This window comes from Mya arenaria, chromosome 17 (genome assembly GCF_026914265.1).
Source record: "Mya arenaria isolate MELC-2E11 chromosome 17, ASM2691426v1".
In the NCBI taxonomy this organism is placed as follows: Eukaryota; Metazoa; Mollusca; class Bivalvia; order Myida; family Myidae; genus Mya; species Mya arenaria.
In genome coordinates this window covers 22657446-22801624 of record NC_069138.1, presented here as the reverse complement: position 1 = coordinate 22801624, position 144179 = coordinate 22657446, and the positions used below count along the sequence as shown (strand labels likewise).

The 144179-nt window shown below is 35.6% G+C and overlaps 7 protein-coding genes across 7 annotated transcripts; 4 read left to right on the top strand and 3 right to left on the bottom strand.

Moving 5' to 3' along the window:
* Positions 1-27170: 27170 nt before the first annotated feature.
* LOC128223273 (uncharacterized) lies at positions 27171-60662 on the bottom strand. The gene is made up of 17 exons (XM_052932562.1): positions 60569-60662; positions 54688-54815; positions 54263-54362; positions 51567-51622; positions 50349-51161; positions 50105-50145; positions 48173-48312; positions 46418-46588; positions 45514-45682; positions 39587-39731; positions 37770-37969; positions 36619-36856; positions 36135-36263; positions 35258-35442; positions 33762-33868; positions 32951-33074; positions 27171-29517 (listed from the first exon to the last, which is right to left on the bottom strand). The coding sequence occupies exons 5-17, from the start codon at positions 51145-51147 to the stop codon at positions 29050-29052; spliced, it is 2916 nt and encodes a 971-aa protein (XP_052788522.1). The 5' UTR covers positions 51148-51161; positions 51567-51622; positions 54263-54362; positions 54688-54815; positions 60569-60662; the 3' UTR covers positions 27171-29049.
* Positions 60663-63245: 2583 nt separating this feature from the next.
* Positions 63246-67091, top strand: LOC128223156 (uncharacterized). The gene is made up of 2 exons (XM_052932442.1): positions 63246-63610; positions 65749-67091. The coding sequence occupies exons 1-2, from the start codon at positions 63571-63573 to the stop codon at positions 66306-66308; spliced, it is 600 nt and encodes a 199-aa protein (XP_052788402.1). The 5' UTR covers positions 63246-63570; the 3' UTR covers positions 66309-67091.
* Positions 67092-76889: 9798 nt separating this feature from the next.
* LOC128222890 (uncharacterized) lies at positions 76890-78385 on the top strand. The gene is made up of 2 exons (XM_052932064.1): positions 76890-77034; positions 77675-78385. Exons 1-2 carry the CDS (start codon positions 76995-76997, stop codon positions 78232-78234), a joined length of 600 nt encoding a protein of 199 aa, XP_052788024.1. The 5' UTR covers positions 76890-76994; the 3' UTR covers positions 78235-78385.
* Positions 78386-82454: 4069 nt separating this feature from the next.
* Positions 82455-99135, bottom strand: LOC128223272 (uncharacterized). The gene is made up of 10 exons (XM_052932561.1): positions 98590-99135; positions 97498-97583; positions 96723-96808; positions 93019-93122; positions 92570-92686; positions 92002-92172; positions 90799-90908; positions 90156-90264; positions 85495-85692; positions 82455-83556 (listed from the first exon to the last, which is right to left on the bottom strand). The coding sequence occupies exons 1-10, from the start codon at positions 98660-98662 to the stop codon at positions 83012-83014; spliced, it is 1599 nt and encodes a 532-aa protein (XP_052788521.1). The 5' UTR covers positions 98663-99135; the 3' UTR covers positions 82455-83011.
* Positions 99136-103106: 3971 nt separating this feature from the next.
* LOC128224645 (uncharacterized) lies at positions 103107-107915 on the bottom strand. The gene is made up of 4 exons (XM_052934568.1): positions 107673-107915; positions 105737-105909; positions 104284-104467; positions 103107-103642 (listed from the first exon to the last, which is right to left on the bottom strand). Exons 1-4 carry the CDS (start codon positions 107677-107679, stop codon positions 103533-103535), a joined length of 474 nt encoding a protein of 157 aa, XP_052790528.1. The 5' UTR covers positions 107680-107915; the 3' UTR covers positions 103107-103532.
* A 1545-nt stretch (positions 107916-109460) lies between these two features.
* Positions 109461-127543, top strand: LOC128223989 (uncharacterized). Its single transcript, XM_052933549.1, has 6 exons — positions 109461-109578; positions 114289-114379; positions 123885-124046; positions 124337-124494; positions 124992-125207; positions 125843-127543. Exons 1-6 carry the CDS (start codon positions 109563-109565, stop codon positions 126307-126309), a joined length of 1110 nt encoding a protein of 369 aa, XP_052789509.1. The 5' UTR covers positions 109461-109562; the 3' UTR covers positions 126310-127543.
* A 2093-nt stretch (positions 127544-129636) lies between these two features.
* Positions 129637-138027, top strand: LOC128223986 (uncharacterized). The gene is made up of 6 exons (XM_052933547.1): positions 129637-129858; positions 133913-134003; positions 134690-134851; positions 135170-135327; positions 135817-136032; positions 136589-138027. Exons 1-6 carry the CDS (start codon positions 129843-129845, stop codon positions 137056-137058), a joined length of 1113 nt encoding a protein of 370 aa, XP_052789507.1. The 5' UTR covers positions 129637-129842; the 3' UTR covers positions 137059-138027.
* The last annotated feature ends 6152 nt before the right edge of the window (positions 138028-144179 follow it).

Below are 144179 nucleotides of genomic sequence, written 5' to 3'. Positions count from 1 at the left end.
TGCGGAAAAACATCAAGTCACACAAATGTGAACGACCACGGCGATTTTGCAACAATGAAAATTATATTTTTTTATATTTTCTTTTCTATCGGTACTCGAATAAAAAATGATATAGATCAGCGTACGCTACTTGATTAAACACAATTTTGGGAGCGTTAAATGTCGTATTCCTTAGGCCAAATAAAAAATAGGTGTGTTTCAGGTAACACTGCTAAAAAATAGGGTAGGTAGGTCGGATTTTTTTTTTTTTTTGATATATTGATTTCAGTAACTGTTGACTAAGAAAGTAACAAGAATACAAGTGTTCAATTTTCAGGTTTATCATTAGTTTTTAAACATGTTACATGCTTCAAAGGAAACATTCTTTATTTGTCTGGTTAAATACTTTTGACAATGATGGTTGGATTTCAACTAAGTTATGGTACACCACTCTGCTATTATTTAAGACTTTCCAGGAACGGTTTTACTTTTCTTTATGCACCCGTTTGCGTTCGATCACCCTCTGTAGAATACTAACCTCCCTGAAACATAATTACATGAAGAGTGGGACAGCAAATTTACCATATAAGCCATCAGCCAAGGAAACCTCAATGCTGTCAAGTGGACCTGGGTGTTCAGGTTTGAAGAACAAGTAACATGCAGGTTTTATTGCCAAAATTGCACACTTAAGTTTGACATATCAATCCGAGAGTCAGTATCTGACACATTTGTATCTGACAAGAAAATATAGTTCAAGAATTGAAATATACCTGCCACACAACCACAAACGTAATTCACCTTAAGAGTTCGGACATTCTATCAATTCGGACATCCATTATTATTTTCAAAAATAATTTATTTTAGGTACCTAATTTTCGGACACCCAAAAGACATCGACAGAACTTTTACAGTTACTAAGTCTAACAGACAAAAACTATTGATCTTTATCGTTACAATGCCTGGCTAGATTACCTAACCGTATACATCACTGGGATTAGTTAGTTGGTTACTACCCATCCTTAACGATTTATTCCCTGGTGAAAAGGATGTGTGATATATTTAAAGGAGGATTAAAGAAACAACAATGCAGAGATTAAGAAGAATACAGACATGACATGTTTGTAAAACGATCCGCCAATTAACTTTGAAACTTGTATCACACTTTTAATATAGACTTTATGAAGCAATAATCGTACAGTAATACTCATTGAAACATCAATCATGCCAAGAAATACCAGCCATTTTTTCCACTTTTCATTTCTACACAAGAGCCAATTTCAGCTTCACATTAACCACTAATTGACCGAGAATCTGACCATATGTTTAATCATGTTTTCATATCTAGGGAGTTGCTGTAGTTTGGGTCAAGATTTGGAAGAATGTATTTAATTTTGCCCAGATAGACGTGAAGAAGTATCAAGTGTTAGACATAATTACAGAGTACTTAATTTAGTAAAAACTTATTATTTACTTATTCTTAAACAAAAATATGTTGTTTTTAATGAGTAACATTATCGTTTTAGACATATGACAGATGTTAATGAAAATGGTATGCTTAACCAACCGTTTTATTTGGAATGAAAATGTAACCTATATTACATTATATATGAATCTGGCGGTCTCATAGGTCGAATTATATTTAAGGGTATGCTTTACTAAGCGTATGGATATTGATTTTCAAATGTCAGATTTATTGGGTTCACATTTTTTAACAAAAACACACACTCTTATTCATTTTTAAAGCTTTGTTGTTGTTTTTTTTTCACTGTAAAAATATTGAGTTCGTAAGTATACGTATACACCATGGAAAATGGGAAATACAAACGAAACTTGAAAAAATATATCACATTGGCGAAACTGAATCTCCGAATGTTAAATTTACTTCAATTTTGTTCATATTATCATGAACACATTCTGAGGCGGTTAAAATGCATTTTCGTATAACTGATTGGGATTTGTTTTTGCAATGTTTCAATCTAAAAAATTGCTTAGTTTTGTGTTCATCGGGCATTGTCTTCGTACCGTGACCTGTGAAAGAACATATTTTGACCGACATAAACTCACGACAATGGTCGCTGTCCTTGAGTGACTCCTTTTCTGTAAAATATTGACCCCCCCCCCCCCCCTACCCCCAAATACTAACATGACTCAGAAGGATCGTTACTGTAAATAGGTATTTAACCCCACCGAACAGAACCGACTATGTTGGTCATTTAATACGTGTGCTCTTAAGTCTTAGTAATACAGGTGGTAATGCTGCAGCTATTGTTGCTGATACTACCACTACTGCTTCTGCTATTGCCAATGTCAACACCACAGCCACAACACCACCGTCAGCACCACCACAACCACCACCACCACCGATGATTATGATGATGATGATGATGATGATGATGCTGATGATGATGATTATGATGATGATGATGATGATGATGATGATGATGATGATGATGATGATAATGATGATGATGATGATGATGATGATGATGATACCCCTTAAACTACTGCCGCTCCTGCTGAATTGTTGTTGTTGTTGTTGCCACTTCTACAACAACAGCTACTACTATTCCTTCTACTAACTATCATATAACTTCTACTGATGCTGCTAATCTTGCGCTAATCAACTATATGTTGCTGTGAATGAAGGAACTAAGTTTTTTGTATCAATGCGAAGACCCTTCATTTATCTATTTATAATGAGCGCAAAGTACAATGAACCCTTAAAGGGACTGTACACCAGATTCGCACCAAAAAAGTTTTCTTCTGTAACGAATCTCAGGACAATTATCTAATGGACTGTGTTACGTTTTATCATAATTGTAAAAAAAAAAGTACCAAAATGTAAAAAACTGTGTCGGAGACCGGGTTTTTCAGTTAGTAAGTTTCAATGCATTGTACACATCGATGCCAAGTCTATGTCAGTTTTCGAAAATTTTCTCTCTTTTTTCGCTTTTTTATCATACTGAGTATAGCCCCTTTAAGCAGATTTTCGACATCCACAGATAAACAACTCCCCGGTATCATTTTATTAAATATACATGAGTCATAACATTTTGAGCTGGAAGTTGATAAGTTTGACTGGGGTTTGTGATTCTATTTGTGTCAAAATACATCCCCACGCCGGCCAAATCCTAAGAGCTTCTGATAGAACAATACGTACTCAAGTTGTTAAATTAAATAAATTAAACGACTTGATTACGGTATTGTTCTATAAGAGGCTATTAGGATTTGGCCGGCGTGAGGAAAATATTTAGCTGTCGGGGAACAAAAAAATATACTAACATTTGAACTTGATGTTTTCAATCTTTAAACATAATTAAACATAATAACAAGAGTGTGGTTTAGATAGTTTAATATTGTTATCAAGGAGATTGTTCATAAACAATATCAAAGATGTAATGCTTAGCTTAGTTAATTAATAATTATGCTTTTTATAGTTAAGAAAATCATGTCAATACTTAATAATAAAGTATAATTATTGAATTTTTATTTTTATTTTTAATAAACAAAATGAGATGAAGCGTTAAATCTAAGAACCATGCACTATAGAAAGATTTTTCCGAAAAATGACCAAAATTATTGCTCCCCTGAATTTCATGCTGGTCGTAATGGTCATTAAATGAAATGAATTAGCTGTAACAGCAGATAACTGATAAAACTTTCATGGAGAACCAAGTCAGCCCTTTAACCCTTAGCACAAAACCACTGAATGGAAAATAATGCATATGCTGCTAAAATCCAGGTATATGCTGGCATACAGGGGTTTCCATCTTAATCGAAAATTGGATAGGATTTCTTGGCATGAAAACAATAAAGTCAACACATTCAATGATACAGGTAACTATTAAATGTGATGAATTAAAGTTATAAATACAGTACTTAAGTTACAATAAAAAAACACCAGACACATTAATCCTGCATAACAATATCCATGCTCTCCATGAGATCCTCGTGGGTATAACCGAGTTATGTGACGTTACATAATGTGACTGTTTGATCTGAAGCCGATAAAAAGGTGTTTATTCATTTCAATGCATGTATAAAATGGTGTTGAATGGGATTTTAATTATCTTGATGAAGGAGCTACAGTGACTTATAGGCGTAATAACCATTGATAACTACTGATAAATTAATAAGTGGCAAAATGCAGACATGAGGAAAAAAGGCAGGTTTACCATACATGTAAATAAAATGTAAAAATGGTTATTTGCTATGAATTCGTAGAGCGAAAAATTAATTATTTTAAGGTGTCCGAACTCTAAAGTGAAGTACGGTAAATACATTCAGAAATCCAACTCTAATATTGTCAACTTTACGTACATATATTTCGTAACAAATGCTCTTCGTACCCAAATCACATTTTTTTCAGGGAAAAATAGGTTAGGGTCGGCGGGAAAAAAATAGGGTCGGTCGGGTAACCTGAAACGGACCTATTTTTTTATTTGGCCTTACCAGAGTAAAATTCAATCGGAACACTTGCGCCGTATAATATCGGAAATAACCTAGGTTGTATATGGACAGTTTTACTATTTCAGAATTATTAACTATGACGCATGTAGATCGCGTTGAAATTTAAATTTAGCAGCTAAGCCAAAGGATTTTGATCTTATGAATCATTGATGCAAAAATACACCTCACTAGAAATTAATTTGAACAAAGTAGTTCAAATTACACGTTAAACCACTGAAATCAATTATTATTATTATTTAAAAAATAATAATTTCACGAATTAAATTCACTTATGCACCGGCATACATCCGAAGTTGATTTCAATGGGATATTGCCGAGGTGCTCTGATTGCGTTACTTTGTTTTATTTCATAGTCCACCAACATAGTCCGACAACAAAACATGAAAGTCCTTAGTTTTTTCTGTTAAATTGCTACGCGATCTATTTGCAGCGTAGTTAAATGAAAACAATTCTGATATTGAAAACCGTCTATATACATCAGAGGTTGTTTTTGATGGCAAATGGCCGAGGTGTTCCGATTGAAAGTTAGGGAAGCGTTATAAGACAGCACACTGTGATGTAACCATGCCTTTTAGGCAAAACCTTTTACAAGAAACGCACACACGCATACAAATGAGCATAACAAAAACGAAAAAAATAGCGAAAAACATGATGCAGAGGATACGAAATTGACATGCAACGGCATGGAAAGGCATATTTCAATGAATGTTTATACTAATTACATTTCAATTAAAATAAACTTAACAGTTAGTGTTTTATTCCACAGACCTTATTTTAAACAATCAGATTTGATCTAGGTCTATTTAAGACATGCATTCTGGGTTTTTGATTTTCATGACTAATGGATATAAAGTGTTATATCGTGTGTTCACATGAGAGTATAGTACATGAAACACTAAAAACAACCTCGGATGTATTTGGACGGTTTACATACCAAAAAGTGGTACGTTTAAGTCCGCTGCAAATAGATCGCGTAGTAATCTTATATAGCAGTTAAACTTTATGACTTAACTCTTGGGAATCTTAATTATGTTTGCAATAAAACACTTCACTGGCAATCAATTTAAACTGAAATCTATTAATACAACTCGTAAACCTTACATTTAATTAATGATATTATTAAAAAAAATACGAACTACTTCAACTGATGTACCGGCATACATCCGAGGTTGTTTTCGATAAAATGGCCGAGGAGTTCCGAATGCAAATAATTAGAGTTTGTTTGGCGTTTCATACAAAAATGGTGCGAGCTTTTTAGGTCTTCGGCCTCGTTGCCACGCTCCATTTTCTGTAGATCGAAATTCACTGTAATGCTTACTTATAGGAATATAATTATAACCATTGTAATTTTACCACTAGCTGTTGCAGTATGGAACTAGGTTGTATAAGAAGCAGCTGAGATATTGGTTGTTATTGTCCCCGCAGTTACATTCGAGCATTAACATTAACGTAATTTACTATTAACGCGAAATATATAAAAACACACTCGCTAAACATCAACAATGAATATGTCTTTGAATCAATGTATATTTTCAACTCACTTCAGTCAACTTCGCGTAATTTTAGTATTTGGATAAATTTCGCTTCATACAATCTTGATTATTAGATGTGGTAAGATGATAAATCTTGATCATTTAGTTGTAAAGAATATCAATCTTTATCATGCAGTAATTGTAAGAATATTCATTCCGATATCGCTGGTCCCACTCTTTTACATATTATATACAGCCACCAATAAAACTAAATGCAATAAACGGTCGCCGGTCAATAATAATGTATAATCAACAACTATTGTCAGGATTCAACGAAGACATTTTCAATAACTTTACATTTTTTTTATTCATTCTTAATCAATACTATACTTTTTTATGGCCAAGATTCTTTTTCAGTACATAATATGTTAGGGAAACATTTCATTCTCTTACCAAATCTTGTCTGTTCTCTGAAGAAAAAAGCTCAGGCTTTTTGTATTAGTGTCGTTGTCGGTGTCGTCGTCCCTGTCTTGTCACGAAAACCTTTAATGTTGGTCAATACTCGAAAACCGTTATCTAAATTAAGGCAAATAAAAAAAAAGTTTTGATTGATGTCTAGTTATGTCCAACGTTCGACAGAAGATTCAGACGAGCTTTTGCGTTCGCTCAGTAGCGCTGTTGGCTATTACCCGAAAACTGTTAATAACAGTAAGACCAATAACTAATATAGTTTTAATAAATGTCGAGTTATGCCCCATGTTCGACTGAAATACGGACGAGCTTTTGAGTTCGCTCATTGGCGCTGTTAATTTAAGCAAGACTTTCGTGACTCAATTGAAGCCAGAAACAAATCTAACTTATTCTGTACTCTTCACGCGTTGTGTCGAGAATGTATATTTAAGTTTTGAATTAGTTAATTTGTTAAGCAATTTACTGAGGAAAGAGACGGAAAAAATCATTATAAACTTATCGGACAGCATGGTTCAAAGGAGATTATTTATGTATCAGACTTAGCGCAAAATAACATTGACATAAAACAGATCACAACATCCTATTCGTATATTTTTTTAATTAAAACATATTCTGAATATAAATGCCTTTACCATTTCACCGTTTGAAACATTTGTACATTTAACGTAATACATTATACAACTTAAAGTTTTTATGAGCGCATCTCCTACGTATTTACCCCATACATTATACAACTTAAAGTTTTTATGAGCGCATCTCCTACGTATTTACCCCATACATTATACAATTTAAAGTTTTTATGAGCGCATCTCCTACGTATTTACCCCATACATTATACAACTTAAAGTTTTTATGAGCGCATCTCCTACGTATTTACCCCATACATTATACAACTTAAAGTTTTTATGAGCGCATCTCCTACGTATTTACCCCATACATTATACAAATTAAAGTTTTTATGAGCGCATCTCCTACGTATTTACCCCATACATTATACAACTAGAAGCATAAACATTACTGCATCTTCTAATTATTCAATGTTTTAGGGAAACTGGGAGAATTCTAAGTAAGCTGATATTCTTCTCCCGTATGAAAGGATCGACACACACTGCAAAAGGACGATTACAGGACATTGACATTTTCAATGAAATGAAGAGGAGCATTTTGACATTTGCTATGTAGAACTCAAATAAAGAAAACTAAACCATCGTGTATGCATGCATTCTGTGTCATGTTCGTCTAAACATATGTATTTCCATGTTTCAAAATATAAGGCAACAAGTTATACAATATCATAAATGCACTCTCCCGAGATATATGTATACAGCAGAAACAATCAAAATAGCAATGTAAGTAATATTAAACAAACTTGCGTTGTTCACCGAATGTTGACCCGGTTAATGGACAATTGCGGAGACCTGCTTTGATTATGTGGTCATATATAACCTTTAAAATCGGACATGACGATAAAGCTCGACTCTTTCTCTAAATTATGAACCTTGTACTTTACAATACAGGTCTTATTTTATTGCACTCAGAGGTATGGCCATTTATGACCGATTTCAATCTAAGAGACTCGCGTTCCAGTAAACTATTGTTTCACTGACCAATCCAAGGTGTAGTCCCATCATTTAACGGTAAAGCAAATTTTATAAGGTTCTGGTTTCTATTGGTGTTTTGTTATTTTGTGTATGGAACGTTAATATGTTTGTGTCTCTAGTTTATAGTCGTAATTACCATTTCCTCCTGCCGCTTAACAAGGTTAATTATTTTTAATTTTCGACTTCTTGGTTTGTCACTGTAGTTTTATTTGTATAAGTGAACTATCAAAACATAAGACAGAAACGGCGCTTCCATAGTGTTTCATGTTGCTTGGTGTCTTCTTATAAAGTGTATACCTAGAATATGCTCAGGCCTAAAACCTAACATTCCTATGACCATTCAGGAATTTGCAGTAGTGTGGATTTCTTTTCCGTAATTTCCTAAACAATGTGCATTTTTGGAGTGAACATGTAACGTTTTACCAATTTATAGTTTACAATTTCTATAATGATACATCTTGATATAGGTCGGTTAGGTACAGTACTCCGTTTTGCTTACCTACCTTCCTTATGTTATTTAGATGTAAGTGTAAACAAAGTTTTTCTGTCTAATTTAAACAAAACAAATGCGATGAAAGAATCTGAAGTTCCTTATAAGTTATATACACATTAAATATATACATGCAACCTTAAAGTAAGTTTACAGACTCTCATTTATCTCGCAAGCAGATTGAGATTAAGTACAATTTAATATAGCATCAAACAACATAGCCAATAGGACATTCAAGAAGTTCACTATACAGTTGCTCCAATAGCGAAACAAGGATACAATAAAGCAAGATGTACAAGTCAAAAAGCAAAATGTACAGGTCAAAAGATAGTATGTACGAGACAGAAAGCAAAATGTACAAGTAAATAAGCAGGAGTACCAGTCAGAAAGCATGATGTACGAGTCAAAAAGCAAGATGTACGAGTCAGAAAGCAAGTTAAACGAGTCAGAAGGCAAAATGTACAAGTCAAAACGCAAGATGTACAAGTCAAAAAGCAAGATGAACGAGTCCGAAGGCAACATGTACAAGTCAAAAAGCAAGATCTACAAGTCAAAAAGCCAGATGCACGAGTCCGAAAGCAAACTATTTTTTATTCAATATATTTCAGCTGCTGTTGTCGTTTTGTTGGAAATCAATCGTTTAATTTGCAAACATGACTATAACTTTAACTTAAAACTAAGCATAACAGAAACGGAAACTTTGCTGATTTTAGTGTAAAATGGTATTTTATATTTACTCAAGAACATAGGAAAACTATATATTCTTTGTGTTTCGGATTAATTCATATACATAAATGTAGTAGATTCCAAAGATTTACAAACGAACGCCGCCATTGAACGTGAAATAAGTATGATTGTCCATTCATTTCTACAGCAAACATTTAATATTAATCGCCACTTAGGGAGATTCATTGCATCAAAACCAAGGTGACGCGGTTAAAGCCCGGACGACCCACACTTAACCGGGTCTGACGATTCATTTATTCCCTTCTCTCGGCGTAGATACGTTTAGATGTCAGTTGTCGTTGCTGCAAATATCACTTTCTGAGAACTTAACTATTTTCTTAGGCTTTATACTCAAGTAAGAATCAGCATTGGCTTCGCAATTCCTTTTTAAAACAGCACGTTGGATACGCTGGGGTCACTCCGTATTGTAGCTAATATTCGCTGGCTTATGTATCGTCATGCAATAAAATATAATGTAATCAAATGGTTGCGGGCAGACTTTAAACCGCTCACGCTCCATTGTGTACATGTATCGTCATGCAATAAAATATAATGTAATCAAATAGTTGCAGGCAGACTTTAAACCGCTCACGCTCCATTGTGTACATGTATCGTCATGCAATAAAATATAATGTAATCAAATGGTTGCGGGCAGATTTTAAACCGCTCATGCTCCATTGTGTACATGTATCGTCATGCAATAAAATATAATGTAATCAAATAGTTGCAGGCAGACTTTAAACCGCTCACGCTCCATTGTGTACATGTATCGTCATGCAATAAAATATAATGTAATCAAATAGTTGCGGGCAGACTTTTAAACCGCTCATGCGCCATTAAATAGTACTGACTTGAGTGACTATCCTATTTTACCGTGAAAACAATTAATAACTGTCCCATTTTAAAAAAATTAAGTACTTGAAAGAGGATGCAGGAAATTAGCTACTTTGTATTACAATTGATAATAAAACGCACATCCACTAATTTTATTGGGGCCAATATCGGACATTTCAATTACGTTTGTAATTTAAAATACTAAGTGGCAAGTCACCATTGGTGTTCTCAGATTATTTTTTTAATTTATCGATGAGCAATGCAACGCACTTGAAACTTCAATTATTGTCAACTTGAATTTTAAAACAATTCAGTTATCAGATACATAGTTTTCCGTATAAAAACACTTTCATTTGGTATCTTGAGGCTTGTTAGTGAGCTCATAAACTAATATATAACGTTTAAAAATGAAAATTAATACTTCTACCGAATCCGGAGTCAAACGTTTGTTCTGTATTTTTTTAAACACTCAAAACTGTGATTAACGCGAACATTGTTTGAGGAATTCTTTAATTGCAACAAGTTATTCAATCAGCAGGCAAATCTATTTGTGGTTACAATACATCAAATACCGTTGTGTTCTAACTATATCACATACCACAGTATATTATTTAAGTGATTTCAAGTACTTCCTTGATATGATCTCTAACTACTGTTGGTCAGACTATCATGAGTGCAATATTACGTGATGATAAATAAAAAGCGATGACAATTGAAATGCTATTTGTTTAGTTTGGTGTTATTCTTGTTCGTAACATTAGTGTACCGACTAAAAGGGACCATTAACAGCATGAATTCAACAGTGTTGCAAGAACTACTGGATAAAGGAAACACAGAACGGGCCGCTAAGTATGCTGCTGAAATAGTTTATATCGCCATTGTGGCTATAATTGGTATAGTTGGAAATGTTGCGGCTATTTTGTATTACAGCTTAAAGGGAAAAAAGACTACGTCAACCATTCTGATGATTCTGTTATCTGTCAATGATTTCTGTGTCTCAATAACTCAATTTGCCAGCATTGCGTTTCCTCTACATAGTTTGAATTTCCCGCAAATCGAGATATTGCAGATGTATTTCTTCACTGCACAGGCACTAAACCTGGACTCTTTGCTTTTCATATTGATAATAACAGTAGATCGCTATAGGCTAGTATGCTTAATGAAACAGTTTAGAAAAACTTCACTGGCATCATTGTGACGGGAGTGTACATGTATTCATTTATAACTGCGAGCCGATACTTCTTTGTTATTGTCGAAATTCCAGTGAACATAACAGTCAACAACATTTCATTTGTTGCTGTCGAAAGTGGAATTTTGAGTAACAAATACCCATTATTGTATTGGTCTACTTTCGTCATGGATTCGCTGACGTTTATAATGGTTATTGCAGTATCGGCAGTGTTATACTGGAAGCTATTCAAGAAACTTCAGAATCTCGCCAATAAGTTAAAGGTCAAGTATGACACGTCAACGCATTCCATGTCTACTGGAAACACACTGCAAGTTCCCATTGAAAAGCTTTCATCTCCAGATCTGAGCAGTGACAAAACACCAACACAAAGAGATGGCAACAACTTAGTATTGTCCAAAGCGGACGGATACAAACAGAGCACGGACGATCTACAAACTACGGAAGATGACAACAAAGTGAAAGGAAAAACTACCAACTCGAACAAGAACAGGACCATTCAACTGATGATTACAAAAATGATGTTCTGCATCACAGTCGCATCTGTTGTATCGTACTTTCCTTGCTATATTCTCGCCATGACGACAAAGGCTGGGGAATCGTACGAGGTACCTGTTTGGCAGAAAGTGCTATATAGGTCATATATGCTGAATACAAGTATCAACCCTTACATTATTGGATATTTCAACAAGAACTTTAGACTTTTTCTGATACGAAAGGTATTCCGTTGCTTTCCAGTGCAAAAGTACTCATTCAATTAACTATAATGAATATCTATGATACGTTTTTTTTTTATTTTGTTCTGTATATATGTTATATAGGCTCGGAAATCTATTATCATGTTCTTTTTTATGTATATCATCTATAGTACGTATTCTTGCTCTATTATATTTGTGTATACTATTAGATTTGATCTAAACAGCAATGTAAAGCATTGAACTGGTGCCGAGTTTACATCGGGAAAATATCTCCTTTAAAGATTTCATGTCCATATTTTCTCAATTTGAATTTGCAATGGTTGGAAAATGAATATCATGTAATGTGCAGTTGTCAAAACTATAGACTAGCAGAACAAAAGTATATCTATCCATGGTACGAATGTGCACATGCATTTAAACCTTATGAAATGTTTAAACGATGATGTTATAGAAATGCCTTTCAAGTTTATAGTATAATAAAACAAAACGATAACTAATTATTATTGATAATTTAAATTGTAATGTGTTTATTAAGTGTAAGTCATGTTGACTTAATGACGCTAATCAGTATTTTGACTATTTTCACTAACATTTTTTCGTGACTTCTCTGTACTGAATTGTTAACGTATGTATTATTGCAAAATATGCCTTAAGTACCCATATCACCAATTGAGGCTATACAAGTAAAGTTCTGTGCATATTTTCTTTTCATGTCTTATGTTCAGTTTTTCTCTTGTATGAACTATTTTCATTTATTAACAAAATATGTGTATGAATGATCTACATTTGTGTCCATCTGTTTGGTTGTTTCTGGAAAATAAATTATTTTGAAAGAATGTTTTCAGATGCATGCGATTTGTTTCATCTGCCTTAACATGGCTAAAGGGTAGAATTTAAAAGATTCTTTTTATAATAAAAGTTTAATTTTTATCAATTTATGAGTGAGTGTGACTAAAAATAAAAGTTTCCTTCAAATCTCAATATGAACAAGAGCGCCGCGGAGCGAACGCCAACACTCGTCTTAGACTTGTGCCTAAAAACAGGACCTTCTTAGATCGTTGGCTATTAGACTTTTAATGTTATGAATTAAATCTGCTAACAGCTATCATTATACTATGAGGCGAGTCTGTGTCATTGTCAACTAATCTGCCTAAGTTTCATGAAGACTGGAAAGAAAGTAACCTCTAGAGTGTTAACAAAACGCTTGGTACACGTGATTCACGTCACCCGCCATGATCCGCCATCGAACCAGACCTATAATTAATAAAGGCACAAAATTTTATAAAAACTGGTTAGAAGGCAACCTCCTGAGTGCAAATAAATTGCTTTACACATATGTTTAGGCCACCTACTGTTTGACCCGTCATCAGCAATAATCGAAAATACACAACTTGGCCAAATTACATAAACTGTGGGTAGGAAAGTGACGTGTATGGTAATAAACGGATTATATCAATGTTCATTTTTATAAACAAATTATGATAGCCTTAAGTGGCACTCAAATGTCCATATGATACTATCACAGTTATGTTGTTTAATGTTGGCGGACTATGAAAAAAACAAAGTTACGCAATTGAACAACCTGGCCATTTTCAATCGAGAACAAACCAATTATGGAAGCATTATCAGGCCACATACTATGATGTTACCATACCTTTCAGGTAACATGTTTTACACACACGCACACGCACGCACGCACGCACGCACGCACGCACGCACGCACGCACACACACACACACACAACTGAGCATGACACAATCGACAAGATCGGCGAACAAATAATGCAGAGGATGCGAAATGGACGTACAACGGCAAAGCAAGGCATAATTCAATGATCTCTTTTGACTAATAACATTTCAGTTTAAAGCACCACAACCCAAATGCCTTTGGTTTAAACAGTATTTATTGCAGAAAATATTGAACAAAGTAAATAAGCATTTGAACTACATAAATACATAATATACATACAATATAAGGAGTGATAAAATGCATACACAGTTAGTAAATCACAGAATTTGAGGGTTTTATTAAGTCTCTATTCTTTTAAACGTCTTTCATCGTGAAATGTTCATAGGCACACGTCTATCTAAGTATTTTAACTTTATAGGAGTTTTAAACCATGGAACTTCCATTAATTTTGTACTGAAATATACACTATATTAAAGACTTAAACAAGCTTTTGATCTGGTTGTTCCATAAGTTACAAATATGTGGTTTCTCCTCAAAGAACGCACGTCTATAATACAATTTATTTATTTTTGACAAAGGCAACGGCCCACAACAAATATACTTAGTATATAGGTAAGTATTTATATTTTAATAGGTCGCTGTATCAGGAAAAGATAAATTACAGCAATAATACATTAATATCAACACATACATCTATTGGCATTGAAGAAGATGCACAGACACATTTGTGAAAACCGTGTGATGATATTATTTCAATTTCATTTATATTCCGATGAACGCAATTTCTTCGGAACACCTCTGATCTAAATTAAACGATGTTTTTGATTGGTCAAATGTCGATTTAAGTCTGTACAATGTAGGTGCCTTCCATGAATCAAGTGACATCATTGACGATGCTGCTCTATGAACAATATATAATATAACCAGAAAATATTTGGTCAGTGCACGAGCAATCGTAACGTCCATCAGACTTTACTAGCATGCTCTGACCATTTATTCCATACACCGACGAACACGCACTCCACACAGCGGTTACTTCCCTTTGCCGTACAGTAATCACTGCCAATACGCATATCACGTGGCGATGATATAAATCAAGTGACGTCATTTCAAAAACTATTTTTTTCTTTCTTTTTATTTTATTCAACTTTGAAAGCAACATTATTTAATGGAACTTTAATAACGTATTGCATATGTGAGTGAAAGGCTAACAAATTGTTTTGTAACTGAAATCCAGTGGTGACAAAGATCTCGGTTCGTCAAGGGAGACCACTATAAAGGAGATTGCGATATTCAGCAATAGTCTTCATAGAACGGTACGCTAAGTAGGCCTACTCTTTGTTGTCTTTGATTGTGCTGTTGTTCCATGTTTCTTTTTTGTGTTTTTTTTCTATGTCTTTGGCGTTTACCCTGTGCCATTAAACGGCGTTTATGTTGAATACTTATGTGAAAAACAACAGAAACAAGCTCAGTAGCCAAAAGATTAAACATAAACCTCGTTTGATGGCACAGGGTAAACGCGAAAGATATAAAACAAACAAAAAATCACAAACATGGAACATAAGCACAAAACTCCACAAACAGCACAACCTTTTGGCTACTGAGCTTGTTTCTGTAGTTTTTCATATAAACATTGTTGAGCATGTTTATTGATATTGCAAAGAAAATCTACATCCAATGGAGACATGACACTATAATCTCTATTGTTTTGGCAGATTTTTAAAAGCTGGCTTGTTGCAAAGCTAGTAAAGATTTGTGGGTTTAATCTTTCTGTCTACGAAACTGCTCACAGCCAGATATTTATTTACAGACGCGAAATATTTTCACAACGAAATAAATTCACTCGTGCTCTTGATCGACATTTACTTGGTAACATGCTAGTACCCCAACTATCAATTCAACCGGGCCACAATTTCAAATGATAAATCGAAAACCCTTGCTAATTCTTCACACACCTCGTTTTCTACCAACACAATGTTAAAGTTTGTTCTTTATGTCCAAAATAAGCTTCAATTAACTATATATATCAATTGATTCTTAAGTATGAATACAAAATTAAACATAAAAATACAAACAAATATGTTGTTTTTTTGTTTTGTTTATTACATACTATATACACTCATGTGAACACTCGATATAGCAACCGACACAAAATGCATGCCTAAAATAAACGTAGACCAAATCTGATTGTTTTTGTTTCTATGTAATGTAACGAACGACTTGCTGTGAGCGGATATATTACACGTAATTTAACATTAAAAAGGGTATAAGTAACAATAAAGATTTATAATATTTGAAAATAACCTTATAAGGTTGCATCCTACTTCATTCATATTAACAGACTCGTATTTCGGTTTCCATTTCGGTGTTTCAGAACGTTGAAACAATAATTTTGATTAATATTTGATTCCAAATATGTTGTACACAGTTGTGAACCCTTAGCACGTCTTTAGGGAAAACAAAACGTTCTTTGTTTTATTAGCACTACAGAAAGAAATATGCTTTTTTCTCGGGAAATGATGATTTTGCAAAGCCGTTTGAGTTTAATATAAGATTTGTGAGATAAAACAGCTAATTGTTGGAGTGTTTTTAAACTAAAAATGTTATTAGTCAAAGAGTTCATTGAAATATGCCTTGCCATGCCGTTGTACCTCCATTTCGCATTTTTTGCAATATTTTTGCTAATTTGGTCGATTTTTTCATGCTCAGTTGTGTGTTGTTGTATTTTGTAAAACTTTTTGCCTGAAAGACATGGTTACATCATAGAATAGTGTTTTATAACGCTTCCATAACTTCTAATCGGAACTCTTCGGCAGTTTTCCATCGAAAATAACCACGGATGTAAACGGACGGTTCGCAATGTCAGAATCATAAACAACGCTGCAAGTATTTGAATTAGATTACCGTTTAAAAAGAGAAATTTAAATTATTACGCGATTTACTTACAGCGTAAATAAAAATTCGGTCCTTGTAAAACAGTCAATAAAGAACCGAGGATGTCTACGATGGAAAATGGCCGAGGTGTTCAGATTCATATTTACTCTGGTAGGGATTAAGAAATTAAACCTTCCCAAACATGTGTTTGAATCAAGTGGCGTACGGTGGGCTATATCGTTTTTGAATTCGATTACCGTTAAAAAACGAAAATATCAAAAATATGATTTTTATTGTTGCAATTTCGCCGTAGGCGTTCACATTATTTTGTGGGCACGTGATCATATGTGTTCCGAAACAGAGTTTTTGAAACACCGCGCACAGTTTCAACCAATATTACTTCGCATCGTAGCACAAACACTGCAAATGGGGAACCAAATGTTCGCCACAAGCATCGTAACTGTACACTAGCGGAACCGGGGGGGGGGGGCGCAGCTGGCTCGCGCCCCCTTTAAATCATCCAAGTTTACTTTTTATTTCAATATAGGAGATGGTATTAAAATGCACCCAAAATGCACCAATTATGACTAGAAATTGTTAAAACTGTCATGGGGGAGAACCATAAAATAATCCCTGCCAATACCTTAAACCAAACAAATTCGGTTCTTAGGGAAGGGCGCAAGTCAAAAAGTTATGCCCCTAAGTTCCAGGATCCAATCCTGGATCCGCCCTTGCTGTATGCATGGCTGATGAAGTTCACGATGGTGGCAACAATGTTTCAATACCGTTCATGTCGAAGTTTACTTCTTTCATCAATGTTAATACTTGATAATAAAAACAATCTTACTATTCATACCCTTTAGGTAGATGAAACAATTCGTCTGTATTTCGAAATGCTTTATTTTCAAACTTTACGTTTCATGTTTTTATCAAGTTCTCAGAAGTAAATTAAGAAATGTTACACACCACTGAGGTTCATATGACATTATAAGGACCGGTCAGTCAGCCCCCGAATGTGTATATGGACCGATGCGTTAGCCGAGGTCCATTCAACTTCGGGGGCTGACTGGCCGGTCCTTATAATGCCATATGGCCCGAAGTGATGTGTTATATTTCTTATATTATACCGAACACTTTTTAACCATTTCATAATTTTAAAACGCCTTTGATGTGTTTATTGAACAAATCTAATGATGTTTGCCTGCAAAAAAAATGTCGTTGTGAAAATTGCAAGGAGCACTGACCAGTTTTATGTCAGCGGTCCATATTATATGACTTCAGCGGTCCATATTATATTTTTGGCGAGGTCCGGACTGGCCAAAACATGATATGGACCGCTGACGTCATAAATACTGGACTTTTATTAAAATGCATTGCTATGGGGACCAATCAACTTTGTATAAACAAAGAAGGGACACATTTATGTAAGGCATAATCTTTCAAAATCTTTCAGAAAAAGGAACATAAAAGTTAAAAATTGCCTTAATTGATAAAATGGGTACTCTTGTGCGTATTTTGATAATACATAAGTTAACAATTATTTGCAGTGACGTCACGAAAAAGAGTTCGTGGAAATTCATATTAGCGTCATTTAGAAACGAACTTAACATACACAATACAAGTTAAATTATCAATACCTACAAAGGCATTTACAGAATCGTTATCGTTTTGTTGTATGATGGTATTAACGTGAAAAGCATTTTTATGACATCATCGTTTGAACATTGCGTCCGGTTGCAGAGTTTTGAAATACATCTACATCAACGTACCAATGACACATATACATTTGTCCTTCTTATATATAGTTATGAAAATTGCATTATTATACATGATATTCATTGTCTAAACATTGAGATTTCAAATTAACAAAATATGTACAGTCGAAACTTGTTGGCTCGAACTCTAAGGGACAGGCGAAAATACTTCGAGCCTCGAAAAAATCGAGCCAAGCGGAATTGCTTACCTTCAGTATCTAGAAATCGGTCTTTAAATCCAGATTGAGCTAACGAGGAATTCAAGCCAAGCGAGTTCGAGACAACGAGGTTCGACTTTATATGAAATCTTCTGAGTTTACAAAATATATTTCCCCAATGCAAACTGGGCACAAAGACAACGTTGTCGTGATGTTATGTTGAAATTAAATAGTATACACACATATAATAATGTTAGAATACGTACTATAAAATGATCAATGTATAATAACAAAAGATAAATAAATGTCCTTGCATACATCACTTTTTACAGAAAAAAAGAGAGAAAAACATGTTATAAATATCCATAATAGTTAGTTGACCCTGGAAAGCAACGACATACCTTACGTATCAGAAACAATCTAAAGTCCTTGTTAAAATATCCAATAATGTAAGGGTTGATACTTGTATTCAGCATATATGACCTATATACCACTTTCTGCCAGACAGGTACATCATACGATTCCCCAGCCTTTGTCGTCATCGCGAGAATATAACATGGAAAGTACGATACAACATACGCTACTGTAATGCAGAACATCATTTTTGTAACCATCAGTTGAATGGTCCTGTTCTTGTTCGAGTTGGTCGTTTTTCCTTTCACTTTGCTGTCATCCTCTTGTGTTTGTAGGTCATCCATGCTCTGTCTGTACCCGTCCGGTTTGTACAAATTCAATTCCAATTTGTTTGCGAGATTCTGAAGTTTCTTGAATAGCCTCCAGTATAACACTGCCGATACTGTAATAACCATTATAAACGTCAGCGAATCCATGACGAAAGTAGACCAATACAATAATGGGTATTTGTTACTCAAAATTCCACTTTCGACAGCAACAAATGAAACGTTGTTTAATGTTATGTTCACGGGAATTTCGTCAATAACAAAGAAGTATCTACTCGCAGTTATAAATGAATACATGTAAACTCCCGTCACAATGATAGCCAGTGAAGTTTTACTAAATTGTTTCATTAAACATACTAGCCTATAGCGATCTACTGTTATTATCAAAATAAAAAGCAAAGAGCTCAGGTTTAGTGCCTGTGCAGTGAAGAAATACATCTGTAATATCTCGATGTGCGGGAAATTCAAACTATGTAGAGGAAACGCAATGCTGGCAAATTCAATAATTGAGACACAGAGATCATTGACAGACAGCAGTATCATCAGAATGGTTGACGTGGTCTTTTTTCCCTTTAAGCTGTAAAACAAAATGGCAGCAATGTTTCCGACTATACCAATTATAGCCACAATGACGATATAAACAATTTCAGCAGCATTCTTAGCGGCCCGTTCTGTGTTTCCTTTATCCACCAGTTCTTGCAGCACTGTCGAATTCATGCTGTTAATGGTCTCTTTCAGTCGATACACTAAGGTTTAGAACAAGAATTCATCAAACTAAACAAGTTGCATTTCAATTGTCATTGCTTTTAAATTTATTTCACGCAATATTTCACTCTTGTGCTGATGGGGCAGTGATTACAGACAGTCTCAAGCCCGAGTCTAGCCTCAGACTCATAACAGCACTTTCATTAAATTACAAAGAATAAGCTTTATTCCATTCGATTTACAACATAAATCTCAGTTTTAAAATACTTATATAATTCAGTACATTTCATCAATAGTTATCAACTAGAGGGAAAGTTCGAATGAAATAAATTATTGCGGTTTGCCACTTGAGTCTGTCATGGTGCATTATATATAACCTCTACGGCTCATGCTTCTTGACCTCTTGTAACCTTGTGTTCTGATACCAAGAATCAGTCTGGTAATAACAGTGTATAAGATTGCGTGACCTCATTTTGTTTCCAAGTCATGATTATATGACAGAGTCTGATGTGCACTCGGACTTGTGACTGTTTGTAATCACGGCCTCTGACCAACAGTTGTTATAAATGAAATCAAGGAAGTACTTGAAATTACTTTAAACATGTTCTATATAACATGATATTCTCAGACCATAACGGTTTGGTCATGCTGATTAATGTAGTAATTGCTATTTATGTCCTTGTCAATCACAGTTTGGAGTGTTTTATCCATAAAACATCACGGACAGAGAGTTTGAGTCCGGAATGGGTGAAAGTATTAATTTTAATTTTTAAACGTTACATTTTCGTTTATTAGCTAACCAACAAGCTTCAAAATACCAATTAAATGTTTGTATATGCAACGAACACATGATTGGACATAGATTTTTTTTTGACGTTATGTATTTTAGGAGTTAAATTACCCCACCCATCAGACACAACACCGCTTGTTTTAGATAGAAACTCATCAGATTTCTTGTTATGAGTTGGTTATGACTTTTAAAAACAAGAAGATATATATTAAATTGTGTAAACAGTTGGCATAGAAAGTATTTTTTAAACGAGTCGGTGTTAAAATGTTATGGTCGTTCAAAGATCAAGCCTAAGGGCTTATTTGTGAGTCGAGCCCCAATTTCTCGATAGATCTTAAGTCCCTTATAACCCGATCAATCTAAACACGCTAGTTTCGTTTTGGTATCATTTGTGTTTTATTATCACTTTAAGAGTCTTGATACTTTATATAAGATTATGACTAGAAAATATTCTTTTTGTTTTGAAAAATCAAGTAAGGGTCGATTTCTCGAAGCTACTTAAGTCTGTTATAACACGATCAGGCTAAGCTCACTATTTTTGTTCTTCTATGATTTTGATATAATTACTTCTTGGGGAAGTTTTTTGACTGTTTATTGAAGTTATCTGTCTGATAATCACGAAAACCTAAGTTTTATTTATCAAAAACAGATTAAAGAACAAAATTTTGCTGAACAAATTAAGCTACTTAAGTATGCTACGCTTTAGAAATTCCGAGAAGTTTAAGTATGGAATTTAACTAAATGATATAAAATACTTAAGCGTGTTACGCTTACGATAGTTCGAGAAATTGGACGTGGATTCCTTACGTTGTTGACGTAGAAACGCATGAAATTGATTTATTCAGTCATAAACAACCTAGAGATTAATAAACGTCTTTAATAGCTTATTTCATCTAACAAAGACGTATAATGGTATAATGTTAGTACCGTCTCTGTATCAAAGGTCCATTGGTTCAGTTGAACGGAATCTTTTATGCTTGATTAATAATTTCTGAAAGTTTGCTAAAAGCCATTTTGTCTGGTGACGCAAATATTGCTAAGCAATTGCGATTGTGTTTTTAACTCCAAGATTATAAGTATCTTCCATGACCGAGAGTGTAAGAGTTGGGTTCATCCCAGTCCGAGTGTTGGGTGTTAAGCGGAAACGAGGTTTACCGAGCTTCCGCAGAACATCCTGCACGAGGGTCGGGATGCACCTATCTTACACGAGCGGCTGTGGTAGATACTTTTTCTCCCACCTCAGTTAAACAAACACTCGATAAACCTCGTTTCCACAACACACCATACGCTCGGGTCGGGATGAACCTATCTTACACTCTCGGCCGTAGAAAATGCTTATAATCTTGCCCACGGGCAAAGATAAAAGCAAGTAGCCGTATGGAACTCCTTTTTTTATTATTTCTGAGTGGCCAGTGTGAGGTTCCCGAGTGGCCGATGTGATGTTCCTGAGTGGCCGATGTGATATTTCTGAGTGGCTGGTGTGATGTTCCTGGGTGGCCGATGTTATGTTTCTGAGTGGCCGGTGGGATGTTCCTGACTGGCCGGTGGATGTTCCTGACTGGCCAAGGATGTTCCTGGGTGGCCGGTGTGATGTTCCAGAGTGGCCGTTGTGATGTTTCCGAGTGGCCGGTGTGATGTTCTGTGTAATAACGAACTAATACCCACCATTTACATCAACATTGAGGATTTTTATCACCGCCATAATTGGGGAATTTGTTTTATATCATTACGTGTTCCTTATATAATTGGATTATTGTAGTTTTTGTTATTCTTGTAAATATTTCATTTTCCCAGTAACAATTGTGAGGGTTTTTTAGTATTGTTACGTAGTAAAGTCACACGGTCAAGTTAGTTCAGTGCTTATGACATAAGCGTTTCAATTGCTTTAAGAGTTCTTCAGTGCAGTTTAATATTTATTTGATATTTCAAATGCGCAAGCCGGCACGTATTCCAATATTAAAATATCTTATTAGTTCGTAACCGCATGCTTATGACATATCTGTGTTTATTCTACATTTACTAGCTTTTTCATATTTGTAATGATCTTACCATTCATATTCATTATGATATATTATATGCTTTTGTAAGATCACATCTTATGACTAATTACACATGCTTACATAATTTATGTGAATCCTGTTGTTATTTGTTATATGAAACTGTCGGTTAAAACTTAAAAAAGCTATACACATGTTGTATATTTGTTTTATATGTTATGATATCCGACAATAATTAAACTTGACTTGACTTAAAACATATGACATACGTTCATTAATGACATTATTTGTTTTGCAGATATGACATTTTGACCATAATTTCTCACACAAACTTTTACCTCCCCGCCCAATAAAACAGTTATATTTTTCTTTAAAATTGGTGGGCTCGATGCTTGTATTATGTTTTCTGTTTAGGGATGCGTATTTTTGCTTGTTTGCACTCATTATTTCATTTCTGCTCATATTGGTACAATTTATTTGCTGCTGAGATTTATTAATCGCCATTTTTTTTTGCAAGTTCATTGTTTATGTCCATTTTGTTTTTCTTTGCGAGTATGTAATTTGTCAGCCAAGTTGGAGTCAAAAATATAGCTGAAATATGTGCTAAGAGTTTGCATACCAAATTGTATTCGTATTTCAATGTCCTTTTTACATGTCTGCATAAATAGCATTCTAGAGATTTTGGATTTCGATTCATTATTTATTTGCTTTCTTGCTTGGTTTTTAATATTGGTCTTACTTGCATCTAAGAATGTTGTAGTCAATCGGATTTCGTGTTAACGTAACATACTTATACAGTGAACGAAGTCAATGATTTTTTACCACAATATTGACTTAAGTTGCATTTTTAATACCACCCTGGACTGGTTTTCAGTAGTGGTATAAATTAGATCTACGAATGATATAGCTAATCGGATTACTTTCTATTAATAACTGTCCAATAGAGCAAATGTAGTCAATGATGTATGACCATAAGAATAACTTAAGTTGAATATTAAATACCACTCCTGATATAATATTGTTTTTCGAATTATTTGCATAACACTAATGATACTCAGCTTATTTACGGTGCAACTACTCAGCTGAGTCATGGTAAAATTATCGTCTAATTGTTGATGTGGCGAAATTCCAATCGATGATTGCGTTGATAGTATTGTTTGTGTGGTAGTTTGTATTATTTCCCACGCTTGCAAATATTTTGATCTATATTTAAACAAGTGACACGCGGTTCAGCTAAGTACATTGATTTTGTTTTGAAATACTTTTTGCCTTGATGTTCGAATTTTGGTTTAAAATGTTGGCAAGGGTGTTTGGGAGTACTCCCGCAATTTGTATTAACAATTTCTAGTCCGAAATGATGCATTTTGGCGTATTTTATTACTTTTTTCTCTTTTATTGAATTAAAAAGTAAGCTTGGATAATATTTTCGAGATGAATTACACATTTGTGATCGCCATTTGCTCTTGTTGATTTCAAGTTGAGAAAGGCTTACAAAAATAAATGTTTATTTTATGCTTCATGCTCGCATTATTTTAAAAGTAGGTAGATCGGAAAAACTTTATTTAAGGCAAATCGTTTTTTGAGAGTTTTCTGTTATCAAAAACTATGAATAAAATGCTTAAGAACGTCTTTAAAATCAGATCTTGTTAAAAGCCAGAAACACTTCATTTTAACCTGTAAAAGAAAAGAATCAAACAAATAATAAAAAACTATTTCTCGGGGCAATAAAAAGGGTTAGAGTCGGGCAAAAATAAAGCAAGTCGGGAAACCGGAAACAAAATATATTTTTCTTAAGCCTAATTAGTTTGACTGCAGCAGTATTGCGCAAAACGTTACTGTAAGATGTTGTCCGAGCTACGATGAGCCATTTTGACATCAACCCCAAGACACCAACCAATGCCGAAATGGTGGAAGTCATGGTAACGCAACCACGAGAGCTCCGCCACTGCCATGTTTTCCGCGGATGTCGACGCCTATGCCCGGAAATCATTTTGGTTTATTCCACAGGTTTCTGGACTTCATCCGCCGATCCGGTCATTACCAAATATTTCGTGTTTTTGTTGTTGATCTCTCAACACTGAGGTACATTTTATGGAATGGCGATATGAGGTAGAATGTTTGATCCGGGCCGGAGACATGTCGGAAGTCAACATTTTAGGAGATTCTTATGTCCCATGGAGTAAGGCGTGGGAAATGTTAGTGCCCTTATGGGTAAGGCGTAAGAAATGTTAGTGCCCTTATGGGTAAGGCGTAAGGAATGTTAGTGCCCTTATTGGTAAGGCGTAAGAAATGTTAGTGCCCTTATGGGTAAGGCGTAAGAAATGTTAGTGCAGTATGTGAGCGTGCTAGTTTTAGAGCAATTCGTTAACTCAATGCAGCAACCTTTAAGTCCATTTCTACATCTGCCTGTAGGTAAGAAATGCAATTGCAGATGATCATTTACAAGACCGACAAAAGACCAAATACTGCCAAGCACGGCATTATTGTGCCTTAAGTTAAAGCTGCACTCTCACAGATAGACTGTTTTGACAACTGTTTTAAGTTTTTTCTTGGAATGAGCCAATTTTTGCGTAAATTTCTGGAAACCATTCATATAAGATTGCTGACAAAAGATCAGACATAAGTTTTCATATTAACGCTCAAAACTTATATTGGTTAGTACCTACTCTTTAAGAAAAATGAGTTTTTTGGGCATAAACACAAGTTAATATGGAAACCTGGGATTTTATATTTTGTCAGCAGTCTTATATTACTGGTTTCCAGACAAACGCAAAAAATGACTAATTCTAAGGCAAAAAGTTGACCAAAAGGTCAATCTGTGAGATTGCAGCTTTGAGTACGTACAGGTTTGTCGTCTGAAACGCTGAGGCTGCAGACGAAACATAAGTATGACACGGAACGAGACTACAGCGAGTTGTCACAAGAGTTGCGTCAGGTCGAAGAAGAGATATCCCGTTTCGAGTCAAGACCCGGTAATGACCCCAGGACACGTCCGGGCCGACCAGCTCATTCTTAAGCCATCGCGGTGTACCGAACGACATCAACTTGAGATGATGTACGTAAACAGGTAATGGCGTACATGTCATCGAATGCTGAGAGGCCCCGATTTCTCGAAACTTCTTAAGCTTAACTTATTTCAAGTAGCCATAATACATACTGAAAATGGATTTTGATAAACGAAAAATGGTTTATTCTGATAATCAGAATGATACAGATTATTCCTACATAATTTCTAAAAATTCTTGAAGAAGTAAATATAACACATTTTATAGAACAACAAAAATAGTGAGATTAGCTTAATCCTGTTATAAGAAATTGGGGCCTGGACAAGATGATGATTGTATTTAAGCTGCACTTTCACAGATGGACAGTTTTGTCCTTTTTTAGTTTTTGTGTCAGAATCAGCTGATTTGGGTCCCAATGGCTTCAACAGTCATAAAAGATAACTCAAAATAGATCTAGAACATATCTCAATAGTTGTAGCCCAGAATTATAGCTTTTCTGTTTTTTTCGACCTAAACCTCCGGTACAAACAAAATGAAACCGTTGTAATATACACAAGTTACTTAGGAAACAATAGTCATTGGACTGTTACATGAATTTCAATAGCTCAAAATTCGCCTTTTATTTGTACCGGCATGGGAAAACCCTGTTATGTTAATTCCGGGCTATATGTATTGTTCGGAACTGCCGAAAATTAAATTTTTCTTAAAGCGTTAGTAACGGCTTTAGCCATATAAAATCAATTTTCGAACGTAAATGTGAAAAACTGCGATCTGATCTTCCGTCAGCAGTCTTGTGTCATTGGTTTTAAGACATTTACGCACAAAATGGCCAATTCAAAGACAAAAATAAATGCTAAAACGGTCACTCTGCGAGAGTGCAGCTTTAAGGTAACACCGGGTTCTCGGCTAACACTACATTTAGTAATATGAAGACGTGGCGGTGCAGGTGGAATGGGACCTTGTGAGACGATGGAAGTGAACCGGGTCGGCAGGGGCGTCAATAACCGTGTTTGTCATTTTGTTACCGAGAGTTAAAGCTGCACTCTCACAGATTGAACGTTTTAACAACTTTTTTTCATTTTTTGTCTTAGAACGAGCCATTTTTTGCGAAAATCCATGGAAACCAGTTATATAAGATTGCTGACAAAAAAATCAGATCGCAGATTTTTATATTTAAGATCAAAAATTAATGTTTTATGCGTTTTTCTTAAACCATCAGTACAGCTTTAAGATGGAGAGGGCGACAAAAAGTAGATATTTTGACCGCGGGTATTTCAGTCTACTGTGACAGTGTTGAAAATATCACTTTGCATTACAATAAAGTGTAAAGTACTTTTAATACAATTAACATCAAAAGTGCGGATTACTTTACTCAATTTCTAAACATCAGTGATAGCGTGAAAGCATGGAGGCGTTTTTTTGCGTTTTTGCAAAATGTTATGGGTGGGGATTTCGTCAATGGACAAGGTCTTACACCAGACGGCCCACACATACAACGATAATTAAACATATCGACATTGGTAGCCTTTACGCGGCAGGTAAAACATTTCATACAATGCCCCCCAAAAGTAGGTTTGACACAAGAACAAAATATTCAAGATCATTTATTCAGAATACAATGTACATACAGAGAATACAACAACCATGGTTCTTTTCGACATCAAATCTCATCTATTTTAAAAATTAAGTCCAGCAAATGAACATCCAATGACGAAGCAGATACCATGTTTTCTACGATACTCAAATGTACAATTCATGATCCTAATTTCTGGTAAAAATATATATAAACATGGCATGTTACATGGGCGACACTCGTTATGTCGAACTCTGTTACCTCGATGTTCTAGTCATGTCGACTCTGTAATCTCGATTTTTGGTTATTCCAAACTTTTTTAAATGTGTTGGATTCAGTTAGACATGATTTGTATTTCAGTTATATTAAATGTTCGATATCTCGAAGTATTTGAAGAGGTCCAAACTACTTCAACAAATCAAGTTTTGTCTGTATATAATATATCACAACGAAAAATCTGACAACAAGCAAATAGGCATTTTTAATGCAAACATGAATGAACTTCAATCTTCCTTGAAAAAAGGGTGCAAAGAACATTTGTCCACCCTTACAAATATATGAAGTATGTTTGATTTAATGATTTTTGGTGGCTTATTGAAAAATAATGGTGGGTTCAAACAATTAATTCACTCAAGTATTTCTGTATTTTAGCCCTTTTGAGTGGCAAAAACAAACGTTTGCAAACAATGCTTGGAATTTTTTTCACTGATGTAATTTCTGGTGTGATTTTAATAAAATTTGGGGCCGTTCTCCAATTAAACAGTACTTTTATTAAATAACAAATATAAAATAAATTGAGAAAGTGTTTGATTAACCGGGTAGTATAAGATATATATAAACAATGTTTACATTTCAACGCGTAACCACTGAAGTAAATATTCCAATTGTGGCCGTTCGTGAAATATAACTTAATTTCATGGGGATGAATTATGTTGTTACCTTACATTAAAAGATACAGTGTGCTCTATACAAGTTGAATTCACATGATTACCTTCAAGACTTCCTTTAAGACTCAATGTGATAGATAACATTAATCAAACGGCTAATACAATGGTCAAGATGAAAAAGTTGGTGGCCTTTTTTAATGGAGGCTCTGACTGGACTGTTTTGCAATCATTATCTGGGTTTAATGTTCATCAAAACATGAAGATAAATGTATCAGAATACTATGGGTCCATTCTGAATTGTATCTGAGAGAAGGTTAATAAGTTCGGGTCCATTCCATTTGCCTATAGAATATGTCATAGTTATTAAATAACCGAACATGTACTCAAATGTAGGGGTTGAAATGTTAAGCGCGTGTGAATGAAGACCGTCGTTCTGGCAAAATCAAGCACACGAGTTGCAGGGACACAGTCTGGTCGGTTACACTATCAGAATTTAGTTAATATTAACATTCAGAAATGAATGGTTTGTGACATAAACGCAATCCGAATACTTGGTATTCATTGAAATCCATAGATCACACATACAAACAATACAAAAATGGTAATTTCTTTCCTGGCAAGCAGCACACATACCTTACATGCAAAGGCATTTCTAAAAAATACTTAGCAGTCGTTTAAAACTGTATGATAAAACTACACATCTAAAGATACACATTCAATAGTCTTTGGTTTATATTTCTGATGTGAACTCAAATGAACACTTTTCTCAAAACCCCTTGATTGTTCATAATGTTCATAAGCAAACATTCTTACATTGCACACAGATTCTGAGAAGTAAAAACTGTACATTAATCCAATATTACCGCATCCATACTTGAAGTATCATGTCACTTTTGCGATGTATTGACTTTTAAACATGTATTATTCAATCACTTATTGTACTACTGGAACTATGAATTTTCAGTTTTCAGTGTTTCTTCGACATAAGCCCAAGGTTCCACATCATTCTAATAATAAGTGAAGCTCTCTTGCTTTATCGGAACAGACACCGCTGGGGGTTTTGTTGCAACAATATCCGAGAACTTCGGTAGCTGATCCAGGGGTATGAGCCGGTACCGCCCGATAACTGTACCTGGTGGCTTATTTTGTAGTGCAAACGCTATATCCCGTAGATTCGGCCGACCATAGATGGAGAAGTACATTTCACCGTGGAAACAACGATCCTCAAACTTAATATTCCGGGATTTAACGTACGCGCTGATTTGGTTCTTATCAATGTCTGAAACTCCTGGTCCGAAAACCAGCTCATTGCCATCTTTGCTAGGAAAAGAGGAATCGATTCTTTTTCGTATTGCTTCGAAGATGAAGGTCCTGTCAGGTTGCGTGGGTGTTCCGGCTGTTCTTTCCAGCGTATCAGCCTCGGATTTGATCGTGACAAATGGAATCCAAACTGATGGATCGTCTTGTTTGACAATCTGCAAAATTTACGATACAACTAGAAATGTTGTTTGTAAAACCATGTTGCCTGCAAAAACTGATGTCTCTACTTAAACAGGAGCGTAGTTTAATAGATACTATTCAAGTATTGTAGAGGGGGTTAAAATAGCTTTTACAGTATTTTCGAAAATATGAAATGACACGTTGATGAAAACGCAAAATTTCATCAAAATAATTTTAAGGAGTTGATATTCTTAGGCTCTCTTATTAGTTTGTGCAACAAAGGGAACATGTATAACTATGACCTATACAAAATTGTTGACTGGCCAAATGCATTATAAAACAAGAGGCACATCAGTGCCTGTGCTCCACTGGCCAAAAGGTTCAAGCAAAGACCACCTAACGAACATTTTCGTCAAGTTTCATAGAAATACAATCATCAATTTTTGAGGAGAAGTTATTTAAAAAAAATTTTTACTTTAATAGCTCTGGCTGCCATGTTGTGCAGTGGACCGAAATGATTTGGGCAATTTGAGTAAAGGAGCACCAAACAAACATTTCTGTCAAGTTTTATCGAAAAAAGGTCATCGGTTTCGACGACAAGTCGTATAAAGTTTTTTTTATTTTTTAGCTCTGGCAGCCATGGTGTGCAGTGGACTGGAACCATTTAACAAATTTTGGTTAATGACCACCCAAGGAACATTTCTGTCAAGTTTCATCAAAATCTGATCATCGGTTAACATTTAATCTGAATAGATTATGAAGCAAATATCTAACCTGAACAAGAACTGACGAGATAGAATCGACTTGGTGTTTCACTTACACTTTTCGGCCATTTAAGTTACTAAAAATAGCTGTTTCATAAACTTTCAGAATGTCACTTAAACGAAAATTAATGTTCAGTCTATATATACTTTCCTATGTATAAATGTAAGGTTTTTAAATTGATCTTTTTGTGAGAACTTTATGCTTATATGTTTACTCATAAATTATTATTGTTTAAAAATTATTTAAAGATGCTATACGTGAAAAATTAAGACATTATTTTTTTTCTATTAAAGGGAGGTAATTCAGTAGTAAAATGTAATCAAAGCTATTAAAGCATGGCATTTCTTTTCTAACCATGTTGATATTATTACAGTCTATTCAAGCAAGATGCCTTTTGTTTTTACATAGTACCCATAGGTTCTGAAAAACAAGGAGCACTATTCCCAACAGAAGGATGTCACTCCCTATCACTGCATGAGCATCATAATAAAGAAATGTTTACTCAAACTGCAAGCTGCTCAATTGAAATAGGTATTTACCTCAAGCATACAGTTTTATAATGTGGCAAAATAGTCGGACTACTAGATTGTCATTCGGACTAGTAAAATATGCCATTATGCTAGTCCAACTGGCTAGTAGGTTAAAATGTTTTTCGTGAAGACTGCGGACGAGAAGTCCTTAAAGGTTTTTCTATTTTTAACTCTCGCAGCCATGTTGTGCAGCGGACCGGAACCATTTGGGCAATTTTGGTTAAAGGGCATCCCGATGAACATTTATGTAAAGTTTCATCAAAATCTGATAATCGGTTTCTGAGAAGATGTAGTTTAACGTTTTTTTCTATTCTTAGCTCTGGTGCCCATGTTGTGCAGCAGACCAGAACTGTTTGGGCTATTTTGGTTAAGGACTACCCAAGTAACATTTCTGTCAAGTTTCATTGCAATACGATCATCGGTTTCTGAGGAGAAGTCGTTTAAAGGTTTTTCTATTTTTACCTCTGGGGGCCATCTTGTGCAGTGGACCGAAACCATTGAAGCAAATTTGATAAAGGACCATCCAAGAAACATTTTTGTTAAGTTTCATCAAAATCTGATCATCGGTTTCTGAGAAGATGTTCTTTAAAGGTTTTTCTATTTTTTTGCCCTGGCAGCCATGTTGTGCAGCGGACCGGAACCATTTGAGCAATTTTGGTTAAGGACCACCCAAGGAACAATTCTGTCAAGTTTCATCAAAATCTGCCTATCCGTTTCAGAGGAGATGTCGTTTAAAGATTTTGCTATTTTTAGCTGTGGCGGCCATATTGTGCAATGGACCAGAACCATTTGAGCAATTTTAAAAAAAGGACCACCCAAGGAACATTACTGTCAAGTTTCATCAAAATCTGCCGAACCGTTTCAGAGGAGATGTCGTTTAAAGATTTTGCTATTTTTAGCTCTGGCGGCCATATTGTGCAATGGACCGGAACCATTTGAGCAATTTTGGTAAAGGACCACCAAAGGAACATTCCTGTGAAGTTTTGTCAAAATCTGCCTATCCGTTTCAGAGGAGATGTCGTTTAAAGATTTTGCTATTTTTAGCTGTGGCGGCCATATTGTGCAATGGACCAGAACCATTTGAGCAATTTTAATAAAGGACCACCCAAGGAACATTACTGTCAAGTTTCATCAAAATCTGCCGAACCGTTTCAGAGGAGATGTTGTTTAAAGATTTTGCTATTTTTAGCTCTGGCGGCCATATTGTGCAATGGACCGGAACCATTTGAGCAATTTTGGTAAAGGACCACCAAAGGAACATTCCTGTGAAGTTTTGTCAAAATCCGCTTATCAGTTTCAGAGGAGATGTCGTTTAAAGTAAAAGTTTACGCACGCACGCACGCACGCACGCACTCACGACGGACAATCTGTGACGACATAAGCTCCATGGCCTTTGGCCAGTGGAGCTAAAAAGGAACAAGGGTAGATAATTTTGCACTGATGTGCCCCAGAGGAATTAATCTTACCGAGTGCAGAACTTCACATTACTACCTATCTATGTTCGAAGTTTCAATCAATTCAAACAGAAGTGTTTTGAAAAAGTGTAAGAACATTTTTTTATATTATTAAAAATGAACAAGTGGAGATAACTCTGAAATAAAGTACCCTTAAGTTATACTTCTTGCAGATTGCATAACTTCACATTGCTATATATCTATGAACCAATTTTCAAGGAACTGTTTCAAGAAGGTTTTTGAGTACCGTTAGTTACCCTGACAAAGTTTGCGAAATAAAATAACTGAACAAAGGCATATAACTTTGCAAGAAAGTGCTATAGAGTTATTATTCTTGCAATTTGCATAACTTCATCTTCGCAAAAGAAGAATGACAAATACATTATGTCCCTCTTTCAGACTTAGGGGAACTTCAAAAGGGATAGATGTTATAATTTACCAAAAAGGAAAAATAGTACACATATATAGATTACAGACACAGTATATACTACTTTCAAAAATAATTTCTGCATCTAAATATAAAAAAAAAAAATTCTGGTCAAAATTAAGTCCTTGAATGTTGTCCAATGCATATAAAAGACATAAACAATATTTAAGAACATCATTCTTACTAGATCAGAGCATACCAAAATCTGATGCGACAATTGAGACATTTAACACAGATGTTATAAGTCTTTTTCCTGCAGTATACAATATTACAACCAAATTGTTTGTTTTACCTGAAGAACCGGGCGTTGTTCATAAATACGGTACAGGTAAATGGAAGCGGCATGGTTTCTCGTCTTGTTCTTGCCATAACCCGTGTGGTCTGCCATCTCTTCACCTTTCAAAAATATCTGACACCTTGGAACAGAAGAGATTATATAGAAAGATTATAATAACAAGAGTTCAACAAAACGAACTTAAGCACTGTTGTTGTTGTTTTATCACAGTCAAACAAGGGACATAACCCACCAATTTTGAAATCCAGAGTTATGGACCTTGACATGTGTTTATTGTTTCTGTACTTAGCTTCATTGAGAAATGGCCAAGATTGAAGATTTTGAAAAATAGACCTGCTTGTCTTTTTAGCTGCTCGGCATATTTATTAAACTAGAATGTCTTATTTCAAACTAGGTTATTTATTACTAAGACACAATGTCAATGCTTGAAGTTACGTGATTTAAGTTCACTGTTATAACCCTCCTCATTCTTTTTATGTGTAAGAGTCTAAAGAACATTCTTGACCGTCACCATATAAATTATACAATGAAAACTACAGGGACAAACCCAGTAATCTAAAATTCAAAAATAAACCCTGCTTAAAGGGACCAGATACCAGATAGTACCAAAAATGGCAAATACAGTTGAATTGTTATTGAAAATATGTGTATAACAATGAGGTTTTATTTCAATACTGTTTTTCACCATTATTATTGGTCCATACCGAAGGCATATAATAAGTTAGACAACAAAGGCTTCCTTTTTGTAGGACTTCACCACTGCAGACAAAAGCAAGGATATTCGTACAAAACCCGACATTAACTTTACCTGTATTTTCCAACAGGCACTGCTTCATGCTTGTAATTTTTCTTTGCCGGGTTCTTGACAGGGGCATACGTCCATTCAAGTGGTATTCCATTCATAGTGCATGTCAGCTAGGGAAACACAATTCATGTTTATGAACCGCCAAAACATTTTTATACATACAAGTTTTGACATTGAAACCAGAATCACTTTTTGTGGCTGAAAAAAACAAAAGCCCAAAAGCCCGTCACACTGGATGAATATTTTCCGGGCTTGCTCAAAATCTGAATTCTATACAGATAGCCTGTGAATTCTTTTTTCTCTAAATTTTCAATGTCTGAGCTGGTATTCAATATCGGTCTTAATTGGATATAAGAAAGATGTAGCCAATCGGATTACTAGTTATGAATAACTGACCAATACAGTGAATGAAGTCAATGGTGTGTGACCATAAGATTAACTTAAGTTGCATATTGAATCTTCGTGTGTTTCAATATCTATAATTAACATGAACACTTGCAAGGAGAGTAATTGTGTGATTTAGTATTAATAGTGAAAAAAAAAAAAAAAAAAACAAGTGTAAAGAAGCCTTACTTTATAGAATCAGTATATCCATTTAATTACAATCTGTTCAGCAATTTAACAATATAGCAAACCTATAAGATACTGCAAGTAATGCAAAAAAACAAACTTACAATGGTAAGTAACAACTATTTCAATGTATAGCAGTGAGGAACTTATTCAGGATTTGGTTTCATTTTTTATCTGTCATTTATCAGTGCTCATTGTTTACTTCAACCAATGTAATGCCGAATAGTCTGCAATAGACCAACATTTACTTGGCTCAGCAATTTAGAAGACTCAAACTTAGTTGTTGCTTTCAATTTTGAATAAGATAATTACTGTATATTCAGTGGTCGAAATTAACACAAGCCCACAAGCCCTGCACTGGTAAAATGTCTTTTGGGCTTGCTCAAATTCTGAATTTTATATAGCAGGGCTTGTTCAAAAATTTAATAACAAGAAAAAGTATAAGAATTTGGGCTTGTTCATCCAAAAGTCTAATTTCGATGACTGTATATTTAACTATAAAAACTAAATTATGAATACGGCGATTATAAATTTATTGCAAGATTTTCATCCCTGCCTGCCCCTTCCTTTTACCACTGCCCCTTAAAGTGTACTGACACAAATAACAGTGTTGAATTGGAGTTTGTATTTGCATATCTGTCTGGTACTGTCTGGGAAGGGCGTTTTTTCATACCAGCCAGTGACAATAAAAACATTCACATGTAAAAGAATAAGAATGTTACAATGGTGTTCTTGGTTAATCTGTATATACACATGTATATGGTCCCTTAAGTAATAAGAAAAGGAATGAACACATATTAAACGGTGAAACAGTCATCTTAGAAATATAAAAAAAAAAGAAATTAAATGTAACCCCACGCCCAATTAAACTTTTTTAATTTGGATGAAAAACTAACAATAAATTTATGTTGGCCTAAGAATGAAAATACCTGCAGAATTGCAAAAGCACTAAGCTTTCTATCAGTGGCCCAGGTGGGCTCCTCCAAAATCACCATATCTCCAATACTACAGGAGGCATTCTTGGGGTCAAATCCTTCTGCTTCCAGAGCAGGGGCGTTTGATTCTGTATAAATATTCAAAGCCCCCTTCTCTTCGAACCTTATCACTAGTGGACCTACAAGAACCATTATTATATATCATTCTTATATAAAGGTATTTTAACTCAAGCATCAGAGACTTAATTAAACGCACTGATCAATTTATTCAAGAAGTACATAATTTTTATTTAATGAGTATTTTGTGCGCACTCATGACGTAAGTTTTGACATTAGATTGAAACGACTTAAACAATGTTGAATATGAAATAATTGAACAATTAACTTTACTATTTTTTTTAAATTAAAGCTGCACTTTCATTTTATTTTTTGACTTGGAACGAGCCAACTTTTGCCAAAATGCACGGAAACCAGTGATATAAGTCTGCTGACAAAAAAAAAGAACGCAGGTTTTAATATTTATGTTAAAATAAGATGTTTTATGCATTTTTCTTAAAGCATTAGTAATGCTTTTAGCCATAGAACATTTATATTCAAACGGAAATATGAAAATCTGTCATCAGATCTTTTTTAAGCAGTCTTTGTCATTGTTCAATCTTCATGCAAAAATTGGCATACCCGGTATTCAAAGACCCCCCCCCCCCCCCCAAAAAAAAACAGTTGACAAAATGGTCAATCTGTGAGAGTGCAGCTTTAAGAAAAACATCGAGGGGCGAAAGCGAAAAGGTTCTATCTTTTTCTTTATTTAATGTAACTTAGAACCTTTTCACATTCACCCCGAGACATAAAGGTAAACAAACAAATATTCTACCTGCTGTAGCAACAGATTTGTCCAACCGTTTTGGGCCGCTAATGATTTCAGACGGGCTTGCAGCAGAAATGACTCCATATGCTCGATCATAGGCATCCTTTGTACAGTCGGCCTCGGAATTGCCCCTGCCTGTAAGGAAGTATGTCAACTTTGATGAGAATCAAGTTTCGTAAAGATTGGATAAGAAATTGTCAAGCTAAAATGCATACAATGTGAATTTGGTCAAATTTTGAACATTCAACGGCTGTTATCAAGCTTGATAAAGAAATAAAGCCAATAAACATGTTTTGAGTTTTTAGAATGGGTAAGAAATACTCTAGTTTGAGATCAGACAGTGTATTTGGTGAGTTTGGATGTTGCCAACTAAGCTAAATACATGTATGTGGTTTTACATGAGATCCTCTGGATTCAACCACAGAACTAGACCGCACTCACATGTGGGCCATTTCAATAACGGATAAGTATATCATCTTCAAAAGCTTACCAATAGCAACAAGTATGTTATCAATGTACAGCTCACAAGATGTGCACAGGTCACTGTCAATCTTGGGCCTCTTATACACACACAGAGCCACCAATCCACTGTTGGTTATGGTGTTATCTATCATGAACATGTTGTTTCTGCTGTATGAAGATTGTGATACGTAATAGATGAGGTTTTTCATCCTCACCAGCAGGGACGCTTCTGCAAGAGATGGCTTGACAATTGGAGGAGGTCCATCCTGAAGAAGAAGAAGTTAAATGAAGATGCTTTACATGTTTGTTAATTTACTGGTTTGCCATTCCAAGTCCTGAGAGTTTAGCATTTTTGCTAGTTAATTGAAATTTGTTGCAGATATAAATACCTTGCCATATATAAAGTATGTACAACTAGTTGCTTCATTCTTTTTTTTAAATGCAATAAGAACAGAACAGAACACAAACTTTGATTGGACGTGAAAAGTAGGAAAAGTAGGGATAAGTAGGAAAAGAAGGACTCACTTGAAAGCCTGCCAGTGTAACAACAAAGTACATTGGCAGTCGTGGCATTTAAACACATTTACATATACGAATTCAACATGTCTTGAAACCTACGAAAATACCCTGTCTTTGATACCTCCCAATTTCGGAGTTTTGTGCATAATTTAGAAAATGGTCACAGGGTCTTCCGAAAGGATTTAAACAAATTTTAAAAGGAAAGCATCAGTAAAGAAACCAGCCATCATAGTGTACATTGCTTGCCACAAACAAGCAATGTACATAACGTATCAAGTTTCTATTGAAGAACCTAGTACAGTTAGTTTTCTCATTGCTTTGTCCTCAGTGTAATGCCCAAATGTGTATCTGAGCAATACATTTTAATTTCAGAATTGGTGAACCTAGTACATACATATATTAAATAGCTTTGTCCATAGAATAATGGCCAAATGTGTATCTGAGCAATGAGTTTTAATTTCAGAATTCAATTGGTGAACCTAGTAAATACAGATATTTAATTGCTTTGTCCCTAGTTTGATGGCCAAATGTGTATCTGAGCAATGACTTTTTAATTTCAGATTTCAATTGGTAAAGCTAGTAATTGCTTTGTCCACAGTATGATGGCCAAATGTGTATCTGACCAATGAGTTTTAATTTCAGAGTTCACTTGCTACTCACCAGATTTCCCTGGCTGACCCCAGTAACTACAGCTTCATTTTGCATGAGATTTTCTTCATCATCCTCTTCGACGTCTTTCATAACAGGGATAATCAGTTCATTTACAGACTTGTTGAGAAGGGCCTCTATCGCCATCTCATATGTCTCAACTTTGACGGCCTTCTTGTCTTTGCCCGTGGTTCTGGCAATACAGGTGTCCTCTGAAAATATTTGTTTAATTTAATAATAATTAATTGCATAAGGAAACAATTGACCATGAGAATATCAATGCAAAGCTGAGCAAATTCAAAATTATCAAATCAAGCAAGCAAAGGGATGGGCCATGAGTTTTGCCAACATCAATTACAGCCCTCTCCAGAAACACATTCTATAACAAGCAAAAGTGGTTTGTAAGCAAAAACAATAAGAGTAATACCTAATGTAAATTGCATTGTTTAAGTGGAAAACACAAAACACTAGAAGTTGTAGAGAAAGTCGCCTGAGAGAAAGAGAGATCAAGAGTAGATAAGCTCCTGATATCGATTGTCAAATAGCTAAACCTGTTTCAAGTCTAAATAACACTTTGAACTTCACAAACGATCAGCAAGTTGTTCTCTTCTGGAGGGTTGTTAAAATCAAATAGAAGTTTATTTGTACTTAGTGGGCGGAATTTTCAAGTATTTCTGAAAAGTTTTAATCAATGGTCACCAAAATAAGAAACGTGTTCAAGATCTTCGTCTTCATTGCAAATAATACATAGAAGGTTATGGAAGGTGGTTATTCAACAAGTTGATTTAGATTTAGGTCTATGATGTACAGAGAAGCGATGTTCTCCATTAAGATGGGGTTGAGGTGTGTTTAGATTGGTCTTTTAACTGACGCTTTGAAATTATTAAATTAGAGAAGCAAAACAATAAGGCCATGGCATATTCATTTAATGGTTTAAGTCTTTGAAACCAAAAAAAAATTGAAATATTAAAATATGGGTAAGAAAATGCATTGATGAAGCTAATATCATAACAAGTTTGAATCAATTCCTTCAAGAAACTTTTGAGTTCTGCTCTGGATAAAATTTGATTGAAGAAAAAAAAAAAGAACAAGAAGAATGCCAAATACAGTATATCTCCCTTTCACTCGCAGGGGAGACATAATGAGACAAGTTTAAAAGCATACTATAAACCATAATCATGTAAATTGCCCGGTAGCTGTTTCGAGATTCTGCTAGATGTTTCGTATTCCTCAGAGGTTAATTGACGCTATACTTGTTTGTTTTGCGATATTTGTTTGATACAGGATACATTTACCATTATGAATGGTTTAAGCATCGGTCAAAATAATCTGCAATTGTCACACTGCCGACTTTATTTAATACTCGATGTACATAAAAGTACTTGCCGGAATAAATATTTTAAGTACGAAGTAATCTTGGTAGCAACTGATAACATAAGATCAAGTTCCAGACTTATTGAAAACATTATATATCATATATCCTAGAACATGATTACAAATAGTCTCAAGTCTGAGTTTTGACTTCAGTGGCAGAACTGGGAATCTTTATTTTATGGTAACAGTCTTTTAAGACTTGGTGATTACATTTGCTGAATTTGATAACAACGGTATTTGAAAAAAAAAACTTTATTAAAATTGTTAAACAAGTGAAATAAAGATGATTTTTAACATAAGAAAAGTGCTTTTCTGAGATTGGATTTAGACTCAAACTTGAGACTGCTTGTTATAATGGCCCAATATTTATATATAGCAGTTAAATTACAGTTTGGTACTATTCCCAAATACCTAGCACTAGCAGTAGCATCATTTAACAATATATATACACATACCGACAATAAATTCGCCCTCATGGGTCAATCCCCCCTTGGCATCCCTGATCTCGTTGTTCTTGAACATGTGTACAATGCCACACTTGGAGGCTGAGATACCCTGTTCTAGCCGAGAGATCACATTATCTGGTTGGTTGTTGGAGAACTGAAAAACAAGCAGTGGTTTGAATAACACAAGGCACCATAAAAGTACCACACATACATATAGGTGTGTGTGTACTGGTATTATAAACATTCATTATTATAACGTGTCCTTCGTCCAAATTATTCATAAAGAGCATATATCATTATAAGAGGTATAATATATTGGACAATTTCAAAATTATGTACGAGCAGGAAATACATACCCTGGTAGACATAATGCAATAGTATAATATTGTTCCCTTTGACAGATATTTCTTCTAGTAAATATTTTATGTCATTCATATATAAGAATATAACCATTTTAAAAGTTAAATGCCTTGCATACAAATAAAGATTATTTTGATCATTCTGACATGACAACAGTTTGTAATTTTTTGAAAGGTTGGATATTCATAATGCAAGCTCGGTTTATATTTAGCCTGTAGACTTGTCCTCTACAATACATTCACAATATGGACAAAAACAATATTCTCGCTTGATTTTAAAGTTGCACTCTCACAGATATACTGTTTTTACAACTTTTTTTATTTTTTGTCTTGGAAAGAGCAAATTTTTGCGTAATTGTGTGCAAACCAATGATAAAAGATTGCTGACAAAAGATCAGATCGCAGATTTTCATATTTCCGTTCGAAAATTAATGTTTTTGGCTTAACGGTTTAAGAAAAATGCATAAAACATCAATTTTTGAACTTAAATATAAAAATCTGCGATCTAATTTTTTGTCAGCAGTCTTATATAACTAGTTTCCATGCATATTTGCAAAAATTGGCTAGTTCCAAGACAAACTAGAGCTGTCACAGGAGTGACGAATACCCCCAAATGCCGCCTGGACACAGGAATGGCAAACCATTCCTTTGAAAAGAGGCCATAACTCCAAGGTTACTGCACACTGCATCTTCTTTTATCATGCATGTATTGTTTTATTTAAATCTGTTGAGTAATTTAGAAGTTACACTGCTGACAAGAACTAGAACTCCGCGAGTCGGATGTGTCGCCTGACGAATTATTTACTTTCGACATTATAGCTGTTAGATTGGCATTTTATTCATTTATAGACAATGATGTCGCCATTTAACTTTCAAGTGTAGGTGGCATTTGAACTGAAGGTAACAACGTTAAGCCAGGAGCAAGCAATTGGTTATATAAGCAAAAATGAGCACAATAAATACTGAAGTCTATGACATTGAGAAATAATTTGAAGATAATGGATTAATACGTTTTCAGGTGTAAAATGAGCATCTCTGTCTTGCTTCTGTCTAAACTGCTATCCAGACCGGTTTATGATGGCTGAAGTAAGACTCCAATTCACCAACAGATTTGTAACTGTCAAAGTTCACAAATATCAAATCAATGGTTGTGTTATTGTTCGTAGTAACACCTTTTACAATTTGTGTGAACTGATATTTCTTCATTATTGAACACAGCTGCTGGTAAGTTGTACTGTCTGTGTTGAAGTCTCCTATGACAATTGACTTTTGTGAACCACAGAATGATTTCAACTTTTGTTCAACAGCATGTTGAAATGGTTTCCATCTTTGATTTGGCGGTCGATATAGTCCCAAGATGTTGATTGAGTTAGGCTGCAAAACAGTTATAAAAGTCATTTCAATCACAGCAGCATTCACCCCTTCCACATGTACTTGATGTTGTGGTTTGGTTATCACAATAGATCCATATGGTGTTCTCTGAACTGCAAAATCATTCCTATGTAGTGTGCGTCCAGGAATTTGAATGTTGTCTTTTGCACAGAGTTTGGACTCTGTGAGGATGAGAACATCAGCTCTTGAAAAGTTTTGTTCAGAAACAATATGTTCCAAATGAAGTTTTACAGACTGAGAATTGTGGAAACATATCACAAAGTGATCTGTTGGCAAAGTATACAAAGGTGTGTAGCACAGTTGAATTTGACTGTTTGTTCGTAGTCGTTCCATTTCTAACTGTACATCTCCAGACACAGTTATCTTCGAAGGATCAAAGGGTTGGAGAATATGTAAGCGATTCATGGTGTTAACTCGACTCAAAGCTACATAGTGAACATGAGGACGTTTTTCTATAGGCAATTGCACTACTACATCTTGTAACGTGTCTCCTTGGCATTTGTGGATTGTCTTCGCACAAGTCAGATTAAGCGGGAATTGGTCACGCTGTATGCAAGCATTTTTGTACTTGCCTACTGGGAATTTTCTCTTAACTGGAGCAATTGGTGTCCAATCCTTATGAATTTCTTTTCGGTAAAGGTGACCACTATTTCTTCTAAGTAGTAGGCCTATTCTTGGGTCGTCAAAGTTACGGTTCTTGTGCACTGCACTTGCCCTCAATGAGATCTATCTAGCTATAAAGTTTCAAGTTGATACCTCTTATATTCTTCAAGATATGCCCCGGACAAAACTTTAAGCATGAAAATTAACAAAGGGCAATAACTCTAAACATATAGATGCAAGAGTTACGGTTTTTGTGCACTGTACTTTCCTTCAATCAGATATACCTACGGAATAAGTTTCAGGTTGATTCCTCCTATAATTTACGAGATATGCCACGGACAAAACCTAAGCAAGAAAATTAACAAAGGGCAATAACTCTAAAAATGTGGCAGCAAGAGTAACGGTTCTTGTGCACTGCACTTTCCCTCAATGAGATCTATCTAGCTATGAAGTTTCAAGTTGATACCTCTTATATTCTTCAAGATATGCCCCGGACAAAACTTTAAGCATGAAAATTAACAAAGGGCAATAACTTTAAAACTAAGAAAGCAAGAGTTACTGTTATTGTGCACTGCACTTGCCCTCGATGAGATCTATCTACATATAAAGTTTCAAGTTGATAACTCTTATATTGTACAAGATGTGCCCCGGACAAAACTTAAAGCATGAAAAATAACAAAGGGCAATAACTCTAAAAATATGGAAGCAAGAGTAACAGTTCTTGTGCAATGCACTTGCCCTCAATTAGATCTATCTACATATGAAATTTCAAGCTGATACCACTAATAGTTTAGGATATATACCCCGGATAAGCGAAAATGGGACGCGGACGCCGCCGCCAACGACGCCGACAAAAGTAACCCCTATATAGGTCGTCTTTTCAGGCGACACAAAAACTAGCTGATGCTCTAGCTGATCTCTTCTGGAATAAGACATCTAGAGCATTCACGAGTTTTTCTTCCAACACGATCATCATCAAATTTTACAAGTACATATTTGGGCTTGAATGCATCCTTATCCACCTGGGAATAAATCCCGGGACTGTTCCTGTAGCCGAATTAACAAGTCCATCTGACAGGTCAATATTTGTAGTAAGCACTTCTGTGGCAAATATGCCATACTTAAGTTCTGCTGGTATTCCACTGGCATCTGGTTCAAAAGAAGCATGCTGGATTTGTTTTGTTTGTTCATCTTTCCAAGTGTCAATTACTTTTAAGGTAAATATTTGCTCATTTAGTTTTTGAAGGATCTATCGAACTTGACCTGTATCTTCTGATGTTACACCTGTGTACCAAAAAATGTTCAAATCTGTCAAGCCTTTCATGAGTTATCGTCCGGAAAGCATTTTTCTATTTTTAGTAACAGTGACCTTGACCCCACCAGCCCCAATATCAAACTTGATCTGTATCTTCTGATGTTACACCTGTGTACCAAAAATTGTTCAAATCCGTTTAGCCTTTCATGAGTTATTGTCCGGAAACCGTTTTTCTTTTTTTAGTAACAGTGACATTGACCTTGGCCCCACCAGCCCCAATATGGAACTTGACCTGTATCTTCTGATGTTACACCTGTGTACCAAAAATTTTTCAAATCTGTCAAGCCTTTCATGAGTTATCGTCCGGAAACCGTTTTTCTATTTTTAGTAACAGTGACCTTGACCTTGACCCAACCAGCCCCAATATCGAACTTGACCTGTATCTTCTGATGTTACACCTGTGTACCAAATTTTTTTTAAATCTGTCTAGCCTTTCATGAGTTATCGTCCGGAAACCATGAAAACAGACCGACCGAAAAGCTCACTAACTTGATCTGTATCTTCTGATGTTACACCTGTGTACCAAAAATTGTTCAAATCCGTCTAGCCTTTCATGAGTTATCGTCCGGAAACCGTTTTTCTTTTTTAGTAACAGTGACCTTGATCTTGGCCCCACCAGTCCCAATATCGAACTTGACCTGTATCCTCTGATGTTACACCTGTGTACCAAAAAAATTTCCAATCTGTCAAGCCTTTCATGAGTTATCGTCCGGAAACCTGTTTTTCTATTTTTAGTAACAGTGACCTTGACCTTGGCCCCACCAGCCCCAATATCGAACTTGACTTGTATCTTCTGATGTTACACCTGTGTACCAAAAAATTTTCAAATCTGTCTAGCCTTTATGAGTTATCGTCCGGAAACCATGAAAACCGACAGACCGACAGACCGACCGACCGACTGACAGACCGACCGACCGACCGACAAGCTCACTCCTATATACCCCCTCAAACTTCGTTTGTGGGGGTATAAAAATAAAAAACGTTCAATCTGTGAGAATGCAGCTTTATAAAGCCTTCCATTTTCAATCGTAAGGGTATGACACAAAATCGTTGAACATTACTAATTTTTTTATATGCTTAATCATCAATGGTATTTGTACTTTGTACAAGATTAAAGCTGCTAGTCACCATGCATGACACAAAAGTGACTGGAAAACCTGTGCCATTGGCAATTTTTGACAATATATATATATATATTTTTTTGTTAAATGCATTAAAACTGCAGGATGCAAATATTTTTGCATAAGATTTTGATTTCATAATTTGAGATCAGTACATTATGAGAACGACTTTTCATGGACTGTTTAATTTTGTCGCGCAAAGTGAAAGTTGTTTGCTAATAAGGGTTTCGACATTTTTGCAGACAAAGGTCATTATTTGTAATGATCAGATGCTCATAAGGCCAAATAAAATAATTGATTAGGTTAGGTTTACATCCTTTTTAAAAACAGGAAGGGTAGGTATGCTTTTTTTTTATTATTTGTTTTTTTAGGTTTTATTTCCTTTTTGTTATTAGATTTTATTTAAAAGCGTTACTGTTATTAGTTATATTCTGCATAAAGCTTTTAAGGTTTTATTCAATATATTGACTATATAAATGGTAAGATCTGCTCCTTTTATGTAGTTTGTTCTGGGTAACCCAAACTTAAAGTATTTCTTTACGCCTCAACTAATGTATGTTTAGATACGAGCCTTCAGAGGAAACACCTACATGCACTTTTGACGTTTTCCCCCCATTTTGTTAAACCAAAACGTACTATAAATTATTGAAATTCATTTTGGTGAAACTTTTTTTTTGATTTCTTGTTAAAAGAAAGTTTTTCAAGAAATGTTTTTTACTTCTGATACATGCTGATGGATTGTTTTGTACGACATTGTTCAAAGTATTTGGATTAGCGAAAATATGTTATCCTACTAATTACTTTTTTTAATAAACCTTCCCATACATTATATATATTTTCCCTCTATAATTGCGTCAAAATTACCCTTCAAATTGTCCTGTTTATGAAGATTTTACTAGACTATAGAAGAATCAAGATATTAGTAACATTTATGTGAATTTCTTTGATACCATCATTCATGTATACTTCATTGATTTCAGAATAAGAATTAATTGGTGTTTTATTTAATTCCCACTTACTGACAGAAGTAACCTTTATAGTAAATTTTGTGATCTACACCATATAGATATTAGTAGCTGCATGCATGACACCAAGGTTATCACAATATCTTACATTTTTTCAAAAACAAAACATAACTTAAATCACCTGCAGATGTTGTCTGAGTTTTTCCAGCCCACCAGAGAGCCTGTTAATTCCCACCAAGCTCTTGTCCACCAGCGTGATAATCTCTGACACTGTTTGATTGACCGGTTGACCGCTTCCCTCCTGGAATGTGTGAGTCCCGCACATCTTCAGCTGGCGCTCCAAGCATGCCCTGATAAAAACATAAGTGTAATCTTAAAATTGACTGAAAGACCACCTACTTAGTTCTTTTGTTTCCTTTATTGAAAAAGACCCCAGGTCATGAAAATAACTGTTGAGCCACTTACAGTTTCAGTTAAGTTTTTCGCTAAAGAGAAGGTTCTGATCAGGTATACGTATTTAAGCTTTACCTCATAAGCTTAGACACCCCATCAGTCAAATCATTCATATCCCTTATCATCCAGGTCGTGAGAATTCAATACAAACCTGTTAAGCACTTCAATTAAGATTTTTTCGCTAAAGAAAGTAACAGTGTATTAAACTAAGATACCCCTATGTATTGAGCTTTACCTCGCTAGCTCAGACACAGGTTTAGGCAAATCATATCCGCTATCAAACAGGTGGTGACAATTCCCTATGCCCTGTTTAGGACCTTGTGGTTTCAGTAAGATTTTTTACCTGATAGCAAGAGCACCTGATAAATTCAAATTCAGATTTTTTTCGCAAAAGAGAATAACAATGTATTTAATTCTGCCTTCCCTATTATCAGGTATATGTATTTTAGCTTTACCCTGTTAGCTCAGACACCGGTTCAGTCAAATCATTGATATCCACTATCATACAGGTGGTGTGAATAATTCCCCAGCCCTGTTTAGGACCTCATGGATTCAGTAAGATTATAACGGTTAAGAGAGTAACAGTGTATTATTATAAAGTGCAGCTACCACTGAATGCATTTTAAATGTACCTGATTAAGTCTGACCCTGGATCTGACAAATCATTGATATCCGCTATGGTACGGGTTGTGAGAATGTCATACGCCCTGTTGTACACCTCATGTTTCAGTTCTTTCTTGTTTCCTCCGACGGCGCGAGCCAGGAAGATACCAGACACCTTGAGACATGCACTGAACACCGCCCTGAAATCAGGAAGAACATGCATCAGAAAATAGTTCATATAACTTTAAAACTAGAGCTATCGCAGAATGTGATTAATAGACCCCATGCCCACTTGTCTTAAGGGCTTCACTTTGTGAAGAGGGGTATATTAATTACATTGTGTTACATGTATGTATTAGCATATAAGTAAGTGCCAACGACAACGTCTATCTCTTTCTCAGTTGAACAAGGCAATAACATATCATGTGTGTCTCGTTCTCTGCAACATATGTACCAAGTTTTGTTTAAATGTTGTGAATGTTGTCATGGTGAGCGTTAATGTTTTTGCACTATGACAACAATGCAGACGACAACACCATGGCTAATAAAATACTAAGTCATTTTTTCTTTAATTTTTTTTTAAAGCTAATGGTAAAAAAACAAAAAACTGTAATTTTGTATCTGCCTAAAATACTTAATCAGAAATTAGGTCCTAATCTCAACAGAATCTCTGTCCGAGTATAATTCACATAAAAACTAACATGTACAATACTGATCTTAACAAGACTGTAGTTCCATTTTAACCATAAACGTTTAACATGTTTCTATTTAAACCATTTCCATTTCTCACCAGTTCTACACCCATAGTAATTCTCCTCTGACAAAATAATCAGTATACGGTTCAACCAATGAAATTACAGTCAATCAAGGGTCATAACTCTGGAGAAATCAGTTTTGGTTATGAAATATCTATATTTCTCAATCTGTTGTAGACCCTTGAAAATTTCTGCATAAAATAATGATTCAGTACTAAAGAAAACCAGCTCATCAAGACCATAGATCTGGAAAATTGGGTTTGAATATATATTGGGTTTCTATATTTCTCATCTGTTATAACCCTTGGCAATTCCTCCACAGAATATTGATTCATCTTAAAGAATTATAGCTCATCAAGGGCCATAACTCCGGAGAGACCATACACCCTTGGCAATTCCTCCACCGAATATTGATTCATCATACAGAATTACAGTTCATCAAGGGCCATAACTCTGGAGAAACCATACACCTGTAGCAATTTCTCCACAGAATATTGATTCATCTTAAAGAATTACAGCTCATCAAGGGCCATAACTCTAAAGAAACCATACACCTGTGGCAATTCTCAACAGAATATTGATTCATCTTAAAGAATTACAGCTCATCAAGGGCCATAACACTGGAGAAACCATTCACCCGTGGCAATTCATCCACAGAAGAATGATTTATCTTAAATAATTACAACTCATAAAGGGCCATAACTCTGGAGAAACCATTCACCCTTGGCAATTCCTCCACAGAGTATTGATTCATCTTAAAAGATTACAGCTCATCAAGGGCCATAACCTTGGAGAAACAATTCCTCCACAGAATAATGATTCATCTTAAAAAATTACAGCTCATCAAAGGCCATAACCTTGGAGAATCCATTCATCTGTGGCAATTCCTCCACCCCTCTGGTGAAACCAAGTTTGGTTATGGAATTTCGTACCTGTAAATACACCCTAGGTAATTCTGCCGACACTCGGGTGAAACCAAGTTTGGTTATGGAAATTCGTACCTGTTAAACTCTCTGGTGAATTTCTCACCTGTTATACACCCGTGGCAATTCCTCCACAGAATAATCTGTCTTCAGATTCAATCCTAGAGAGTTACAGCCCATTTCGATACATTGTATGTTGTTCACCCGTGCTGTGTCCCTCTTGAGGAAATCTTTGAACTTTTCAAACTGAAACATATGATGGAAAACATGAGTAAATTATATATAAATTGAACTATTATCCAGCGGATGTTGCATGGTTATATTATACACATTTGCTTAATACATTTATAAAACCTTTTAAAGTTATCCATGTTAATAGAGGCTGTTTTTACCTTTTGCATACGCAGTATACAATGTCTTTTAAAAGTGGTATCCAGTAAGTAGAAACTCAAACTTTGGCATTGCTAGGTATGCAAACTCTCCATCACATTATATCATTTGTTACACAATGGGGGAGGTGATTTACACCCTCTTTATAAAGGTCAGATTTAAACTTTACTTTCTTTATCCAAATTGATAAAAAGAAGGACTTATTCTGTTCAATGATTGAAATGATTAACTTATTTCCAACCAAAATGAACATTTCAGTCCATTGACTATTAAATAAGTGTCACAAATCTTACTCCAACTCAGGGGACAAAGGGAAATAACTCACTACTGGTAAAAGCCAGAGTAATGTATGAGAGCCTTTAGGTATGAGGTCACCATTGCGTCATATGTACTTCCGTTCCGTGGAAAATTCTCAATAAAAAAATAATGTTTTTATGACTGATAGACATGTTTTCACATTTTCAATACACTGTTAATCAAAAATATCATTATTCCTGAAACTTTTATACCTAGAGTATCTATTATTGCTTGATTTGTCATTTAGAATAGAGATTTAAGCATAAACTGCTGCCCTATAGTTAAAAGGTCATTTTGGAAGAACCGTCATGGCGGACTGTGCAATTTTTAGAGTTTGTTTTTGAAGTGGAGAGATTTTTCTTAGGAATAACTTGACCCCCCTTTTTTATTGGCTTAAAAGGTAATTTAAAGCTTGTACTTTAAGAATATATATGTTTATCATAGTCTGCATTCGCTCGAAATGCCTTTAAATGTTGTCTAAAAATAATCATTTCACATTGAATTATAGAGGAAATGACAATGGTGGTGTGTAACCTTTAAAAGTTTAGTAGATTTTCCTTCTACAGGCTTTCAAGTGACCAATAACAAAAAAGTAGGGATACAAGTAGGATGATTTTTAAGAAAAAGTAGGGGAAAATAGGGATATCAAGAGCAAAAAGTAGGGATAGTAGGGCTCTTTTATCTGACTTTTTTAGATGCAAATAAATGACTTCTAAACCTATTTATCAATTGAGATGTACATGTAGTTATCTTTGCTTAAAAACCAGTGCTTCAAGAGGGATTTAGCCACAGGATGAGGAGATGAACCTGAAATGGGGTGTCTCTGACTTGTCAACATGCACCACTCATTCTAATCAAAGAACCCCTCTTGCAGCACTCGAGACCTTCCGAATCAAACTAATCCTACAAAAATACTAGAAATAGCTTAATATCTTTTGATTAAAATCAAGATTTAGATTATTTCGATCTGTTTTACAAAAAAAGTACGGATAGTAGGGCTTTTTCAAGAAAAAGTAGGGAAAAGTAGAAGCCTAACAAAAAAGTAGGGAAAAGTAGGAAAAGAAGGGCCCGCTTGAAAGCCTGCTTCTAACTAAAAAAAATTATCTCACAGTTCAAGTTCAAAGTTTTATTTGAATATTTGGAATATCTTAAATTCTGGCCCTTGAAAACTTCTTAAATATTGGCTAAGGTTTGAAGTTATTGCACATCAACACTAATGTCCAAGACAACACCAAAGCTATCACAGTATCTAATTTTTTTTTCGATTAAAAACAACTCAAAATTACTTTTAAGATTGAGATGAACTGATAGTTTTTAATTTTTATGTGTGTTTATAAATAATTTAAATTACCTTCTGAATCAGGGTCAAGCTTTGATTACGGTTAAACCCACCTGTGGAAGTATAATCAATTACATGTAAGACTCATCATTGTAAGATTATCTAAACTAAAACTGTTCAAGTCGGAAAGAAAATTAACAAGAGTTACTAATCAATTATTGAAATTAAAACAGAATAATTAATAGACATTTTTTTCAATTATTGCATAATGACAAAATAAAAAAGTTCTTAATAATAAGAATAAAATCATACTGACCTCCACTACCTCCAAATCCCCCTCCTCCTCCTCCACCGCCACCCCGACTGCCCCAGCTGGTCCCTCCCCCTCCTCTATCTCCCCCACCCCTGCTGAATCCCCGACCACCTGCTCCTCCTCTCCCTCTACCCCTATCACCAGCACTCTTATTAAACCCTCCTCCCCCACTACTCCCAAAACTGCCACCACCTCTACTGAAGTTCCCACCTTTATTTCCTCCATATCCCCCACTTCCCCCGGAATTATCCTGAAATTGCCCACTCCCTGAAGAATCTGTATCACTTCCCCATCCTATGCTTCTCCCTCCACCCCTTCCACCTCTACCCCTCCCCCTATCTCCACTACCACCCCTACCCCTATCTCCACCACCACCACCCCTCCCTCTGCTGCCTCTATCTCCACTCCCAAATCCTCTTGCACCACCTCTTCCCCCTCTAGGTGCTGCAGTAAATTTCGGCTTTGACGAAATGTGATCCCAAGATGTAATCTCAGATAACTGAGCATATTCATCTTGCTGCGATGGCTGCTCAGCAATATCATTCCACGATGTTGGCCCAGAGCCAAGTTGATCCCAAGAAATTGGTGCATCAGCGGTGTAATCTTGACTATAATCCTGCGAATACTCCGGTTTTAACTTCTTAGCAGCACTTCCATTGTCATACCCATAACTCCCTGCAGTACGTTTCTGGCTGATCTCGGCCGAATAATCAGTTGTTTGTTGAGGTTGGGAACCGTACAGATCCATTTGTTCACCAACAAAACTCCCGCTGGAATCAAACATAGCGCCCCATCCATCCATGTTTTTTGCTTCAACTTAGGTAAAAAGAGAAGGAAAAAAGTTGTGTTTAGGAGAAAAGAAATGACTTTTAGGTGTAGTAAATTGTAAAATTTAAACTAACATTACCAGAAAATTTTGGCTACATCTCTATTGAAATATGTTTTTAGGCCTTCGTTTCACAAAAGATATTTAAAAACAACAACATAGAATCATTGTTTCTGATGTGTTAAAGTTTTGTTGCTTTTTAAATTGTTTGTTAATCTTTCATTATTTTAACATTTGCTGTCAAATTAATATTGTTCATGTTCATGTTCCTCACTGTCCAGTACAATCAATATGCACTTCTCCCTTAACGCAACCTATCCCTTGTTTGCAGAACCCCGTCATTTTTAAACCTCGCAGTAACTTATAGCAACGAAAAACAGTAAAATAAAACTCACCTTCGAATCGGATTATTTTACAGAATTTCTTCCCTTCAAATTAACGATGATATGTCCTGCAAAAGTTGTAAAAATCTGGCATATGATAAAAGATTTCTAGTTGCATACAGCAACAAGAAAACAATAATATATTCTATATACATGTGTATACTGAACATTAGTAATAAACGTCAACATTATAAAACATTTCAGACCAAACATTTTGCATAATATCTTATCTGAAATGTTTACTTTTAATGTTACTAAAATAACACCTATAATTTATAATAAACAATAATCATGTGTGCATGTGATAGTGTGTGTGTGTGTGTGTGTGTAAGTGTCATGTGTGTGTGTGTGTGTGTAAGTGTCATGTGTGTGTGTGTATGTGCGTGTGTGTACGTGTGCGTGTGTATGTGTGTACTTGTGTGTGTATATGCGTGCTTGTTTGTTTGTGTGTGGGTGTGAATACATGCAGAACTGTTACACTATGAAGTTTATCAAATAATTTGTCACAAAGTATATAAGACTCGATGAACAATATCATGGTTTAGAAATGGAACACTTTTACAAAACGAAATACAAGTTCTGTTGAGAAAGAATATGAATCAATATTCTGCAACCATTTAAACAAGTTCAGTGGTTTATAACTCGTCTGAGTATGGTGCAGTCAAAGGAAATGTTTCAGTTTATGGTATCTGATAATCTCTTCCACAAAATTGTGAATTTCGGATGCCTGATGACCCCATATTGTTTTGGTGATCATTTGAAAAGGAATATAACAAACAAGCATTTTCAGTCTTGAAAGATAGCAAAATAGGTAATTTAAAGTCTGATTTCAGTTGAAATAACCAGTAAATAAAAAGTATAAACTGCATTAACTTTCTGTATATTTAAAAGTATAATAGGGCTGTTACGACTGTTTTTTTTTCAGATTCGGATTTCGCGAGGCGCTTGCCGAGGAGAATCAAATCTGCAAAAATCCATGAGGGTCAAATAGGACATCTTGTTGTAGTACAGTTGAAATGACCCTTTTAATGTATACATATCTGGTTTTCTGGTTAAAAAAGACACAATATATCTTAATAAATGTCATTTTAATTTTTTGTTTTTATGACGTCAATTTAATATTGTGTAACAATACTTATTATGACGTGACATTAGCAGAGTGGGATACAGCCGTATTGCACTGGAGTGGAAAACGGACTACCGTACTTTGCAATGTGTATTGCATATGGATTCATGATGGGTATATAATGAAATACTTAAATGCATTGTTCGTTTTTTACATATTAGCTGAGTCAGCAAGCATTACCTTTCATTTGATACTAACATTATATATGGGGTAGCCAGGCATCAAAATTTAACATAATTGTTACTGAAGGAGCTTACTTACAAAACAAGAGCTGTCGTAAGACAGCACGCTCGACTACGCCGCTTTGACTTAGAATACAATAACGATGTAATAATACCAAGTTTGTCTCTTTATGTCAAACCTTACTAAAATGATGCTGCCCTCCCACCAGCCCGCCCAAACAATGACACAAGTCATTCAAATAACTTGATTTCCCATTATGAAAATGTGGTTAAGAATATACAAATATGCCTTTCAAAGGAAATTAAAAAAAAAAAAAAAAAAAAGGGCCATAACTTGTATTAAGGATATGGAGTTATGTAACCTCATTGGGTGATGGTCCTGAACAATTGTGTGAAGTATTAAGTCAATTGAATGAAGGGTATAGAAGTTATTAAACAATATCCCAACCTGCCCTAAAACTTTAACCAAAGTTCCATAGTCAATCAGGGGACATATTTTGTATAAAAGATAATATTGATTTATCTAACCTCATTATGTGATGGCTCTGAACATCTGTGTGAAGTATTAAGTCAATTGAATAAATGGTATTGGAGTTTTAAGTGAAAATCCCAACTTGCCCTAAAACTTTAACCGGACGCCGACGCTGGGACGAGTAGTATATATAGCCCACCTATTCTTCAAATAGTCGAGCTAAAAATGTAGCTTATTGACCTTGGCTGCATTTTTAAATATTTCCAACTTTGAAATTGGTATGTCAAAGTTAGAAATATTTATTTTTTAACAGAGTTGGAAAGTCAAATTTTCACTCAATCATTATGTTACTTTGTGTGTTTAATTTAACAATAAGGAATGCAATTTAAGCATTCATTATTGAACTATTGGAATAAAACTCCTGATTTTTTCCTTTAGCTCAGTTTTGCTGAAATGTCCAAATGGTTTTCTCAACAGAACACAATACATAATTATATAACTAGTGAAAGAAGCTAACTTAGTTTTATGATCTTTGCTTTAATTCTAAACATGACAATATTTTTTCAGTTTGAATGGGCTTTTTTCTGTTTAGAAGGACAAAACAATTATGTTCAATTAAACAGAAAAGGAACTTAAATAATCATAAAAAGCCGACATAATAGCTGGTAACTGCTAAGGAGGAACTTTTAAACATTGAAAGGTACATGTAGATTTAAGTGGAAGAGTTTGCATTCTCTGATATACAGAATGCACCGAGTACATGTATTTTGTACACAAGAGAGAAAGACAGATAAGGGCAAGAGTAGAAATCTATACATAGCTTATGATTATATGTTACATCAAATCAGACCGTAAGCAAATATTGACTTATGACTTGTATGAAATTGTAGCTTCTTTCACCACTAACTTTATGGTTACCAGATTTCACCTGTTAAGACAAGACTGTATGGATTATACAGTCTTTTCTTCCCAGTAACACTTCGCCTTCGCAACGCTTCTTCTCAAAATTAATTTCTATGTCAAACGACCTAAAATGTAAAACACATTTTTATGTTATTTTCTGGTCAAGATTTATTGCAAAATCAAGCACACAATTCTTTTACTTTTGTTTATTAATCAATATTAACAACATTTCAAAGCTTCATACAAATAATAGCAATTGAAATGAAAAAGTGATGAAAGAAAAGTTATTATTAAACGAATATGGAGTAGACAAGAATATTATTTATTCAATAACGTAAATCTGATATTATTAAATGTAAATACATGAACTACTGTTTAACGCATCTAAAGATACCAGTTCAGTATCTCATTAAATGTATAAATAAACATAAAATGTTAAATGTTCTTCACCAAATGTATTAAATTTGGAACAGTCTTGAATCACGAATATTCAAATTCAACCTTGTTGAATTCTCCGAAGAATGGCAATAAACGAAAGATCCAATCCAGTTATAGGGCTCACAACTTCTCACCTGAAACTATAAAACATACCATACCTAAATATTGTTAACAAAACTGACTGAGAATAATCAAAATAAAAGTGATGCATCTATAAACAAAATAAACTAGACGCATCCAGCAGGGCTTTTTCAACTTCATTAAAAGGTGTTGAATTTCAGCTACTTCCCAATTGCTGAAAAGGGCATTTTTCCCATTTTCCAGACATTCCTTTCCCAAAAAAGTTCCATTCCTCACTCCTCAATGGTCTGCCTATTGCCCTCTTTTTATATAAAGGAATAAAATGGTAATAAATCTGACAAAATAAGCATGAAGAAGCATTTTTTTTCTTTTTGCAGTATGCTGTCACAATTATTATAATCAAGTTGTATAAATGTGAATCTTAATTATGTAACAGTATGGCACAACAATACATCAATTTGATATTATCATTTAAATCAATGATACTGCGCGCATTGTTAACATTGTCAGAATCCGTAAACATAACTTATTTACTTCTTTGCTCATGATGACATTTAACATTTAACCCAGTGCACATGTTTGCGGAATCCTGTGTTCAGAAAGGGTAAGCCAATCTGTGAGTCTGACAGCCTCCAAAAAAATTCAGACCAAAAGAAACATTTGTTTGTCCGAATACAATTTTAAAATCCTCATGTTTTGACATTCCTGCTCTGACTAACTCACTAATAATTGGCTGGTTTTGTAGTCATGTGTGTTTCTCGGACTGAACTGGTTTCTTAGTAATAGCACAGCATGATCCAAAAGATAAGACATTTGGAATCGTCATTTAAAACCTGGCAATGTTTATCGCAAATGTTATGCTTAATTTCAAGTGTTTCAAAATCATTGCGGGATATACTGCAGCTGTAACTTAGTAATGTACAGCAAATGGGGATGGACGTTGACAAGATACCCATTCTGACCTCTACACTCTACCGAATACGACATCAGGATATTTAACAAATAGCTATCTGGGAATATAATGGCGAAAAAAAGAAGTTTTCATTAAAAAAATAACTAACTTTACAGCAGTATTTAAATTTACATTACATCTTCATTATTTTCTTTCAACTGAACATGAAAACTGTTGTTCAGATGAACAGAACCCCTTACAATTTTAGTCAGACCAAGTCCAAATTTACCAGTCATGACTGTCAAACCGACTGTTTGCAGGATGTCTGCTGTTAAAGCAACTGTGCACCAGATGACCAATTTGCAAGAAAAAAAGAAAATTGTCGAAAACTGACATAAACTTGGTATAAGTGTACAATGCATTGAAACTTACTGACTGAAGTACCACATAGTTTACAATTTATTTAAGTTTAGCAGTTATTTCATATTTTTCCATTAAAAAAGTTTACTGGGTATGTCTACCTAGTAGAATTCTTTCCTTATGCGTGATTGGCTAGTGGGATGTTATCACATAATATTACCAAGTTAGGTATATAGCTTGTTTAGAGTAAACCTTCGTAGCTCAGTGGATACAGCGCTCGACTGCAATTTTGGCGACACAGGTTCAAACCAGGTTGTAATATGATATGACATGTTGTAATATGATATCGGCTACCTGCGAGTGGCCAGGCTTATCAGCAGTCTGTAGTTAGCTAGCGTCGAATAAACATCGTAAACTACATAGTAGTCTTTATCTATCATCCCTATAGTTAATAAATAATACGACACGACACAATTTTTTTTTTACATTATGGTACTTTTTTTTACTATTATGATATCAAAGCGTAACACATTCTATTAAAGAATTGTCCTGATATTCATTACAGAATTTTTTTTGGTGCCAATCTGGTGTACACTCCCTTTAAATTTGTTTTCTTTCAAAAATAGAGAAAGAAAATCACACTATATAAATAAATTCACTATGATAAAATTGTCAAAACATGGAAAAACCTTTACTTATCAACGTGCAATAAGACGAATACTAAGTAATGGAATGCCCCAGGCAATTGTTACCACGGCCCCCCCCCAGGTCCGGGGTTGTACCTGGGATACAGGGAAATGGGCCGTGTTTTTAACTTTCATGTGTCCCCGCAGTGCCGAGTGAATGGGGTGGTTTTGTCTTCGCGCAAAATATAGCTGGGAAGGGAGCAAGACAAATCGGCCCCTTACCAAATCGGCCTACTACCAAATCGGCCCTGCCATTTCGTCCCCTTAATTAAAATGACTCGAGGCGTTTCGGCCCCTTAGTGATTTTTAACAGAGACATTTCGGCCCCTTAATTTTATTTTATTTTTTATCTTGAGTATAAAGAAAAACATTGTAGGTTGTCTTATAAATGTAAATGAGATCTGTAAATAAGTTGTAAATAAAATCTTTAAATTTACAAATAGACAAATATGCATGAAAAACATTGATAGGACTGATATAAAAATATAATTAAAATCTAAATAACTATTAACCCTGATTTTAATATAAAATGTTAGAAAATCTAAGAAAGTTTATATGTTATAAATGTTAATTATTAATTGATCATTAAAGACTTCAAAGAAAATGTATGGCTATGTTTACCGCCGAATACTCCCATAACTCATATAATTTAGATTAAAATGCACGTGGCGCCAAAGGTATATCAAAGCATTGACACTGGACTGGCATTCGTGGTTTTTATTTTGCTATCATTCCTGATTAAACGCGTGTCTGACTAATGTGATTCCCTAGTATAAAATGTTTCCTATGTTTCTTTGTTATGTTTATTGTATCATAAACGGTACGTGTTTAAACATAATTCTGTTGAGCCTTAGAACATACGCGATGTACATATTCTTGCTCGTTTTGTGTTGTATGTACCACGCAGCATGAACCTTGCGGTATATATAACACCGAAATCATTACCTTTTTATATTATACCTTAATATCGATAACATTCTCACAATATTTTTTATCAAACTTATGATACAATAGAACTTATGTTATTGCCACATGCCATACGTACATATATGCGTTTTATGCTTAAGCAAGGTTTTTTTAAAATGCCTTTACGTTTCAACCATTAGTTTGTTATCTGTGTGGCATACTATTGCTCCAGAATAATTATTAATTATTATTTTTAGCAATTAGTGTTTCATCTATACATAATTAGGAAAACATGTTTGTTTAATAGATATGAATTGCAAACAAGTGACAACTTGATAGTTCTACAGATATTATACAATAAATATGCATTTTAAAAAGAGTAAAACAATATATCCGTAATAAAAAAGTGAAATAATATTCTGTTTGAGGTGCGAAGAGATAATTGGTATTAATCTTTAAGTGTGAGAATTAGCGGTTGGGAAAGTCGGAACAAACCTTGTAGACGTATTTATAAGTTCCGTAAATGACTGGGTATAAGACGATAGGGGGTATTAGACGCAGGGAAAAAAATCTGTGAAAAATCCGAGAAAAAAACTTTTAATCTATGTTTTTGGTTAAAAGACGCATAGAAAAAATGTCAAAATCGTCCGGCATTTTCAGCCACCATGTTTGTTGACAGTGACAAAAAATATTTTTTTCGTGAAAATGGCGATGGTTATCTTTAAAACCCTACAACCATACTGTTGAGAATGAAGTTATGTTATGCAAAATATATTTTGACAGTGCCCATCTTTGCTTTTTTATATGTAAGTTTGATTATTGTTTAATTCAATTTATTATTTAAAATAATATTGAATACCGTAATTCACAAGAGTTCGGACACCATAAATTAATTTTTTTCGCTCTCCGAATACATAGAAAATTATCATTTTTACATTTTATTTCCATGTTTGTTTAACCTGCCTTTTTTCTTCATGTTTGCTTTTTACCACTTATTAATTTATCCGTAGTAATCAATGGTCATAAACTTATTTATTACGCCTAATTAAAATACCATTTTATACATGCACTGAACTGAATAAACACATTCTATCGGCTTCAGATCAAAGAGTCACACTGTGTGACGTCACATAACTTACAGTTATACCCACGAGGATCTCGTGGAGAGCATGGACATTGCTATGCAGGATTAATGTATAACTGTACGATTATTGCTTCATAGAGTCTATAAGTGTGGTACAAGTTTGAAAGCTTATTGGCAGATCGTTTTACAAACATGCCGTGTCGATGTTTTCTTAATCCCTTGATTGCCCTTGTTGTTTGTTTAATCCTCAAATTAATATATCACACTTCCTTTTCAACAGGCAATAAATCGTTTAGGATGGGTAGTAACTAATTAAATTGTCACAGTGGTGTATACGGTTAGGTAATCTAGCCAGGCATTGTAAAGATAAAAATCAATAATCTTCGTCTGTGAAACTTGGTAACTATGAAAGTTATGATTGATGTCCTTTGGGTGTCCAAAAAATTAGGTACGCAAAATAAATTATTTTGGGAAATAATTATGGGTGTCCAAATATTTAGAGTGTCCGAACTCTTAGGTGAATTACGGTAACTTTAATCGAAAAATATTTTTGTTGAAATTATTTATTTATAAACGTCTTACGATATACCGTATCCCGATCTTCAACTGCCGTTTTAACCCGTATATACTCGATCAATATGACGCGAGTAACATCCCTTTCTACATAAATCTAAACAAACTCCCGGCTTGAAATTGACCTCAGAAAAAAAGTTCAAAAAATTGTTACTGGATATTATACGCAGGCAATTTTTTGCATCAAAATCTGAGGGAAAAAAGTGCGTCTAATACCCAGTCATTTACGGTATGTAAACACAAAGTGTCATAATTCCAACGCCTGATACCTCTGTGGAATGTGACAATTCGCCATAAAAAACACCGTTTAAGCCAGTATGGATTTGCATACGTATTAAATATAAGATTAATAATACTAGTAGTTTTTTCATCCTTACCTGATTTGAATATAAATAACTGAATCTCATAAAATGTATAACTTATATCGAGAGCGTTACAGAGACATCAACGCCAGGATCATGGATGAGTGGGACTTATACGATTCGCATAAGGTCACCTGCGAGGAGTTCCTGAAAAATGTTGGTGCCCTCTACGGCGGGCGATAGGTGTTTGGTCAAGACTGATGTTAGACAATGGACATGTCATTATACATAATATTAGCAACATAGTTATGTATAATATTTAAAGATTATTTGAAAAAAATGAAGTTTAAACATTTCTTCTTCAACTCTATTTCGTTTTATAAAAACATCTCGTGAATAAATCTTTACATGTTTTCAAGTATACAGATATTTTCATTAAATCTATTTTTATCTATACAGTACCTTTGTATACATGTATATAGGTTTGTCTATTAAAATAAAAAATTGAAATTACATGTTTTTTACTTATTTAGAAATAAAAAAAATAAAATAAAAATAAGGGCCGAAATGTCTCGGTAATCAGGGGCCGAAACGTCTACGGGATTGGGACGATTTGGTAAGGGGCCGATAAGGTAACCGTTTGAGCTAGGGGCCGATTTGGTAAGGGGCCGATTTGTCTGGTAGCCGCTGGGAATGGGCCTTACCTAGGGTCCCTGGGGTGCGGGGTCATTTGGCGGGGATTTGACCATCAGTTCGTCGCTGCAGGGTGGGGATTTAACCCGGGGTTGGCTGGACCGAAAGTTAAAGTCCCCGCTATTCCCCGGACCTGTGGGGGCCGTGGTTACAACTGACTGGTGCATAACATATACTTCAATAATTAAGCACGTATCCGGAGTTATATCCGAATCACGAACACTAATTAGAAAGGAAATAATCGGCAAAACCCGCCAATCAGTTCCAACTCATTTGTATTGGAATTATTAAATTGACCAGATATTCAATTATTTACCGTGAATGTTAAGGTAACAAATGCCTCAAATATATATTATTTTACTTTTTCACAAGGTGGACTTTGTTTTTGACGCCACTTGGGTTTATAGGAGTAGTCTCCCCTGTAATAAAATTAACGAATACAACATGTCGTTGTCGTCGTTATTCAATTGTTCATGAATGTTTATCGTCGACATCACAGGGGCTGGTCGACATGGTACTTAGTCAAATAACCCCCCTGTCAAAATGCCACAATTTTGGTGGGTGTGTAAATTTATTTATACATGCACTCGAACAAGGCCAATTCCGAGCGAGTGCTCCAATAAGATTGTTAGCCTTATTAGTCTTTTTGGAGCATAGTGCACAGACAGAATCTTTAACGTGCGCCAGTCACAGGCGTCTGACTCATTGTATGTCTCTTAAATGTTGAATAATATCATTTTGGGTACATATGATGAGGTAAACAACTCCTCTGAAGATATGTTATGCATTTGATATGTATACAAGAAAGAAACCAAAATATCGCATACCATTTCAGTAAAGGGCATTGACTCTTCTTTTCATGTCACCTATTTAAAACTGGATTGTTTCTATGTTGATTAAGAAATTTGAAGAAAAAAACTGGACTCTACCGTGAAATCTGGTAAGTTTGAGTTACATACCTTGTTTCTTTCTCGTATATCAAAGGCATTAAATAAAGACAAACAATGAGTCAGACGCCTGTGGCGCAAGTGAATACATGTAGCACTGTCAGACGGGCCGTGACCTAATTTAACGTCCCTCCCGGAAGACGATTTATATATTTTAAGTGGTGCGGCGGGGAATCGAGCCCGCGATCTCTGGATAGATAGTCAAGTGTATTACCACTAGACCACGGATCCGCAACTGACGCCCCAATAATGTAAAATCATGGACCTATAGGTCCGTGGTAAAATCGAGGGCTCGTTATCGGTTTTTGGATTATTTGTATACGTTGTGGTGTATTTTAATACCGTAGCCGTAAGAAGTGTTGATATGATCCATTCAACCAAAGTAAACAATTATATAAACTATGCTTTTTATGCACGAACACCACTCACACAAGGGCCGGATCCAGAATTTGAAGTTAGGATTGTCGTTACTTGGGGCGTAACCTTTTGACATGCTCCTTCTCTCAGAACCGATATAATATGGTATAATCTATTTAAATGGGACGGGGGGCTACCCGTCAATAAAATTTTAACATTTTTTGTCGAAAAATGTGCATTCTGTGCGTATTTTTTACTTTTTTCTCCAATATTGAAACAGAATGAAAACTTGGAGGGGGCACGCTGGCCGCTAGTTCATACCTCAGTCAAACCAAAACCGTGACACTGACACAAATCCTGAGAATAGAGTACTTGCATATGCGTCGGACTTTTTACTTGACCCAGGCTCTGGTAATGCCATCAGGGGCCGGTCCTGGTTTTGACGTTATAGGATCGTCACTTATGAGCGTAACCATTTGACATGCGCCCCTCCATCAGGACCGAAATTTATTCAGTTAAAAGTGTTTGCAGGTCGGTTTGGGGGTACTCCATCATTTTTTTAACAATTTCTTGTCCGAAATGGTGCATAAATATTTTAGGCCCACCATGCAGTCATTTAATATACGTGCGTTTTCAGCTATTAAATACACGGTTACAAGCTTATCGTCAGTAATTTATATTTTCTATAAAAGCATTATTCATGCAGTAAATAGATCAAGGTTTATCACGTAAACTGTATGTTTGTTACACATGTGTTTGTATTGATCTTAAAAACGAGTGTCACTTTGAAATATTGTGAAACTAAAATGGTTAGGGTATCATTTGGGGAAATAAATTAAAATTCCTTCCACAAGTTTTCCATGAATTCGAATTTGATATTTTGTATTACAGGTACAGTATACAATAACTCAGTGTAAAACTTCCTTGAAAGGTCCATTCTCTTATAAATGTAAATAAATCTATCCAAATTCAAATAAATGTATTTCTTCTTATTTACTTTGACGTAGTTTAGCAAGCACGTTGAAATTGATAAAAAATATTACGATAACAAGATGGAGTTTTCAAGCTAGTTAAAGGCCTAGTTGAAGGATTTGATGATCCCCTGCTGTGCATCACCTGCTTATTGCACTGATGTCACAGTAGGGGCCAATTTCTTGTGTATTCGTTTATTGGCTCAGCGCCATTTAGGGTCCATTGTTATAATAAAACCTCCAAGACTGCACAGCAGGATGCTCAGATTGGAGATCTGATAAGAGGGATCAAGGAAAGTAGATTAAGATCTATGCACAGGCGTTGTATACTATACACAAATTTGGGGGGAGGGGTAGAAGGCTTAAACGAGGCATTTACATTAAAGCTATATTTTGATGCATGGTGACACCATGTATGTTCAGTTTTGTTTTCAAAAAGGTTTACTTGCTAGATTACTTATATGTGAAATGAATGGCAAAAAAACAACATAATTTGCTCTTAATTTCAACTCAACTCGGACGTAAAATGTAATACATATATCTTGCTAAATGTGGATGCCTTGAGCCATGATTACGAACAGTTTTAAGTCTGAGTTCAGACTTAAGTGACAAAGCCGCAACTCTTTATTATATTGTTTCTTTCCTTCTAGTTAATTTTTGATGATTTTACTAAAAATACACTACTGCAGTATAGATGAAGATATAATAGTTGGTTTATGATAGTATCGTTTACATACTACTTAAATCATGTTCTTTATTTGCACACCAAATTTATTTAACTGCGACCAAAATAATTTTGTCATCAGAAGAACGTGTCACATTGCATCCGAAATCACATGTGCATAATTAACTTCCAGCTCGACCGAAAGCAATAAAATAGCGAACTTTCAGGTCTTTCGGGGGAATAATTAAAACAAAGTGTAAAGTAAACACTTATACTGGTTTGTGGTTACGGCTTTGAGGTCATATTCGCTACGAGATTGGACCCTATTGGATAGTTTTTTTTCTGTGCTGCTCCGTTTTAACTGTTAGTAGTTGGCAATATGAATCATACGACTGTGTCTCCAATGGATGGATCCGGAGGTAAACTCTTCGGCAAATAGTATTGCATATATGCAGGGAGCATAACACAAACACGTAGAATCTAAAGGTTTAGTTATTAATATAATGGTTACTTCTAAAGTAAAAAGAAACAAATGCGTTACACATAAGACGTTAACATGGCCTCTAAACGCCAGCTCCACCACTTTACTGTAGAGCAAAGCAAAAAGAGCTGTCGACACTTCCGTGGTGGAGCTGTGCCTTATGTTTACATGAACACACGTGAATATGATTTATATTTTATTTGAAAATTTCATTTAACGGACATATTTCGAAAATCGGAGAATGTGGTACCGTGTAAGAACACTTCTACTGCAGGCTGGTTACTATTTCGTTTCAATATTGTGCAAACTGTGGTGCCAGGAGCTTTTCTCCCGAATCGGACGTGTGCATATTTTGAGATCTGATTGCATAGCAAGTACACTTTGGTGTATACACATCCTGTAAGAATTTTCTGACGCATGTAAATATAACTGTTATGTATAGTACCTATGCCGGAACACAACAAAACTAATAATTAATTCTTAAAAAGGAAATATGCACATATTTATAAAAGTGGTGGAGCTGTTGCCCTAGTGTTGGCGCTATCGAGAATGTTTTGCGCTTGACGCAATTTAAAAAATTAACGCGTTTGGAATGAATACAAAAGTTGCTGTGTTTATCATTCATTGTTATGCTGGTTATGCATACTACTTGCGGAAACAAAACTCTACGCGAACTACCGTAACCTCACCGAAAACTATTTCGAAAAAAGGCTCGGTGCTGTTAATTTTACTCCACAGCGCCACCACTAGGGCAACAGCGCCACCACTTTTATAAATATGTGCATATTTCCCCTTAAAGAAGTGCTTATTAGTTTTTGTGTGTTCCGGCATAGGTACTATACATAACAGTTATATTTGCATGCGTCAGAATGTTGTTACGGGGTGTGTTAGCACCGAAGTGTACTTGCTATGCAATCAGATCTTAAAATATGCACAAGTCTGATTCGGGTGAAAAGCTCCTGGCACCACAGTTTGCACAGTACTGAAACGAAATAGTAATCAGTCTACAGTAGAAGTGTTCTTACACGGTGCCACATTCTCCGATTTTCGAAATATGTCCGTTAAATGAAATTACCAAAGAAAAATTAAATCATACTCACATGCGTTTATGTAAACATAGGGCACAGCTCCACCACGGAAGTGTCGATAGCTCTTTTTGCTTTGCACCACCGTAAAGTGGTGGAGCTGGTGTTTAGAGGCCGTGGTTTATGTAAAGCAAAACATACAAAGAACTGTTAATATGTATTTAATGGACTAAATAGCGAATGGAATACTTCAATTAAGACATTGTATTCGGTGTTTGTTTGCACTTTAAAGCATCGCTCTCTTTTCGGGCCAGTCTATTTGTTTAAATTTACAAATAAGTAAAAAGCAGATTGAATTAAATTCCCTTGTTATTAGTATGTTCAATTGACCCAAACAATAAAAAAAACCATTAAATGTTTGCAATGTTTCAATGTTGAAAAATTATGCCGCAAATTTAAATGTTGTGTATATCTTTTATCAAACAACTCCTTACAATGGTGTGATGGATAGGGTACCCGACTGCAGATTTAGAGTACCCTGGTTCGAAACCTCTGCCGGAGGAATATTTTATTGTTTTCTTTTATTTTCTAATATCTATTTATCATTTTATTTTATAAACCTACTATATAATTTTATGTCTTAACAGGAGCTATTCAGCCTTTTTAAACTCATTCACCATACTATTTTGTTTCATTTTTTGTATTGTTTAAAGATGCACTCTTACTCCCAAATAAGATTTACGACAATCAATACAATTGTTTAAACATACCAAAAAGTAAGAATAGATGTTGATATCAATGGTTTCTATGAAGGATACCGAGTTTAATTGAAAAGAAAGCCGCAGAAAGGTGCGATAGTAGATAGCTGCAAATCTTTTAGCACTCACCAATCATTTAATATTTTTACGTATTCATCTATTCATGAAATATACGGTTACAATCTTGTTATCAGTAATTAATAATTTCCATAAATGCATTATTTAGGAAGTAGCTAAAGGTTTATGTCTCAAAAAAGAATGTTTGTTATACATGTGTATGATATATTTTATAGGGGATACTGGTGAAACCAATTCCCTCTTTCTATGGGTGTCTGCCGGCGCTGCATTTGTAATCCTGGACCTAGCCGTACTTCTTGGCTGCTTTTACTGCAAGCTCCGACGAATAGAGCAACTATCCTACAGACAAGCAAGACGCGGTATATCACAAAACGCTGTTCCACCTCCTACATCATGCCACACATATGAGTCGGCTAGCAAAGATCGTAAACGCAGCTCAAGTCAACATTACGATGAAATATCTACGCGAAGGTCAGAGAAGGTAACTGCTTCAAGCTCAACGTCAATGGTGGTGAGCAATCCTGCTTATGAAAACTGTGCACTCGATCTTCCACCTCCTCTTCGCACGAACAATGGAAAGAGTCCGTCTCCGACGAAAAAGTCAAAGATTGAAACTAGCAAGCATAGCCATAGTGCAGACCCCAAAGAACGTTGCGTGTATGACAATTTAGCGATAAAAAGGAATTCGATGTTGGCGCTACTTACGTTGGAGATCACGAATGAATTCGGCCGCAGAACCAAAAGGAAATCAAAGAAGAAGCTCCTGAAAGATTAGAAATCAAACACGTCGTACTGGGTATACCAGTTCCGGTTCATAATTGGAGCAACACATTGCCGGTACCCGATACCTTATAAACGCATGGGTATATTGAACATGTTCTATAATACGATGGTGAAAGACATTAACGAAATTGTAGTCATAATGACGGTTGATCAAATCAGTTTACCCACTTAAATTGTTAATGTTTACCTTTTATATCAATAACTGAGGAACAATATGAAAATAATGCACTTGAATGCGTATTCCAGACTAAAATATCTCAATATTTACTTAGGGATGACATCAAGCCCAAATTAACCCATTAATACCATGTATTGCTCGTGTTTTTTGGAAACCCAGCCTACGTTCTCTGTTGCACTTCCAAAGTGCACCCCCTCTAACACGAACTCCTACCCCCCCTCCCTGTTACCCTGATCAAATTAAAATACCATATTTCATTGTACATTTTCCCATTCTAAAAGCTGTGGTTATGAATCATTTGAATCATTCTCTTCATATGAAATGCAATAGATTGTCAGATATTTGACGATTTTTACGCAGTTATAAAGCGGAGAATCGTCGTTATAAGTTTAACACATCACTTCGAATTTCTAAGCGAAAATGAAAAAAAAAAAAAAAAACAGAAGTGTTTATAGTGTTAACTTGAACATTAGTAAATGAATTGTTGAGATATTTTATAAGAATGTGAAAGGAAGGAAGAAATAACACCCCTTTAATTTATATCAACGATAAGAGTCATAAATTGTACATGATTAGTGAAAAATTAGTGTCACTTTGTGCTTTGTTCTATGATCTCGTATCGTGTGTGCACCATAGTTCAATGTCTGTATAAGTTATATGTGCACTACCAACCACGCGTTTATTGCACATTTCGCACATCGCCGCGATTTTTCCTTACCGCGGACGTTATCTTTTTGATCTAATTTTCACTTCACGCGGCGATTGAAGCATAATGCCCACCGCGTTCTTCCACCGCGTCCAGCCACCGCGATACGCGGCGATTGAAGCATAATGCCCACCGCGTTCTTCCACCGCGTTCCACCGCGTCCAGCCACCGCGATACGCGGCGATTGAAGCATAATGCCCATCGCGTTCTTTCACCGCGTCGAGCCACCGCGATACGTAGCGATTCGAATTATTAATTAACGGTTATTAAGGTAATTCAGGTTTTCTGAAGGCGTTATCTTTGTTCCCGACCTATACATATAATTCTAGTCAGTTTTATTAAACTCATACAAACTCGATCCGTTATCTAAACATCTTGGTTCGTACTCAAAACGTACTTTGATCCCTCAAAATTATGCTTTGCAACTGTGAAGGTAATAAGACGCTACTGTCATCTTGTTCGAAAAAAAAAACGCGACATGACGCATCGCGGCGATTCGCCGCGTGTATATTTTTCGGAAGTCATACGCGGCACCAGAGATGAACGCGGCGATAACGCAAGCCAATGTGAAATTATGCAGGCGAAATCGTGAAGGTGAAATCGATGAATTAGTAAAATTTGAAGACACTCGTGCCGCAAATATACACAAGACCGGTGAGGACATTTCAAGTTCAATATTTCATGATTTCAACCTCACGAAATCACTTTTTCAATTTCAAAGAAAACACGGTTTTACCAATATTGTTGAGCTTGAAATGTCACCAGCGGTCTTAGGTAGTATTGCCATGCAATACAAGGTCCATACCGTCTTATATAATCATCTGAGTTCTAATGTCAATGTAGGATAGCATGGTCTTATATTTTAACCATGGAACATGGGTTTTGAATGTTGTCGCAATGCGGTTAAAATTTAAAATTTTCATGGAAATTATTTTAGTGGTATGACATATGAAACGGACATGAAACTTCAATGCTCAAACCCAGTAAACAATAACGTTGGGTGAACGTTGTTCCAACGAAGGCACCAACATTAAAATAACGTTGGATTACAGACGGATTTGGATTTGTTTTAACCGTCATATCTTAATGACGGGGTGCGACTTTAATCAAATCAAAATATCCATTATCCAACGCGAGTCTAAAACAATTCAAACCAAAATGACAATTTTATGATATATGAACTTTGAATAAATAGTTTGGTTTGATAATCAAATTCCAATATCTTAAACTATCAAGAAAGTTTAGTTGTATATGCATATGTTTCTTGGACAGAAATTAGTGTAAATACATGTTTAATGCAATGCATTTAAACATGGCCAATACTCGTTAAGAGTTTTTTGACATACATTGCATATATATACATTTCATGGGAAGAAATAAAACAAAATGAACACGTTTACGTCGTGTCTGAATCAAACCCAGCATTGATATATACTGTCAGATCTCTTGTTCAGCACACTTGGGATAGGCGTTTCCCGTGAATTCAGCCTCGCTGGAACACTCCTCTCTGGTACCCTGCTTAATGAGTCATGCGCTGTGACGCAATACTTTTATTATTTTAGGTGATACGTTATTTATGCATACTTATGATATTGCAATAGATGATTTCCATAAATATTAACTTTTCTAAAATATAGTTTCAAACCCATACCAAAATCATCCTTAAACGACGTTATATTGAAAGAACTTCTGGATGTATGCAGTGAATAAAAAATACTGCGCGTCATGAATTCAGTAAACATCATTGCACGAGCTTTTTGGTGAACTGAACGAACTTGCGTTTTTCTTTGTCAGTTTTTATTATTACTTTGATTATTTGTAATTTTAATGCTGCTTGTTAGAACAGTTTTGCATTTCATTCTTCATGCATTCAACTTCAGGGGAAAGGAAGAAAAACAGCGAAATCTGTTGTATTGAGTTTTGAACTAACGTCGTTTTTTGTTGACTTTCGTTAAGGAAATAAATACACGTTTTGTTTTTGCCAAATTTGAGTTTTAAATTACAGTCTGCCTTTCAAATGTAACAAAATTCCAATGTTATTTAATTTTTTTTTAAATTTAGACATTACATTATTTCTTCCTGGTCTTTTCATTGCATTAAAATAATAATAAATTATTAATAATGCACATTTTTAATGTTATACATTTATTAATTGTTACGTTTTACCACGTTCTATGATATTGTTTTATCTGATTGTCAAGTAAAACTTCTGCATTATTATCGTCTGCTTCTACGCACATGTCGGAGGGACCTTAAGGGGTCACGTAACGTGGCGCTGTAGGCGTAACCTTATCGCTATCGGCGTGGTGTCAATTTAAGGTATGCTAGAAAAAAATAATAATCATGCGTGTCCGGTCCAGATGGGCAAAATCTGCAAGCCTCATTACCTGGCAACGAGGTGCCCTCAGGTCGAAATTTTTCTAACTGGACCGGAAACACATGACATACATTATTTATCTGGTACCCCTATGCTAGATGAGTCACGCGCTGTGACGCAATACATTTTTTCTTTATTTTACACTTAATGTAAGCATACTTATGATATTTCAATAGTGATTATCATAAACATAACATTAACAAAGAATTAGCTTCAAAACAAAACAAAATAACCCATAAAAGACGTTTTACTGAAGAAACGTTTTGACGTTTTCAGTGAATAAAAAATACCGCGCGTCCTGACGTCAGTAAACATCATCGCATGCGCTTTTTGGTGCAATGTACAAATATGCGTTTTTCTATGTCAGTTTTTTCATAAAAACGTGAATTAAAGTATCGCTGAATAAATAACAAACATGTGTGTCCGACCCAAGGCAAGCCTCTTTACCTGGCAACAAAGGTGCCCTCGGATCGGATTTATCTATACAGACCGGAAACACATGACAGATATTATAAGTACGAACAACGTCGAGGCTCAGACGTGAATCCAAAGTTACATTATGGAAGGCGACGATATGATCAAAATCCAACGTCGTCTAGACGTGGGGTGTTTGCTAGGGACCTGCAGCCAAGTGTAAAGACAGCAATTGGCCAAGTTGTCCATATGTTATCTTTCGGCCAAATTGCACATTCATAAAATATTATTATTGGTTTATAGTTATTATTGGGTAATCATTTAGGTAAGCTTTGACCAAACTAAAGAATACAACAGTTTTGTACAATTGGCTGCTTTCCTTAAATGGTGACCTTGACCTTGAACTTATGCACCTAAAACTGTGGTTTTGCATTTCGATTTGGTTCGTTGAACATTTGGCCAAAGATTGAGGCAAATACTTCACTTACCCAGTAGGGAACTAAAAATCATGTTAGAAGTTATGAGTCAACACAAACGACACAATCAACACAAGTTACAAACTGAAAATGTCCAAAAAGGCATTGTGACCCTGTCGCTGAGCCATAGTCCTTGGTCTTGACCGCCACACATTTTCTTGATGTGGTTAACGCTTGTGGTACGTTTTTTAAAATCGGTTCATGTATCATTAAGTAAATAACCGGACATGCAGTGCGACGGACAGAGGGACGGAGTCGAGTAATCCTATAGTCACAAAAGCAACCATTAATGCAACATGGAACTTCTACTACACACATGCAGTATCAATGTCGAAAGGTTGAGTACTAATTGGTGTAAACAATATTTTACGTATGATTTTTTCTTTCTTTTTTGACATATGACGTATACATTTTTGCTTTGGGGAGCGTGGGGGGGGGGGTGAGATACACAATGATATATGACATACATGAATGATCCTGCTATATCACACAGCACATGCATGAACTATCTAACAAATACATCTCGAACTTAACTATACCCACAACGTTCATTACAATTTTATTAATTTTTCAAAATAACATTTCTTGATACAATAATGTACATACGAATAAACATCACAGTTTTAGATGAGAAAAAATGTCACTTAAATGAAAAATAAAAGAAAGACCCAATTTCTCAAAAAACATCGTGCTAAACACTTTTGAATATCTCATTTAAAATAGCTTCGTATTTACTCACTTTAATTTGATTTTATAAAACAAAATATATTTCATCGTATAACCTTTAATTCTTTGAAAAGTTAAAAGTCTTTAAACGGAGTCTTGATATATCATAATATATACCTGTATACTATGCCAAGGTTGATCCTGTTATAAGGAATTTGCTCAAGAACTTGGAGCCAGTTCCATTAAGGGCTATTCCAGTAAAACATATAACCCCGGGGGGGGGGGGGGGCAATTATTTAAATTGTATATGGATGGATGTCTTTTTTCGCTTATGTGGACTCCAAAAGGGTTAATTTGCTTCTTTAGGGGGGTGGGGGCATAATGTAAAAGTGCCTTCCCTCTGGGGTTTATATGTTTAAGCCCTGAGTAGTAAATACAATTGATGCTATCAAATGTACCATCGACGAACAATTCACTCACATTAAAATTACGCATTGTATTTATCTAGGATTTGTCTTTATTCTTTTCCGGGTCGCTAGTTTCGATAGGGGGCATAAGGTTTGATTTCTCTCTAGGAAGTGAGGGGTAAGGGTAGTTTTCCCTTGAAGAGAGTTCTCCGACATTATCATCTTCTTCGTCCAATCCCTCATTAGTCAGAGGCCCTTCCCATCGGAAATGAAATTCTCCATGTGAAATACTCTTGGGTTTGGGTTAGTGTTTGACACAATTCTAGTATCATTTCCAGAAATCACCTTTTGGTCACCATTAAAAATGACCATTGATTCTTTGGACGGATTTCCGATTCGGGGTGTCGGCCTTTCGCCAATGGATTTCTCAGTCAACGCAATACCCGAGTCTTGCATTGAGCTAGTGAGTACTGAATAATCCATCTTGACTTAAACTTTTGGCGTGACCGTTTCCAATCTTGCCGTTTGAAATAATACTCGGGCTGACAGCGTCGAATGTGATTTCATCTCTTGTCAACGGAGTTGATCTTGCTGTGTCAACTTCCATGTATATCAATTCATCTTCTTTGTCAGGATCTGAAACAAAACACGATAAGTTAGTTATGAACAAGCAAACGAATTCTAGAATATTTTAGAATACATTACTTACCGATATTTTGTCTTGTGTTGAAATTGTTACCCCCTGCATGTTTAGATAAGTTCACTTCACTAAAGGATTTATAAATACGAGTGGCGCGAAAATGCATACACGAGTTTTCTTTCTCTCTTACACTTAATACATATACTAGTATGCCGTGTCTTTAATTTTACAATTGATTTTACTTATTTATATGTTTTCTAGTAACAGAGTACCACCATACCGCCATTAAACGAGGAATGACAAATTGAAGGAAAATGTTCGCTCCATCAGTTAAAGGAAGGTAGTCTTTGCACGTACATGGTTGGGGTATATGTGTCCAAAAGCCAAAGACAACACACAAATGGTACCCCAGCCATGCAGCAGTGTAAACTACAGGAACTAAAGAAGATTCCAATTGAATTCAATGAAATGTGAAATGCTGATCACGGAAATAAAACAGAACACAAGAATCGCTAGAGTTCTTTAATTCAAAACACAATAATAATGTTTTGACAATTCGAACTGACTTCGGTCAAAATACTAGTGCACAGCACAATCTGTTTTTTCAAAACCCCACCACACTATCCCAGCTAACTCTGCAACCAATGCGTTGCTATGTGTATTAAACTCAAACACGACTAATGTTCTTCCTCTGTCTTTATGTCCTGGTCTCTTAATCTATAGTTCTTCATAGTCCGGAGGAAGACTATCATTTTCGCCATCTTCATTTGCTTCGATTCGAATCTTTTTGTCACTTGTCTTTGACATATACTCCTCGTCAAAGTCAACTATTTCTATGGGCTCTAAAATAGCGTAGCGGCTGATACCATACTTTTTTATTTAAAAGAAATGTCCAACTGGCTAAATGTATTCATCTTGGGTATGTGGGTCATTTGGCTATTGTATATTTACGTGTTCAACTGTCATTAACATACTTTATCTTTATGCACACATGTAAGCTATATCTGTATTTGCACAAAATTAAACACTACAGATAATATTTTGGAAAGGTTAAAGGCGCATTTAAGTGCATTATTATATTTAACTCATTTGACTTTAATGAAAAAAAGGAAATTATATGGTTTCAGATCAAGAAAACCAAAGAAAACCAACGCCTTATCCACTCGGCCGCAAGAATTGAAACAAAATATGATGGATAATTTAACCTTTATCGAAAACATTGTTAACATCATGTGATAATATAATCAACCAATCACACAATATATCTTTGGCGAATCGCGTTGCTAGCAGTTTTTTTTCCAAATGTTGTCTTCAAAGACACACTTTGAGCAGAAATACCATTTGTCGAAGGGTGAATTTATCTGTCAATATCTTAATTAGTTTTAACACTCCTACTGATTTTCTACAATATTTTTAATGAATCTTTTTTTCGAAAAAAGTGCATTTTACAAATCATGACAGAGTCCCTTTACCGTAAATTTAACAGTAAACAGATCGTCAAATTCTAAATTCAGATATATCTGTTATTGGAAATATACTCTATAGATAAACTTGAAATGGTGATACATCATTAGAAACATTAAATTATTATTATATATCGTTGTATGAATGTGTTAAAAGTCTTAAGGTAGCACACCCCTAATGAAAACATCCACTTGAAAATTGTAATGACTATGTTGTAAGGCACAGGACTACAAATCCTTTGAGGGTTTTAAGGTAGAGGTTCGAATCCAGCCAGAAGCACACAATGTTTTCTTCTTTATTTTCATTAGCTAACATTTTTTTTTACAGAAGTTAATATTGTATTTTCATTAAAAAGTAATTAAATACATTCCTACACATAAATTATTAGCTTCTGTGAAGATTTTATAACTTGCAGGCACAGTTGAAGTAGGTGGTTGGGATTTACAAACTTTATTTATTTTTTTAAATGAGACGGTAAAATATTTTGATTTTTTTGGCATTATGTTCCCAAACGATTAAAGATTATTATTAATAAAGAATAGGTCATGAGTATTTCTAGAACTTGTTGAATTTTCTTTTAAACGTCGATATTCCAATTTTACGCGGTCAAAACAGTATGTAAAAATTGAAATACCATATGGCTATTTCAGTACAGTAGGATTATATTTGTTATGTTTATGATGTGATCAATAATGTATTATTTCTAAAAGCAAATATATTTCTTGCTACTCTGATACCAAAATATTACCAAACTGTTGAACAATAAATGAAACAAAGGATTTGTCTTGTCTCTCGGGTGATGTCGTTTTTATCGACAATTCTGAAAAGTGGGTAGGGTAATTCAATTGTTATTTGACGTTAAATTTCTTTTAAATTTTGTTTTTGAATCCTGGAAATGAGACACATTAAGAAATTATCAAGCTGATCATAGTTTGAAATGGTGCCCAGGGGTGTGCTACCATAAAATGCACTATAACATAAACATACACATTTTCAATTATGCATCGGTTACAATCTACATAAAATTCATTTTGATTTGAAAGATGCACTCCTAAATAAGATGTACCACAATTAATGCAATTGTGTTGATTTACCGAAAAGGATGAATACATATCGAAAACAATGGTTCTTATGAAGGATGTCGTGTTTAATTTGAAAGAAAGGTCCAGAAAATACGGTATTTCTACCTTATGAGAAGATAAGTGATAAGTGTAAATATTTACCCACCCACCCACCAGTCATTTATCATTTGTGCGTTTTCAGCTATTAAATACATGGCTACAATTTTATCATCAGTAATTAATATTTTCTATAAATGCATTATTCATGCTGTAATAGATAAAGGTTTATCACTCAAAATGTATGTTTGTTATTATCATTTGTGCGTTTTCAGCTATTAAATACATGGCTACAATTTTATCATCAGTAATTAATATTTTCTATAAATGCATTATTCATGCTGTAATAGATAAAGGTTTATCACTCAAAATGTATGTTTGTTATACATGTGTTTGTATTGATCTTAAAAACGGGTGTCACTTTGAAATATTGTGAAACTAAAATGGTTAGGGTATTTTGGGGAAATAAATCAAATTGCTTCCACAATTTTTCCATGAATTCAAATTTGATAATTTGTATTACACGTACAGTATGCCATAACTCAGTGTAAAACTTCCTTGAAATGTCCATACTCTCAGAAATGTAAATAAATCTATCCAAATTCAAATAAATGATTTTCTTTTGAAATCACGTCTTTGACATAGTTTAGCCTGCACGTTGAAATTGATGAAAAAACTACGATAACAAGAAGGAATTTTAAGAAATTCATTCCCAGACGTTTTAAATACCAACGATGCTTAAAAATGTTCATGAGCTATTTCGGAAAAGTGAGGAAACTATCGTGTGCTATACATCATATTTAACCCCTACAATTTGAAACAGCGACTGTGACCGGCATATTGTGGGTGTACTGTTCAAGTTAAATACCTGTCAACATTCCTATAGATCATGTTCATTTGGATTTTTGTTTGCGATCGTTTTTTTGTTGTATATTGACTGGTAAAATATAGACTCGATTACTTTAGAAAAAGGGACAGATATTGCGAAACCTCTCTTTGAAATGCAAGACTGGCCGAAACAGAACACTATTATAAGCAATGCAGATGGTAGCGAGACAAATCGGCCTACTACCAAATCGACCCGAGGGACATTGCGGCCCTGCCATTTCGGACCCTTTAAAATAGTAGCTCGAAACTTTTCGGCCCCTTACTGATTTAAAACAGAGACTTTCCGATCCCTTATGTTTCTAGGGGCCTTCTTGGTATTGGGCCGATATGTCTGATAGCCAAACATACAATTGATTTTACTCTCAACCATTTAAGAGATCCGACTCACATATAAGTTAGTTAAATGACCAGTATAAGGAATTTTTGGCATGGTAATCCCCTGCTGTGCATCTCCTGCTTATTGCACTGATGTCAAAGTAGGGGCCAATTTCTTGTGTATTCGTTTATTGACTCACTGCCATTTAGGGTCCATTTCTATAATGAAACCTCCAAGACTGCACAGCAGGATACTCAGATTGGAGATCTGATAAGAGTGATCAGGGAAAGTAGATTAAGATCTATACAAATAAGTTGTGTACTGTACACAGGTTTTTTTTTTATTTATTGATTTTTTTTTGGGGGGGGGGGTCACTTAAGGAAGGTTTAAACTAGGCCTTTAAGGACACGTTCATTTACATTAAAGCTATATTTTGATGCATGGTGATCCCATGTATGTTTAGTTTTAATTTCAAAAAGGTTTACTTGTAAGATTACATATATGTGAAATGAATGGCAAAAACGTACATAATTTGCTCTCAATTTCAAATCAACTCGGACGTAAAATGTAATACATATATCTTGCTAAATGTGGATGCCTTGGTCCATAATTACGAACAATATTAAGTCTGTGTTCAGACTTACGTGACAAAAACGCAAATCTTCATTTCATTGTTTCTTTCTTTTTAGTCAATAGTGGATTATAATAGTATCGTTTTCATTATACTAACATGTTCTTTATCTACACACCAAACTTTAAACTGCGACCAAAATAATATGGTCATTAGAAGTACGTGTCACAAAGCAGTCAAAATCACATAAATGTACTTAATTAACTTCCAGCTCGACCGAAAGCAATAAAATAGCGAACTTTCAGTTCTTTTTGGGGAATAATTAAAACAAAGTGTAAAGTAAACACTTAAACTGGTTTGTGGTAACGGCTTTGAGGTCATATTCGCTACGAGACTGGACCCTATTGGATAGATTTTTTTCTGTGCTGCTCCGTTTTAACTGTTAGTTGTTGGCAATATGAATCAAACGACTGTGTCTCCAATGGATGGATCCGGAGGTAAACTCTTTGGCAAATAGTATTGCATATATGCAGGGAGCATAGCACAAACACGTAGAATCTAAAGGTTTAGTTATTAATATAATGGTTAAAAAGATACAAAGGCGTTGCACATAAGACGTTTATGTAAAGGAGAACATACAAAGAACTGTATTCAATGGAATACTTCAATTAAGATATTGTATTCGGTGTTTGTTTGCACTTTAAAGCATCGCTCTCTTTTCGGGCCAGTCTATTTGTTTAAATTTAAAAATAAAAGTGAAGAGCAGATTGAAATAAATTTCCCTTATTCTTAATAATGTTCCAACGACCCAAACGATAAAAATAAGCATTCAAATGTTTGCAACGTTTGTTTAAATGTTGACAAATTACGCCAGAATTTTGTGTGTATATTTTATTCAAAATCAACTCCTTAAAATGATGTAATGAATATGGTACTCGACTGCAGATCTAGAGTACCCTGGTTCGAAACTACTGTTGGCGAGATATTTTCATTATGTTCATTATGTTCTGATATCCGTTTTATCATTATATTTAAAAAAAATGTATGTCTTTACAGCAGCTATTTAGCCCTTTAAACTCATTCACAATGTTATTTTGTTCATTATTTGTATTGTTTAACATTATGATATTCTTATAGGGGAACCTGATGAACCCAATTCACTCTTTATTTGGGTGTCTGTCGGCGCTGCAGTTGTATTTCTCGACCTAGCCGTACTTTTGGGCTGCTTTTACTGCAAGCTCCGACGAATAGAGCAACTATCCTACAGACAAGCAAGACGCGGCATATCACAAAACGCTGTATCAACTCCGACATCAGCCCACACATATGAGTTGGCCAGCAAAGATCGTAAACGCAGCTCCAGTCAACATTACGATGAAATATCTACACGAAAGTCAGAGAAGGTAACTGCTTCAACCTCAACGTTAATGGTGGTGAGCAATCCTTCTTATGAAAACTGTGCACTCGATCTTCCACCTCCTCCTCGCACGAATAATGGAAAGAGTCCGTCTCCGACGAAAAAGCCAAAGATTGCAACTAGCAAGCATAGCCATAGTGCAGACCCCAAAGAACATTGCGTGTATGAAAACTTAGCGATAAAAAGGAATTCGGTGTTGGCGCTACTAACGTTGGAGATCACGAATGAATTCGGGCGCAGAACCAAAAGGAAATCAAAGAAGAAAAACCTGAAGGATTAGAAAACAAACACGTTGTATTGGGTATTCCTGTTCCGGTTCAGAATTAAAGCAAAACATTGCCGTACCAGATACGTAATAAACATATGGGTATTTTGAACATGTGGTATTAGACGATAGTAAAAGAAAATTGTACTAAAAATGATGTTTAATCAAAAACGTTTAAGCACTTGTGGCTGTAGACGGGGGCGCGCGTCGGGTCTAAGATTGTTAAACATTTACTTTTTTATATCAATAACTGAGGAACAATAAGGAAATAATGCACTTGAATGCATATTCCAGACTAAAATATCTCAACATTTACTTAGGGATGACTTCGAGCCCCTATTAACCCATTGATACCATGTATTGCTCGTGTTCTTTGGGACCCCCCCCCCCCCCGATACCCTGATCAAATTAAAATACCATATTTCATTGTACATTTCCCCATTCTAAAAGCTGTGGTTATTAATCATTTGAATCATTCTCTTCATATGAAATACAATAGATTGTAAAACATTTGACGCGGAGAATCATCTTAATAAGTTTAACACATCACTTTGAATTTAGGTGAAAATGAGAATATCAATTTAACGTCAAATGTTATAAATTCTAAACTACTTTTATGAGTTCATGACAATATTGTTTGATAACAACGAAAATCAATCATAAACCTATTTCCTTACATATAAATTACCATAACACAGATTAAAATAGTCTTTGAATATTATGTAAATTGAATGTTGATATAATTGATATTAATTGTATTAAAGGCTGGAGATGAGTATTTATAGTGTTAACATAAACATTAGGTAATGGATTGTTGAGATATTGTATAAGAATGTGAAAGGAAGGAAGAAAATCACCCCTTTAATTTATATCATCGATAAGAATCGTAAATTGTACCTGATTTATAATAGTGGGAAAAGAGTGTGCTTTTGTACGATGATCTAGTATCTTGTGTGCATCATAGTTCAAGGTCTGCATCAGTAATATCTAACAAGTATTTGTATTTTGTGTCATTTATAAAAGCTGATTTGCATGTTTATCAATCTATTGCCGTAATTTGCATTTCAGCATATCTATATATATAGAAGAACATATTGCCAAACTTTAAACAGACGTTCGGACTCTGTATACAGTAAATTTCTCTGGATTGTGCAATGCTAAACCGTAATTTTTACATACACGAATATATCATACGTGTGACACATTCGTACGTATTACACACATGTATGTCACATTCGTACGAAAATTCAACAAGAAGGCGGTGTGAAATTCTCGTACCTCATTTTTACCACCTCTTTGTACCAACGAAATGTTTAGCTACCAGCCATCGTATTTTTGAGTGAGTATCAGTTCGCAAGTGTACCCTAAAGGTAGACCTTTATCTTACTAAGAGATGCACCTTTATATAAAGAATGTCAGTTTTGAAACAAAGAGATGCAACTCTACTATAAAATAGAGGTGAGCCTCTATATTTAGAGGTAAATATAAAAAATAAACAATTATAAAACAATATGAACACGTTTACGTCGTGTCTGATCCAGACCCAACATTGATATATACTCAGTGTGTGTATACCACGTGATAAATTACGTCATATATGCTACATCAGAAGGCAACATTTTGCTTAAAATAAAGACATAAATCAAAGATAACTTTTCTTTTACAACACCATTTATAATGAAACAAGGGGCAGTCTATGGCGCTTAAAGAGCCCCGCCTTCGATTTATTACCGGAGTTTGATAAGGTGATTAGTTTCATCAAACACTTCGACAAACCTGTTTTCAAAATACTGTTTTGACAGTGCTACATCAGACGGCCGTATAGTGAAAAGGTCTGTCGAAGTGTTTTAAGAAACTAAACTCTCACTCATACTCTGGTAAAAGACCAAAGGCGGGGCTCCGTAAGTGTCGTAGACTGCGCTGTTTCATTTAAAATTGTGAAAGTTATCTTTGTTCAAAGTCTTCATTCGAAGCAAAATATTGCCTTCCGACGTAGAATTTATGACGCAATTTATCACGTGGTATACACACACTGTATACTGTCAGACCTCTTTTCTAGCAAACCTGGTAGGCGTTACCGGTGAATTCAGCCGGGCTGGAAAATTATATCTGGTACCCTCATGCTAAATGAGTCACGCGCTGTGACGCAATATTCTTTTTATTTTCCATATACATTAACTTTACTAAAATATACTTTCTAACCCAAACAAAATAACCTTTAAAAGACGCGATATTGAAGGAACTTCTGGGCGTATGCAGTGAATAAAAACTACTGCGCATCATGAAGTTAGTAAACATCGTTGCACGCGCATTTTGGTGAAATGTACAAATGCTTTTTTCTCTGTCATTCTTTTATTTTTACTTTGATCATTTGTTATTTCAAAGCTGCTTGTTAGAACAGTTTTGCATTTCATTTAATATGGATATTAATACTTTGAGAGAATCATTAAAGTAATTAAATCAATAATAATGCATTCAACTTCAGCGGAAAGGAAGAAAAACAGCGAAATCCGTTGTATTGAGTTTTGCAATTTGAACAAAAGTCGTTTTTGTTGACTTTCGTTAAGGAAATAAATACACGTTTTGTTTCGCCTTTTTGAGTTTTAAAATCCTGCGTAAAATACAGTCTGCCTTTCAAATGTAACAAAAGTCCAAGTTATTTAGAAATAAATTCTTTTAAAGTTTTTATATTAAAATTATTTCTTTCTGAATTATTCATTGCATTCAATAAGTAATAATGCACTTTTTTAATTTTTCAATTTTATTTTTACGTTTTACCACGTTTCATGCTTTTTTTTGTATTTATTTTTTCATATACTTGTCAAGTATTACTTCTGCATTATTATCGTCTGCTTCTTCGTACATGTCGGAGGGCCCTTACAAATGGGTATCGGCGTCATGTCAATTTAAGGTATTCGATTAAAATATGAATACTGTGTGACCGGTCCGGATGGACAAAATCGGTAAGGCTCATTACCTGGCAACGCAGGTGCCCTCGGGTCGGATTTTCTTCTTCCGGACCGGAAACACATGACAGATATTACTAATCTGGTACCATGCTAGATGAGTCACGCGCTATTTCAATAGTGGTTATCATAAACATTAACTTAATAAAAATATAGCTTCAAAACAAAACAAAATAACCCAAAAAAGACGTTTTACTGAAGAGACATTTTGACGTTTTCAGTGAATAAAAAATACCGCGCGTCCTGACGTCAGTAAACATCATCGCATGCGCTTTGTGGTGCAAAGTACAAACATGCGTTTTTCTATGCCATATTTTTCTTAAAACGTGAATTAAGGTATCGTTTAAAAAGTAACAAAGATGTGTGTCCGACCCTAGAGCACACTGCGCAGCCGGTAACTAGGCAAGCCTCGTTATCTGGCAACAATATGCTCTCGGGTCGGATTTTTCTATCAGGACCGGAAACACATGACATATATTATAAGCACGTACAACGTCGAGGCTCCGACGTGAATCCGAAGTTACATTATGGAAGGCGACGATGTGATAAAAATCCAACGTCGTCTCGTGCAGCCAAGTGTATAGACATTGGCCAAGTTGTCTATATGTCATATTTCGGCCAAATTGCACATACATATTATTGGGTAATCATTTTGGTAAGCTTTGACCAAACTAAAGAATACAATAGTTTTGTACAATTGGCTGCTGTTTTTAAATGGTGACCTTGACCTTGAACTTATGCACCTAGAACCTTGGTTCTGCATTTCGACTTGATTCGTTGAACATTTGACCAAAGTTTGAGGCAATTACTTCACTAACCCACATGACCCAGTACGGAACTAAAATTCAGTTATCATCTTAGAAGTTATGAGTCAGCACAAACGACACAATCACTACACGTTACGTACAGAAAATGTCCAAAGAGGCATTGTGACCCTGCCGCGGAGCCACAGTCCTTGGTCTTGACCGCCACACATCGTCTTGATGTGGTTAACTATTGTGGTTTTTTAAATCGGTTCATGCATGATTAAGAAATTAACCGGACATGCAGTGCGACGGAAGACGGACGGAGTCGAGCAATCCTATAGTCACACAAGCAAAAAATGATCGTATATTCAATGAGAACAATAATGATTTGCGTCAAACAAGCTGTGTTTTTACATATGACGTATACGTTTTTGTGGTGGTGGTGGCAATGATATATGACACAAAACATGCATGAACTATCTAACAATTACATCTTGAACTTAACTATTCTCATAATGCATATTACACTTTTATTCATTTTTCAATATAACAAGTCCTAATACAATAACGAGTATATACGAATATGTATCACAGTTTTAGATGACAAAAATAAAAATAAAATGAAGTAAGAAGGCCCAAATTTCTCAAAATAAATTCGAGCGTAACACTCTTGAATAATTTACTCACTTAAATTTGATTTTATAAAACAAACTATATTTAATCGTTATAACCTTTAATTCTTTTAAAAGATTAAACTTTTTCAATGATGCTTGATTTATATCATAACCTAAACATATTGCGTAGGTTGATCTTGTTTTAAGGGCTTTGTTCAAGATTTTGGAGCCAGATCACGTAGATGCAGTCGAAACCCATTGGCTCGCTATCCCAGGGTCCGGCCAAAAGCGGGTTGGCTTACAAAGAGTAAACAAACCTGGTCCTTGACACTAAGTTCGAGCCATCGAGGAAATCGAGCCAAGCGATATCGAAGCAATGGGTTTTGAATGTATATACTAATTATGTTATACAAATGTACCATCGACGAACAATTCACTCACAACATAAATACGCATTTTTATTTATCTAGGATTTGTCTTTATTCTTTTCCGGGTCGCTAGTTTCTATAGGGGGCATAAGGTTTGATTTCTCTCTTGGAAGTGAGGGGTATGGGTAGTTTTCCCTTGAAGTGAGTTCTCCGACACTATCATCCTCTTCGTCCAATCCCTCAATAGTCAGAGGCCCTTCCCCTCGTATGAAATTCTCCATGTGAAATACTCTTGGGTTTGGGTTAGTGTTCGGCACAATTCTAGTATCATTCCCAGAAATCACCTTTTGGTCACCATTAAAAATGACCATTGATTCTTTGGACGGATTAATTCCAATTCGGGGTGTCGGCCTCTCGCCAATGGATTTATCAGTCAACGCAATACCTGAGTCCTGCATAGAGCTAGTATTGTGAGTACTGAACAATCCATCTGGACTCAAACTTTTGGCGTGACCGTTTCCAATCTTGCCGTTTGAAATAATACTCGGGCTGACGGCATCGAATGTGATTTCATCTCTTGTCAACGGAGTTGATCTTGCTGTGTCAACTTCCATGTCTATCAGTTCATCTTCTTTGTCAGGATCTGAAACAAAACACGATAAGTTAGTTATGAACAAGCAAACGAATTCTAGAATATTTTAGAATACATTACTTACCAATATTTTGTCTTGTGTTGAAATTCACGTATTTGTTACTCTCTGCAAGTTTACATAAGTTCACTTAACTAGGATTTATAGATACGATTGACGCGAGAAAACACACATGCTTTTGATTTCATTTTAGACTTAATACATATATGCATTTTCTTTAATTTTACAACTGATTTTACTTGTTTATATGTTTTCTAGAAGCGCAGTTCCGCCATACCACCATTCAACGAGGAAAGCAAATTCTACTTTCGCTCCATCAGTTCAGGAAGGTAGTTTTTGCACGTGCATAGTTGGGGTATATGTGTCAAAAAGCCAAAGACAACACACAAATGGTACCCCAACCAAGCAACACTGCAAACTACAGGAACTAAAGAAGATTCCAATTGAATGCAATGAAATGTGAAATGCTGATAAAGAAATAAAACTGAACAAAATGATCGCTAGAGTTATTTTATTCTAAAAAAAAACAGTAAAATATATTAACAAGTCAAACTGACTTCGGTCAAAATACTAATGCACAGCACAAGCCTTTTTTCTAAACCCCGCCACACTATCCCAGCTAACAGTGTGTGTAAAACACGTGACAAAGCGAGTCATAAATGCTACATGGGAAGGTAATATTATGCTTCGAATGCAAACTTAAAACAAAGATAATTAGCTATTTCTTCACCATTTTAAATGGCATATAGTACAGTCTACGCCGCTTAGGGAGCCCCGCATTCGGCCTTTTACCAGAGTTTGATTGAGAGTATAGTTTCTTAAAACACTTTGACACAGCTTTTCTCAATACGGCCGTCTGACGGAGTACTGTCAAAACATAATTAAACAGGTTTGTCGAAGTGTTTGATAAAACTAATCACGTTATCAAACTCCGGTAATAAAACAAAGGCGGGGCACCTTAAGCGGCATAGACTGCCCTTTGTTTTATTGAAAATGGTATTAGTAAAAGAAAAGTTATCTTTGTATTCATTTTAAGCAAAATGTTGCCTTCTGACGTAGCATATATGACGTAATATCATGTGGTATACACACACTGGCTAACTCTGCAACCAATGCGTTGCTATGTGTATTAAACTCAAACACGACTAATGTTCTTCCTCTGTGTTTATTTCCTGGCCTCTTAATCTATAGTTCTTCATAGTCCGGAGGAAGACTATCATTTTCGCCATCTTCATTTGCTTCGATTCGGATCTTTTTGTCACTTGTCTTTGACATATACTCCTCGTCAAAGTCAACTATTTCTATGGGCTCTAAAATAGCGTAGCGGTTTATGTCATACTTTTTATTGAAAAGAAATGTCCAACTGGCTAAATGTATTCATCTTGGGTATGTGGGTCATTTGGCTATTGTATATTTACGTGTTCAACTGTCATTAACATACTTTATCTTTATGCACACATGTAAGCTATATCTGTATTTGCACAAAATTAAACACTACAGATAATATTTTGGAAAGGTTAAAGGCGCATTTAAGTGCATTATTATATTTAACTCATTTGACTTTAATGATTGGAACAAAAAATACAAATTTCAAATGTATATGGTTTCCGATAAAAACAAATAACTTTTATTTAATAACGTGCCCATAAATTACACAAAAACGCCAAAATATTGTTAATAGATTTCATTTATACACAAATCGTATGCATTTTTTTAAATGAAATAATTTATACATAATTATGCATTATAATTAAAACATTTTCTTTTTGCATCAACCTATTAAAGCCCCTATAAAACTTAGAGTGATCTTATTTTAGAACATTTCAGTAAAAGACAATGCTGCTGAATGGCTTAATTATTTAATAATTAACCTTTTGTGCTACTTCATTTACTGTCATTTTTCTAGAATACAACCATTAAACCGCACTGACCTTCAAATCGAGGCTTCGTATTCTCCACAATGGGTTTCCCAGCATTGGGGTCCCGCTTGTAAACGCAGAAATAGAAGAGGAGAGCTCCAATTATCAGTAATAAGAAAAGGACCGCAGCAATAATAATGCCGATGGTGACGCCGCTGTTTGAAGACTCGGTTGTTTGGGTAGCAGGGGCCTCAGTCACCGTTACAATAGCTGCAAGGTAAGTGAGCGATTCGTTTAAAGCTGCACTCTCACAGATTGAACGTTTTGACAACTTTTTTTATTTTTTTTTGTCTTGGAACGAGCCAATTTTTGCGAAAATCCATGGAAACCAGTTATATAAGACTGCTGACAAAACATTAGATCGCAGATGTTTGAACATAAGTTCATAAAATGATGTTTTATTTCTGTTAAACCGTTAGTCATAAAACATTAATTTCGAACGGAAAATGAAAATCTGCGATCTGATCTATTGTCAGCAATCTTTTATCATTGGTTTGCAGATATTTACGCAAAGTATTGCTCCGAGTTTCCCAGATAATTTTTTTTAAAAAACAGTTGTAAAAATGAGCTTCATTTCAGGAAGTGGATCATTTTTAACGTTCAGCAGGAATAGATGAGCATAAACTAGATATATACTTAAAAACAAACAAAAGTAATAGAGGATATTTGTTTATGTCTGTGTAAGATCGTATATTATTTCACGAGTGTCATAGAAAAACATATTTTCACAAGTGGCGAAGCCACGAGTGAAAATGTAGTTTTTTTATGATCACGAGTGAAATAAAATACGATCTTACACTGAAATAAACAAATTTTCTGTTTCTTTTATGCTTATTTTCGGAGTTTTATTTGTTTTTTATTTATTTCTGAATTACCCCCTTTTTTGAATATGGTGAGCTTTACGCCGCTACCCGTGGGGCGCCCCTCATGCATAGTTATAGCTGTCAACTTTTCTACTTTTGGTTTGCTGAGAAATAGTTCTCTGCTATTCATTCTTATAGCTTAATATTCGCTCGTTCTTATTGCAAAGCTTTATGAACAGTAAACAATGAAGTATTATTAGTGCACATATGTTTCAAAAATAATAAAAACACTTTTTATTTTAAGATAGGCATGAATACAAAACCAAATTACTACGCCGCTATTTAAAGAATGAAAAATTGGAAGGTCAAATGTGTTAGCAAAACAAATGTGGATACTCATTGGATTTTAACCATTCTTCTTAGTTTAAGACTGCATGTACGTGTGTTTTTATAGTAAGTTAATATTGAGTCATCTTACTGTCAGAGACCAGTCTGTTTCGATTTAAAATGTTTGTTTTCCAGATAAAGAGTAAATGCCACGCTAGTTTGTTGACACATTTTGAGGTGTGGGTGGGATAAAAAAAATATCGGATCTATCTGTAAATTGTGTGAATTCTCCAGGAAGCTCATTTTACGTACTACAACGGTTAACAGTTCAAAATACATTTGAACGAGGATATAAAATTTTATTTATGTTCTAACAGTTGTTTTTGTCTGTAATTTGTTTGGTATGAAAGCAAATGTTCGAACATTCAGCTTCAAAGATCAGTAAAATGTTTGATAAACGGGATAACCGGTAATAAACGGTTAGTTGTTAATTTCCAATTATATATTTATTTAAATTTATAAAATATTTCTTTCTTTTTTTAACATTTTTGACATAATTTACTGAAGTCCAATGTTTTGTTTTGATCAAGGCAAGTACATGTAACAACAAAGGAATTTAAAAGTAGTTCTGAAAGTTGATATTTTGCAGTGAAAATATCAAATTGATATTTTCACTGTTGTTATTTCACTGTTAAAACCCCATATTTCATCGTAAAGCATGAAAGAAATACATTTATTATTATGATGATGCCAATATCTATAGGCAGGTCAGGTGTGGACTCATTCACCGTTTCAAAGATTGCGACGCTGCTTTATTTCTCTAAGACAGTTAATACATTTCTCCATTTAGAAGTCGTAAAATTTAATAATAAAACACATTTTGTAAGTAACTTTCAATTAAATCAATCGGAACATCACGTCTTTTTTATTAAAAAACAACCTCGGAATCGATATTTTAAATTGTAGTATTTTAAAGCTGCACTCTCACAGATTACCCATTTTTGCAACTTTTTTATTTTTTGTCTTGGAAAGGGCATTTTTTTGCTTATATATCTGCAAACCAATGATATAATATTGCTGACAAAAATTAGATCGTAGATTTTCATATTTCCGTTCGAAAATGAATGTGTTATAGCTTAAACCGTTACTAACGGTTTAAGAAAAATGCATAAAACATCAGTTTTTGAATTTAAATATAAAAATCTGGGAACTATTTTTTGTCAGCAGACTTAAATAACTGGTTTCTATGGATTTTCGCAAAAGTTGGCTCGTTCCAAGACAAAAAATATTTATTTTTTTTTCAATCTGTGAGAGTGCAGCTTAAACATGTTATTTGTACTACCTTGTTCTAAGTTAAGATTGATTCCAAATGAAGTGTATTATTGCATAAATAATCAAGATTCCTGAAATTAGACGCCTAAGGCTTACCTGCTTAATTGAAATCACTACCCGATCTACTTGCATCGTAGTTAAATGTAAAGAGTTATGTCATTGTAAAACGTCCATATACATACGAGGTTGTTTTGGATAGAAAATGGCCGAGATGTTCCGAATGTTGACTAAATCAAACCATGCTATATTTCTCCATCATACTACTTAAGTATATTGTATGAAACATGAACGTTTATTAGTAACAGCGTGTTTTTACTCAGTATCAATTCTTAAGCTTTTATATAAATACTATATAAAACATAAACATACATGTTATGTTAAAAACTGATATATCCAAACGTTTGGCTTAACGCCTTCATCCTAGATAAAATCATAGGAATGAAGTGACGTCGACCTCATACACTGTTTGATGACGGTACGTCGTGTAGATTTTTTACAGTTTTTGTATTCATCTAAGAATGCGATTGCAGTGTAATATGTGTAATAAGTGTAATAAGTATAATAGGTGCAATACGTGGAATAAGTGTATTAGGTGTAATCAATGCAATAAGTGTAATAAATGTAATATGTACAATAAGTGTAACAACTATTATAAGTGTAATCGATGTACTAAGTGCAATAAGTGCAATACGTGTAATAATTATAATAAATGTAGTAGATGTAATCAGTTTAATAAGTGTAATAAGTGTTATAGCGGTAATACGTGTTATAGGTGTTAGAAATGTAAAAAGTGTAATACGTGTTATAAAGGTAATATGTGTAATAGGTGTTATAGCGGTAATACGTGTAATACGTGTTATAGCTGTTATAAATGTAATAAGTGTAATACATGTTCTAAAGGTAATATGTGTAATAGGTGTTAAAAGTGTAATAGGTGTTAGAGGTATTATAAGTGTAATATGTGTAATAGGTGTTATAGGTGTAATAAGTGTAATAGGTGTAATAGGTGTTATTGGTGTTAGTAGTGTAATATGTGTTATAAGTGTAATAGGTGTAATTTATTTTATAAGTGGTATGGGTGTATTAAGACTGATTGGTGTAATAAGTGTAATAAGTGAAATAAGCGAGATAGGTGTAATATGTACAATAAGTGTTACAAGTAGAATAGGTGTTATAGGTGTAATAAGTGTAATATGTGTTTTAAGTGATATATGTGAAATAAGTGGTATATGTGTAATAAGGGTAATAAGTGCAATACGTGTAGTATGTGCAACAAGTGATGTATGTGTAATGAGTGGTATATGTGTAATAAAGGTAATATGTGTAATAAGGGTTATACATGTTATGGGTGTAGTAAGTGAAATAGGTGTAATAAGTGTTACAGGTGTCATAAGTGAAATAAGTGTAATAAATGAAATAGTTGTAATAAGTGTTACACGTATAATATGTGTAATAGGTGCAGTAAGTGTAATATGTGCAATAGGTGTTATAAAAGCAATAAGTGGAATAGGTGTGATTAAGGTTATAAGTGTATTAGGTATAATAAGTGTCATAGGTATAATAAGTGTAATAGGTATAATTAGTATGATAGGTATAATAAGTGTAACAGGTGTTATAAGTGTAACAGGTGAAATAAGTGTAATAAGGAAATACGTACGACAGGTCGCTGTAAGGAAACAAGGTAAAGAAATAAGAATTTGTAAAGTACGATAATAATGTTTTGCGGCGTTATGGACAAGGAAATATACAATACTGTAAACAAACCACGAACGTTATTATAAAAGGAATCAATTGTTATAAAGGATTAGACTGAACTTGTCTTAAAGCAACACAACAACAGTTTAATGGTACAACATACTTAAATTGTTTTAAAGGAAAACAATAACAGTTTAACTGTAAAATAGACTAGAATTGTTTTAAAGGAGTACAAAAACAGTTTTTCGTACAAAAGGCTTAAATTCACGTAACCATATAACAATTTAAATTATAAGGGACCAGCCCCCAAACGGTTAGTGAAAGACGAGTGTTCACTGGGGGTGGGGGTGGGGGTGGTGGTGGGGGATAAACTAGATTATTAACGCAGTGCCTCACGTTTCAACATTCATCAACAAAGTGTTTACATATAGAATTAAACAGCTACAAACGAACACACCATGAACAACTATGTATGACAAACAAGTTGGCACATTTCAGATAAACTATTTGACTTACTGTCCGTTGCAAGGGCATATTCCCAAGAGGTGAGCGGTCCTGCTGTGCAAGCCGTAGAGCTACCACTTTGCAGCATTACCGTAGCAGCAGAATCATTAGATGACACCGTCTAAACCAACAGAAAATAAATGATAATACAGTCGAATCCCGTTGGCTCGAACTCCCAGGGACCGGCAAAAAAATCTCGAGTCGCGAAATAATCGTGCCAAGCGGGAATGTTTATCTTCAGCATATTAAAGAAATCGGCCATTTAGATCCAGTTCGAGCCAATGAGATATTAGGGCTTCGATTGTACTGTGTCATAAAATATATTCGGGAAAGCGCAGCATGTGTTTGTCAAACATTTTATGATTTGCACGAGTTGTTTTTACGAACCGTTTACTTGTAAACGATACTTAAAGTGCTGTTACTAAATAAATAAATAATTACACTCAAATTGTTATGGTTTTATTTTTATTTTGAACTCACTGTTACTGGGATTTAACACACCGTCTGTTAATATAACGCTTAGATCATCAACACAATTAAAACGTGTTTTTTGTCTTTTTGCAATAATGCCTTTTTAATTAAATGAAATGAAATTAAGAATACTACATTCGTATAGATATACGTATCTAAATTGTTGGAAAAAAGAGGAACTCACCAAACATTTAAAAGTTGTGGTAAATGGGTTGTATACCATCTGATAATAATATGTTAATCCGTCTGATGCACTCTCCGATGTCTCAGCCACACAGTAATAAGAGCCCGTATCTAAAAAAATAAATATAATAATTGCAAACTACTGTGTAATGAGTATTCTTTAGCCAGCCAAAAGGTGAACACATCCTTTGTAGGAGATTCGTATAGAGATATAAAGTGGAAATTATCATAAGAATGCGTTAAAGTGGCAATGATATTAACTGATATCTCTTTTTTAAGTCGAAGACCAATATCCACTGCCCTCCTCTCCCTGATGTGTTCATCCTGAAGCTGTCACATGTATACTCAGATAAACCAATTGTAGAGTACAACATGTTGCTTGGAATGCAAATGCATTTAATTTATTTAGTTTTGTCTTACCGCTACACACTGTGGCCTGATACGCAAACACTACAAACGAATTGAATCACAACGGTTTACATTAGGAAAATATTGCCTAACTAAAGGCGACGTCCCGACGCAGAGAGTGTCCGGTAGGTTCAGAGGAACCGCTTATTCATCTTTTATTTACCAAAAAGAAGACCATTTTGAAAAACAACTGACCTAAGAGATAGGTATTTACAGTGTTAAAATTAAGAAAAAGTAAGTAACCTAAAGGCTGTGTCCAAGTGCAGATGATTCCATCCACTTCTACTTTTCTCCAATTGTAAGCAGATGCACCGCTTTTCCCTCTTAAGGACACAGAAAAGTAACTGATAAAAGGGCCACGTCTAAGCGCAGCTGCTTTCATAAACTAAATGCCGATTGCAGAGGTACCGCTTAACTCATTCTTTTCAATACAGCAGAGTAGAAAAAATACTAACCTAAGGTGGAGGTCTCACCACAATTGGCGTCATTCACTTGTCTGATAGCTTGCAGAGGTACGCTAATTTTATTCTTCACAATATAGTAAAGTCGAGAAGTACCTTACCTAAGATGGAAGTCAAATTACAGTTGGTGTCATCCACTTTCAATTCCTGTCTGATAGCTTGCAGAGGTACCGCTAATTTTATTCTTTACAATATAGCAAAGTCGAGAAGTACCTTACCGAAGATGGAAGTAAAATTACAGTTGGTGTCATCCACTTTCGGTTCTCGTCTGATAGCTTGCAGAGGAATCGCTTAGCTTATTCTTCACAATTCAGCAACGTCGAGAAGTACCTTACCTAAGATGGAGGTATCATTACAGTTGGTGTCATCCACTTCGATTCCTGTCTGATAGTTTGTAGTGGAGCACACGCTCATTTGTGAAGTCTTGGTGGCATTGGAAGCACATGCGTAGCTGAAACTGGCCAGTAGAATTGTCGCACAGGTGTCCTTCGAGGACGCTATACTCGCTAAATTAAAAGCACATTTCAATTAATATATCACATTGCAGTCGGACCTTTTGTACGAAAAAACATAATCTCAAGTTGTGTTATCATTTGGGTTATGTCGCATCAGATAGGATATGAGTAACCTAATAAACTCTCTGTCCGATCTGCCATTCGGTATCTTGCCCTAATTAGCACCATGTAAGGACTAATCGACTCCATTTATCAGCCGAAGGTGTCTTTAACCTACTTTTTGGCCAACGAAGGGCTTATATGATGCTTTTATGTTACAAACAGACAACATGTCATTATAATCATTTAGTCTAACTGTTACTCTCGTCTACATAAATATGAAAAGAAAAAAAATACAAAAACAATAACAATACTAGTTCTTGTCATGTCATGAAATAGCAATACCTACCTGTGTTTACTAAGGTGTAATACTTCGCAGTGCTCACTGGCTCCGTACACGCATCTGCGGTCGTCAGCGTCGATGATACAGTTACTTGTAAGTACCCAGTGTTATAAGTGTCGCTTCCTTAATATAAAACAAATGTGTTAAACATAGAATATTTATACAGTACTGTACATCTGAATGAGAAGAGTGATTGTAAGCGCATTCTAAATACAATTTAACATTAGTTTGTCAAACTCCTAAATATAGTTGTCGTATCTGATTTAATCTATAGCTAAAACATGAATCATTCAATGAGCATTTATTTGAGATAAACATTAATTCTCTGTGGTTTAAAAAAATAGAGTTGGAGAGCAATTTAGAACATATTTTAATATTCCATGTTAATGCAAGTTGTTTGTGATAATTAAAATGGCAAAAGTTTCTCGAAAAAAAGAAAAGATAAGCCTTCTTACTTGAACGTATATAAAACAGGAATGATTCATTCGTCACTTTGGTGTAGGACAGACAATAGTAGTAGTATGCTGTTTCTTGCAATACATTCTTACTATCGACGGATCTGAAACGGTCATATATGGTAGTATCAGAGGCGAAAAGGTGTTGCTTGGTTCACAGTAGCTTGATTTATAGAAATAAAATGTGATTATTGACAATAAATGTTTTGTGACCATGCTCTAAGTTATTGTTTATAGTTCCATCCTGAAAAAAAAATCATTAATTATGCAATACAAAACGATGTACCTATGATAGCTATAAATGAGAGAAGTGAAGAAATTTACAAGCCAATCCATGATCCGTAGAAATCATATTTATTTGTTTGAACGTTGAGTTTGGCACAAAATAACCTTACATGCAAACAACATACTGGTATCTAATAATCCAGACACCAACTATTTATATTTACATCATTCCTTAACGATGGTTGTTGTTTATCAATTTCATATTATATCTGTATAAAGTGGCATTTCCCATCGAAATCGCGTGCGTTTGTTCGATACTTCTGTCCTGTCGCAATAATATGGGCGGGGCATATTTACTACGGAACTATTATTTTCAATGAAATCGTAGTAAAATTATTAGCGACATGCAAAACTGTAATATACAGTAAAGCAGTTAAAACTAGATAAGCAACGATAATTTGATTTATTTTAATGTAGATGATTTCATGATGGATGGAACAGTTGAAGAAACGTTTGTGTTTAAAAAAGGCTGTTAAATGTCACGAAAATGCAAACACAGTTAGTTCAAAATAACCTCCATAACGGGTGCTTGTATGACGTCATGAGTGATGTAATTGAAGAAAGTTTTACATTAAGCTCGATTCGGGCCGCAACATAACTCGGCAGCTGCATTTTGTTTCGACGCCTATTTCAACTAATACAGATCTTATCCACCTAAGTGATCTAAACAGCATCAGTCAACTATTTCAATATCTTACCCCCCTAAGTGGTCTTTACAGTAGCATACAACTATTTCGGATCTTATCCGCCTAAGTGATCTATACAGCATCAGTCAACTATTCAATATCTCTTCCACCTAGGCGATCTATACAGTTGCATACAACTATTTCAGGTCTTATCCACGTAAGTGGTCTATACAGTAGCATACAACTATTTCAGATGTTATCCGCCTAAGTGGTCTATACGGTAGCATAAACTTATTTCAGATCTTATCCGCCCACTTGGTCTATACAGTTGTATACAACTATTTCAATTTCTTATCCGCCTAATTGGTCTATACAGTAGCATACAACTATTTCAGATCTTATCCGCCTAAGTGATCTATAAAGCATCAGTCAACTATTCAATATCTCTTCCACCTAGGCGATCTATACAGTTGCATACAACTATTTCAGGTCTTATCCACGTAAGTTGTCTATACAGTAGCATACAACTATTTCAGATGTTATCCGCCTAAGTGGTCTATACGGTAGCATACACCTATTTCAGATCTTATCCGCCCACTTGGTCTATACAGTTGTATACAACTATTTCAATTCTTATCCGCCTAAGTGGTCTATACAGTAGCATACAACTATTTCAGATGTTATCCGCCTTATACAATAGCATACAACTATTTCAGATGTTATCCGCCTAAGTGGTCTATACGGTAGCATACACCTATTTCAGATCTTATCCGCCCACTTGGTCTATACAGTTGTATACAACTATTTCAATTTCTTATCCGCCTAAGTGGTCTATACAGTTGCATACAACTATTTCAATTTCTTATCCACCTAAGTTGTCTATGCGATAGCATACAACTATTTCAGATGTTATCCGCCTAAGTGGTCTGTACAGTTGCATACAACTATTTCAGATCTTATCCGCCTAAGTTGTCTATACAGTTGCATACAACTATTTCAGATCTTATCCGCCTAAGTGGTCTATACAGTATCATACAACTATTTCAGATGTTATCCGCCTAAGTGGTCTATACAGTTGCATACAACTATTTCAATTTCCTATCCACCTTAATCGTCTATACAGTAGCATACAACTATTTCAGATGTTATCCGCCTAAGTGGTCTATACAGTATCATACAACTATTTCAGATCTTATCCACCTAATTGGTCTATACAGTAGCATACAACTATTTCAGATCTTATCCACCTAATTGGTCTATACAGTTGCATAGAACTATTTCAATTTCCTATCCACCTTAATCGTCTATACAGTAGCATACAACTATTTCAAATGTTATCCGCCTAAGTGGTCTATACAGTATCATACAACTATTTCAGATCTTATCCACCTAATTGGTCTATACAATAGCATACAACTATTTCAGATCTTATCCACCTAAGTGCTCTATACAGTAGCATACAACTATTTCAGATCTTATCCATCTAAGTGCTATATACAATATCATGCCATACAACTATTTCCGATCTTATCCACCTAAGTGGTATTTACAGTAGCATACAACTATTTCAGATCTTATCCACCTAAGTGGTCTTTACAGTTGCATACAACTATTTCAAATCGTATCCACTAAGTGGTCTTTACAGTTGCATACAACTTTTTCAGATCTTATCCACCTAAGTGCTCTATACAATAGCATACAACTATTTCCGATCTTATCCACCTAAGTGGTATTTACAGTAGCATACAACTATTTCAGATCTTATCCACCTAATTGGTATATACAGTTGCATACAACTATTTCAATTTCCTATCCACCTTAATCGTCTATACAGTTGCATACAACTATTTCAGATGTTATCCGTCTAAGTGGTCTATACAGTATCATACAACTATTTCCGATCTTATCCAACTAAGTGGTCTATACATTAGCATACATCCACAAAAGTGGTCTATGCAGTATCATACAACTATTTCCTTAGCTTCATTATTTTGTCCTGCTAAGATATCGATACAGTATCACATAAATTTTCAAGATCTTATCCGCCTAAGCGATCCATATAGATATCACCAATACTATTCAAATATTACCTTGTTAACAAAAGTAATATCCATCACAAGAACGTTTGAATTCTATTAATATTTAAATGATATACTTATGAAATCAATTTTAAAAATAACATCCATCACAAGACCGTTTGAATTCTATTAATATTTAAATGATATACTTATGAAATCAATTTTAAAAATAACATCCATCACAAGACCGTTTGAATTATATTAATATTTAAATGATATACTTATGAAATCAATTTTAAAAATAACATTCATCACAAGAACGTTTGAATTATATTAATATTTAAATGATATACTTATGAAATCAATTTTAAAAATAACATTCATCACAAGAACGTTTGAATTATATTAATATTTAAATGATATACTTATGAAATCAATTTTAAAAATAACATTCATCACAAGAACGTTTGAATTATATTAATATTTAAATGATATACTTATGAAATCAATTTTAAAAATAACATTCATCACAAGAGCGTTTGAATTATATTAATATTTAAATGATATACTTATGAAATCAATTTTAAAAATAACATTCATCACAAGAACGTTTGAATTATATTAATATTTAAATGATATACTTATGAAATCAATTTTAAAAATAACATTCATCACAAGAGCGTTTGAATTAAATTAATATTTAAATGATATACTTATGAAATCAATTTTAACCGTATTTGCGTAACCGATCTTCATCAAGAATACTATTGATTACCTTAACAACATAAGTGATCCAGTGTCTTCATGACAAAGCCAACTGTTTACAGATATCGCACTGACAGTAAAATTTACTGTATCCGTCTGCAATGATAGATGTAGATACAAACCAGGAAATGAAATACTTGGTACATTGGCAAAATAAGTTTCTTTATTTATTTCTTAAAGATGCACTCTTCCTAACAAATAAGATTCATCAAAATTAATAATATTGTTTTAATATTCCAGAAAGGATGAATGAATGTCAAAAACAATGGTTCTTATGGAGGATACCCAGTATAATTTAAAAGAAATGAGCATAAACATTTCTATAGTAAATCTTTTAGCATTCACCAATCATTTTATATTTTTGCACTTTATGCTATTAAATTCGCGGTTACAATCTTGTTATCAGTAATTATGTCATAATGTGTATATACCTTCTCTAAATAAAGATATTATAATTATTATTAGTTAATATTTTCCATAAATGCATTATTCAATAAGTAGCTTAAGGTTTATCAGTCAAAATTTATGTTTTTTATACATGTGTATGTATTGATTTTGAATAAGAATGCCACTTTAAGAAAACACAGACTACAAATACAAACAAACGTTTACGTCATTACTAAAATATTGAACTATCGTGCATTTGAGTGGAAATGTGTTTTAAACGATCGTGGGCTGGGCTGATAATATGAGTGTAGGCGTAAATATAGATACAATAGTTATATATTGCCATGAGGCAAATAGGCTTTACTTTAAGAGTACAATTTAAAACACCCTTGACCTACCCCGAATGACATTGAATCAAAATCCGAATACGTGGATGTCATTTGCTTATTTTGCATTTCTGTTGGAAAGGTGCAGGCTCCTTGCACTGAAATCAACAATGATTTTCATATTGATTAAATACAGTTTGATTTTGAAAGAAGTTAAAGAAGATAGTGTTCTACTACCCCAGATAAGTAGAACCATATATTTGGAAATCCTTATCTTGCATAAGGGCAACGGTAACAATATACTCGAATGGTACTACCTTTTTATTGCCATCACACATTTACCTCCCTGGTGAACACGAGCAGCCATGGACAATCCTTATTATCCTTAATACTCCATACTTTAATTCTCGCCTCGAACAGAATTTGATGGATTACAAATATTTGAATTCACTGTTTTCTATGGGGCAAATGAGTACTATTTATTGTAACATCGTTTTGGATGGACTCAGTTTTATTACATATATGACCTTAAAGAATCGGTTTCCTTGACGATCAAAGATTAAGCAATTCAAATATATGTTGGTTTTGTCCACCATTTATCGGTAAAGCTATATTGATGCGAATGTGGTATGTTTTTGGTGCTTGTTCGTGTGTATGTGGTGTTAGTACGTCTGTGTCCTCTAGTTAAGTGTCGTTCGGACTATCGCCTCTGAACAGAGTATATATTTGATTTTGTTTAGCTCTAGGCTCGTCCCTGTAGATGTCTTTGTGTTATTGTTCATATCAGATCTACTGTCGTATTCAGTAAGCATCTTAAATTGATCTAAGCCGGACAATCTGAGTGTTTCTATTGACCAATTAATCTAATTGTACAATAAAATCAGCCAGTGTTCACTTTCTTTCACCATTAAGTTAATTCTACGATGTTTATTGAAAACGGCCCTTGATCATTACAAATCCAATTTTATGTCTTTCATGGTTTTCATTTGTGAAAACAACAACAACAACAACAACAACAACCGAGTTACCATTGCTAAGTGTACACCTTCTAGAAATGAGATTTGCTACAATTCAAACAAAGTCATTAAGTTTTAATGTATATAATATAATGATAACATACACATGTTTTATAACATTAATGTTTATTTAAAGAAGGGTACGAACCATGAACAAGGTTTGGAGGAAACATTAAATAGCACCATATCACTCCAAGAATCTTGAACGGCTTAGGATCCATTTCAAAATAATTCACTAATACAATTCTATTTTATTTATGAAAAAAATATGCTATATTAGTTTATAAATTGAATAAAAACGCCCTATTCTCTAACACGTCCATATGTATAACTAATAATTCTAAATCATAGTTTAAAAAATCATTTATTTATTTTGTCAAAGAAATAACACAAAATATTCATTTCAAAATTAATAATGACTTATCGATAAACAAAGCGTTAACTGGAGACAGTGAATACAGAAACACGATCTTGACTTAAATGTTCATAGACAAAGGAATTGCTTTCCTTCATTGCGCGGGCATTGTTCGCGAGTCGGTTAACGCCGCCCTGTATTTGGTAGTTGATTAAGACTGTATCGAGTACGTACTGTCTAACGAATCTTATGTTCACTTAGATATTTAAAACTAAATCCCGACACGTTTTTAACTCACATGTATAGATATATATAAGAGCAACAATTGATTTGTTGTCCAAATAAGGCCGTGTTCTGCCACACCTGAGCGACCTCAAACGTACGTGAGAGATTAATTGGTATAATTTATATGCCGTCTTGTAACTGGCACACATTTTGTTGTTTAGTATCACTGATCTTAGACCTTAAAATGCTGCCATGTACCATATAGCATAACTATTAAATGCTCTCTTAAGTTATCATTCGACAGCATAATACTATTAAAACCAATGAGAGCTAGAATGGTGGACTAGCGGATCCAGGAGGGGGGGGGGGGGCACACCTGGCGCACGCACCCCCCCTTCCCTTAATAAGTATACTTTCTTATTTCAATATAGGAGGAAAAGGGTAAAAAATCGCCCCAAAAGCATCATTTCGGACTAGAAATTGTTAAATTTTCTTGGTAGGAGTACCTCCAAACCCCATTTCAACACTATAAATCAAATAATATTGGTCCCGAGCGAGGGGCGCAAGTCAAAAGGTTACGCCCCTAAGATACACCCCTCTAACACCAAATCCTGGTGGCGTTAGTTTTCTTCGTAGTATCATCTGATTTAGATGTAGACAGTCTATTTTAACTTAAAATCAATGTTGCCTTAAAGACACACTGAAAATATAAGATTAAATCTAAACTACAGTTGAACCTGTATCAAAAGGCACCTGACTGACGTAAATAGTCCTTTTATTACTCCCATTCGGAACACCTATCGAAAACTACCTCGGATCAGGCGCGTAGCTGCCTATACCCGAATACACGGCTGAATCCACATCATTTTGACAAAAAGTAAAACATTTCAGCAACAGTTTTCGTACTTGACTAATGCATCAATCAATTGTAACCACGCCCCCCCCCCCGCCCAGGTCCGGGGGTATACCGGGGATAGCCGGGGAAATGAGCCATGTTTTTACCTTTTAGGTGGCCCCGCAGTGCCTGGTGAATGCGGTGGTTTTGTCTTCGCTTTAAATATAGCGGGGAATGGGCCTTACCTAGGGTCCCTGGGGTTTGGGGCATTTTGCGGGGATTTTACCAACGGGACGCTACTTACGAACTGTTTTATTCGTAGTGTAATGTTTAATAGGGCATCTTATATGACTTTTGATATATTTCAAAGTTGCTTCGTTTTTGCACTAAAATGCCAACGACCACACCAAAAAAATGGAGATAGCAAGGCTAGGGCACAGATGAGTACCCGGAGCTCGCTAGCAAGGAGTTTTGGCGAGAACAATTTATATACTCGGTACCCGGCCAAAACAGCAATGGACTACACAAACAGCCATTTAATATAGAACTCTTTTTTGTTTAATCAATTTTATGTATTCAGAATTTTAAACTTTATAATGAATGTCATACGATCTCACATTCAGACACGACATTACCTGATTTCGACTTGCGGTGCAAACGCCTGCGGCTTAAAACTATTTTATTGACATTGAAATGACTCATTCCCCTAACTGAGCCGCATCGCGCGATGTTTGGCCTCAGGACATGATAAATACCAATAAATTAATTACAGTCAAACCCCCGTTGGCTCGAAGTCAACGTGATCGGCAATAATACCTCGAGCATCGGGCAATTCGAGCCAAGCGGAAATGCTTTCTTTTAGTATGAAGAAATTGGTCCTTTCCATCCAGTTCGAGCCAACTAGGAAATCGAGCTTAGCAAGATCGAGCCAACGGGGTACGACTGAATAGAATAATACATGCCCAAAACTATCATCCCTTATTTAACGAGTTTAAATTTGCATCAAACTCAAATCGTACGATTATTTCGTTTATCTTATTTATTGAAACGCAACAAACAAATTTAACACCGATAAGCCAATTATATAATCATGGAACACACCATGGTTTTACAATTGTCGTCTGTTGAAGTCACACAATCTGATAAATGTTCTACCAATAGTAATGAATACATAATTATTTTCGGTAAATGCTTCAAACCAAAGTGAAAACTTCATAAAATAATTAGAAGCCAAGCAGTATTTAAAGGTGACCTTGGGTACGGCAGTATTTTTGAGTGACCTGGGGCCCAGCAGTATTTTCAAGTGACTTGAAGCACAGTAGTATTTTAGAGTGACCTGGGGCCAAGCAGTTTTTTAGAGAGACCTGGAGCCCAACAGTATTTGAGAGTGACCTTTGGCCCAGCAGTATTTTAAAGTGATCTTGGGCACAGCTGTATTCTTAAGTGGCCTTGGGCCCAGCAGTATACAGTGACCTGGGGCCCAGCAGTATTCTAAAGTGACCTGGGGCGCAGCAGTATTCTAAAGTGACCTGGGGCGCAGCAGTATTCTAACGTGACCTGGGGCCCAGCAGTATTCTAAAGAGACCTGGGGCCCATCAGTATTCTAACGTGACCTGGGGCCCAGCAGTATTCTAAAGTGACCTGGGGCGCAGCAGTATTCTAAAGTGACCTAGGGCCCATCAGTATTCTAAAGTGACCTGGGGCCCATCAGTATTCTAAAGTGACCTGGGGCCCATCAGTATTCTAACGTGACCTGGGGCCCAGCAGTATTCTTAAGTGACCTGGGGCACAGCAGTATACAGTGATCTGGGACCCAGCAGTATACAGTGACCTGAGGCCCAGCAGTATACAGTGATCTGGGACCCAGCAGTATACTTAAGTGACCTGGGGCCCAGCAGTATACAGTGACCTGGGACCCAGCAGTATTCTTAAGTGACCTGGGACCCAGCAGTATTCTTAAGTGACCTGGGGACCAGCAGTATTCTTAAGTGACCTGGGGCCCAGCAGTATTCTTAAGCGACATGGACCAAGCAGTATTCTTAAGCGACATGGGCCCATCAGTATTCTAAAATGACCTGGGCCCAGAAGAATTTTGAAGTGACCTGGGGCCCACCAATAGTCTAAAGTGACCTGGGGCCCAGCAGTATTCTTAAGTGACCTAGGCCCATCAGTATTCTAAAGTGACGTTGGCCCAGCAGTATTCTAAAGTGACATTGGGACCAGCAGTATTCTAAAGTGACCTGGGGCCCAGCAGTATTTAAAATTGACCTGGGGCCCAGCAGTATTTAAAATTGACCTGGGGCCCAGCAGTATTCTAAAGTGACGTTGGACCAGCAGTATTCTAAAGTGACCTGGGGACCAGCAGTATTTAAAATTGACCTGGGGCCCAGCAGTATTCTAAGGTGACCTGGGGCCCAGCAATAGTCTAAAGTGACCTGGGGCCCAGCAGTATTCTTAAGTGACCTGGGCCCATCAGTATTTTAAAGTGAGCTGGGCCCATCAGTATTCTAAAGTGACGTTGGCCCAGCAGTATCCTTAAGTGACCTGGGGACCAGCAGTATTCTAAAGTGACCTGGGACCCAGCAGTATTTTAAAATGACTCAGCTCAGCAGTATTTTCAAGCGACCGAAGCCCAGCAGTATTTTGACGTGGGGCCCAGCAGTTTTTTTATGTGACGTGGGGCCCAGAAGTATTTTACAGTGACATTGGGCCCAGCAGTATTTTTGAGTGACCTGGGGCCCAGCAGTATTTTAGAGTGACCTGGGGCCCATCAGTATTTTAGAGTGACCTGGGGCCCATCAGTATTTTTGAGTGACCTGGGGCCCATCAGTATTTTTGAGTGACCTGGGGCCCAGCAGTATTTTTGAGTGACCTGGGGCCCAGCAGTATTTTAGAGTGACCTGGGCTAAGCAGTATTTTAGAGTAAACTGGGGCCCATCAGTATTTTTGAGTGACCTGGGGCCCATCAGTATTTTTGAGTGACCTGGGGCCCATCAGTATTTTTGAGTGACCTGGGGCCCAGCTGTATGTTTGAGTGACCTAGGGCCCAGCCGTATTTTAGAGTGACCTGGGGCCCAGCAGTATTTTTGAGTGACCTGGGGCCCAGCAGTATTTTAGAGCGACCTGGGCTTAGCAGTATTTTCGAGAGACCTGCAGCCCAGCAGTATTTGTGTGACTTGGAGCCGTATTTATAAGGCATCTTAAAGTCAGTGATAACTTCATCTTATTGGAAACTTTCCGAAGTTAAATGTATAGAAAACGAACCATGTTTATACACCAAAAAAATGGAAATAAGCAAGAAAATATTCTAAACCGTATATGCATATGAACAAATTGGATGAAAAGTAGAGGGCATGTTATATTATCTTTGTCCAAAACTAAGTTGAAAATACTATCAATCAGCTTTATGAATACGGCCACAGTAACATCCTAAGATGTTTTGTTAACATTACAAAAACAAATATCATGTACTATTTTTCTCATGTTAGTTTGATTTATAGAATACACTGTAGCTTATTGAAGCTTAAAGGCTGTTTTTTACTTGTATACACTTCTCAAAAACCTCAAATCGAAAGCACTCAATCTAAATCCTAAAGCATGATTTAACTGGAGAAACACTATTCACACAAACACTCTGTTGCAGTACACAACCTAAAATGGTGTTCAAAATATCCGGTCAGTTTGCCAACGCCAACAGAAATAACTTGAAAGCTGCCATTCCGAAGAAGGTTCTTGCCATATGTTGTTTGTTCCATTTATTAATATGGGAAATAACCCACGTCTCACCTGAAAATGAAAACAGAAATATCATTTGTCGATCCACGGGGATGGGGAGGCGCATCCGCCCCCCCCCCCCCCCCCACCGCACTAAACTTGTCCAAGTCAACTTGTTATTAAACGGAGAACAAAAGTAATAAAAATACTATTCTTCGGGGACTAACCCAAAACCCGCCTGCCAATATTGTAAGCCAACTATATATTTCGGTTCTGAGGGAGGGGCAAAAGTCAAAAAGTGACGCCCCTCAGTTACGCCCCCACTTACGTCAAATCCTTGATCCGCCCCTGAATATAATAGTATTTTAACAAAGTTTGAGCCGAAGTAAGATAGGAGTATTACAATGTTTTTAAAGCACGCCTATCATTCTTCCACATTCATGTTTACTCTTCCTAAATCATTTTCTTATCGGTTGTCGTATTTGTTAGTATTTAATCATCCTCGGCACCCCAGCGTATTCATAACTTATATCATTTAGGTTATGATACGCTGGGGTACCGTGGACGGTATTAAAGATTAATACTTGTAGTTATAAAATACCTGGCTATTTATCTCCCTTTTCCTATCAAGTGACATTCACAATATATAGAACAGATCAGTAAATGTAAACTTTCAGTTTAATAAAGCTATAACAACTCTGATTAATAAGTACCAGCAGTTTCAATGACGTCTTCCTTAAGATTTTTCTTGATGTCTGACCCCATGACGAGCAATGTCCATGGAAACACGAGGATAAATATACCGGAACCAAGTAACCATAAGATCCGGTTCTCAGCTTCCGGTTCTAAGAAAAACACTGCCGCACCGGACAAAGATCCGACGGCACAAAACGCTCCCTGAAATATAAAGTTTAGTTTTATCTTATTAAGTTTACAACGATTGTGAAAGAAGTTGTTACAACATTATATAAATCACTCTCGTTGGCACGATGTAACGCGAGCGTGTGGTCTTGTGTTTTGGAGGACACCGGAGTAACCGGAGAAAACCCATTTGTCCGGCCAAGTGACCACCATGACCAAACTCATATGCGGCACAGGTTGGGAATCAAACCCCGGGCGCTTTGGTGAGAAGCGAATGCGCTAACCATTTCGCTAACCGGACAACCGGAACTATATACATCGTTACTACTGTAACAATTAGTTTACAATATTATATTTTTTAGTTTACTGTACTAAATTTTTTCGTATAATAACATTTGGTTTAAGATGTTCTAATACCAACGAGGAAACCATTTAATTTACAGGGCCATTTTAACTTCTGTAACCATGTTTAAAGGCAAAAGGTCAAGGCCTAACATTAGTGTTTATAAATAGACCACTTGCCCCAATTACCCGAACCTTCGTAAGCATAAGAAGCTTTAATTAGCTTATTTTATTAAGTCAAATTTCGTACTTTATCGTGATTTTACAAAATTAAAAATAGCTTGTCATGGGGAGTTTACAAATAATTTCCATTTGAAGTCCAAAAACTCTAAAGAATGTAAATATTGCACCAATCATACCAAAACTAAATTAGTGAGCTTATCTTAATCCTGCGATAAGGGACTTCAGATGTTTCGAGAAATTGGGGCTGGAACATTAATCTGATTCAAATGAAATGATTTTACTTTTTTATTATATATTTACTTTAAATAGTTTGATCCATTTGTTAAAGTCTGTACAATTGCTGACTATTACACAAAAACAAGAACTAACATAGAGACACCGCGCTCGACTTTTCCGCCGCTTTTAATTTCAAGGATTGCTAAGGTTAGGTGGAACATGCATGGATCAATGTAACATAAGATAGCATTCAAAACCTTCACAACAATTTATAAGTCGAATAATCGAACGGCCATAGTTTGCATTTGAGAGAAGATAGAGTTATATAACTTGATTAAATGAGTAAGTTGGATATTTGGGATTACATATCTAAAGTTTTAATGCAATATATGCTGTATTTGCTGAGATAATGACTAAAATATGGTTACATGCAAAGCCTTACCAATGTGTGACGCCGACGCCGCAATTCTACGGCGAGTAGTATAGCTCTCATTTTTTTTCAAATTATCGAGTGAAGAATGCAAGTAAAATAATTTAATTGTTTTATTGGTAGATGTTATGTACCTGAAATGTCTTTGCCCTCAAATACGCCTGCATCCAGTGCTGTCTGCAACTAACGACGTCTAACGTCATTCGAGAAGGATGGTCGGCGGCGTTGATATAAAGTGCTGCCCCGGAAAATAGTCCTGCACTACTTGTTGCAGTCAGCTTTAGTAGTTTTGTAGAATCGAATGATACTGAAATACAGATACATCAATAACATTTAATTAAGACAGTATATCACATGAATATATAAAATACAGTCAAACCCCGTTCGAGCCTCGGAAAAAGTCGAACCAAGCGGGGTTCTCACATTTGGTATAAAGAAATCGGTCCTTTAAATCAAGTTTGACCCAACGACGATTTCGAACCAAGCGAGTTCGAGCCAACGGGATCGACAGTATATGTAATACTCATTTTCTTTAAACTAGCTGTAAATAGTTACTTTTTGAATTAGCTCGAGGTTTATTGAACGCATATATATACACGTTTCGTCCCATTTTGATAAAATTGTCTGAGACGTATATGAAGCAGGATGAGCGCTACACCCGTATAAAGTTTGCGAAACGTCATATTTTGAAAATCTTTGCGTGTGTTATTTATGGTCGCACTCGGGCCTTGTCGATTTGGCAAGTGCTCCTATAAGATACGGTATTGAACGTGCACCAATGCAACGCACTGTCACACGGGACCCCAATTTAACGTCCCTCCAAGCACGATTAGTATTTTTAGTGGTGCGGCGGGGTATCTAACCTGCGACCTTGGATTGACAGTTAAGTGTGTTACCACAAGAACACGGATCCGCCACAAAAAAAAAACTTTATTCGGTTGTAGCAATGTTATATCAGCTGAGAACGGGAGGCATGTTCCATGCCGTATGACAATTTCGAAGAGCACAGTTACATACGAACTACTTTTCAGCTTCCTATGTTCGCCAACATTCAGTCATACTACGAAGAACTTTTGCCATAAGATACATGTTTACACAGTAAACATCCCTTCAATCTTCGATATTTATTCCTGATTTCAATTCATGGCATTTCGAGGATCTTAAACTCATTTATACGTTCGAGCGTTCTTGCGCAATATTCATATTATAGCATCTAAGTTCAACAACTCTTTTTTATATCTAAAGAAAACAATATGAGTTTTACAGTAAAATATGATAAGAATAAAAAAAGATCCAAATAATAAAGGCTTATGGATAAATGGAGGGTATTTCTTGCTGGAAAATAGAGGGTATTTCTTGCTGGAAAATAGAGGGTATTTAAAGTATTCCTTGTTAAAATATCGAAACATTCATTTAGTTGTGAGTTTTCACTAAGAAGCCTAATAAATACGGCCTTGGTACGCCCCTGATTGTCACCACGCCTTGGTTCTATGTAGTGTGTACTAAGGGATCCGCGGGGGGGGGGGGCACGCGGCGTCCCCCCTTTAATCGTCCATGTTTTCTTTTATGTCAATATCGGAGAAAAGGTTGTGCAAATTGTGAACACCTCAGTTCTATGTCACGAGTATGTACTAGCGGATCCAAGGGGTGCCCCTCTAAAATCGTCCCAGTTTTCAAATAGCTCTGTTCTGACTAAAAACTGATAAAAAAATATTGAGGGAGTACCCCCAACCCTCACACAGCACTGATAACATTTTAAACTAGTTCACTTTCGGTTCTGAGGGATGGACGAATGTCAAAAGGTTGTGCCCCAAAGTAACGCCATTCCTGGTCCCGCCCCTGACATGTGAAACAGACAATAACAAGTATACTGTTTTGTTTGACAAATGACAAACGTGTATACATGTATTTCCAATAGCTTGAAACAAATCAAGTAGTGTTTATAAAATAATCAATTTAACAATTTAAGGAATATTGCACCGAAAACACGAATTGTATACATATTATATTATCGTGTGCCAAATATATTTTAACATACATAAACAAGAGGTAAACAAATTATTTACTCACATTTCATGATGCCTCTGTTAGAGTTTTCACTTCAATTTAAAACTATCACGTTTCTTAATTATCAATTACACCGTAGAATTGTATCCTTCAAAATGAAATGATGCGTAAATATCTGTATTGCAAACGTGTAAATGATTACAGCATGAATGCTGTAAAGGTCATGGATAGGCAGATAGAGAGAAACGTTTTATTCCTTCAGTAATGGAGAGCATAACCTGTTTACAAGTATAACCTTCACCTGAATTAGGATAAGGGAGGTAACCTCTGCAGTTAAAAGGTAAAGCTATCACTAGTTATGTCCCTTATATATGAAATTTAAAAAAAAAAAAGCATTGGCGTAGCTCAACGTAAGCACGCAAGGCACGGGTCTGCACATGATTTTCAAAAATGGCATTTTTCAAAAGTCTAAAACTACATTTAAAACTGAACAGGTACGGTATATGTGTTTCAGTTAAGAATATTACCCAGTTATTTTCTTACCGTTCTTTTTTTATTTCTTTTATTACAAGATATATGTGGTAAACGCGTCTTTGCGCGTCTTGCATTAAACAAATTTTCAAGGGGAAGCACGCCCTTAACCCCAACCCCCTTGCAAACTTGACCAATACACCAATTCTGGTCTAGCTACGCATCTGACTTGATATTTTTAAATTGTTTATGGTAAATTGAAATGTTGATTCATTTGGTTTTAATGATGAATGAATTAATGCTACAAGTATATTATCACGTAAAACAATCAATCCTTTTTTAAGTATATTAATAAAATTCTGTTAAGTTCTGATATTCCACTTTAGATGAATATCTTTTGAATTTGCACATTTATTAACCCGTTGCATGAACCCTCAAGCGAGTACAAGTTGCAACATAAATGCATTCAGTATTAAACAAAGCATTTTATAGATGTTTTTTTTAGATTTTTTTCAGAGTTTTTCTTTATAAGTAATGAACTAGAATGAAAGCTGGTTGACGATTGAAATCAGAGTACTGACAGTGCTGCAGAGGAAGGGTGACACATTATTGAAACTGCACTTTATGCTTAAAAGAAAACATTTTGATAAGTTGATGTGATACATCAGTAATACCAGATGATACAAGTGCAAGTTACCCCCACCTCCTCTTTAAAATATAGTTTATAGGGGCGGATCCGGAGGGCTGCCCCCTCGGACATTTTTAAAAGCCATTGTGCAATCTAGCTGGTACATTCTGGTGCATTCTGGGCTTTATTTAGTGCTAGAAACTGAACAGTTTTCGAATTATGTAGTCAAGTACGCATACTGCAACTGATTTTTGGCTGTTTTTTTTGTCAGAATAATGTGGATTCAGCCGCTTACTCGCGTATAGGCAGCTACGCGCCTGCTTTATAGTTTTCTCATAAACAGGCGAGGACCAGATAACGTAAAACGTAAAAACATGAACTAGGACTTAAATTCTAAAATAACTTGGCTGAGGTTAATGCATAGTGCGGTATTCCTTTAAAAGAAGGATCATATTCTACAATAAATAAACTGTTATATCATTTAATTTTATTCATGAGCTTATAATTACCTGCGAATATGCAATTTCTTGAATTTTGCATAAAATAAATATATACATATCACAATACAGACATTTTACTGGACTAGCGTAGTCACTGGAGTTTTTTTTATTGGAACCGATAATGGAATATTTATATTAAAAAAAAACATATCGCATTATATCATGATACTATTAACAAAAAAACAAAAAACAAATTTAGAGGGAGCCCGCGCGAGATGCGCCATCTCCTGGAACTGCCAATGATTATGACGTAAGCTTTACAGATCGCTGTACACATACGTGTGTATGCTAAAACGAAAGTTGGTTTTTGCCGTTCAGCTTTTCCAATATTCATAAAGGACACGTAGTTTAAAAATGGCTTCAGTACAAGGTTTGCATTATTCATTTGATTATTTTTTGTTTTATATATCAAACTTGCTATCTTAGGCATACTAATATCAGTGATATATAAACTCAATATACATTTTCATAATATTGTCAGCCGATAATGACCCGATTGTGTATATAAAGTTATCAGGTAAAATAGTTACTGCATAATATGCGTAATACAATATTTACGAGGGCGTACGCATGTTAAGATCACCGTGACATATGGTATCCTGAAGCCATTCGCCTATTGGTTTGGTTTAAATAGTACATATATATATATATATATATAAATAACTGTTGAACACGCGAGCATAAACATGCATTATTCATGGACAAACAATAAATACACAGATCTATATATACATAAACAAATTGTAGAAACACGGGTCTCTTGATTCGAACGAACATTTAATGAATCGTTGTCAATCTATTTTTGTCTGTTTTTGACCCATGAGCTATGACCCCAGGGCTGGGGAATAGCGGGGACTTTGACTTTCAGTCCAGCCAAGCCCGCGTAAAAACCTCGCCTTGCGGGGACGAACCGCTGGTAAAATTCCCGCTAATAGCTCCCTAGGTAAGGCCTATTCCCCGCTATTTTTGGCAGTAAGACCAATCCACCGTATCATCCGGCACCGCGGGGCCAACTAAAAGGTAAAAACTCGGCCTATTTCCCCGGCTATTCCCGGTTTACCCCCGGACCAGGGGTGATGGTTGGGTGTGTGTGTGTGTGTGTGTTACAATTGACTGGTGCATTAGAGGTACATTTTCAGATTATTTACCATCTGATGATCCTTGTGCAGTACAAATATTAAATGCAATATGGCTGTAATCCGCATTACATTATTTATAGCGGCTATAAGACAATACAAGACAAAGATGAGTCACGACTTAACGCAAGATTGGACTACCATACATTGTTAACCGTCTTCTATTATTACACACAATGCAAAACAGACTGTTTATGAGGCACTGAAAATGTCATGCGGAATCGATTTTTCTTATCGATATCTCTAAACAAATATTTACAAACTTGTGTTATACTCTCAATCTTGCCTAGACCATATAATGCAGGTAAAATACAATTTATGAAGTATTCACAGCGTCAAAACATTTTCGATATGGGTTAGGATCTGTCGTCAAAAACCACAAGCTTTCTATGTTTAAACAAAACTAAGGTTCCAGGTTTGATGTAAGAGGGGACTAAAAACTTAGTGTGTGTGTGTGTGTGTGGGGGGGGGGGTATACCTCCAATAGGATTTAAACAATTAATCATCCGAAATGGTGCATTTCGCTTTTTCCTTCTTATTTCGCAATATAAAGTGAACATGGAAGATTAAAGGGGAGACACCGGCTGCGACCGCTGGATCTGCTAGTGATTTTATTATGAGACCGAAATGCCAAATCTAAACAAAACATTCCATTGAAATTACTCAATTGTATATGCGGCAGTCAATTGTAACCACGGCTCCCCAGGTCCGGGGAAGAGCGGGGACTTTTGGTCCAGAAAAGCCCGGGCAAAATCCCCGCCCTGGACGAGCTGCTTATAAAATCCCCGCAAAATGCCTCCGCACTCCAGGACCTTAGGTAAGGCCCATTCCCGGACAAATTATTGAAATTACTCAATTGTATATGCGCCAGTCAATTGTAACCACGGCTCCCCAGGTCCGGGGAAGAGCGGGGACTTTGACTTTCGGTCCAGCCAACCCCGGGTAAAATCCCCGCCCTGGAGACGGGAGACGACACCGCCGGGGACAAACTGGTGGTAAAATCCCCGCCAAGTGCCTCCGCACCCCAGGGACCCTAGGTTAGGCCCATTCCCCGCTATATATTGCGCGAAGACAAAACCACCGCATTCACCCGGTACTGCGGGGACACCTGAAAGGTAAAAACACGGCCCTTTCCCCCGGCTATCCCCGGTATACACCCGGACCTGGGGGGGGGGGGGGGGGGGGTCGGCCGTGGTTACAATTGACTGGTGCATTAATATTTCAGCATTCACCACATTCACCAGTCATTTAATATTTTTGGGTGATCAGCTATTAAATACAAGGTTACAATCTTGTTATCAGTTATAAATGATTTCCATAAATGCATTATTTAGTAAGTAGATATTTAGGTTTATCAGTCAAAAGTGATGTTTGTTATACATGTGCATGTATTAATCTTGAGTGTCTCTTTGATCATACCGAACAACAAATATTTACATTGGTTATATCTGCAATTATTCAAGGTGTCTGCAAGATAATGATGATAAACTACAAAGTGAATAAATTACCCGATGTTTTCATTATGCACCAGTCAATTGTAACCACGCCCCCTAGGTCCGGAGAATAGCGGGGACTTTAACTTTCGGTCCAGCCAACCCCGGCTAGAATCCCCGCAAACAGATGGTAAAATCCCCGCCAAATCCCCCCGCACCCCTAGGTAAGGCCCATTCACCGCTATATTTAAAGCGAAGACAAAACCACCGCATTCACCCGGCTCTGCGGGGCAACCTGAAACGTAAAAACACGGCCCATTTCCCCGGCTATTCCCGGTATACCCCCGGACCTGGGAGGGGGGGGGGGCGTGGTTACAATTGACTGGTGCATTACGTCATATGGCAACATTTCCGGTTTATTGAAATTTATATTTTATAGATTTTTACGTCTTATTACACAGGTTTCCATTTAAACACATTTACTGGTATATTCATAAAGAAGTTAAACATAACGAGTAATTTCATTCATTTTGAAATTCATGTCACATAATTAAACAAGCTTGTTCATAAGATCACAATCTTTTTTTTTAAAAAGGGAATAAAATTTTGGTCAAAACGTTTATTTTCTGAAAAAAGTCGGCTAGATCTATTCCAAGTGTCTTTCTAGACCCACGCGAAGGTAACAATAATATCACCCGGTAAAACGCGTTAAAACGCCTTTGATGTGTTTTATTTAACAAATGTAATCATGTTTACTTGCGAAAAAATGTCGTCGTGAAAATTGCAAGCAGCACTCACCAATTTTATGACGTCAGCGGTCCTTATTATATTTTTGGCGAGGTCCGGGCCGGCCAAAACATGATATGCACCGCTGACGTCATAACAACTGGATTTTTGTTAAAATACATCTACGGACCGATCGACTTTATATACACAAGGAAGGGACAACATTATGTAAGGAATAATATATAAATATATTGCAGCATGTGTGACATTGATATTGTCAACCCGAGAGCAGAATGTCACCCGAGGCGTAAGATGTCGAAATGTCGAAATGTCGAAAGATACATTCGACTCGGTCGACAGTATTTACCTCAGATTGACAATACACACTGTCACCCTCAAGGCAGTCAATATTCATATATTGGCTAATGTTGTGTATATGAGAATTTGACATACTGACACATCTATTTACATACAAATTGTTAAAAACATTGTGCCCACAATACATGAAACAGCATCTACAACAAACATGAAACAGCATCTACAACAAACATGAAACAGCATCTACAACAAAAAGGAACAACACAATACGTATATTTTTAAGTATCAGACCGTAGGCCTAAAAGGAAATACATTTGGTTCGGGTAACCCGATCCTTCCTACGAAAAAGGTGCCGACTGCCGACCCTACCGTTTTTAGTCAGTTTGATAAAAAAACACTTAAAAAACTAACAAAATAAATAAAACTAAGTTCCGCTTTTCAATATGTAGTTTAAAACCTTGAATGTATCATACAGAAGATTACTTTAACACCATTATCCAATGATGAAAATGGCAAGTAAATAAATAAGTAAATAAAAAGCCGACCTACCCTACCTATTTTTGAAAAGGATGTAACCCTAACCAAACCTTTTTTCAGGCCTTACCTGGACTTTGTTATTCTATGTTATCACCGCCTTAAGAAAACGCAGCATGATATTGAACGGGGATATACGGTGAATAAATGATTATAAGTATATATGAAATAAAACGCTCATCGACTTGATTCTTTGTATTTTTACTTTTAATTAAGGGCCTCTCACAATTCCAATGTCGATGAAGAAAGTTCATTATTATGTAGCTTTATGGTACTAATCGTTAAAAGAGAAAAATATCCTTATTTTGCGTTAGTGTTTTACGGAAAAATCTTTCGATATTATGAATAAGTTTTTGTGTCAGACTTATCCAGACTACCTAATGCACAATGTCTTGTGGTTTTATGATCATATATTTCAAATGAGAGAGATATGCATTAATAATGCACAAGTCATTTGTAACCATGGCCCCAAGGTCCGGGGATAGCCGGGGATATGGGACGTGTTTTAACCTTTCGGCTGGTCCCGCAGTGCTGGGTAAATGCGATGGCTTTGTCTTCGCTTTAAATTAGCGGGGAATGGGCCTTACCTAGAGTCCCTGGGGTGCGGGGGCATTTGGCGGGGATTTTACCATTTGTTCGTTCCCGCAGGGCGGGGATTTTAGCCGGGGGACCGAAAGTCAAAGTCCCCGCTATTCCCCGGACCAGGGGAGGGGGCCGAGGTTACAATTGACTGGTGCATAAAAAAGATATTGTCTTAAATTCACTTCCTGAAATCAGGTTTGATTCCCGCGTCAACACTAATTTCACTTGTTCGTCAATTGGGGTTGCAGGCAACTTCCCCTCTAACTAAGCAACTCAAGAGTATATTTTGTTTGTTGGTATAACTAAGAATACTTTTGTGAGGATTACACTTTAATTCTTGTTTCATTTCAGATGTGTTTAATGAGTCAAACACGACAGACACGAAACCTGTTAAGGAACGAAACATTGAAGCATTGATTAACATTGCTAAATTATGCCACAGGTGAGCAACTCGTCTTTAGGAATTATTATCCCCCGCCTATGAAATAACGAGGGGGATATTGAAATGGCGTTGTCCGTCCGTCACCTGCGTTTTCTCAGTAACTAGCCGGTATAATTTTATGAAACTTAAAATAAATATGAACCACTATACTGGAATGATGCCCGTCCAAAAATAAAATTCGATTGGTCAATTGTCCTTGGAGTTATTGCCCTTGATTTTTTGAAAAATGCACATTCACAGCCATTTCTCAGTCACTAGCTGGCAGAATTTCATGAAACTTACGATGATGCCTGTTTATTTATATTTTGGATTGTGTAATTAATCATACAACGTCAGTTTTCTCCAAAGCTTACAGACACATATAAGGAAATTACAGAATCTGCTTATCTTTGGAGATTTCAATCAAACATTGAACACTGCAGCATTTAACTTTTTCTTGGAGACCAATGGTTTTCAGCAATATATTAGAACTCCGACCCACAGCCTAGGAGGTACCCTAGACCTAATTATCAGTCCTTTGACAAACCAGCAGACAACTACAAAGCCACTGCCATACACAGACCACTACCTGATTGCAGTGAAACTGGGCAAAACATGTGCCGTTGTGAAGTCAACTGAATGAATATGGTATCAAATCATTTACATTTATTATAACACTGTCTGATATATAATTATCCATGCATTTTAGCGCCACTTTAAGAAGAGTAAAGATATCTATTGTATTTGCGTCACTGTTGGTTTAAGTAGCAAAACCTAGTATTCACATTTTTCCTGTGTTATTTAAGTAATAATAAATGACATCCCTTTAGTTTTGTAATATCGATTTTTAACCCATTCACCGCATACATATGCTGTTGAAAATAGTGCAGTTCCAAATAAGACGCCGCTTTTAAAGGTGGCGTCTTATCTTATACTGTACTATTTTGCAATGATTGATGTTTCCGAGTAAGCAGCTTCGGAAAAGACAGTTTTATTTAATCATCCCTCTGATTTATTTCGTTAAAATATTTTATCATAAAGTAGTCCCGGTCGATATTTTATAATTTGGCTCGGAAAGGGATAAACCAATGTGCTTATCTTATTCTTTCTGAGATTTTTTTTAACCTTCAAGCACAAACAAGCCATCAAGCACAAACAAGCCATCGTTGGCGGGGGATATCTTTTCACTGAAAATGCATGTTTCTTATGGTTTAGTCAGCAATTATAGACAGCAGCAAATGGTACATCACCTAAATAAGAAGTCCATTATACTTTAAGCTTGTTTGCGTGTTGGAATGATCGATCGGCTTCGAGTTCATTATTGGATAAATTCAGACAAATCACGTGTTTTTGACGTAGCTAACTGTAACAGACAAAAAAATTAAACAACATTTGCTGCAGCATGTAGAAAAACGATACAATACAAAAAACACTGAGACATAACGATATTAGACAACACACACTGAATAAGAGACATAACGATACAAGACAACACTCACTAAACAAGAGACATAACGATACAAGACAACAAACACCGAACAAAGACATAACGATACAAGACAACACACACTGAACAAAGACATAACGATACAAGACAACACACACTGAACAAAGACATAACGATACAAGACAACACACACTGAACAAGAGACATAACGATACAAGACAACACACACTGAACAAGAGACATAACGATACAAGACAACACACACTAAACAAAGACATAACGATACAAGACAACACACACTGAACAAGAGACATAACGATACAAGACAACACACACTGAACAAGAGACATAACGATACAAGACAACACACACTGAACAAGAGACATAACGATACAAGACAACACACACTGAACAAAGACATAACGATACAAGACAACACACACTGAACAAGAGACATAACGATATTAGACAACACACACTGAACAAGAGACATAACGATATTAGACAACACACACTGAATAAGAGACATAACGATACAAGACAACACTCACTAAACAAGAGACATAACGATACAAGACAACACACACTGAACAAAGACATAACGATACAAGACAACACACACTGAACAAGAGACATAACGATATTAGACAACACACACTGAACAAGAGACATAACGATATTAGACAACACACACTGAATAAGAGACATAACGATACAAGACAACACTCACTAAACAAGAGACATAACGATACAAGACAACACACACTGAACAAAGACATAACGATACAAGACAACACACACTGAACAAAGACATAACGATACAAGACAACACACACTGAACAGGAGACATAACGATACAAGACAACACACACTGAACAAAGACATAACGATACAAGACAACACACACTGAACAAGAGACATAACGATACAAGACAACACACACTGAACAAAGACATAACGATACAAGACAACACACACTGAACAAGAGACATAACGATACAAGACAACACACACTGAACAAAGATATAACGATACAAGACAACACACACTGAACAAGAGACATAACGATACAAGACAACACACACTGAACAAAGACATAACGATACAAGACAACACACACTGAGCAGGAGACATAACGATACAAGACAACACACACTGAACAAAGACATAACGATACAAGACAACACACACTGAACAAGAGCCATTACGACACAAGACAGCACACAGTGAACAAGATACCTAACGACACAAGACAACATACATTGAACAAGAGACATAACGATACAAGACAATACTCACTGAACAAGATACATAAAGACACAAGACAACATACATTGAACAAGAGACGTAACGACACAAGACAACACACACTGAACAAGAGACATAACGATACAAGACAACACACACTGAACAAAGACATAACGATACAAGACAACACACACTGAACAAGAGACATAACGATACAAGACAACACACACTGAACAAAGACATAACGATACAAGACAACACACACTGAACAAGAGACATAACGATACAAGACAACACACACTGAACAAAGACATAACGATACAAGACAACACACACTGAGCAGGAGACATAACGATACAAGACAACACACACTGAACAAAGACATAACGATACAAGACAACACACACTGAACAAGAGCCATTACGACACAAGACAGCACACAGTGAACAAGATACCTAACGACACAAGACAACATACATTGAACAAGAGACGTAACGATACAAGACAACACTCACTGAACAAGAGACATAACGATACAAGACAATACTCACTGAACAAGATACATAAAGACACAAGACAACATACATTGAACAAGAGACGTAACGAAACAAGACAACACACACCGAACAAGAGACATAACGATACAAGACAGCACTCACTGAACAAGATACATAACGATACAAGACAACACACACTGAACAAGGGACATAACGACACAAGACAACACACACTGAACAAGGGACATAACGATACAAGACAACACACACTGAACAAGAGACACAACGATACAAGACAACACACACTGAACAAGAGACACAACGATACAAGACAACAAACACTGAACAAGAGACATCACGATACAAGACAACAAACACTGAACAAGAGACAACACGATACAAGACAACACACACTGAACAAGAGACGTAATGATACAAGACAACAAACACTGAACAAGAGACATAACGATACAAGACAACACACACTAAACAAGAGACGTAATGAAACAAGAGAACACACACTGAACAGGACACGTAACGACACTATACAACACACACTGAACCAGATACGTAATGATACAAGACAACAAACACTGAACAAGAGACGTAACGACTAAAGACAACACACACTGAACAAGAGACATAATGATACAAGATAACACACACTGAACAAGAGACGTATTGTTACAAGACAACATACACTGAACAAGAGACGTAATGATACAAGACAACATACACTGAACAAGAGACATAATGATACAAGACAACAAACACTGAACAAGAGACATAATGATACAAGACAACAAACACTGAACAAGAGACGTAACGACTAAAGACAACACACACTGAACAAGAGACGTAACGACACAAGACAACACACAGTGAACAAGAGACGTAATGATACAAGACAACACACACTGAACAAGAGACGTAATGATACAAGACAACAAACACTGAACAAGAGACGTAATGATACAAGACAACACACAGTGAACAAGAGACGTAATGATACAAGACAACAAACACTGAACAAGAGACGTAATGATACAAGACAACAAACACCGAACAAGAGACGTAACGACTAAAGACAACACACACTGAACAAGAGACATAATGATACAAGACAACACACACTGAACAAGAGACGTAATGATACAAGACAACACACACTGAACAAGAGACGTAATGATACAAGACAACACACACTGAACAAGAGACATAATGATACAAGACCACACACTGAACAAGAGACGTAATGATACAAGACAAAAAACACTGAACAAGAGACGTAATGATACAATACAACAAACACTGAACAAGAGACATAATGATACAAGACAACAAACACTGAACAAGAGACATAACGATACAAGACAACACACACTAAACAAGAGACGTAACGAAACACGACAACACACACTGAACAAGAGACGTAACGACACTAGACAACACACACTGAACAAGAGACGTAACGACACAAGACAACACACACTAAACAAGAGACGTAACGACTAAAGACAACACACACTGAACAAGAGACATATTGATACAAGACAACACACACTGAACAAGAGACATAATGATACAAGACAACAAACACTGAACAAGAGACATAACGATACAAGACAACAAACACTGAACAAGAAACGTAACGATACAAGGCAACAAACACTGAACAAGAGACATAACGATTCCTGATAACACACACTGAACAAGAGACATAACAATACAAGACAACATACACTGAACAAGAGACATAACAATACAAGACATCAAACACTGAACAAGAGACATAACGATACAAGACAACATACACTGAACAAGAGACATAACGAAACAAGACAACAAACACCGAACAAGAGACATAACGATTCAAGACAACACTCACTGAAGAAGATACATAACAACACAAAACAACACATACTGTACAAGAGACATAACGGTACAAGACAACAAACACTGAACAAGAGACATAACAATACAAGACAACAAACACTGAACAAGAGACATAACAATACAAGACAACAAACACTGAACAAGAGACAAAACAATACAAGACAACAAACACTGAACAAGAGACATAACGATACAAGACAACATACACTGAACAAGAGACATAACAATACAAGACAACAAACACTGAACAAGAGACATAACGATACAAGACAACACACACTGAACAAGAGACGTAATGATACAAGACAACAAACACTGAACAAGAGACATAACGATACAAGACAACACACACTGAACAAGAGACATAACGATACAAGACAACACAACCAAGAGACATAACGATACAAGACAACAAACACTGAACAAGAGACATAACGATACAAGACAACACACACTGAACAAGAGACATAACGATACAAGACAACACACACTGAACAAGAGACATAACGACACAAGACAACACACACTGAACAAGAGACATAACGACACAAGACAACACACACTGAACAAGAGACATAACGATTCAAGACAACACACACTGAACAAGAGACATAACGATACAAGACAACACACACTGAACAAGAGACATAACGATTCAAGACAACACACACTGAACAAGAGACATAACGATTCAAGACAACACACACTGAACAAGAGACATAACGATTCAAGACAACACACACTGAACAAGAGACATAACGATACAAGACAACACACACTGAACAAGAGACATAACGATTCAAGACAACACACACTGAACAAGAGACATAACGATACAAGACAACACACACTGAACAAGAGACATAACGATTCAAGACAACACACACTGAACAAGAGACATAACGATTCAAGACAACTCACTCTGAACAAGAGACATAACGATTCAAGACAACACACACTGAACAAGAGACATAACGATACAAGACAACACACACTGAACAAGAGACATAACGATTCAAGACAACACACACTGAACAAGAGAAATAACGATACTAGACAAGAAACACTGAACAAGAGACGTAACGATACAAGACATCACACACCGAACAAGAGACATAACGATACAAGACAACACACACTGAATAAGAGAAATAACGATACTAGACAAGAAACACTGAACAAGAGACGAAAAGATACAAGACAGCACACACTAAACAAGAGCCATTACGATACATCTCAAAATACACCGAACAAGAGACATAACGATACAAGATAACACACACTGAACAAGGGACACAACGATACAAGACAACATACACTAAACAAGAGACATTACGATACAACTCAAAATACACCGAACAAGAGACATAACGATACAAGATAACACACACTGAACAAGGGACACAACGATACAAGACAACATACACTGAACAAGGGACATAACGAAACAAGACAACAAACACTGAACAAGAGACATAACGATACATGACAACAAACACTGTATAAGAGACATAACGATACAAGACAACAAACACTGAACAAGAGACATAACGAAACAAGACAACAGACACTGAACAAGAGACATAACACTACAAGACAACATACACTGAACAAGAGACATAACGATACAAGACAACAGACACTGAACAAGAGACATAACAATACAAGGCAACAAACACTGAACAAGAGACATAACGACACAAGACAACAAACACTGAACAAGAGACATAACAATACAAGACAACAAACACTGAACAAGAGACATAACGATACAAGACAACATACACTGAACAAGGGACATAACGAAACCTGACAACAAACACCGAACAAGAGACATAACGATACATGACAACACTCACTGAAGAAGATGCATAACGACACAAGACAACACATACTGAACAAGAGACATAACGATACAAGACAACACACACTGAACAAGAGACATAACGATACAAGACAACAAACACTGAACAAGAGACATAACGATACAAGACAACACACACTGAACAAGAGACATAACGATACAAGACAACACACACTGAACAAGAGACATAACGACACAAGACAACACACACTGAACAAGAGACGTAACGATACAAGACGACACACACTGAACAAGAGACATAACGATTCAAGACAACACACACTGAACAAGAGACATAACGATTCAAGACAACACACACTGAACAAGAGACATAACGATTCAAGACAACACACACTGAACAAGAGACATAACGATTCAAGACAACACACACTGAACAAGAGACATAACGATTCAAGACAACACACACTGAACAAGAGACATAACGATACAAGACAACACACACTGAACAAGAGACATAACGATTCAAGACAACACACACTGAACAAGAGACATAACGATTCAAGACAACACACACTGAACAAGAGACATAACGATTCAAGACAACACACACTGAACAAGAGACATAACGATTCAAGACAACTCACTCTGAACAAGAGACATAACGATTCAAGACAACACACACTGAACAAGAGACATAACGATACAAGACAACATACACTGAACAAGGGACATAACGAAAAAAGACAACAAACACCGAACAAGAGACAAAACGATACAAGACAACAAACACTGAACAAGAGACATAACGACACAAGACAACAAACACTGAACAAGAGACATAACGAAACAAGACAACAAACACTGAACAAGAGACATAACACTACAAGACAACATACACTGAACAAGAGACATAACAATACAAGACAACAGACACTGAACAAGAGACATAACGATACAAGACAACAGACACTGAACAAGAGACATAACAATACAAGGCAACAGACACTGAACAAGAGACATAACGATACAAGACAACAGACACTGAACAAGGGACATAACGATACAAGACAACAGACACTGAACAAGAGACATAACAATACAAGGCAACAAACACTGAACAAGAGACATAACGACACAAGACAACAAACACTGAACAAGAGACATAACAATACAAGACAACAAACACTGAACAAGAGACATAACGATACAAGACAACATACACTGAACAAGGGACATAACGAAACCTGACAACAAACACCGAACAAGAGACATAACGATACATGACAACACTCACTGAAGAAGATGCATAACGACACAAGACAACACACACTGAACAAGAGACATAACGATACAAGACAACACACACTGAACAAGAGACATAACGATACAAGACAACAAACACTGAACAAGAGACATAACGATACAAGACAACACACACTGAACAAGAGACATAACGATACAAGACAACACACACTGAACAAGAGACATAACGACACAAGACAACACACACTGAACAAGAGACATAACGATACAAGACAACACACACTGAACAAGAGACATAACGATTCAAGACAACAAACACTGAACAAGAGACATAACGATACAAGACAACACACACTGAACAAGAGACATAACGATTCAAGACAACACACACTGAACAAGAGACATAACGATTCAAGACAACACACACTGAACAAGAGACATAACGATTCAAGACAACACACACTGAACAAGAGACATAACGATACAAGACAACACACACTGAACAAGAGACATAACGATACAAGACAACACACACTGAACAAGAGACATAACGATACAAGACAACACACACTGAACAAGAGACATAACGATTCAAGACAACACACACTGAACAAGAGACATAACGATTCAAGACAACTCACTCTGAACAAGAGACATAACGATTCAAGACAACACACAGTGAACAAGAGACATAACGATACAAGACAACACACACTGAACAAGAGACATAACGATTCAAGACAACACACACTGAACAAGAGAAATAACGATACTAGACAAGAAACACTGAACAAGAGACGTAACGATACAAGACAACACACACCGAACAAGAGACATAACGATACAAGACAACACACACTGAATAAGAGAAATAACGATACTAGACAAGAAACACTGAACAAGAGACGAAAAGATACAAGACAACACACACTAAACAAGAGCCATTACGATACAACTCAAAATACACCGAACAAGAGACATAACGATACAAGATAACACACACTGAACAAGGGACACAACGATACAAGACAACATACACTAAACAAGAGACATTACGATACAACTCAAAATACACCGAACAAGAGACATAACGCTACAAGATAACACACACTGAACAAGGGACACAACGATACAAGACAACATACACTGAACAAGGGACATAACGAAACAAGACAACAAACACTGAACAAGAGACATAACGATACATGACAACAAACACTGTATAAGAGACATAACGATACTAGACAGCAAACACCGATTACGAGACAAAACAATACAAGAAGAAAACACCAAGGAACACACCAAACTACAACAAACATAAACTACTGTTTAATGTTTACTTTGTTACAGGCCAGATCGCACCTATCCAGAAGTTGTGTTTCTTCTAGGAACACCTGGGGTAGGAAAGAGCGCAATGGTTAACACCATTGTGAAAGCCCTCTGTGGGAAGTATTATTCAAAGGCGGTGACGGGAAAAGGACATGCGTCAACCAAAACGCTTACTCTCCAAAGGTATACTTTCTGCATTCGTACTACTTTATCTTGAAATGGAGCTATTGGATTATTTTAGAAGGACACGCTTGGTATCACTCTAGGTGACTTACAGGTTGAAGCATTTAAAATAAATAAATATGTTTTTATCATTTGACTTCAATGATCAAAACAGAACAAAAGATATGACTTGTGTACAAATAAAAAATGTAAGCACTATTTTGGCGCCTTTTTGATTCGGGAATATGTGGTCACGTAGTTATTATTAAAATAGTTTTTAAGAAGGATTATATTTTCTATCTTTCTTCAAGCTTTGTACAGTGTGGAATAAAGGAGTACGAAATGGAGCCGATGGAAAAAGATATACTTAAAAAAGGCCTGAGTAAACTGCCAACTATTATAGACGCTGCAGGGAAAGGAGATGTAGATTCGGAAGATTTAAAGGAGATTCTAAGGGTCTCCTTTGGAGGTATTAATCTTTTATTTCTACTCATATATAAAGAATACCTTCTGTATATTTTTATTCTATACTTTTAAAAGATAGGCGATTGTTTTGAATGACAAGTCAGTATAATTGCGCCTAGGGTCCGATTTTGCCAAGTGAGCTTTAAAGTTGTAGAAAATTCTAATGTAACACACGTATAATTTAAATGTTAAGGCTGTCGTTTATGAAGTTGCCTTGTCAACTTAGTACAATGTGTTTTTCCGTAAATGATTGGATTAGTGATGAGTAATATTTTACAAATGAATGAGATTTGCCTTCGCCAACATCAGAAGCTGATTGAATTGTTTTAGCTAAAATAGTTAAAACAATGCGATATATTTTTATTGTTTTTATCGTTGACTCTTTATCCAACCAATGGCAGTGGTACTTAGTTGTTTTGCTTTTGTATATACAGATTTACGATTTATCAAATGTTGTGCAATTTCAACAAAAGTAATAAGCTTGAATTTTCCTTATTGTAGGTTTTGTCTCCCCTGGAACCTCGATTCAATTTCTGGAAGACTTGCAGACAAAACACGGTATTGGCTCATTGGAAGACCTTTTGGAATGTTCTGACGAAAATAAAGTCACCAAAGTAGTTTTTGTGATTAGTTGCAAGCAATCCTTTCCAGAAAAGCTGGTGGAATGCCTTCACTCTGTTTTGCAAGAGTATGATGATCGGAGTGGGAAACTAAAATGTAAGTTCAACAAAAGCTCCTTTACCCGTCTGATGTCGTTAAACTTTGTTCAGTCAAACAATGGGGGCAAAAATCAGCGATTGTTTTATTTATGGACCTTGTAACTCATGTGCACATTGTCTGAGCAATTTGACAAGATTTATACCTTGTTTTAGATTAATGTTCTGCACAGGTTTTCAGTTATGACCGAGGTATAAGTTTTTGTACAATGGCGCTGGTGCTGACAACACCGATGACTATTTTATTTTAAATGTCAAATGAACTAACTGTGGACCAGTATATATTTTCTGAAAAGAAATGAAAGCGACCAACCACATTGCTTAGTGAGTTTTAAATTAAATGAATAGTGAACAAGTTATTGTTTTTTGTCAAAATGCATCAAATAAGCCGTATTCATTATACTTATACAACAATGAAAATAACAGGGACATCCGTGAGGTCAGCACTTCAAGTTAAACCCTTGTTTAGAAACACAAGGTAAACGACACTGAACAAGAGACATAAACGAACAAGCACAACAAACACAAACAGATCATACACCATCATTACGCTTAACAGATCAACCATTAACTACAATTGATGCTAAGGTGCATGTGTTAAATAACAACCTTTTTTATTCTTTTCGTTTAATCTAGATCCCGTTGATGTCTTCATCGTGATCACAAAGTACGATTTGGTCAAAGACCAAAGCCTTTACGAAGCATACAGTAAAGAGGACGAATGTATTACCGAAGAATGCTTCGAGGAATTTGAAACAAAGGTTGCCAATCATTTCAGTATAGAAGGTGCAAAAGAAAACAATTGTATCCGTTGGGTCAGTTACGTGGATGGGCATGGCTCCGACAATCCACATATCGACAATATTGCGCTCGGGTTTGTTGAAAAGATGATGCAGCCAAGACGGGGTCACGACTACGGGAGACCATCTAAGGAAGCAGCTGCAAACATGCCTGTGGTTCCTATGAACAAGATCCTAAAACTCAAAGCAAAGAAAAAGATGGCAGAAATGTCAAGAGAAGTGGATTGGAAGTGTGGGTTTATCTGTGCTCTTGTCGTCGTCCTTCTGGCGGTGTTTTATAAGTTGCTTACAAAAGGGATATAGACGATAACCTTTATAATTTGCTCACACAGAAGGGCAAAAGTCCGATGTAACTTTTATTGAATTTAGTACACGTTGAACTTGCATTATATGAAAACACTGATAATCTTCAATACATCCATAATAGGCAAAGACTTAAAATACCTATCGTATGAATGCGCTTTACAGTGACACCATGAATTATCATGTTTACGTCAGGACATTATTTAAATTCGTTTTTCATCAATAATTTTAAATAGATGTGCCATACTGTTAATTTCGTTGTTTTAGTTATTGAGTTATATTAGGGAAACTATTTTGTACATATAGCATATTTATACAACAATAGATTTTGTTTTAATGTGTTTTGACATACTCCCATGTGGCATTAAAAAGTTACTGTACATAATAATTGTTTGTATTTTAGTTATTTCAATGTTTTTAATAATATAATGTATACTGCTTTTTTAAGACAATGGGTTAAGGAAAATTCTGAAAAGTGTTACTATATTTTTGTTATAGTAAAATAGTGACTTTCTTTTCCGGATGTTCACAACTTGGTTTTGGAATGATAAAGAGGTTATTTTAAAACTAAAATAAAATGCTTAATTACTATTGTTGATTAAAATATATGTTAAGAAATCATTAACCATTTTGTTTTTATCGGATGAAAAAAAATGTTTGGACAATACGGTCGCTTGTATTCCAGCGTTTGTATTGTAAGAAAAAGCAGCATGAATACATACATAGTTAAAACATGTAAAACTTAGGTTTCGAATCCTATAATAGTCTAATCATTTGTACTCATAATATAAACTGCTGCATCCGTTTTTAAGTCTCCTTTGGATCCATTTTTGTTTCCTTGTAATAGGAATCGCTCTACATCAGTGGAAGACACAAAGCATATTTCTACGACATAAGATAATAAATTGAACTCACGTTTTGGAAAGCGAGGTACATTGGTAGTTAAAGAATTATGACAGTTTCTAGCCCTAATTTTAGAACTGCCATCCACGGCAATCTCAGACCCATATAAGGAACCAGCGACTAGGTGGTGTCAAGGTCGTCCTCCTCGTTTCCAAAACGGAACCGGAAACAATGACACAAGTCACCAGCCCGGGTATGACATAACAGGTGCCTCTGAAAAGCATGCATATTCGCTGTCACGTTACCTCCAAATAATTAAATATATGCTTCAAAAACCGTAAACAATATTATTCAATGACACGTTTGCCAATAAATAAAATATTGATATGTATGTAGATTTCTTTTCAAATGACTTAAAACTTATTTTTCATAAAATATAACTTAGTATGTTACTACTAAACATACTGGTATACTAGAACATGGAATTATTTCAGTATAAATATAACCAGGTCAAATTGCCATGGTAAGGAGGTTTGATTGAGGTAACACGTTTTTATCTCGACTATTCGAAAAATATGGAGAGCTATACTACTCACCCAAGCGTCTGCGTCGGCGTTGGCGTCACACCTTGGTTAGGGTTTTGCATACAAGCACACATAGGTCAATATTTCAGCAACTACTTGAGGTATTGCATTGAGACTTTATACAGTGGTACTCGACCATCCAACCTACTTAATTAACCAAGTTAGAAAACTCTAATTTGCATTTAATGCAAATAATAGACCTTAATTATTCGACTTAGAAATTCTGGTTAAGGTTTTGTGTGCAAGCACACATAGGTTAATATCTCAGCAACTACTTGAGGTATTACATTGAGACTTGATACAATGGTACTCAACCGTCTAACCTACTTAATTAACCAAGTTAGATAACTCTTGTCTGCATTTAATGCAAATAATTGCCCTTTATTATTCCACTTAGAAATTCTGGTTAAGGTTTTGTGTGCAAGCACACACAGGTTAATATCTCAGCAACTTCTTGAGGTATTGCATTGAGACTTTATACAGTGGTACTCAACCATCCAACCTACTTAATTAACCAAGTTAGATAACTCTTGTTTGCATTACATTCAAATAATGGCCCCTTTTTTAGACATAGAAATTCTGGTTAAGGTTTTGCTAGTTACCACTTTTAAGTCAATACCTCAACGAATACATCATGTGTTGCATTACAACTTTACACATATGCTCCCAACCATTTAACCTTCTTTAATCAAGTAAGATAACTCTATCTTTTATATTATATAAGTTTTGCCCCTTTATTATGAGACTTAGAAATTCTGGTTAAGGTCTTGCATATTAGCACAAATAGGATAATATCACAGCAACTACTTGATGTATTGCATTGAGACTTTATACAATGGTATTCAACCACCCAACGTAATAGAATAACCAAGTTACATAACTGTATTTGCAAATAATAGCCCTTTATTATTAGACTTAAAAATTCTGGTTAAAATGTTCCATGTAACCACTTATGTTAATATCTCAGCACATCATGTATTGCATTGAACTCTAATCTAACAGTGATCTATGCATGTTTCGCCAAAACGTTTCAATGCTTACACTGAAAAGCGGCGGGATAGTCGAGCGCGCTGTCTCTGTGACAGCTCTTGTTTAACATAGAATTGATCATGTACATAATAATCTCACTGAATAGCCAAATATAATTTACTAGATCAGTCAATAGCGTTACGTACGTAATATGTATGCAATGTTGGTTAAGTCGTAATGAATTGCAAGTAGCATAATGAAACTGCTCAAGCGTACATTAATTTGCGGTTTAAATAGTATTGACAGTGCTGTTTATAATGGGCATATGTTTTGTTCAAGGTCCACTTATATCCAATAACGTGAAGAAGATAACTTATACATGTATAAACAAACATCTGACGGGACAGGCGCTGACTCTTCGTCTTTTCATTTATGTTCTACAAGTGAAGTAATCAAGCGTTGAAACCATTTATAGTTTCATGGATTTCTAATGAACTTCGCTGTTCAATATTTACAAACGGTTAGAATCTGTTACATCGTCGTTAAAATATCGGTTTGTTCATAACCGTACGTGTGGTAAGCTACGTCTCTCAACGTACAAGGTACTAACTGGTGCTGAAAAACGTACAACATCGACATCATGATATACATGTTCCCCGTCATTATACACATTGTCTTCTTGTTGTTTTCAAAAAACTAAACCTCATTCTTATTATCATCATAATGTCTGTGTCATTTAGAATAAATCACTTCGATTAAGGGAGTAGAGTAGCTTTTCATATGATATTATACCAGCAAAAATAGTCTTGAAATAAATACAAAACATATTTTCGGTTACATACCATGTCGCAATAATGTTTGCCCGAGAATAGAATACTATCGACCATTGTATAGCAATATCATTTTACTCCTTGATAAATAAATTTATTGCCTATATTTGCAATAAAATTATAAAAAGGAATATCATAGCTCGCTGTGTGAAACATACTCAAAACTCATAATATTGACAGCAAAAAAGTATGGTTTTGGATACAAATTTTATTTTAGAGTTTGTTAAATGTTTGTTTATCGAAAATCGAAAGTAGGGTATTTCCATTTAGATTACCTGAAATTCATGTGAGGACACGAAGCTTAAACATGGCGGGAGTAGAAGGTTCGTAACATTTACTTCGTGTTTGCATATCATATGTTGTGTTATTGCTCGTTTACAACAAGTCAAACTTGTATTCAAAACACCTTTTACGATACGTTTGATTATCTAACTAACTTTTATATAAATGTAACGGCGATATAAGTCTTTACTTTGAAGAAATGTATAATGGAGTTAAATGTTCTGATTAATATTTGCTGCTTAAAAAGCATAATATAATGATACATGTTTATGTGTATATCTGTAGATAAAATATCACATATCTGTAAAACATTTTGCCTACTATTTTTATTCGGAAGCTAATTATGAAGTAAATATTTAAAAACCTCAACCGAATTAAGAAAGAAATATTATATATGCCTATGTTTTGTGCCTTCAGTTTCTAGGTTACGAAAACGATAGTGGGCTATTTACATTCAGCATTTATGATATTTATAATTGATACGTAGTTTTAACATGACTACAGTAGAAGGTTTTCAATATTGATATAATTATTCTTACATGTAACTTGTTGTTCTAACACATAAGTGATTTTATTAGTTGTATGATATCGGGTTAACTAAATACTGCATAATACATCAACAATAAGAGCTCTTCTGATACATTTGCGTATTGATTATCTATTTTTTTTATTTTGAATGACTCCTACTCTAAAGCTTAAAATGAAGTGTATGCTTACGGCCCTGAATCGAATCATTATGAAATATTCAGATTATTAACTACCATGCATGTTTTCAATTGCACATTGAAGTCTGAGTGTACGATTGAAATTACATGTGCTTGGTTCAATGCGTATCTTTACATTTGAAGAGAGGCACCGAACGTGACAATATGCCAATACAAGACATTTATTTCTTTATAAAGAGTGTACCAAGTAACGTCATCGGTAATGCGAATTACACTTTTATGGCTGGTCACAAAACATTAAAAGTAATATTAAGATGTATGTCCGTTCGGTTAAGATTTTTTCGGATAATGAAACCAAAACATGTTCAATATCAAAACGACGAACGTGATTCCTCAACTAGTTTGAAAACAAATCTAAATGAAACAAGAGCTGTCACAGTATGTGACGAATGCCCCCGAATGTGACATTGACCTATGAACAAGGTCAGTACATGAAAAGTTGATCTTGCCTTTACGTGTCAAATACATATGGCAAGTTATTTTAAATTGCCTCTGAACATAAAAAAATACCACCCATACTTGACAACACACACTGTTATGTCCTTATATTCAGAATTCCCTTGTGAATAAACACTTAGTGTATCTTTCACCTTAGAGGTAGGGACATGGGTCTTGCACACGACACGTCGTCTTGGTATGTGGAACACATGTAGCAAGTTATTTTAAAATCTGTCCATACAAGAGAAAGTTACAGCCTGGACACGACAACCTATACTTTATGTCCTTGTATATAGCACTCCATTGTGAATAAACACTAAGTGTGACCTTGACCTTTGAGGTAGGGACACGGGTCTTGCATGCGACACATCATCTTGGTATGTGGAACACATGTGGCAAGTTATTTTAAAATCTGTCCATACAGGGGAAAGTTACAGCCCGGACACGACAACCTATACTCTATGTCCTTATATGCAGCACTCCATTGTGAATAAACACTATGTGTGACCTTGACCTTTGAGGCAGGGACACGAGTCTTGCACGCGACACGTCGTCTTGGTATGTGGAACACATGTGGCAATTTATTTTAAAATCTGTCCATACAAGAGAAAGTTACAGCCCGGACACGACAACATATACTCTATGTGCTTATATGCAGCACTCCATTGTGAATAAACACAAAGTGTGACCTTGACCTTTGAGGTAGGGACACGGGTCTTGCACGCGACACGTCGTCTTGGTATGTGGAACACATGTGGCAAGTTATTTTAAAATCTGTCAATACAAGGGAAAGTTACAGCCCGGACACGACATCCTATACTTTATGTCCTTATATGCAGCACTCCATTGTAAATAAACACTAAGTGTGACCTTGACCTTTGAGGTAGGGACACGGGTCTTGCACGCGACACGTCGTCTTGGTATGTGGAACACATGTGGCAAGTTATTTTAAAATCTGTCCATATAGGAGAAAGTTACAGCCCGGACACGACAACCTATACTCTATGTCCTTATATGCAGCACTCCATTGTGAATAAACACTAAGTGTGACCTTGACCTTTGAGGTAGGGACACAGGTTTTGCACGCGACACGTCGTCTTGGTACGTGGAACACATTTGGCAAGTTATTTTAAAATCTGTCCATACAAGAGAAAGTTACAGCCTGGACACGACAACCTATACTCTATGTCCTTATATGCAGCACCCCATTGTGAATAAACACTAAGTGTGACCTTGACCTTTGAGGTAGGGACACGGGTCTTGCACGCGACACGTCGTCTTGGTATGTGGTACACATGTGGCAAGTTATTTTAAAATCTGTTCATACAAGGGAAAGTTACAGCCCGGACACGACAACCTATACTCTATGTCCTAATATGCAGCACTCCATTGTGAATAAAGACTAAGTGTGACCTTGACCTTTGAGGTAGGCACACGAGTCTTGCATGCCACACGTCGCCTTGGTATGTGGAACACATGTGGCAAGTTATTTTAAACTCTGTCCATACAAGGGAAAGTTACAGAGCCGGACGGACGGACGGACGGACGGACGGTGCGATTTTAATATGCCCACCTTCGGGGGCATAAACATGGGGAAACCTAGGCGTCGTGTTATCAAGAATAGACGACCAGGTTTAATTTCTATAAAATAAAATAAAATCTTCTAAAGTGTACAGTGAATGATTCGCATAAAGTAGTTTTACCCTAGCATTTATTTCCTTTTTGAAACAATTGCCTCAGACCAGAATATATTAACACTGTATTTAAATAAGGTAAACCTCGTTTCCGCAAAACACCCTACGCTCGGGTCGGAATGAACATATCTTACACTCTCGGCCATGGAAGATACTTATATTCTTCTTACACCCCTTAAAATATTCAGCAAAATAGAAAACCTTTTCGCTTTATGAACAAATAAACATCTACAGCATTAACATTGCTATAATGCACTCCAACGATATCTATAACATGTAAAAAGGCATTTCGTGATTGTTCAACATGTTCCTTCCTTAAACACGGATAATCTATCTTGATTCAAAAAACACCTTATGACAAAACAATGACTTGAGTGAATGACTGTCTGTTAAAATTGTTTGTTTAAATGCGATTTATTATTGTCTTTTATAATTTTGAACATTATATTGAGTATTTGCTGTGTTTGAATGTCGTCGTGTTTGTTATTGTTTGAATGAGAATTGTATTTATTTCATGCATACCGGTGAAAGAGTGAAAAATATTAGTGATTGATAACTTGATCATTTCACTCTGGCTCGAGTGAAATGATAACTCTTGCTCATTCCACTCTGTACAGACAACTCGGGACTATTTTTTCCATCTTTTATAAGATTTGCTTCCCTTGACTTTGAAAAAATACATGTATGTCACAAGTACATGTTTGTTGTTGTCTGTAGGGCAGTAATATATACACATTGACCGAATCGTATTGAATTGTCAAAATAAATTATGCAATAGTTTTAATAAAACAAACATTTTTTAGCGATTGATTATAACTATTAAAAAAGAACAAGCTTACCAATGTATGTATGAACTTTTTCATGGAACATACTGTACAATTAACCCGCTTGGTAGGTATCGGTTGAATATTTACTTGACTACATGTGCTGGTAATAGAGTTGATAGATCATTTCTTTCTACAAACTCTAACCGCGTACATGTATGCACAAGCATTTTGAATTTGACCAATTTCCAGTTTACATTCTATTTATGTGTTTTCTTCATAAAAGTTAAAATTATTTTTATCTTTATTATGTCATTGACAACGCCTGCATTTAGCTGCGCTCAATAATAGCTACATCACAAGCTGCAAACGTTGAAGGACATTAAAGCTAATTACACTGTAAATACGTCTGTTCGTACAAAACATGAAACAATATCTGTATTTAAGTTAAGATTTTATCTTGTTCTATTCCAGACATTGATGACGAGACAAGGGCAGACAGACTTGAAAAGGTTAAGGAATGCAACACCGAGCTGTTGATAAGCATTGCTAAATTATGCAAAAGGTGATCATGGTAAAATAACTCTTTCAGTACACGGAAGCTGCATGTGGAGAAGTTAGTAGTAGGAACGTAATGATTTCAACCAATAACGCAACAAGATTTAACAAAAAAAGTTTTCAAAACCCTTCTTTTTCTTGTACTTGTACATAAATATAGGCAAACAAGTGAAAGTTGCAGTTGGCCGAAATAGGAGTTTGCTTTATCACCCCTTGAACGTGTATCAGTAGCACCACCGACTCTCGCATTTCACACTGTCACTTCAATTCACATACCTGTTTGACGTAGACCACAAATTGTACATCAACATCAACATAGTTGTAGTTGTAGGTTTCTGAATGTCGATTTAACGCTTAAACTTGTAACAGAACACATAATATGTACACGCCAATTGGAATCAACATGACGTATAACCTGTATTGTACTCGAAAAAAAAGTATATCATCAAACTGCTTTTTAAAAATAAAGCTATTCTAGTTATGATTGGCATTGGCTAGGTCCATTTTCGCGTTTGATTTTGTATAAGCGAATGTCTTAAGGTTATATTTTCGAAACAAATCATTTAAACTTTCCAAAATATAGTTATAGGGGATAAGTTTCGATAAAAAAAAATTCTGGACATTATTATTGCCAAATATCAACACTGCAAAAGACATAAACAATGCTGATAAATGTTCATTATTTATATACAGGACCGACCGCACCTACCCAGAAGTGGTGTTTCTTCTTGGAACACCAGGTTCAGGAAAGAGCGCCATGGTTAACACCATTGTGAAGGCACTCTGTGGGAAGTTTTATTCAAAGGCGGTCACGGGAAAAGGACATGCGTCAACCAAAACGCTTACTCTCCAAAGGTATACTTTCTGCATTCTACTACTTTATCTTGAAATGGAGCTATTGGATTATTTTAGAAGGACACGCTTGGTATCACTCTAGGTGACTTAGAGGTTGAAGCATATGCTATATGCTATATGCAAATTAAACACTATGACATTAGGATTCTCTTTGAATATTCTAGTTTTGATAAGGCTTATTTATTTGTTTTGTATGTTATTTGCTGGTGTTAATTGGCTTGCCATTTCCTCTTAACAGGACCTTTGTTATTTTCGTAGTTACCTCGCCTGTCCCTGTAGTTGAAAATGAATTAATAAAGGTTTTTGATTTCCTTAAAGCTTTGTACAGTGTGGCTTAAAGGAGGACGACTTGGAGCCGGTTGAAAAAGATATACTTAATGAAGGTTTGAGTAAACTACCAACAGTTATAGACGCTTCAGGGAAAGGAGATGAAGATTCGGAAAAAATCAAAGAGATTCTAAGGGTCTACTTTGGAGGTATCACTCTTGTTTTCAAAGTTATATAATCGGTAGTATTTCTGTATACTACTTTGTTTATTCTATATTGTTATAAGATTGGCGATGGTTTTGAAATTGCAAGTCAGTATATTTGTGTGTAGTGTCCGATTTTGACGCGTGAAGGTTTGAGTATTCTATTGTAACATATATTCAGTGATAATGCCATATTTTATAGTTGTCCGTCATAGAGTTAACTTGTCAACTGATTTACTATTGAGGATTAATTTACCCAAGACATGAGAAGTCATTTTTAAATGACCGAACTTTGGCTTTGCTTTTTTTCAATTACTGATTTTGTTTGACAATGCAATTTATATACTTCAGATAGCTGACTTCTTATAAATCAGATTGATTTGTTATTCTTTTACTAATTGGTAAACTGTTTTCTTTTCAATTGACAATTGCAAGATATATTGTGTGGTACAATTTCAACAAATGAATGAAACTTTATTTTGTTTTGTTATACAGGCTTTGTCCCGCCTGGAACCTCGATTCAGTGTATCGAACAGTTGCAAGAAGATAACGGCATTGGATCATTACAAGAACTTTTGGAATGTTCTGACGAAAATAAAGTCACAAAAGTGGTGTTTGTGACTAGTTGCAAACAATCCTTTCCAGAAAAGCTGTTGGAAAGCCTTCACTCTGTTTTGCAAGAGTATGATAATCGGAGTGGGAAACCAAAATGTAAGTTCAACAAAAGCCCCTTTACTGGTCTGTTGGCTTTATATTTCAGTCAAACAATTGGGAAAAGTTTAACAATCATTTAAATAAAATTGGGCTTTCCTATTTATGTGCACATTATCGCAGCAATTTAACAAGATTTATACAAAGCTTGTTATGGTTTTGACCATTTACCGAGGTTAAAGTGTCTTTGACAATGTACTCCGAATATCAAATGAATTATTGCACATATGTTCGTGAAAATTATCAGTCATGGATATCGTGGACAAATCAATTATAAACAAATAATAGCAAAATAAAAATAATTGGTTTTGTCAAAATCTGTGAAATGCAATACAATGGAAACTACAGGAAAATTAATGAAGTCAACAAGTCCAACTCGAACAAGATTGAACAATATGAATACACGAACAAACACCACATACACATGTACAGACACCCGAACATACCATACACGCACAAGGATAGCTTAAATAATAAACCATTTACTACTATTATTCATAAAAAGTAGGATATGTAGTAATTAACAACCTTATTTAGAAGTTTCTGTTTTATTTAGATCCTGTTGATGTCTTCGTCGTGATAACAAAGTACGATTTGGTAAAAGACCAACACATTTACGAAGCACGCGACAAAGAGGAAGAGTATATTACCGAAGAATGTTTTCAAAAGTTTGAAGCAGAGGTTGCCAAACATTTCAGTATAGAAGGCGCAATAGAAAACAACAGTATTCGTTGGGTCAGCTACGTGGATGGGCATGGCTCCGACAATCCACACATCGACAACATTGCGCTCAGGTTTGTTGAAAAGATGATGCAACCAAGACGGGGTCATGATTACGGGAAACCATCAAAGAAACCGGAAGAAAACGTGCCTTTGGTTCCTATGAGCAAGATCCTAAAATTTCAAGCAAAGAAAAAGATTACAGAAGTATCAAGAGAAATGGATTGGAAGTGTGGGTTTATCTTTGCTCTTGTCGTCGTCCTTCTCGCGGTGTTTTACCGGTTGCTTACAAAAGACCTAGCATAAAGAAGGCCAGCCAAATATGTTTTAAGCAAAAGTCCAAAACGACGCTTACATTAATAAGATTTACTTTTTAGGTTTTTACTATATTCTGGATAAAAATAAGGTTGTGCAAGCAAACTGGTTTAAACCCCCAATCAATTTACATTTCACTGACCTTTTCAAGGCGGTACATAACACCATTGATAAACACATCTAGTTTTTAATATAGCACATTAATGCACTGTGTTGTTTGTGGAGTTTTGTGCTGTTGTTTGTGCTGTACCTTTTTTGTTATTTTTGCATTTTTGTTGTTATGTTCTATGTCTTTGGCATTCATCCTGTGCCATTAAACGGGGTCTATGTTTCAACTTATGAGCTTGCTTCTGTAGTTTTTAATATTAGTTTAGGAAAAATCTGTACTGTTTTCGTCATGATAGTATTATTTTGTCAAATACTCATTTATTGGCAATATTACAATAAAGAGTGATTAAGCTGAATGTAACCATCAAACGGGCTTTAATATGATAAGATACTACTTAAGCATAAAAATTGCTACATTGATTACACCGTCAAAATTTGTGTAATTCGTTGTTTTGTAATTTAAAGTAGTTTTTTTTAGGGAAACCGTTTCGTTTATATTGCATAAAAATATGCAACAATGGTATTTGTTTTATGTGTGTTGACAAACTCACATTTGACATTGGAAATACACTGTATATTGTAATCGTTTTTGTTTTTGTTATAACAATGGTGTTAAGAAATTTCTTGATACTGTTTGTATTCCTATAATGGCAAGTTCTTTAGGAAAATGGTGTATATCGTAGTTGCATTTTTGCTTTATTAACATTATCATTTAAGGGTTTTCCACAATTTGTATTTGGAATAAAAAAGAGGCTTATTTTAAGCCTGAAATAAAATGCGTAATTGCTTTTTGTTTGAAAAAAATGTTAGGAAACCGCTTAACTCGTTTGTTTAGAACTAATGAAAATAAATGATTCGTCAACTACGTCGTTTGTTTTCCAGCATGAGTTATCGACTGACGCCAGTATAAAATGACGGGACCCGCGTACACTTAGCAGCATGTGTGCGCGGGAATTGCTTTTGGGGTACCAACGCTTAAAACTAAACAAAAAGAAACCCGTTAACTTGCACGGCTAATGTTAAAGGCGGGAGACGCGGTGGTTGAAAACCTGTCGTCCCTTTCAAGTCCAAGGGTCACCATTATAGACCCTTCCAAGCGTCACCATAAAGACGCACCGTAATGTACACTTAAAACATCATCAGCAGATATAGCCTGGTAACAGCGGTACTAAACTGCCTAGGCGTATTAAATATTTTACGTATTGACTAAATGTAAATCGCCACCGCGTCTTCCCGGAACAAACGTCCTGATCCTCGGGTTCACGTTGGGGTATATTTTCATGCATGATGGAAAGCTGAACTTGGATTCGGTACGTCAAGATGGGGCAAGGTATGGGCATAATGGCAATGGTTTCTGGTGGCTTGACTGAAATAAACATCACAGACGCGAGCAAACAAAACACATTTAATTAAAAAGTTACATATGTTATGTTGAAGTTAAGATGACCGGGCCATGGCTCGATTCAAGTATACCGAAAGGTATTTGACAACTATGGATAACATTAAGCTCTATACACACAAATGATGAACTGAAAACACACATATATATAGTTTATGATAATCATGTAAAGGGGGTGGGCTGGACAGGGATTTGAGAATAAATGTACGGGCTATCTTCTCAATAGTTGTAGAAGAAAAGGGAAGTAACAAGGTAAACGCTGACGTCATCGGACAGATTCTAGAGTGATAGAGTGGTTACGGTAGTAAAGACTTGTATGGTAACTGTGCGCCGCGATAACGCTGGTTACATTAAGCTGTAACCAGAATTATGTAACAGAAACAGCACCTGGAAATACACAGTCAAAAAGCTGTATTACTAAGCCAAATAAAACGATACCAGACTAGGTCATAAGTACTCGTAACATGTACTGGTGCATCTGTTTTAAGTCTCCTTTGGAGCCGCTCTATCCTTTATATATGATTGGCTCTACATTGATGGACGAGACAGAACAAATCTCTACTAAAGAGTTGTAAAATAGCCCCTCGTTTAGGTAGGCGACGTTTGGGAGATTTTAAAGAAAGGTAGATATTCATGAGGATGGTGCACGGAATGTAAAATCGGTAAGAATACTCTGAATGTTGTATTTCAATTACAATGTGCTAATTGCTGCAATGGACGTATGCTCAAATAGCGTAAAAATATTAAGCAAACAAAATTCAGTTATAATTATCTAAATAATTTGTTAAGTTTCATGCAAGGGTTAACTAACACTTTTAAAATTGGAAACTCGGAACTTATCCTTTAATATATAATGAGTTAGATCCCTTAAAGGTATCATAAATACTTATTTCTTTGGCAATAAATTAAAGTATTAACATTTTTTCGGCCTCTGTTGGAATGAGCAAGTGTGGTTGGAACAATGCTACACAAGCAGACGTAAAGCACATTGAAAAAGGTCAGCATTATGCAGTGGGAATCATCTCAAGAACAAAACAATTTGTTTCCATTTCAAATCTGTATTTCGAAACAGGACCCGAATCTATAAATAAAAGAAGGCGGACTTATATTATTACGCTATTCCACAAAATGGTGTATCCGCTAATTCCAGCCTTACTACACTCACTACATTCGACCTCATACAATCTTCAAAATCCTGTAAACCATCGAAATATTTAATGTTAAGACCATTTGTTATCGATTTCCTTCCTATCTTCTACAATATCCGGATGGAATGCACTACCAACAACAGTTCGGTCTTCAATATGTTTCCCTCCTTCAAGTAAAATCTAAAACGTTACTACATGATTATATCACACACTCCATGCCATTACTATACTACATAGCCCTTGAAGAACCCCCCGCACATCCCACCCTTCGCTTTAAAAATTTTCAGAAATAGGGCTGGTATGTTTACGCAAAATTTTCCATTTACTAAATTGTACATGTGACACTCAACAACCTACCATACTGTAGTTGTTGTTGTAGTCCGTGAAGTAAACGAACTCGCCTTTAGCAGTGAGCCTGAACGGATGGAGTAAACGGTTTTGCAGTTTTGTTTTGTCTTCGCCAGCATTGTCGCACATACTTATCTATTTGTAAGGTAAGTTTCAATATATTTTTATTGGACATGTCTCCCCTTCTGTTCTTCCAGTATACACTTCGGAAAAAACACTTGTATCTGTTGAAATGTAATGAGTTTTCGTGGGACGATGGGTTGTTAATAATAACTAAGTATTTTTATCATTATTTTGAGACGTAGATCTACATCATTTCATATAACATTTAAAAAATGAATGCAAAGTATCAGAAACCGAAAACGGATATTTTAAAGGTGACTGGCTGTTTAAAAAATGATAAAAAATATGGTCTTAATTTTGGTTGTATTGGGAAACCTTAATCTTTAAATGTTCAAGTAATAGTAATTATATTCTTTTTCATTTAAGAGAGATTATTGTTATAACCTCACTGAAAGCTCATTTCTACAAGAGTAATTTATTCACAAGTTTCAGGGACTTCTAGACATTATTGTTTTTTTTTACAGTAATATGTCGCAGTGTAGGATTGACAGTTGTTCGCTGTCCGGACAGAAGAAACACTATTTGACATTATAAGTCAACGGACCCTTTAGCTGACGAGTTAGAGGATAAGTCCACTGAGTCTATGCAAGAGGATAAGCCAGATAACCTTGCGGCTCTCTCTCACATATATCCAGATCTAGCAAAGTTGTCTCGTACTTCCGACGACTCATTGAAGATGACAGATATACAAAATCTTTCGAATTTACGTCAATGTAACAAATATTGTTTTACAATTTACAGGCCATTTCACTCATTTGTAAACAAATATCATAATATTGGCTACTTGGACGGTCATTTGTTCGCATCATTCCAGCAGCTAGTTGAACATGTCTATGTGGGAATGCTGACATACAACAGTTTCTTGCGTTGTATACTATCAGTAACAGTAAGTAGGCCTTAGAGATTAACAAGGTTTGCCTGAAGTACGCTGAGCATCTAAATCGAAAAGTCTATACATACGTCTATGAAATATGCATACATTATAGATTGAAGTAGAATTATTAAATCACCGAATCATGAAATGAAATCCGATTCTAAACACATTCTTCGTTAACATGTCCCTAGTATTTAAGTCCGTTATCATTAGTCTGGCGTCACTTATAGTCATTTATGTAAATTGACTTTAATAATTTGACCATTTCATAAGAAATCGAAAATTTACCTTCTGGCATCTGTAAGTGACCATGGACTCGGATCAGTCTACGTATAAAACGCTCGTTTTGGTCATGACTCGCTACTGTTTTCTCCTTTGTTTACGAGTTGATGCCCAGCGGAACGCAGACTATATATGTCTTGCATGCATGCTGATCTATGTCCATGGTGTTGGCAAATGCCCAAAGGTAGATTTATTTGTGAATGGCACCAAACGTCAATTCCCAAGTGCTTGGTTAGAGAAATACGACTGGCTACGATATTCAGTTTCTGAAAATTCAGTATACTGCGCACTCTGTCCAGTCTCCTGTTAGGATCTGCATCTTCAAAGGAAACGAAACATTTATCAGCACCCCAGTATCGAAATGGTCGGATCTAGGAAAGTATATCAAAAGACATGTCAAGGACTGTTCGAGTCATCATCGTTGCTACGCCAGTGCTGAGAATTTTATGAAAATTGCAAAAGGACAAATACGAGCATCGCAGCACAGTAATCTAAAAGCCGAGCAGAGACTGTCGACATAAATCGACATGTGTTAAGATCGATAATAGAGGTAATCATTCTTTGTGTTTGTCAAAATATTCCACATAGAAGTCATGATGACCGCAATAGTAACTTTATGGTTCTATTAAATGACAGAGTAACACACACATCCCCTGAAATCCAAAACGAATTAATAACTTTGTGTGAAGAATATATCCGGAACAAAATTATAAAGCAATGCAACGATTCTGTTTGTTACTCGTTTCTTGCAGACAAGGCGACAGATGCCTCTACTATGGAACAAACCGCCATGTGTGTAATGTTTTATTCCGAGTCAGAAAATGACGTCCGTGAGGATAACTTTTATTCAAACCGAGTCAACCACTGGAGAGGATCTGTTCATTGAGGGCCAAAGGATTGTTGGGCCGGATATTACTAAGATGAGTGACTATGGTTACGATAGAGCCAGTGATATGTCGGGGTTTCATCGTTGTGTACAAGCTCGGGTACAGCAACTAGTTACACAAGCAATGTTTGTTCACTGCAAAGCCCATAGCTCCAATCTTTCGGTCGCACACACCTGCATATAAAGATTTGTTAGAAACCGGTTACATACGGTGCAGCTAATCAGTTTAGCATTCAAGAATTCTGCAAAATGTCTGTTTGCATTTCCAGAATAGCTGGGAAACGACCCTGTTGGTACATAATAATTGATCAAGCGAACCTGCTGAGCCTCTTTGAAACAAGATGGGCCAGTCGTGCGGACTTGTTCAACATCTTTAAAGCCGCATACACCAATATGGTAAATGCCCTCGGGTAGCTAGAGCTAGAAGGATTCCCTAAGGCGCGCAGCTTTAGGTGAGCCATCATTGGGTTCGACTTTTTCGTCTCCCTGGTTGTTGTTGAGAACGTGCTTCAGGGTGTTTTGCCGCTGAATAAACTTTTACAGAAGCGTGAGGCAGCCAGGGAGAGTTCTGAAAGCTATAGCCATGGCTTCAATAGAGATCGTGAACGCTTTAGACGTGAAGTTGGCTGCTGGAGGGTAAGATGGTCTTTTTGAGATACAAAGCCTTGTGACCTTAGTGCAACTTTAAACGATACAATCAAAACTTTGTACCCCAACATTTCAATATTTCTGGTAGTGCTTATCACCATACCGGTCTCAACAGCCTTAGCTGAGAGGCATTTCAGTTAATATATGATAATTATGTAAAACTAAATTAGATCATCTATGTACACTGAACGTCTGCCTGGACAAGCAATGCTGCATGGTTACAGTCATATGGACATTGACACTGAAAATGTAAGAATACAGTTCGCTGGCTTAAAAGGACAGAAATTTAGTCTTTTGTTAGACAAAGTTATTCAATTAGAGTATAATGAACATATTCGGGGCTTGTATTTGTTTCATATTTTAGCTCTATTTAAGAGATTAACATATATGTCGAGGTAAGGGTTTAATCAATAATACGTAATTCCTTAAACTGTCCATTAACCGCCCAGAATGCACCAGATTGCACCATTCTGTTAAAAAAATTCTGAGGGGGGGGGACATGCCAGCTACATTCTAGGGCTAGCTACACCTCAGGCCTTTACACCAGTATATGCGTATTGTAAAAGTGACAGAAGGGAGACAACCATAAGCTGCATAGCTTGCTTTTTAATTGTGTCGTGTTGAATTTGTTTTGTTCATAAATCACTTGTCTATTGTTCACGTAGTATTAACAAGATAAATCATTTGTTAATGCTTGAAAATGTTTTATTAATATCATTATTTTGTTAATGCTTAAACTTTGTATGTCTTAAAATGTTTTATTAATATACATATGGTTTAAATAAACCAAAGAACCTTTTCGATATAAAGTTGGCTACATGCGGCACGAATGATTTCAATTTCAGATGAATAGTATGATATCGAATTTCACAAACGCGATCAATGATTTGAATGGTTGAGTATTGGAAAATATAACATAAAAGTCCTCCTGCGATTTGAAGTGATGTAAATTTATCGAGTCAAACTTTCAGAAGATAAATTTGAGAATGAGCTATCTTACCTTCAGAAACGCCTAAACATGTGTTTGTAAATTAGTTGTTTAGGAGTGTGTGTGGATAATTTTACCCTGTAAACAATACCACGCTATGTATATGCCACTTTGTAATCCTTCAATATACGGTTTTATCCTTCTCGCTTATTTTTTAGTTAACAGGTGTGATAAAACCATCCCGATAGAAAAAAATTCCTACGCGTATTCACAAAATGTTGACATAGATAAATATCGTGCGTTACACACTCATAGTTTTAAAAATGATAAATATAGTCAAACGTTATTACTCAAGATTGAGTACATCT

What these genes read in the sequence shown, in the direction of transcription:
- LOC128224645 (XM_052934568.1), bottom strand. An exon ending in TGAGGGCAAAGACATTTCAG is followed by an intron (nt 104,468 to 105,736) that starts GTACATAACATC and finishes TTTATATTTCAG; the next exon opens with GGAGCGTTTTGTGCCGTCGG. An exon ending in AGACGTCATTGAAACTGCTG is followed by an intron (nt 103,643 to 104,283) that starts GTACTTATTAAT and finishes TTTCATTTTCAG; the next exon opens with GTGAGACGTGGGTTATTTCC.
- LOC128223273 (XM_052932562.1), bottom strand. Translation starts at nt 51,147, where the DNA reads ATGGATGGATGGGGCGCTATGTTTGATTCCAGCGGGAGTTTTGTTGGT. An exon ending in TAACATACTTGTTGCTATTG is followed by an intron (nt 36,264 to 36,618) that starts GTAAGCTTTTGA and finishes ACTTCCTTACAG; the next exon opens with GCAGGGGCAATTCCGAGGCC. An exon ending in CAAATCTGTTGCTACAGCAG is followed by an intron (nt 35,443 to 36,134) that starts GTAGAATATTTG and finishes TGGTTCTTGTAG; the next exon opens with GTCCACTAGTGATAAGGTTC.
- LOC128222890 (XM_052932064.1), top strand. Translation starts at nt 76,995, where the DNA reads ATGAATCAAACGACTGTGTCTCCAATGGATGGATCCGGAG. An exon ending in TCCAATGGATGGATCCGGAG is followed by an intron (nt 77,035 to 77,674) that starts GTAAACTCTTTG and finishes ATATTCTTATAG; the next exon opens with GGGAACCTGATGAACCCAAT.
- LOC128223272 (XM_052932561.1), bottom strand. Translation starts at nt 98,662, where the DNA reads ATGGATCCTAAGCCGTTCAAGATTCTTGGAGTGATATGGTGCTATTTA. An exon ending in CCTGTTTTATATACGTTCAA is followed by an intron (nt 92,687 to 93,018) that starts GTAAGAAGGCTT and finishes TTTTATATTAAG; the next exon opens with GAAGCGACACTTATAACACT. An exon ending in CCACAACTTTTAAATGTTTG is followed by an intron (nt 90,265 to 90,798) that starts GTGAGTTCCTCT and finishes CTGTTGGTTTAG; the next exon opens with ACGGTGTCATCTAATGATTC.
- LOC128223986 (XM_052933547.1), top strand. An exon ending in ATTGCTAAATTATGCAAAAG is followed by an intron (nt 134,004 to 134,689) that starts GTGATCATGGTA and finishes ATTTATATACAG; the next exon opens with GACCGACCGCACCTACCCAG. An exon ending in AAAACGCTTACTCTCCAAAG is followed by an intron (nt 134,852 to 135,169) that starts GTATACTTTCTG and finishes ATTTCCTTAAAG; the next exon opens with CTTTGTACAGTGTGGCTTAA.
- LOC128223156 (XM_052932442.1), top strand. Translation starts at nt 63,571, where the DNA reads ATGAATCATACGACTGTGTCTCCAATGGATGGATCCGGAG. An exon ending in TCCAATGGATGGATCCGGAG is followed by an intron (nt 63,611 to 65,748) that starts GTAAACTCTTCG and finishes TATATTTTATAG; the next exon opens with GGGATACTGGTGAAACCAAT.
- LOC128223989 (XM_052933549.1), top strand. An exon ending in ATTGCTAAATTATGCCACAG is followed by an intron (nt 114,380 to 123,884) that starts GTGAGCAACTCG and finishes ACTTTGTTACAG; the next exon opens with GCCAGATCGCACCTATCCAG. An exon ending in TCTAAGGGTCTCCTTTGGAG is followed by an intron (nt 124,495 to 124,991) that starts GTATTAATCTTT and finishes TCCTTATTGTAG; the next exon opens with GTTTTGTCTCCCCTGGAACC.